Source organism: Globicephala melas, chromosome 8, assembly GCF_963455315.2.
Source record: "Globicephala melas chromosome 8, mGloMel1.2, whole genome shotgun sequence".
Lineage (NCBI taxonomy): Eukaryota > Metazoa > Chordata > Mammalia > Artiodactyla > Delphinidae > Globicephala > Globicephala melas.
Genome location: NC_083321.1, coordinates 10,936,825 through 11,081,003, shown reverse-complemented (window position 1 = coordinate 11,081,003; position 144,179 = coordinate 10,936,825). Strand labels below are relative to the sequence as shown.

General features: G+C 44.1%; 4 protein-coding genes and 1 pseudogene across 4 annotated transcripts; 2 read left to right on the top strand and 3 right to left on the bottom strand.

The window, feature by feature from the left end:
• Window positions 1-34,885: 34,885 nt before the first annotated feature.
• On the top strand, window positions 34,886-68,912 carry DTX4 (deltex E3 ubiquitin ligase 4). Its single transcript, XM_030849293.2, has 9 exons — window positions 34,886-35,197; window positions 43,377-44,100; window positions 50,611-50,672; window positions 51,003-51,164; window positions 53,595-53,656; window positions 54,579-54,731; window positions 56,843-57,004; window positions 61,841-61,930; window positions 65,088-68,912. Exons 1-9 carry the CDS (start codon window positions 34,987-34,989, stop codon window positions 65,319-65,321), a joined length of 1,860 nt encoding a protein of 619 aa, XP_030705153.1. The 5' UTR covers window positions 34,886-34,986; the 3' UTR covers window positions 65,322-68,912.
• A 1,221-nt stretch (window positions 68,913-70,133) lies between these two features.
• On the bottom strand, window positions 70,134-73,522 carry MPEG1 (macrophage expressed 1). Its single transcript, XM_030849300.2, has one exon. It carries the CDS (start codon window positions 73,469-73,471, stop codon window positions 71,318-71,320), a length of 2,154 nt encoding a protein of 717 aa, XP_030705160.1. The 5' UTR covers window positions 73,472-73,522; the 3' UTR covers window positions 70,134-71,317.
• Window positions 73,523-90,155: 16,633 nt separating this feature from the next.
• LOC115848513 (olfactory receptor 5A1-like) lies at window positions 90,156-91,106 on the bottom strand (annotated as a pseudogene).
• A 15,492-nt stretch (window positions 91,107-106,598) lies between these two features.
• LOC115848557 (olfactory receptor 5AN6-like) lies at window positions 106,599-125,954 on the bottom strand. Its single transcript, XM_070046210.1, is given in 2 exon segments — window positions 106,599-107,580; window positions 125,896-125,954. Coding segments are annotated over 2 exon segments (1,041 nt in total).
• Window positions 125,955-126,080: 126 nt separating this feature from the next.
• On the top strand, window positions 126,081-136,051 carry OR5A1 (olfactory receptor family 5 subfamily A member 1). Its single transcript, XM_070046209.1, is given in 4 exon segments — window positions 126,081-126,147; window positions 133,451-133,872; window positions 133,874-134,054; window positions 135,678-136,051. Coding segments are annotated over 4 exon segments (1,044 nt in total).
• Window positions 136,052-144,179: the final 8,128 nt, after the last annotated feature.

The following is a 144,179-nucleotide window of genomic DNA, read 5'->3' as shown; positions in this document are numbered from 1 at the left end:
TCCCTGATATAATAGCACAAATGCTTACACATAAAGGATTTCATCATTCTTCCCTGCTTCTTCACAAAATAGCTATAGAATCATTCAAAAAGCCACTGTAAAGCCATAAATAGGATTTGATCATCTCTAACCATTAAAAGGATGACTTTTTGCCTTGGTATCAAGCAACTGGGCTGAATTCTGGGCTGGGGCTTTTGGTGATTTTAGAAACCAGGTTGAACCTTTCTCTTCTCCCGGGGAATGTCCCACAGACAGGTCTCTTTTCCCCTTTCTATTCCTTTCCTCCATTTGACACCAGTAAAAGTTTTAAATATCACAAAATTGATTTGGCTGTAAATGGAGAAACAGTGCCAAACAAAATGAAACGAAAAACCCCAAAAGACAAAGAGAAAATCCTAGATAAACCCCCAAGTTTGGTCTTGGGGTTTTACATATACCAACAACACAGGAGACCACAAGCTATGTAATTAACACAGCAAGGCTGACAGTACATGGTACACAGGGTCCCAAGATTACCATGCCTAAACCCCTTGTGGAGATCCTAACGGGTACTGTGGCCACACATCGTTACTATAAAATATCATTTTCCTCTCAGTCATGGGTTCATGGCTGTAATCAGATCACTTATCCAAAATGTGCCTCAGAGGATTTTCTTTATAGATAGAAAGTGGATAAAAATCCACTTTTAAAGACAGAAATTCAGGCTCTCCTGGTGGCGCAGTGGTTGAGAGTCCGCCTGCCGATGCAGGGGACACGGGTTTGTGCCCCGGTCCGGGAAGATCCCACATGCCGTGGAGCGGCTGGGCCCGTGAGCCATGGCCGCTGAACCTGTGCGTCCAGAGCCTGTGCTCCACGGAGGGAGGGGCCACAACAGTGAGAGGCCCACGTACTGCAAAAAAAAAAAAAAAGACAGAAATTCAAGACAAACAAAACACAAATGGCACACACAAATGCTAGCATCCAAAGAAACAGACAAACCGGTTCACAAATTGGGTAGAAGCCCAACAACTCTTTTCTCTCTCCAATAGGGCCTCCCTCTCAAATACAAAATAAATTAGCTTATTCCAGAGAAAAAGCCCCAAATAGAGTTTCCAGCTATCCACACCAGAGCGACTTACCCTACTGTATGGAGCCCGTCATCTGCCAGATGTCAATTCCTTGCTCCAACTGCCGAGCGCTGCTTTGGGGAATTTTGAAGGGCAGATTCTCAGGACAAGTGGTCTCAGCAGCTGCTAGGGCCTTACCAGAAAAGTCCCCCAATGGGGGTGGGGGGGTGGGGCATGGTGTGTGGGGCAGCTGGCCACAAGCAGCAAGGCCCCTGGCTGGCTGGCTCCCCCAAATTTGTTACCAAGTCCAAGCTTGTACTGTTTGCAGCACAATAGGCCAATAAATGGAGAGACAAGCCGGTGGGGCAAGGAACAGCAGCTATTCAGAAAGCCAGCAGACCAAAAAGATGGTGGACTCGTGTCCCAAAGAACCATCTTGCCTGAGTTAGAATTCAAGTTTCTTTTATCCTAAAAGGGGAGGGAGTAAAGTCATACACTTCCTGGTTCCCATCAGCCTCTGGAGGGGATGTGTTCATTTCTTCCTCCCTGCAGTCATTCACAGGTGGGCCTGGTCAGGATGTTTCTTGTGAGCTTAACAAAGGTATTTTAGCTTAATGTTCATTACCTGAGAAGCAGGGTTCCCAGAGATAGGCCATTATGTGTAACTTAAGCTTACAGGCAACATCCCTTTAGTGATTAACTTGTAATAGAATACAAAGACTCTTTCCTATTACAATAAAATAACATTTTAAAAATGCTGGAAGAAAAACGACTCTCAACCTAAAATTCCGTATCAAGCAAAATATCCTTTCGAAATGGAGGCAAAATATAAACATTTTCAGATAAACAAGGCACATCTGCCCTACAAGAAAAAAAAGTCTGTAGGCCAAAAGGGAATTAAATTCAATGACATTTTTGGAACTGCAGTTAGAAAGGGAGACCATTGAAAATATTAAGTGGTTTAAACCTATGTTTCTTTTCTTAAATTCCTTCAAAACAATTGACTATTTTAAATCCAAATATAATAACTGGATACCACAGAGGTATAGCAAATGTAGCAGAAAATTATTTAACGATAGCACAAAGGGGGGAGGCAAATGAAATTATGTTGTTATTACATTGTATGTGAAATGGAGTCATATTAATTCAAGATAAAATATGATAATTTAAGAATTCATATTCGTAATTATTAGGGAACCACTGGTCTGAGCCATCAGAGCGTGATGTTCTCCTGGAAAGTGTAAGTCTGGTTGGAACTTCTTTCTGTGTATCTCTTGCATGTTAACAAGACCCTGTACTGGCAGCCAAGTCAATCATAAAGAGAACCAACCTCAGAATGAAACCAATGGTGATCACAGAAGGAAAAAGAACCTGCTTCCTTGATGACATCAAGGGCTTGCTGCTAGGCACCAACCTCAAGCCCGGTCTACATTTGGACTCTCAATTTGATGAGATACCAAATTTCCTTATTACTACAGCCATTTTGAATCAGGGCTTTTTTTTTTTTTTTTTCTTACTTTAAGCCAAAAGCACCCAAACTAATATACCATGTGACTATATCATGGAATCATTTAAATTGTGTTTATCCAAAGACTTTAATAGTATGGGAGGGCTTCCCTGGTGGCGCAGAGGTTAAGAATCTGCCTGCCAATGCAGGGGACAAGGGTTTGTGCCCTGGTCCGGGAAGATCCCACATGCCGTGGAGCAACTAAGCCCGTGAGCCACAACTACTGACCCTGTGCCCTAGAGCCCACGAGCCACACCTACTGAGCCCATGTGCCACAACTACTGAAGCCCGCACGCCTAGAGCTCGTGCTCCACAACAAGAGAAGCCACCGCAGTGAGAAGCCCGTGCACCGCAATCAAGAGTAGCCCCCACTCGCCACAACTAGAGAAAGCCCAGGTGCAGCAACAAAGACCCAACACAACCAAAAATAAATAAAAATTGTTAAAAATAATAAATTAATTAAGTTAAAAAATAGTACGGGAAATATTTATGTCATAACAGTAAGTATAAAAACATTGAATACAAAATGTTAATGCTTTTCCTTCAAGCGTTAGCTACCAAGGGATCTAATATTATTTCATAAGCTTCTAATATACACCAGACACTGTGCATGTTAGGATGTATTCTTTTTTTACTTTATCTTCACAACTACTCTATGAAGTTTCATTCATTCATTTATTATTTATTTATTCATTATTTACATTCATTCGTTATTCATCCGTCAAGTGGGTATTGACTGATAAGCCCCTAGCTAGGGACTACCATTTCAATATGTTCTTTGACTTCATGGGATCTACTTTCCAGTGTCGAGGAGGAGGCATGCATCTTACAAGTAACTGTACAAATATTTATCTGCATTTGGGATGAGTTATGTGCAGGAGATATACAGAGTTTTAAGAGAACATGCATCAGAAGAAATGGATCTAGCTAGGGTATTAGTGGTGGATGAGTCATGGAAAATTTCCCTTTGGGAGTCATTCTTAAGTTCATAACTGAATGCTGCAGGAATGGAGGTGTAGTGAGGTGTTTTCAGGGATGGGGTAAGAGTAGGTGTAGAGAACCAGTGGAAAACCTGAGGAAATTAGACTGGATAGCTTCTGAGGTCTGTTGAGTTCAAACGTCTAAAGATGTCTTAATAACTTCTAAGCTTTGACCTTCACATAATAAGTATCATTAACTTATCAGACAAAAGAAAGGGGCAGGTATGACAGAAGATGTGTGACAAATATCCCTTGACTCCAGCAGGCTAGGATGATTTGGGGTCACTGATGGGGCTAAGCTGAGTAGGAGTACATTGCCACTGATGCCGGCCGCAGGAAGCAACTCGGAAACCTGAGTGTTTGTTGATTTTTCAGGATTTGTTCATTTTGCTCTGCCACGTGTCCATAAAATGAAATGCCTTTGCTCAGCGAAGGATTTCGCCATGTGTCCTGTGACCTGCTCTTGCGAAACCATAGTGGTGGAGATCAGGGTGGGTAAAAGGCATTCTCACTTCTCAGGGCTGCTCCGTCACACTCCAGAAAATGGAGTGGGCACAGTAGGTCAGTAAATGCTGGAGGCAGCTTTGGACATAACTCAGAGTCCATCATTCAGACCAAATTTCCAGTTACTGTTCACCAGCCCTTCATGGGAGACCTCTAGCAAAGACGTTTTGCAACCCATATTTTCTCTGCAAAGAAAAGTTCCCAACCAAGAACCATATGATATAGAGATGAAGAATTTTTTGATTCTAGATCATTCTGCCATATATCTTGCACAGGTTTTCCCTCATATCTTAGCTCAGTCATCCTATACCCAAATTCAACCACAGTCCCTCAAATCATATCCCAAAGTAGCCACTCATAGGTGTGACACCCCAAACCAATCTATCCCAAGATGTCCCTCCTCTCCAACACACCCCAAGCAACTCTACCCTCTGCTATTTTAATCCCTTGGGCTACTGAGCAAGATAGTTCAGTAGACAGAAGTGCCCAAAATCTATTCTCACCCTTCTTCTCCATCATTTGGACTGGATGCCTCAGAAAGGTTCCAATCTGATTTTTTTTTTTTTGAATCCCTGCGTTGGTTTGGATCACACCCAAAAAGAGGTAGGTTTCTTGTAGAGTCCATTTGTATTAACTTTGAAGCTACACTCCTTATCACCTGATCCAAACTCCCCTGACAACCCTGACAGATAAAAATAAATAACAACATGGAATATTTGTAGAAAGTTCATGTTCTAGGCACTGTAAGAAGCATGTCTCATGCATTATCTGTTTTAGTCATCATTATAATTCTGTAAAGAAAGTTCCATTATTGTCCATTTTAAGATGTGATAACTCAGGCTTAAAGAAGAACCAGAATTCTAAACAAAGGCTACCTGATTCTAAAACCTGGCTGTTAACCCTTGCTTCTATAACCCTCAAAAAGAGAAGAAATGCAACCTAGGTATTAACTTAAGGCCCTTCTCTGTTGCCCACCCCACATACCCCTGCAACTAAGAGTTTAATTTTAGCAGATCTGGAAACTTTAAACAATAAAGTCCAGCCCAGTTCAGCCAGTTTACCGTAACTGCTTACCACTGCCTACTCCTTCCTCAAACATACATCTGTTTTGTCCTTCCTTTTTCCTTGTTTTAATACTTAAAGACAAAGTTAAGTATGTGTATACTTACTTACACATCCTTAAGGTGGAAAGGTGTTCAGTGAACTGAGAAAGGACAGGTACCTGGCAAAATTTCAAAATACTTTATTTTTCTTTGTTATTTACCCTTTCAATGCTATTCTCCTAAGTCATCTTTTGGGAAACAATCCTTTCCCTTTCTTCTACTACTTTCTCAGAAATATTTCCGTGTCCTCTGATTATCACATCATGGTCCGCCGTGTCCATATTCCAAACATTTCCTAGTTCCCCAAATCCCTCTTTTGCGCTAGGCACTGGGGGTGCAGACTAATTACGTTACACTATTATAACAGACTGATAATACAACTGCTTGTATCCCATTAGTTGGCCCACGCACACACACCCATTCCTTCTGTTTTCACCAGCTGACACTTCTAACTATGGCTTTAAATGACCTTTCAAGTAGATTTTGTTTGTTCAGTCTTTTTACTCGACTTCTATTATTAGAAAGAAAGATTATCTGACACAATAAACTCTGGGCATCTGTCCATTTTAATTTTCTTCCTTAGCTCCTATTATCTGTCATTCTGTGCTTTTGGATTTTGGGTCCTACCTAGCCAGCTTGCAAAATAGAATTAGCAAGGAAGAGAGGGCAGCTAGTATGATTTCTTAGGGGGCCTCAACTTCTTCCATCTTGTAGCATACACTTTTTTTAAAGCTTGGCTTATAAATGCTCAATCTGTGTACCTTGAGATAATACTTATTATTTTCATGTGAACAAATGAACATTTATGCTAAATTATCGCGAAATTTATTGAGCAATACACATACTTTAAGATGTGTGTCATATTCTTTTGTTGCAGACTTATTTTCAACACGAAACTCCACATAATGTCAGTTGGATTTATACAATACCATTATAACTTGAATTTTTTGTGATTTCTGGTTTTCTACTTCTGTGTTTGAGAACTGTTCATCTGTTTGTCTGTTCATCATGGCTGACCTACAGGGACCCTGGGGGAGGCGAGGGTTGTGCGTCCACATGGGGGGCACTGGAAACTTGTCTCTAAGTCTTAATTCTGGTCCCTGCTTGTGCTCATCAACTACCTATTGGGTAAGATTTGTATCTCTAGCTTTGTGCTGACACTCATCACTTTTGCCTGTGGATAAATGTTGCTTAGGAGAAACAGAGATGTGAGGATGGAGGAGAGACAGGGATTGACTAGATATCCTAGGCCATCTCCCACCCAACTTCCATCATGCCCAAACTTCAAGGTTTTTTTTACAGTTCCTATCTTCACAGCAGTCTGCTCCCATAAGTGTTTCAATTTGGTGTTCATCTGTCTGCTCAAAATTTCAGGCTCCATGACAGTACCTTATTGGGGCAGATTTATTCTGTTTTTGTTTCTTTTTATTTTTTCCATTATTTCATATAGTTATTGGTTTGAAGAAGACAGACACGTGTTTGGTTCACCCTCTCCACCTAACTTTCTCCCTTTCCACTCTTTCTCCCAGGCTGGTCCCACCCTCCACATCATATCAGTTCCTTCATATTTGCCTTATACTGTTGCCCTTGCAGTCAGATGAACCTGGGCCAATCCTACTTTACCGTGGATACAAACTCCCCTGAAACAGTACCTGAGTCTTGGGTTTTACATATGAATCTTCCCATGACCCAGTGAACAGTCTTTTCTTTTACCTTCAGGGAAAGCCTCAGCTCAGGAGTATGGGAAGCACTAAAGTTGATCCCAGTGGACTGTCTCTGCTGTGCTCTTTTAGAGTCCTTTGAACAGGGAGAGGGAGTAGGTTACTAGGGACCTTCCCACCTCCCTTCCTTACCCTGAAGAAGCACCTGTTCTCACAAAGAAAAATTAGGGACAGTCCAACAGAAGCTCTTGGCAACCAAGACTTGCCTTGTCACCATGGGAATAGTAGCCTGTGTGAGATATTTTTAAAAATTGAACGATGATGCCCAGGAGTAATAATAAAAATATTTTAAAATGGTAAGGGCACCAACTTTTTAGAAGAGTCTGTCTTCCCAAGGACCTACTCCGGGACCTGGAGATCATGGTACCTCACTAGCAGCCTAACGGCTACCTACCTGTCCCTATGTGAACACATACACACACACACACACATACACACCTCTGCTAGCCTCTTTGGCTCCTGATCTCATCTAAACTTAGTCCAAATCTTTAGCTTTCTGTGTCCCAAACTCATGTATTATAGAGGCTTGTGAATCCCTTTTTGAGCATACTCACTCACCACCTAAAAAACTATTCATGAGAAATATATCTAAGGTAAAATTTTCATTTCCTGCCAGATCAGCCAGTCTTCTTATGCATGAACACTGAACTGCTCAGCTTCTGTGAAATATGTTGAAAAGGAGTTATTATGCTTGTATAGTCATCAATTATCCCAGGAAAGGTAGTGTCTTGAGAATGGGGTGAAAATTAATTTATTTCCCCTGTATATGCTTTTCCTCTTTTGAAGATTGTACCCTGTGTCTATTCAAAAGATAAGGGCTGTTTTTTACTGGGGATATTGCCTCCACTATGGAATCTTATGAATTCACTTATCCATCATCTTCCCTTATTAGCTTTTTATTTAATCAATAGTATTTTTCTTCCTTTGTCTTAGATAAATTGACCATGAGTGTGTGGGTTTATTTCTGGGCTCTCTATTCCATTTCATTAATCTATATGTCTATTTTTTTGTGCCAGTACCATACTGTTTTGATTACTGTAGGCTTGTAGTATAGTCTGAAGTCAGAGAGTGTGATACTTCCAGTTTTGTTCTTTTTTTTCCTCAAGATTTTCTTGGTGATTCCAGGTCTTTTGTGGTTCCATATAAATTTTAGGATTATTTGTTCTGGTTTTGGGGAAAATGTCCTGGGTATTTTCATAGGGGTTGCATTTTAAATCTGTAGATTGCTTTGGGTAGTATGGACATTTTAACAATATTAATTCTTCCAATCCAAGAATACATGATAGATTTCCATGTCTTCATATCATCTTCAGTGTCCTTCATAAATGTTTTATAGTTTTCAGAGTATAAGTCTTTCAGCTCCTTGGTTAAGTTTATTCTTAGGTATTTTAGTTTTTTGGATGCAATTTTAAATGGGATTGTTTTATTGTTTTCCCTTTCTCATGGTTCATTATTAGTGTATAGAAAAGCAACAGATATTACCTCCACTAAGGAATCTTATGATTTGCTTATTCATCACATTCTCTTATTAGCTTTTTATTCAGTCAATAGTATTTTTCCTAGTGCTCAGAGCTGAACAAAAATTCGCTTCTATTATAGATGGGCAAAGTACCAGTTATTCTCCCTCTGCTTCCACTTGCATCCCAATAAGATGACATCTCTCCAAAAGATTCATTTCCCCTATTTATCTCCCTCCCCACATCCAGAAGAGTATGACGCGTGAGACAAAATGCACTACTCCTCTACCTGTGGTCCCCCTGAGCCAAACCCTGAATGTTTCAGCTCCAGATATTATAGAATTTCCCTTGCAGTGAGTCACTTCCACTTAAAGAATGCTTTTTTAAAACTTTTATTACACATTCCCAGAGTGTCCATCACTGTCCATTTAGATTTAACTATATAGATAAAATTTGCCAGACTCTTTTGCTCACCACTGTTTGCTCTCCTTTTTTTCTGCTCCTAACTGAGGTCTCTGCTCCTATTTATTTGATGTTTGGTTAGAATTCTTACTCTAGTATTTTCTATGTATGAGTATGTTAGTGATATAATTTCTGAAGTCTTCCAAATCCACAATATCTTTCTTTGACCCTGTGACCCCATTGGTTTTAGAATAACCAATTTTTTTTTTCCATTCTAAACGAAAGGAAATTGAGGCTCAAAAAAGAAGGTAACCTGTTCAGGTCACATAGCTAGTAAGAAGCGGGTGACTAGTAATTGGGGGGGGGGCTCAGATAGGGAGTAACAATCAAAATCATAGGATAAAATAGAGTTTAACCCAATTTCAAGTTTATAAAATGGTGTAAGAGTGCAAAGAGCTGGCCAGAGGTGAGGCTGGCATGGGTGTGCACCTTGTCAGTACAGGGAACCTACTGCATGTCGGTGCACTCCACTTTATACCGTGCTGTCCTCCCTGGGTCTTCAGGGGTGTGTGACTGCTTCTCATCCTTGGTGCAGCTGGGACCCAATGATTATAAATCATAATAAAAATCTCTACACTTTGTGTAGGTTTCTCACCATGTTCTCCTCACATTACACAGAAACAGGCAACCATGCAGGATTCCTCATTTCTCATTAGTTCAGGACACAGTTTGGGTAAGAAGCTCAATCCAAGATCAACTCCTAGGTGTCCTTGGCTCCTGTGTATGGGATGGAAGTCAGATAGTGTGGGAATAGGGTGTTCAACCATCCCCTTTACTCTTTTCTTCAGGGGCAAATCCAGTTACAGAGATGAGGTCTTCTGGTTCCTAGGCCAGAACACTTTCTACAACCACAAACGTCTTAAGTGAGAAGATGCTGAGAGAAACAAACAGCAGAGTCTTTGTGTATCAGACCTTTACCTTTGCTACCTGTGGGGGGTGAGGACTGAAAATGTGCAATTCCTCACTAAAAATCAGAGAGAAGAAGGGGAGACTATAGATAACTGGGGGAGAGGGAAGGGCTGGGTGATACTGGCCCTGAGCATTGCAAGAATGCAGCAATCAGGAGAGGCGTGAATAAACAGTCCCCATATTCCCTCTACTCCTACCCCAGCCCAGGGGGGTTTCAGGATGCACTGGGTAAGGCTTTCTCCCTCTATCCCCAACCTTCTGGCTTTGTTGCTTTTGTCTCAAAGCCCCCAGTGTTCAGGACTCCTTCCTGCCCCTCTTGAAGCTTTCATTATTTTTTTTTAATTTTATTGAAGTATAGTTGATTTACAATGTTGTGTTAATTTCCACTGTACGGCAAAGTGACTCAGTTATACATATATATATTCTTTTTCATATTCTTATTCATTATGGTTTATCACAGGATATTGAATATAGTTCCCTGTGCTATACAGTAGGACCCTGTTGTTCTTTGAAGCTTACATTCTAGTGCAAGGAGACAAAAACTAAACTAACAAAAAATAATGATATTTACTATACAGTGAAATGTAGTATATGAAATATTGGGATAAGGGGACAGAAGATGACAGAGGAGGAGAGGGAGTGGTCAGGGAAGGCCTCTCTGGAAACCTGGCATTTAACAGAGATCTAAAGAAAGAAGGGAGAGGGTCAGGCATGTACCAGGCCTGGGGGTTCCGGATCACAGAAGCTCTCCAGGAAGCGCCCAAGATGCTCCACTGGAGTGAATGAAAAAAATGCTTACACCTCCATTTATAATTTTACCCCCAAAATAAGAAATTAAGTGAGCTAACATTTAATGTATCAATTACAAAAGAATATATACATATATAACATAAATAATATATATGGAGTGGATGCTCAGTTAGTTAAAAGTTGTGGGGGTGGGAAATTAAAAGTTCAGAGATTACTCCTGCCTAAGGCCTCCTGAAAGGCAAGGGTAGATTTTATCCATGTCTTTGTCTTCAGACACCATCATATTATCTGGAACAAAATAGGTATCACTATTCCGTGTATATATTTTTTTTAACTCTCCTGTATATATCTTTTTTATCTCCTCTACTTCATAGCAGAGTTCTTTTTTTTTTCTTTTTTTTTTTTTTTTTTGTATTTTTAATAGCAACTAGGCCTATGCCTTGCGGGTGGGTCCCTAATAAATGAATAGATGGTCGGAAGGGTGAATCTATGTGGGGAGAGGTGATTTACCGTAACTGTATGCACTGAAACGCTGCAAAGGCAGCCTTGGCACAATAAAAAGCCCTTGGGCGTTGGCGGCTGACAGGAGTCAAGATCATCCAAGGACTGCCCACGGACAATTTATTCACCTTGTTCCCTCATCTGTGAAACAGGAAATGGATTAAAGACAAAGATGATGAAATGAGACAATCCTGTGGCAAACACCAAAACACAATGCCTGGCATTTAGGGGGTGGTTCCCACCTTTCATCCCTCACTCTGCTCCCCTCATCCCCACCCGCCAAGCAGCCCGCTCTGCACCGTCAGTGCGGGAAACAGCCGCTAAGACAATGACAGGTAGCGGAGGAATCAGACTCCCTGACTTCAGACTATACTACAGAGCGACAGTAATGCCTTTTACCAAAACTACAAGGACCCAGAGTGATGGAGACACAAGTTTGCCAGAGACTGGTAAGATGTGCCTCAGTGAACTGAGAGGAAGATAAGTTGGTGGGGGGGGGAAGGTTGAGCCCCCATGAGCTATTGCAACCTTGGACTAACAGGGGTACACTCAGGGACCACGTGACGCAGCAGGCGGCTCCTCCACCTCTCCGTTCCCTGCCACAATTGCAGCCCCCTAAAGCGGTGGGAAGCTCTTGGGGGCCAGAGCACGGAAGTTGGGCAAACCACACCATGCTGCCATTGGCCGTCATGACTGTCAATTCTCACCCACCTCCGCTTTCCTCCGCCTCCTTCCCCCCACCGTTCCCCAGGCTGATCCTCTGGCGCCATCTGCAGGCCTCACGCGGAACTCCATCCGCCCTGAAGAAGCTTTTGCCCGCAGCGAGTACTAGCTGCTCTAGGGCTGGGCGAGGTTCTTTCCGGCTCTGCTGGTGTGCCCGGGCGGACCTGGAAAGGGGCTGTCGGCGCCGATCTGTCCCAGGAGCAGTGAGGGAGGGTCACAAAGGGATAGGTTGGGGCATCGGGGAGCGGGACTGGAGTGGAGCAGCCCCGGGAAGTGCTGAGATGGGCTGGGGTAGTGAAAGCTGATTAGAACAATAGCGGAGAAGCAATGTCGGGGCGGGGGGGGAGGGGAGTCACGTGCCAACTGCTTGGTGGGTCATCCAGGCTCTGCTAAGAGCTGTGTGTCTTGAGGTCAATTGCTTGATGTCTCTGTGGAGACAGTTTCCTTTGAAATGGGGATGACTGTAGCTGCCTCCTATGGCTGTTATAAGGATAAAATTAGTTAATATTTGTAAAGTCCTTACAGTAGTTTTGTTCAATGAAGAAAGATGGTCACCAGCACCATTGGCATCAGCTCTTGAGAAATGCACCTGGCCACACTCTAGCCTTACGGAATCAGGATCTCACAGGAGCTCAGGAATGTGTTTCAGCAAGCTCCCCAGAGGATCCTGATGCAGCGTAAACTTTGCGAAGCACTGGTCTGAGTTTCTCAGGCAGATCTGTTGATGCCTCTACTTGTTAAAAGATGCAGGTTACGGAGACTCACCCCAGACCTATTGAACTTACACTGGGATTGAGTCCCAGAATCTGTGGTTTTTAAATGCTACTCAAGTGATGAGTTTGAACAGGAATGGATGGAGAATCACAAATGGGCAATCACTTTAATTTACAAATAGGGAAATAAGAACACCCACCCCCACACCAAGAGGCAAGGGAGTTTGCCTAAGGTCTCCCCGCAGGGTCCTAAGAAGCTGTGAGGCTCTAAGGTTAAACTCCTCCTGGACACCCCTACACCCACCGCAACTAGACCCGTAGCCTCCAACAAACTATCCTGTTTCGTAACCTGTGAAATGGGGGCAAAAGTCACACCTAGATCAAGGGGTGACTGTGAAGGTCAAATGCGACCCAGATAAGTCCCCACTGGGGATATAGATTGGACTGAAGTGTCCAATACAGTATTGGAGTATAATTGCTTTACAATGGTGTGTTAGTTTCTGCTTTATATCACAGTGGATCAGTTATACATATACATATGTTCCCATATCTCTTCCCTCTTGCATCTGCCTCCCTCCCACCCTCCCTATCCCACCCCTCTAGGTGGTCACAGAGCACTGAGCTGATCTCCCTGTGCTGTGCGGCTGCTTCCCACTAGCTATCTACCTTACATTTGGTAGTGTATATATGTCCATGCCTCTCTCTCACTTTGTCCCAGCTTACCCTTCCCCCTCCCCATATCCTCAAGTCCATTCTCTAGTAGGTCTGTGTCTTTATTCCCATCTTACCCCTAGGTTCTTCATGACATTTTTTTTCCTTAAATTCCATATATATGTGTTAGCATACGGTATTTGTCTTTCTCTTTCTGACTTACTTCACTCTGTACGACAGACCCTTGTATTTCTTTTACTGGAGAGAGAAAAATTCTGGCTTGCTGGCGGCCTCCTTCTTGGAGCCTCTGGTGTCCCGGGAGGGAGGGCTTTACCCTTCCATGAGTGCACTGTCTTCCTAGGATAGGAGGGACCAGGGGTCTCTGTAGACAGTTTAGCTGCTAGGCCTTCAGGGCTGACCCTATGTGGCTTCTGGAAATTTAGAGACCCCACTCCTGTCCTCTTTTAAAAAGGAGGACAACTTCTAAGCCAAAGGGAGGTGAGCCCACTGTGAACCTATAGGAGAGGAGGAATAGACCATCCCTTCTGTGCTTTTGCATATCTCAGGGCCAGTTCTGGAAGAGGATATCCAGGCCTTCATCCCCAGCTCCTCCCCAGAGGCCAGCGCTCTAGCCCTCCATGCTGCTTTTGCTTTTGTGCATCCGATGACAGTTCCCTTCATCCCTCACCTATCAAGTGCAAATCTACATCCCTCTCTCCCTCTTCCGCCGCCCGCATAGTGTCCTCAGGTAGAGGCAATAGTCTCTTCTCTTTTCCCAGAACATGTTGTTTGCAACTAAATACAGAAATCAGCCCTCTCTGTTAGGATTTTTTGAGTGTTGGTGGGGGGGAGAGACATCTGTCAGGATTCATGGAATAGTCACTATTCCAAAGCACTGGCCTTGCCCCCTGACTCTCTCAGGCTTGGCTTTAGTATTTGATGAATTCCCATCTCTCCAGAACATGTGAGTGGTCTTTACCTCATTATGGGATTGACAACAGTTAAATAACCCAACCACCTGCGACGTGGCCAGACGTATTCTTGTCACATTTATAATGAAATGCAGGCTACTTATTACATACGGCCAACAAGGTGCTGAGTCCAAGCGACTGTGCAGCGTGTAGTCTTATCAAAGGCAAACACCTGTTCTCAAGGATGTCAAACTATTTCAACAGCATCATCTCAGCATCAGCCGGAAGTGAAGTCTCCTTGGTGACTCAGCAGATTCCTTGAGCAATTCCTACTCTGTCACTGTTGCCAAGTTGAGGTGGGTTTGCATCGAAGCTTTCAGAGCACAGCCTCGAAAGGGAAAGCAATGCTGGGGCTCTGCCACGGACCTACAGGTCCTGATTCAGCCAGCTCTAGGCTGTTAGTTTTCTGGTGAGGGTCACTTTTACACTTAAGACAGAAATGGAAGACTGCCACCTAAAATGACATCAGGCCAATTATTCCAAGCATATGGTTCAGTTGCTATTCCAGTGACCAGTAAGCAGACAAGGAGTAAAGCATCAGCTATTAGCTAGGCTCAAGGAGCCAGGATGCTCTGGGATTGGCAGGAACTATGTGCTGGTTGAGATGCCATTACAAATGGGCAAAAGTCCATTGGGAGGTAAAAATATAAATGTCACCTAAGAAACAGAGGATCTGGGGAAACAAGGCAAGCTTTTTCTTTATCTTCTGATGAGCTATCTCCCTTGGAATTCTTTTTTCCTTTTCCTTTTCACTGCATCTCAAATTTAGTTCTCAGTTAATGGCCAACCTCATTACCATCATAAAGTCCAAGCTTTTCTGTCTCTCTCTGTGTGTCTCTCTCTGTCTCTCTCTCTCTTTCACTTTGGTCTATGTTATTCCTTCCCATGTCCAGTCCTATGTCCCTTCCTGATCCTCCCTGGATATTCACTGTCACGTATCGAATGTGAATCCTTTCACTTCACTCCTTGTCATTCAGTTGGAGTGGATTAATATCTCTAAGTCAACATGTCAAGAGTAGAATTCACACACACACACACACACACACACACACACACACACACACACACCCCGCTCCTTCCTTGGATTTCCCATACCCGTCAAGGAAGACTTTATCCTTGCTCAAGTCGCTCAAGTCAAAAGCCCAGGAGTCATCGCTGAGCCCTCTTTTTCTCTTGTTTCTTAAACTCCCCATCCGTAAACAAAGCTCGTGGGCGTGCCTTTCAAAATAAATGCAGGGGCTTCCCTGGTGGCGCAGTGGTTGGGGGGTCCGCCTGCCGATGCCGGGTTCGTGCCCCGGTCCGGGAGGATCCCATGTGCCGCGGAGCGGCTGGGCCCGTGAGCCATGGCCGCTGAGCCTGCGCGTCCGGAGCCTGTGCTCCGCAACGGGAGGGGCCACAACGGTGAGAGGCCCGCGTACCGCAAAAAAAAAAAAAAAAAAAAAAAAGAAAGAAAAAAAAAGGAAAAGATGTAAGGATGGTGAAAAAAATGTGACAGTAATCATTCATCCAAAAAAGTTTATATTCCTATTACCTTAAGCCAAAATGTATTTTATTGAAAATATATTTAAGGTTTAAGAATTACTTACTTTACACTCTTTTCCCAATAAACCAACACCTAATTTACCAAGCCAGAAATGTTTTTTTTATATATAGATTATTTAAATTGTACAAAATTACGTAAAGATTTAGGAAAAAATTATAGATATCTCACTACATAGTAGGTTTAGTAGCATAGATATTAGAGGAACAAATTTTATACCCTCTGTAATTGTAACGTTTTATTATCTTCTTGTGCACTGTTTCAGTGAACAAAATTTATGAGTATGTTGAATTCTTAATATCCATGCCTTAGAAAGTGTTAAAGCCTATTGTCTATTAAATCACTTTGTTTATACTTTGAAGTATACAAAAGGCAAAAGGCAAAAAAAAAAAAAAAAAAAAAAAGAAGGGAGGGAGGGAAAAACCACAACAAATGATTCACATCTGCACAAACACATTCTCAGTGGACTCAGTTGTATTTATTACCATCATAGTTCTTCTCACTGTACACGTAGTGGCTTCAACAATACCTGTGTTTATTCCAAAAAGGATGACTTCACTCTTCTTTATAGGTTTCTGAGATCCGTGTGTTAATTTTCAGGCAATGTCTCAAAAGCCTATCAGATATTAATAAGTCAGATCGAATGGCAGGATGCTGTTCAGTGTTTGGAAGCCACCAGGATAGCTCAGAGTTTTCAGCAATTTCAACCCTAGTGTTCTTTACTCCTTGTACTTGTCATGGAAATGTTTGCTGCTTGAGAATCCACAATGAAAAAAAAAATCAGCCAGATTCTAATTCTCTGGTGATAACTGCAGAGATGTAGAAACCTACAAGGATTCAGAGAATGATAGTAAGTGGTGAAACTTTTGTACACGCTGGGTTTTTTGTTGTTGTTGTTGCCTTTTTTTTTTTTTTTTTTTTTTTTTGCTTTTTAAAGGTTCCTCTATCCAAACAGCAGAGAACCCACAGAAGAGGAAGCAGGAACTTTAGCCGCTTCAGGTGTATTGTATGCGCATAAAGGCCAGTTCTCCCAAATCACCACACGTATTGAAATTACCAACACACTTTTCAACCCTGTACCTTTATATACATCGTATATTCCTCTGTCAAACTGCATAGAAGTAGTCACTGTTGCGACGCTGATCCCTTCCCGAGCACAGCCTGGAACACTTGCATGCCTGCTCTCCACGGAGACTCTTAAAACAGCAGGCTGCCTCTGCAAGCCCTTTCCGATCGAGATCTTTGTCGGCTTTGAGATGCCCCGTCCTGGAGTTCATAATGTCTCCCTCCTCCGGTTGGTAAACTTCTGCACGTATGCAGCAGGCACGTTTGGAGAATCGGTTTGTCCCACGAGGCTGTTCACTCCGCCTGCATTCGCGGCTTCTTCCTAATTGTCCTTGTCGTGGGTCCTGTCCCAGCTGCTGGGAATGACACCCCTGGAAATTGCCCGAGTCGCCCTAGGCCCCTCCTCCCCACCCACGCGCTGTGTCCTCTGTGCGCCTGCGCAGCTGGAGCTGTGCGCTGCAGACGCCAGGCTAGTGTCTCCTCGCCTGGTCCCGCGCCGCGATCTCCAGGCGGGGCCTGCCGGGCACCCGGGAGCCCCTTTTCCGCCCGCCCACTCTGCCTTCTGCAGCCGGGTCTGGCTCTTGGGGCTAGGGCCTCCCCAGGGGCCCCTCCTCCCGCCATCAGGGCCTCCCGCTCCCGAGTCCTCTCTAGCCGCATCCCCGGCTCTCCTCCCCGCCCCCGGACCCCTCTTCCTTCCCGGACTCTTTCCCCTGTTCAGGACTTAGAGAGCTGAAGCAGGCCCTGTTGGCAGTGAACAGCGGAGTAGCGGAGCACGATCTTAACCAAGAGAAAGAGCTCTTGGGAGGGAGGTGGACCAGCCCACACTCATCTTTTCTCTCGCTCCACACCTAGGCTAGAGCTCAGCCAATCGGCTTCCTCAGTAGCAGAGTTGTTACCCAATGAGAGCAGGACTCCAAGATCTCTCTGTCCACTGGCAAGAGGCGCAGTTCCCCAGATCTCGGAATTAGGGAGGTTCCCGCCTCGTTACCTGAGCAGACGAGTGGGAGCTTGGTTGGGGAAAGACACTTCTTCCCTTACGTGAGTTACACCTTTGATCCTGGGGCTGATCTGGAGTTTGGGGGAAATTCACTGGCTGGGGCACAATTCGAAAAAACCCTCAGGTTTGGTGGAGGAGCCGGAACGTAGTCCTGGCTACAGCTGTTTCTGAAAGGGGAAATGAGGTCTGTCCCTGGAAACGTAAAAAGAACAGAATAAAGTAAAAGGATGTGTATTTCTTTTGCGATGCCCAAGGGGCGGGGGGAGCACGTTCTAATTTTAAAAACAGATGGGTCTTCTAAGACCCAACATTAACTTCATAAAAAATGTTTCCTAAGATCACTCTCTCTCTGAATTCTGTATGTAACAAACAAATCATGGCAAACGTGTTTTCCTGAGTGAACTTCTTTCCAGGATAAAACACTCTAAGTGACAAATGTTGATTACGTTCTCACAGGCAGGTTCACCATTGAGAGAACTGAAGCCATCTACATTCACACAGATCTATAAGTGACTACGTTTATATGACCTATTCACTCTTTTTCATCAACGTAATTCCGCAAGCTTTTGCCCAGGGACATGAAAGCTGCAAATATCTTCACTGTTTATTTCAGTAACTTTGCTCAAACACCCAACCATTCTTCAACAGAAAAGCTCAAAGTACAGTTTACCTCCCAAGACTTCTTGAACCCTTGCCTCAACGTCCTCGCCTTGTTATATCCACGTCCGAAACTGTTACCCAACCCTTACCTTATCCTAATCAATCCTCTACGTTAAAGACAACTTAAACCAGACTTCAAAACCTTAATAAAGAACCCAATCTTGCTCTCCTCCCTCGGAGACACAAACAAAATTCTGTCAAGTTATTGCTCTCCATGACTTCTAGAAGCAAATGACGAAGCTCTGTCGTAGCAACAGGTTGCTTTGCGGATCTTTCTAGGAGCCGACAGTTGACATTTTTGGAGGTCCCGGCAAGACCTAGTCAGTTTCTGTTGCCGCAGCCCAACACCTCCGACTCAGAATCCTTGTGTTCCTCTGAGGTCCCTTGAACTTTCTCTCCGGGCACTCTGCACTCAAAGGTAGGGAAAGTGAATCATATATTAAGTTGAACTCCAGTTTCTCTTTGTTGAATTCCCCAAGTGATGAGTTTATTTTGCCCGTGGGAGCAAAGAAACGTTTTTAGGGATCGTTTTGCTTATCTGATCAAAAGATTTAAAGTCAACTTCGCGCTTCCCCGGTTGTCCAAAGAACAGAAGAACCCAGAGAAGGCCGGAAGAAGTCGGGAGGAAAGGAAGGCGAAAGCCTCCGAAGTCCCGAAAGTCAGGCAGTCTTAGTCCCACCTCCCTCCTTTCAAGCTGTCCGAGCGGAAGAGGGAGCTCTCTCCTCCGCCAGCCTTGGACGGAGCTGCGAGGCCTTCGCTTCGCCAGATGAGGAGTGACCTGGGTGGGGCGCTGGCGGCGGGCGAGGTGCGCGGCGGAGCGGGTGAGCACGGGGGAGCCAGGTGCGCGCCAGCCCTCGGGACTGGGAGGGGAAGGGACCGGGGCCCCAGGGCCTGGGCCAGGCAGCGTCCCCCACGTGGGGGACCCAAGTAGGAGCAGGGGGTTTTTTTGCTTGTGTTTTTTTTTTTTTCATCTTTATTGGAGTAGAATTGCTTTACAATGGTGTGTTAGTTTCTGCTTTATAACAAAGTGAATCAGTTATACATATGTTCCCATATCTCCTCCCTGTTGCGTCTCCCTCCCTCCCACCCTCCCTATCCCACCCCTCCAGGCGGTCACAAAGCACCGAGCTGATCTCCCTGTGCTATGCGGCTGCTTCCCACTAGCTATTTCAGGGGCTGCTTCGTGTTATGCTCCGTGCCGGCGGGAGCGGGGTGGTGGGCTCGGACGAAGCCTAGGGTCAGCCGCGATCTGATTCCTACCTCTCGACAATGGCCAGGCTCAGCTCTGGGGAGCCCGAGCCAGGGAAGAGTGAGAAGCGGGGTAGGGAAGAGGGAGAGGAGGCGGGGGTGGGGGTGGGGGAGAGAAAGAAGGGGGCCAAGGAGGGAGGAAAAGAGAGAAGAGGGAGGGGAAAGGGAGGAGAGAGAGATAGGAGAGAATCATCTCTCATTTTACAAACAGAAAACTAAGGCTCAGAGAGGCTGAAGTGAGTTTCCTAAATAGCTCATTCCCAGTAAATGATGAAGCCAGTACCTCTGCTCCATTGTGAAATAGTCATGTGAATAAGCATAGTCTTTACATAACTTCTTCTTGACCAGAAATGCAGGGGCTAGAACTTAAACTAAACAAGGTGAAGAAGGAACCCAGGAGGTGAACATTCTACAAACAATTTCTCTGTTCTCTTCAACAAATCGTTGCTTTTTCTAGAATAGAAGAGCTCAAAAGACATAATAATTAAAGACAACTTATGTACCTCAATTGGATCTTGGTCTGATATAAGAAAAAGTCCAAAATTTTTCAGATGGAAAGTGGTAATTAGGGTTAAAATGTCATGATGTCTCTAAGTGTAAAATAATGTAGTAAAATAAGAAGATGATGTAAATTTGCAAATAAAATGAGCACATTACCCTATGTTACAAGTATATGGAGGCTCATCATACTATCCTCTTTTTTTTCTATTTGAAAATGTTCATAATCAAAAGTCACCAAAAATATACTCTCTGGGGCTTTGTGACCTTGAGTAAACAGTTTGATCTGTCTGGGGGTTCAAAGGCTTCATTAGTGAAGTGGGACTAATAATACCTATCTCACAGGGTTGTAAGAATTATATGAGGTCGTTTATGAAAAGCAATTAGAACAGGGCATAGTTCCTCACATGCACACTTCATTCATTCATTGACTATATCTTTGCTGAAGGCTTGCCCTGGGCCAGGCTTTGTGTTAGATGATGGAATTCTGAAGACAGACGGCTGCTACCCTCCATGGCTTTCATTCTAGTGGTATATATCACTATTGAAGATTTCACTATTTTATTTACATTGTTCATTCCCTTCTGGGGAGACATCAGAGGGAAGATAGATGGGGAAAAATAATACAGAATCCCTCTTTAAAACTAAAAACTAAAGCTGGAGCAAAAGTTTCTCACTAACTTCCCAGGTGGACTCTCACTTTACATTTATTTAGCCTTCATGGCACTACACAATTCTCTTCCCATCTGTTTCCCTATAATTATACCATCTCGGTATCATCTTCATCTTAAATGGAGGCCAGATTTTAGCATCAGTGTATCTAGAACACACGTCTGAATTCTCCACTGAAGATCCATCTGTACGGTATTTATACCTGCATTTGAATTCCATCTCTGCTTTGTAACTCTGGGCTTGGGCAGGTCACCTATTTTCTCTGAGTTATACTTTCTCCATCTGCAATATGAAGACAGGGCTTCCCTGGTGGCACAGTGGTTGAGAGTCCGCCTGCCGATGCAGGGGACACGGGTTCGTGCCCCGGTCCGGGAAGATCCCACATGCCACGGAGCGGCTGGGCCCATGAGCCATGGCCGCTGAGCCTGCGCGTCCGGAGCCTGTTGTTCCGCAACGGGAGAGGCCACAACAGTGAGAGGCCCACGTACCGCAAAAAAAAAAAAAGCTATTGTAACACTTCCTGAACAACACCAAGAAATCAAATGTAACATATTACAGTAAACTATGGAATGAAAACAACGTGAATGCTATTTCATAACATGAAAATATACACCATCCCAAACATGGCTGATCTATTCAATAACAATAGTAACCTACATTTATATAATGCTTTACAGTTTATAAAACAATTTTTTTTAATGTTTGTTCTTACCATAACCTTGTTAGGCAAGCAGGGAGGATTTTATTATCCTCAATTTGTTGACGAGGAGAGAGGAGAGTGAGTTGTTGCTTAAGGCAGAAGTGGAATGCTTAAGTTGTTGAGTTGTGAGTTGTTGCTTAAGGCAGAAGTGCAGACTTGCACTTAAGTTTACTGACATTAATTCGGGTCTCTTTCTACTAACTGGGCTCTGTTATCATATCAAACCATCATCTCCTTTCCTGAGTCTAAAACGCTCCTTGAATTTTTCAACCAGAAGGCTCAGAAATGGTAAACATTTGAGACTGCAAGTTAAAAACCTTTAACTTTTCTTTTATCCGGTTCTAACTAGAACATCCCTGTATCTAGAAAAGCCAAGACCAACATAGTTCTGTTTTTCTCTGTCCTACTCCATGATCCAGTGAGCTGATAACCATGTACTACCCCAGTCCCCTTTTTTTTTTTTTTGCGGTACGCGGGCCTCTCACTGTTGTGGCCTCTCCCGTTGCGGAGCACAGGCTCCAGACGCGCAGGCTCAGCGGCCATGGCTCACAGGCCTAGCTTCTCCGAGGCATGTGGGATCTTCCCGGACCGGGGCACGAACCCGTGTCTCCTGCATTGGCATCGGCAGGCGGACTCTCAACCACCAGGGAAGCCCCCCAGTCCCCTTTTGAAAGTGTCTATATCTGCCCAAGAATCTTTTAACTAGTCAGAAATCCATTACAGTGTTCCATTGGGGTGTATGACATTTCTGAAAGCATTAGGCTGAAGGGATACTTTTTGAGAGTCTGTATGTATACCCAGAGTACCTTTATATTACCTTTTGTTCCTTTTTTGGTGTTTTTTTTTTTTTTGGATCCAAAATATTAGTACCATTACCAAGAGGGAAAAGAAAAAGTTAACATATTAATGTGTCAGTCATTGTGCTAGTCAGGCACCCAAGTCACTTTCTTGCCCTGGAAGAGGAAAAGATTCTGGGCACAGGAGCAAGCCCTGAGGGATGGAGCTGAGGCAGTGTGTGTGGAGGGAGAAAGAAGTCCCTGAACTTGGTTCTCACCAGACACTGAGATGTACATGGGAAAGCAAATAGCACTGGCACTTGGGCAATGGCCCTGGAGCAAGGGGCCAAAGGAGGAAAGGAGACTGACAATCAGGTTTCCTCTCTCCTACCGCCACTAGCGTCCCTGTTCAACCCTAGCTGGCCTTCCTCCACCACCCTGGACTTCCGGGGCCCCCTAGATGGTAGCTTCTGTTGCAACCCCCGATTTACATTGTGCTTCTATAGGAGGAAAGGTACCTAGTTCAGTCGATGGGGTTTAAGCAAGATTTGAGGTGAGGAAAGAAATGACGTGAACTTGTGGATGAGACCCTTTGGATGGACTCAATGTACGGCTATTGTGGAATTGATGCCATATGTGCCCCCACTCCCATCTCATAAGTACCAGAGGGGATTCTCCTGTTTAGGAACTGCTTCATGTGGGATGTGTAGATTGTCCCCAAACTATTTCCCTGTCCCTCCTGGATATTCCAGCAAAAAAATAATACAGAATCCCAAAAGGAGAAAGCGAATTCGGGGCTTTGCTTAAAGACCGAAAGGGGGCCTGAACTCTCAGAGAGGCCGTTTCCTGGTACCACATCGCCACCTGCCGGATGGAGCTACAAAATGCACACTTTCTAAACAAAAGCAGCCCTTCACCGGTAGTTAAACTGATGTTGAAACTGACCAGGGGAATTTCCATCTGGCGTCCCATTTTGGGGGGGTTTTCAACTCCGACTCACCGACTAACAAAGGAAGGATTGAAAGGCATTGGCAGTCAAATGCAAATGGTATATTCAGGAGCTCAGTCAGCCCCCAGCCTGGGCATCTTGTTGGATTTTACATGAAAAAGTGGCAGCTGCCTTTCTGGGAGAAATCTTAACCCCTACTTCATCCCCGCCCCGCCCCAGCACTTTTTTTTCCCTCCAAGGAGGAGTCACCTTGCCTTCCGATAGAGAGAAATTAGATCATCTTAATCCAGTCAGAGATGAAACTGCCTTGAAACGGAGTTACAAAATGTTGAGGCTCTCTGTCTACCTCTGGTCTGCTCTGCCCTCCAGGGGTCCCAGCTGAGAGCTTGGCATATTTACTCATACCCCTTCCCTTATCAAATTCTGAACTCCAATTTTTATCTCATCAGCACTATAAGCCTTTAGGCAACTCTGCTCCGCTTTTCATTGACTTACCTACCCTCATTGGGGTGGGGGAAGCCTAAAAATTAGTGCGAGCCTTAAGGATCTGAAGAACACAGAACTAACCATCTCTGTCGTATATGCATTTGCTTTAACAGTCTGCCCTTGCAGAAATCTAGTAAGTCCTGGAGAATGACAGTGGACTTCCACAAAGTCAGCCAAGTGGTAGGTCCAGTTGTAGCCACTGTGCCAGATGTGGTATCTTTGCTAAAGCAAAGAAACACGGTCTCGGATATACGGTATGTGGTCATTGATTGGATGAATGTGATTTTTTTTTCTTTCACTATTAGAAAAGGGGATCATAAGTAGTTGAACTCACACAGAAGAGACAATAGTATATATTGTTTAGTTTTGCCCCAAGACTGTATTAACACCCTCTCCTTTTGTTACAATAGAGAGAGAAAAATCTGGGTGGTGTGTACTTCCGGCAGACTATCCCATTAGTCCACTATATCAATGATATGCTAATCAAGCCAGATGACCAAGAAGTAGTCAACATCTTAGAGGCCCTGGCACTCACACATTTCAGATATTGGGAGATAATTCCTATGGAGAACCCCCTAAGTCAGGGGCGTGTCAGGACATCTCATCTAAAGAAAATGATATATCCCACTATGAAGAAGGAGGTCACATTGCCTCTGGTTTCTGACAGTAGCATATTTCACACCTGGGTATACTGCTTCGGCCCAGTTACAGGCTGCCAGCTTTGAATGGGACTTAGATTAGGAAACGGTTCTGCCGAAAATCCAGTCTGTGGTGAAGAGCTCTGCTGCTTGGGTGATTCAGCCTAGCTGACCCTATGGTATTAGAAGTATCAGATGTGGAAAAAAGATGCCATGTAGAGTTTACGGCACACGTGGGAGAATCACAATGCAGACTCCCGTGGTTCTGCAGCAAGGCCATGCCATTTGCAGTGGAGAATTATATGTCTTTGGAATAACAACTTTTGGTATGCTAGTGAACCCAGGTAAAGATGGAGCACCTGACCGTGAGACGTCATGTGACAATTCATCCAGAACTGCCCATTGTGTGGTGAGTTCTATCAGATTTGCCAAGTCATAATTCAGGTGTGGCCGAAAATATCCTCTTGTAATTTGGAAGTGGTACACCCAGAACTGAGCATGAGTGAGAAAAAAATCACAAGGGAGTTGCATGGGCAATGTGGGAGGCATTCCTGCAAAGACATCCATGTTCTTATTCTTGGAACCTATGAACATGTTAAGTTATTTGACAAAGGGCAAATGTGAGGCAACTCTGATTGATCATTTTTAGCTCCTGAGCTTCCCGTTGGGCAAGAGTCTTATAGGGTACAAGTTCCGAAGTTCCCAAAGACCAACTTCAGGTTCAATAATTTGCTAAAAGATTAGTAGAGCTCAGAAAACCATTATACTCATGATATGGTTTATTACAATGAAAGGATACAGATAAAAATCAGCAAAGGAGTAAGATTTATTCTAGGCATACAAGGCTGATTCAACATTCAAAAACTTATTGATGTGATTCATCACATGAACTGGCTAAAGAAGAAAAGCCGTATGATCATATCAGCAGATACATTAAAACATTCAAAAAGACATGACACTATACACAGAAAATCCTAAAGATGTCACAAAAAAACTACTAGAACCAATCAATGAATTTGGTAAGTTTGCCGGGTACAAAATTAGTGCACAGAAATCTCTGGCATTCCTATATACTAACAACAAAATATCAGAAAGAGAAATTAAGGAAACAATTCCATTTACCATTGGAAGAAAAAGAATAAAATACCTAGGAATAAACCTACCTAAGGAGGCAAAAGACTTGTACTCAGAAAACTATAAAACACTGATGAAAGAAATCAAAGATGACATAAACAAACAAAAAAAAAAAGATGACATAAACAGATGGAGAAATATACCATGTTCTTGGATTGGAAGAATCAATATTGTGAAAATGACTATGCTACCCAAAGCAATCTACAGATTCAATGCAATCCCTATCAAACTAGCTATGGCATTCTTCACAGAAATAGAACAAAATATTTCACAATTTGTATGGAAACACAAAAGACCCTGAATAGCCAAAGCAGTCTTGAGGGGAAAAAATGGAGCTGGAGGAATCAGACTCCCTGACTTCAGACTATACTACAAAGCTACAGTAATCAGGACAGTATGGTACAGGCACAAAAACAGACATATAGATCAATGGAACAGGATAGAAAGCCCAGAGATAAAACCACGCACATATGGTCACTTAATTTATGACAAAGGAGGCAAGAACATACAATGGAGAAAAGACAGCCTCTTCACTAACTGGTGCTGAGAAAACTGGACAGCTACATGTAAAAGAATGAAATTAGAACAGTCCTTAACACCATACACAAAAATAAACTCAAAATGGATTAAAGACCTGGACGCTATAAAACTCTTAGAGCAAAACACAGGAAAAACACTCTTTGACATAAACCAAAGCAAGATCTTTTTTGACCCACTGCCTAGAATAATGAAAATAAAAACAAAAATAAAGAAATGGGACCTAATGAAACTTCAAAGCTTTTGCACAGCAAAGGAAACCATAAACAAGACCAAAAGACAACCCTCAGAATGGGAGAAAATATTTGCAAATGAAGCAACTGACAAAGGATTAATCTCCAAAATATACAAGAAGCTCATGCAGCTCAATATCAAAAACACAAACAACCCAATCCAAAAATGGGCTGAAGACCTAAATAGACATTTCTCCAAAGAAGACATACAGATGGCCAAGAGCCACATGAAAGGATGCTCAACATCACTAATCATTAGAGAAATGCAAATCAAAACTACAGTGAGGTATCACCTCACACCAGTCAAAATGGCCATCATCAAAAATATCTACAAACAATAAATGCTAGAGAGGGTGTGGAGAAAAGGGAACCCATTTGCACTGTTGGTGGGAATGTAAATTGATACTGCCATGATGGAGAACAGTGTGGAGGTTCCTTAAAAAACTAAAAATAGAACTACCATATGACCCCCAAAATCCCGCTACTGGGCATACACCCTGAGAAAACCATAATTCAAAAGGACACATGTATCCAATGTTCATTGCAGCACTATTTACAATAGCCAGGACATGGAAGCAACCTAAGTGTCCAACAACAGATGAATGGATAAAGAAGATGTGGTATATATATACAATGGAATATTACTCAGCCATAAAAAGGAATGAAATTGGGTCACTTGTAGAGACATAGTTGGACCTAGAGACTGTCATAAGAGTGCAGTAAGTCAGATAGAGAAAATCAAATATCGTATATTAATGCATATATGTGGAATCTAAAAAAATGGTACAGGTGAACCTATTTACAGGGCAGGAATAGAGATGCAGAGGTAGAGAATGGACATGTGGACATGGTGGGGGAAGGGAAGGGTGGGATGAAATAAGAGATTAGGTTTGACATAAATACACTGCATGTGTAAAATAGATGGCTAATGAGAACCTGCTGTACAGCACAGGGAGCTCAGCTCAGTGCCCTGTGACTATCTAGATGGGTGGGATGGTGGGCGGGGGGAGGTCCAAGAGGGAGGGGATAAGTATACGTATAGCTGATTCACTTCATTGTACAGGAGAAACTAACACAAGATTGTAAAGCAATTATACTCCAATAAAAAAAATTTTGACCAAATCCAATACCCATTTATAAAAGCTATCAACAAACTAGAAATAGAGGGAAACTTTCTCAAGTTGATAAAGAACACCTACAAAAATCTTACAGCCAATATCATACTTCATGATGAGAAACTAGATGCTTTCTTGCTAAGATCAGAAACAAGGCAAGGATGTTGGCTTTCACCACACCTATTCAATATCATACTGAAAGTCCTAGCTAATGCAATAACACAAGAAAAGGAAGTAAAAGTTACACTATTTGGGAAGGAAAAAATAAAACTAATCTTTGATCACAGATGAGATAGTTGTCTAAGTACTTTGCAAAAAATCCCAAAGAATTGACAAAAAACTCCTGGAACTAATAAGCAATTACAGCAAGGTTGCATGATACATGATTAATATACAAAAATCAGTTGCTTCTGTATGAACCAGCAATGAGGAATTGGAATTTGGAGTTTAAAACATAATACCATTTACTTTACCATTCCCCGCAAAGAGAAATATTCAGGCATAAATCTAACAAAATATGTACAAGATCTATACGATGAAAACTACAAAACTCCAAAGAAAATCTAAATAACTGGAGGTATATTCCATGTACATGTATAAGACGACTCAGTGTTGTCATATTGTCAGTTCTTCCCCACTTGATCTGTCATCAATGTAATCCCAATCACCATCCCAGCAAGTTATCTTGTGAATATCGACAACCTGATACTAAAGTTTATAAGGAGAGGCAAAAGACCCAGAAGAGCCAACACAATATTAAAGGAGAAGAACAAAGTTGGAAGACTATGACTACTTGACTTTACTACTTATTATTATAAACCTGCACTAATCAAGATAGGGTTGTGTTGGTCAAAGAATACAGAAGAAAATCAGTGGAACAGAGCCCAGAAATAGACACACCAAAATATAGTCAAGTGATCTTCCATGAAGGAACAGAAGGAATACAATGGAGCAAAATGGTTTGTTCCACGAAAGGTGCTAGAACAACTAGACATCTCCATGCCAAAAAATCAAACAAAAAAAAAAAGAATCTAGATATATACTATACACCTTTCACAAAAGTAGACTCAAAATGAATCATAGACCTAAATGTAAAATACGTAACTATAACATTCCTAGAAGATAACAAAGGAAAATCTAGGTGAACTTTGTTTTGGCACGAAAGCATAACCAAGGAAAGAAAAAAATGTTATGCTGGACTTGGTTAAAATTGAAAAGTTCTGCTCTGTGAAAGACACCTCACCCCCACCACCATGCACTGCAAAGGTAAGTGCTGGCTAGGTTGGAGAAAGTCCACGTAAGCCTGAGCACTGGGACACGAGGTACTTCCTGTCACTCTTGGGCCCTATGGCACCTGCAGCAGGCTAGCTGGGGCAAACTCCTGTTACTTTAAAGAGAGAAAGAGAGACAGAGAGAAAGAGAAAGAATGAATAGACAAGCCACAGATTAAGATAAAATATTTGTGAAAGACACATCTGAGAAAAGACTGTTATCTAAAATACACAAACACTTTTAAAACTCAACAACGAGAAAGCAAATAACCCTATTAAATAGATGGGCAAAGATCTTAACAGACGTCTCACCAAAGATAGATGGCAAAAAAGCAGGTGAAAAGATGCTCAATGTCACACGTCATTAGAAAACTGCAACTTAAAACAGTAATGAGCTACAACTACCTATGTTCTATGGGTTCTATATAAAAACTCAGAATTTACAACACCAAGAGTGAACCCTAACGGAAAATGTGGCCTTTAATTAATAATAATGTATCAATATTTGCTCTGCAATTATAGCAAAATGTACCACACTAACCCAAGATGTTAATATTAGGGGAAACTGAAGGGGTAGGGCACTGATGGGATACATGGAAACTCTATGTATTTTCCACTAAGCATTTTTATAAACCTAAAACTGCCCCCAAACTAAAGTGTATTAATTTTTAAAAATCATCAAAGGGACAGACGATAGGGAGAGAACAGGTGTGGAGCTGTCCACTGTCTGTCCCTTCCCAGAGGATTTGTGTGGCTTGTGTTTTATTTCTCCAGCAATGACTTGTGACAATATGCATGAGTAGTGCTAACCAGGGAAGTTCCCCAAACTTTTGAGTCCAGAGTTTTTATTAGGGGCTTGTCATGTAGATGTGGTTGACCACCCAGGAGGCTGACCTTCGTCGCCAGCCCCTCCAAATGTCAAGTTGATATTGTGTGCCCTAAGTCCTCTACCATATATCATGTTGTGTTAGTATAAACTATCTGTCATGGCCCAAGCCCGCCAGGTTAAACAAAGACACTCTTATCAATCAGGACATTCTAAAGGCTTAGAGGTTACCTCCCAGGAGCCAAAGGCAAAGGGCCAAATCTTTCTTTGGGTACAATTAATGCTTTATTGCCCACAGAACCGGCATTCCAACGCAGCTCACTTTGCCCAATCCTTGCCCCCTTTTCCCTTCCTTCCTTCCTTCCTTCCTTCCTAGGTATTAAGCTCAAGGATGCTCCTTTATGAACATTCTGCTCACTAAGCTCTGTCTCAGAGTTGGCTTTCTAGAGAACCCTACCTGCAACAGAGGTTGTGATAGGACACTTAGTCTGTAGTTTAGGTCCCACGTCCAACTCTGATCAGATTTTATTCCCCAGGTTTTGAGATTTATTCTGAACTTTGCACAGAAAAAAACTGTACATCGTGTACCAAAATAGAAGCAAACGTTTCAGTTGCTTTAGGAATTTAGATCTGTGAAGTATTTACTTTCAGGACTCCAAAGACAACTAAGGTAAGTCAGGTACTCTCAAAGAAATCTTTCTGTTTCTGGTCAGAGAGGCTTCAGGAAAAGTTCAAGAAAGATGGCTGGCATTCACACTCAAGGATTATATTCATCTGAGGAAAATCCCAAAGGGCAGACAACTCCTTAAAAGGAGAAATTAACCACTGCTTTGGATACAAACTACATGAAATGCAAAAAAAAGTAAAGGCAAGCTTAAAAGTGATGAAAGTGAAAACATGTATGTGTCACTCAGCTGTCAAAACAGAAGGAGAAAATCAGCAAGGACCTGGTGGCATTGGGGTGTCTCATGACAGTCTGGCAAGGACATAGGTTCCCCACTCAGCCTTTGTGGTCACTGGTGGGGATGGGACCACGGTTTGGCTAGAGTAGAGTGGTTACTATTTAAAAGTTTTCAGCTTTGCTATGCTGCCCCTTTCTTTGTTTTCTTGATTAGAGAGAGTAGGCTTTTCGTGTTGTGTTTGTTCATTTTGGGTCCATGCCCACGGCATTTCCAAGTTGCTGGCTTCTTCCAATCCAAGTCTTGGGTATAGGAGGCAAAAGGAAAACTAGGGAAACACCACCATTTTGTTCCTTGGGTCCCAAGGTCCCTAAATGATCTGTCTTTCCTCCAACTTTCAGAGTCTTCACATGGTTTGCCAGGTTTTTTAGTTGTACTTAGCTAGAGTCATAGGGAAAAGTGTGTCTACTTCTTCTTCCCAGAAGTTGAAATCCCATATTGACTTTTACACTTTATTGTCTTTTATAACCTACCCCTGAATGTCAGATAATGTCATTTCTATTGTGGTGCCCTATTAGACAACGCAGCTAAGGATCCCACAGATGGAACCTCTTCATAAAGGAGTGACAATGTTCTGGAAGAGCATATGGGACCAGAAATATTGTTGAGGGCATTTCTGGAAAATATATTGTACCACGCTCTTTGCCTTGGGAAACTGATAAGCAGCTGCACTCCAGTTAAAGTAACCCAAATTTGTTTCTCATCTCAGTGACTCAGTTGACTACATATCTGGAAACAGCAATCAAATCAGGACTCTCCCACCTGATTTGCCTTAACTTCAGAGGATTATTCACATCAGGGTGAGGAGGCACTATATAACACTGCAGGAAAAAGAAGAGAGCCAACTAACTGGGAAAAAATAATCAGTCGACAGAACGTAACACGGATGTGGTCCTAAATGTATATAGAGCAATTATAAAGGGGGGAGGGTAAAAAGAGTTAAAGGGAAGTAAGATTTCTGTACTTCACTTGAACTGCCAAAATGACTACATTAGTAGATTGTGATGTTGTAAATATATAGTGTAATGCCTAGAGCAACGTCTAAACAAGCTATTCAAAAAGAAACATTGAAAAACACTATACATAAGTCAAAATGGAATCTTCAAAATGTGCAAGTAACCTGCAGGAGAAAGAAAACAGACAGAGCAGGCAGAAGACAAAGAATAAACGGGCAGACTTAAGCCCTAACGTACCAATAGTTACATTAAATGCGAATGGTTTAAGTACACCAATTAAAGGGCAGAGATTGGCAGAGTAGATTAAAACATGACCCAGCTATAAACTGTCTACAAAAATACTCAGTTCAAATTGAACATCATAGGCAGATTGAAGGTGAAGGATGGAAAAAATATACATCACGAAGACATGGATAAAAGAAAAACGTGTGTCTATCTTAATATTAGATACAGGTGACTTCAGATCAAAGAAAATTACCACAGAGAAGGATACTATATAATGATAAAAGGATCAATCTACCAAGACAATGTAGCAATCTAAAATGTGCAAAGCACAAACAACAAAGTGGCAAAAAAAAGGTGGAGCACACCCTGATAGAACTAAAAGAAGTAGACAAATCCACAGTTGTAGTTAGAGACTTCAGTACACCTCTTTCAAAAATTTATAGAGGGCTTCCCTGGTGGCACAGTGGTTGAGAGTCCACCTGCCGATGCAAGGGACGCGGGTTCGTGCCCCGGTCCAGTAGGATCCCACATGCCGCGGAGCGGCTGGGCCCGTGAGCTGTGGCCGCTGAGCCTGCGCGTCCGGAGCCTGTGCTCCACAACGGGAGAGGCCACAATAGTGAGAGGCCCGCGTACTGCAAAAAATAATAATAATAATAATTTATAGAACAACTATACAGACAGTCAGCCTGGCTAAAGAAGAATGAAACAAAGTCATCAACCAATAGCATTTCATGAAAATTTATAGAACACTCCACTCAACAACAGAATACACATTCCTTTTGAGCACCCATAGAGCATGCCCCTTTTAGCAGGGTTAGGCTTTTTCTACTTGGGAATTTCTGGTTTAGCTGGTCAGATGCTGTTTTCTCCCTGGTACTTCCAGCCTCCCCTTCAGTCGTTACTGATAGTTTATAGTTTCTGGATCTGTACCTCCCAGACCACAAGAGAGTTTCCAGGGCCTTCATACACTTGGTCTCCTGATTGGAAGTAAAAAGAGCTCAATACAAATTTACAAGACCTTTTTTTTTTTGGTTTTAATTTATTTATTTTTTTTTTGCGGTACGCGGGCCTCTCAGTGTTGCGGCTTCTCCCGCTGCGGAGCACAGGCTCCGGACGCGCAGGCTCAGCGGCCATGGCTCACGGGCCCAGCCGCTCGGCGGCATGTGGGATCTTCCTGGACCGGGGCACGAATCCGTGTCCGCTGCATCGGCAGGCGGACTCTCAACCACTGCACCACCAGGGAAGCCCTACATGACCTTTTCTTCAATTCTACTTGTGTCCTCTCAGAACACTCTATCCTCGTTTTCTCCCTTCCTTTCTTTCACACTGAGGCACTTTTACATTGCCATATGTCTTGCCTCTTATCACACCATCTCCTCATCACATAACTTGCGTTATGGAACAAGGTGTAACTTGCGTTATGGAACAAGGTGAGTTTTTTGTTTGCTTGTTTGTTTGGTTTGGTTTGGGTTTTTTTGCCCAACTAATTTTTGGATACCAGTTTCCCCTCTGCTAAACATGTAACTGGGGCAAACTGCTCAAATTCCCTAAGCCTTGTCATTTATAACATGGGAATAATGGTGACTCTTGTTAGGATTAACTGAGGTAGCCTTAACTCCTTTTCCTTTTGTCCTTCAAACCCTAAAATTCCATGTTTTAATGAATGGTGTTGATTGGGTTGGATTGGGAGACTGGCCTTAGGGAAGAGGTTTACTGGAGATTCTGGAGGTCACCCTGGGGAGATTTCTGGGCAAGGGGACCAGCAAGAACAAAGCTCAGAGTAGCCTCAAGCCTGGTGCTTTTGGAGGCCGAAGAAGAGCATGTTTGATATTTTTCCTTTTATTTTGTACTTAGAACTCAGTGAGGAGGGAGGTAAATAAAGGTAGAGGGGTGAAAAAGATTTGGAAAGAACGAGTGATGGGAGAAAGGACAGGTATAATTCAAGAGAGAGCAAGAAACAGGGAGGGGAAGCAAATCTTCCAAAGCAAAAGAGATCATATATTATGAAAGAAAACGATTATTTCAGAAAGGTTCATAATCCCGGTTCCTAACACATAGTCTACTTTTATTTTTCTATATGCTATCCTGGCTCTTGAGTGTATGAATTCATTGTCCTACGTAGCTGCAACTTTAGCAAAACAAAGTTTGTGTTTTCTGGCAAGATTAATATGTAAGCCCGATGTCAATCTACCTTTTTACAGAACGCACCCATTTTAGATTATTTTCCACGTTGACTATTGATGACCAAAACAACCAAGTCTACCTTGTGTCTGTCTTAGTGTCTCATTATTTCGGTCATAGAAATCCTGCAAAATAAATCAATTTAGCATGTGTCTTCTTGATTCTGGTAACGTCTAAGCAGCCCAGAAAAAACACATTTGCTCCCTACCATAGACAGTGTTAATCCGTCACCTCTCAAATTGCCGCATCCCTTTGGACTGGGTCTCGCAAGCAGAGAGGCCCAGTTAGTTGATCTAACTAGTGTGTGGCCAGCGGCCGGCACGCGTCTCTTTAGGCCAGCAGGGAGCGCGTGAGCTCCAGGGCACCTGCTCCAGTCATCAGGGGGCGTGGCTCTGCATCCTTGACGGACAGCTGAGGATGCGGACGAAGATGAGGTAATACAACCACACCAAGGAGAGCGTGCGGATGTGGGCGCGTGTGCGTGCGAGCGTGAGTGTGCAAGACACTAAGTGTCTCGGAGCTCGCTGTACGCACATCGATCACACTGCATTAAAGAGAAAGAAAGAAAAGAAAAAAGAAAATTCCATTTCTGGGAGGGAGACTGCAAAGTTACGGACGGCGACAGCTGCAGTCCCGGGGCTTTGTCCTGGGGGGTCGCTTTTCCGTGTCTAGGGACCAGAGAAACCCTCCGCAGGCGCGGGTTTGCCCGAGCGCCGGGCTTGGGAGGGGCGACTCATTCTAGAAGCAGCTGAGCGGAGCCACAGGGAGGGGGAGCTCTGTTCCAGGCGGCGACAACTGAACGTGCGGTGAAAGGGTGGGGAGGGAGGGGAGGGGAACTCGGCGTGCCAGTCCGAGCGCGATCGCGCGGCGAGATCCCACCCCGGCGTCTGCAGAGCCCGAGGCGCAACTGGTGCGAGGGCTTGATGCTCGCCTCGCCGTCAACCCCAGCTCGCGGCCGCCGGGGCTCCGGCCGCGCGCCCGCCGGGTGGCTTTGCTAGGCGGGGGCCAGTTTGCAGAGAGCCGGACATTTGCATGAAGCGACTCGACCCCACGGAGCAGCGGCAGCAGCGGCGGACCCGGGCGGCGGCGGCGGCGGCGCGCGGTCGGACCCCGGCGGCCCTGGTCTCCGGGCCCCGGTGGATGCGCGGCTGGGGGGCGGCCCATGGGCCGGAGCTGAGGCTGCCCGGGGTGTCGGGGCGCAGGGCGGGGGGCGCGGTCGAGGCCCGGAGGCGGCGGCGTAGGAGGAAGCGGAGGAGGGCGGGCGCGCCGGGCCCGGGAGGCAGGCATCGCAGCGCTGCCGCCGCCGCAGCCCCGGGCTCGCCATGCTCCTGGCCTCGGCCGTGGTGGTCTGGGAATGGCTGAACGAGCACGGCCGCTGGCGTCCCTACAGCCCGGCCGTGAGCCACCACATCGAGGCGGTGGTTCGCGCCGGCCCCCGCGCCGGGGGCAGCGTGGTGCTGGGCCAGGTGGACAGCCGTCTCGCGCCCTACATCATCGACCTGCAGTCCATGAACCAGTTTCGCCAGGACACCGGTGAGCCGGCCACCCCTGCCCCGCCCGCGCCTCCTCCCCTGCCTGCCCTGAGGTCTCCCACGTCGCGAGCCCACCGGGGCCCACCTTTGTCCGCATCTCCATACACTGGTGTCACCGAGAGGGGGTCGTGGAGGGGGCGCTTGACGCCCCACGATGCTCTTAAGATACCCCCTGCAATAAACGTCCATGCAAATAGTACCCGTGGTTTGGTTATGCAAACCGAGCTTCAACCTAGCTCCTAAAAACCCCCTTTCACGCCCCCCTTTGAAACGCTTGGTGGCTCTAGTAGAAATTCCGGGGCTCACCAGCCCACAAGCAATCCCAGCTGATAGGAAAGGCTTGCTGCTCTCATTCCTCACACATCACCTTGGCTGACTGACCCTACTGTGCCTCAGGCACCCTTGGGCCTGCCACACGTTCCCCTGGTCAACCACCTTGCTGCCTCTACCCCTCCGGGGTGGGATGGCTTCCCACAGCTGCATCCCGGGGGGGGGGGGGGGGAGGAAGAAGGGATTCCCGGGAGGCTTTCACTGTGGTCTAGTACGGGCAGGGAGGGGCCTTTCTGGGAACAGAGGTGGACTTGGGGGATTCCAGGGCAGGAAACGCCTGGGTTGCTGTGGCATTGGTGAGTGCCTCTGCTTGGGCACTCCAAGCGTTGAAGCAACAGGCCAGAGCAGATGGAGGGAGGCGGGGGAGGGACACAGCTCCGGAATGCCTGGCTGGGAAGCTGATCGCTTTGTCCTTGGAGGAGAAGAATTCCTAAAAAGAAACTGTCCCCAAGATTCGCCCCGTAAAGGTCCCCTATGGGGGACACTAAACTCCTATCTTTTTGTGAGAATCAAGTTGCCACTGTGGCCACCGCAAATCCCACATCCCAGCTGGCCAGCCTTTCCAGGTCAGAGCCAAGAAGAGAGCCTGCAGGTTGGAGGTCAGGGTGGCGGGTCCTTGACATGAGGGGCAGAGGGGGGGCTGCATCTTTTGCGTGGCCCACGCATGGTGCCCAGGCTTAATTTACCTGGGACAGGTCTGTCTCTCCAGTAGCCTCTTCACGGAGGTGGGCAGTCGTTTTGGGGATTCTGGCTCGGCTCTCCCGAGAGTGTGACCCAGGAGCCTGGAGAGACAGGTGTGGAAGGGAGGGACGGGAGGGGAGGACCGGGTGAGTCCCAGAGGGTCAGAGAACAGCTGTGTGAGCAAAGGCATCTCCGCCTCCTTGGAAAGCCCCCGCATCCTGTGCGCTAATTAGGATTGTCATGGGAAAGGGGTATCTTTCCACCCTCGTGTCCTCATCTTTAGTCATAACTCCTAACAACCTCTTTGCCAAGGACTTTGTAGACACCGACCGACTGAGTGAAGCTTTCTGGGGAAAGGATTCCAGAAGCGTTAGCATCTGGAGGGGCTTAAACCTTGGTGGGAAAGGGAGGGGGCTGGAGCTGAGAGGGACTGGGAGGAAGAGGGAATAAGGAGGAATGTGGGGAGGTCGAGAAAGAGGATTAAGTGTGGCCAAGGGGGAGGGGGGAGAAGGTAACTGTGTACTTTGGACAGAAGTCCGAGAGGTGAGGGTGGAGGCATCAGACTGTGGGGAGGGGGAAGCTAGCCCTGTAGGTGGGGTCAGAGAGTCTGACAGTCAAGACACCTACCTGACAGGGGACTCCAATCCTGCTCAGAATAGATGGGCAGGTGTTAGCTTTTCTATTTCAGACTAAGTCTCAGCAGCGGATGGAGAGACGTCTTGGTGACATAAAGGTCCCAGGCCTTGTCCCACATTTGAGAAGGGGGAAAGTTTCATCAGTGTTTAGGGATGTCTGAGATGGGCGTGGTTCCTAGGAAGGGTCATGGCCTGAAGGGCTCTTACTACAGAAATGAAGTTCTGGAGGAAACTGGATTGAAGGACAGTTGCTACTTCCCCCAGGTCTGACCACGCTTCCCTGAGGACAGGCTGCCCACTGCCTGGTGGTTCACAGTTAAGTCGGAGGCTGGAGCTCCTCAGATTTTAGACCCGACCTGGCCCTGGATCATTTTTCGAACTGCCTCAGGGTGTGTTTTACATTTTTTGTCTGTCTCTGAGGGATTCAGACTGCTTTGGTGTCATCCACTCATTCTACTGGTTCATCGGCCAACATGGGCTGAGAGCCTCCATCCTCAGCGCCAGGCCCCGCGCTGGGTGCGCTGGGTGAGAAGGCACTGGGCTGAATTCCCAGGACTGCTGGGTCTGTCGGGGAGCTTGTCAAAGCAGAATAGAATCTCTGGGTTTCTGGGCTCACAGCCCCCCTCCTCTGTCTTCTCCATCAACAGACACACAGTTCCTCTCAATATAACTCATTGATGAAGCCGTGACAGGGTAGGAACTGTAAGCCACCGGCTCCCAGGCAACCTCTGCCAAGCCCTGGCAACGTTTAATTAAATTACCCACCATCCCCAAGCCACAGTTTGAAGCTGGGAACCAGAAACATCCCCATAAACAAAGGAGAGCTGGAAGTCCCCTGCCCAGAGGCGATTCCTCTCTTTTTTTGTTGTTGCCTCCTCTGTGTGGGGACATTTCCTGACATGGGAGCTGTGTTTTTTCAGAAGTTCCCTGCCCTGCTGCCAAGGAAGTCCTCAGACTCTCCACTCCCCTGGGTTCCGACCTCATCCAGTCTGTCTCCAGGGAGATGGCTGGGAGGTTGCAGATACCCCCTGCCCACCTCTGTCTGTCCTGGACCCTTCTCCTTCCCCAGACCGGCTCTGAGTCTGCGCTTATTTGCATTCTATGCTGGTCTCCTCTAGGCATTTTGGGCTAGAGAATGGGGAAGAAGGGAAGAGACAGGGCTAGATAGAGGTGAAGGAGTCTTGGCTGCTTCGAAAAGCCTCTGTTGGGTCCTCTCCACCCACGATCATTCACCTTGACTGGGCTGACCTTTTTCTGTTGTAGGGCAGTGGCTGGAGCTCTGTCCCCTGTAACATCCAACATCCCTGTGCTCTGTATCTTCCAACATACCTGATCATTGCCATTTTCAGGGCCTGGCAGCAGGATGGGGGAGGACCCGGGCTGGCAGTGGGAGACGTGACTCAGGGTCTCATTCCAGACCCACTGGCTTACTCTGTGGCCTTCAGCAAGTGCCTCGACTGCTCAGGCCTCATTCTCCCTCGTAGAATGAAGAGCAGCCTTAAGGTTCCTTCTGGCTCCTTTCCTCCCATCATGCACATCGGCAGGTGAACTCTGGACTCTGAACTCTGAACTCCGAACTCTTGGACTCTGCGCCAGTGATGACGCTAATTAGAAGTAACATGCTATGAGGGAGGGTTCTTTCCAGCTCAGTTTTCTGTGCAACTTTTGCCTCTTTTATGTCTTTAACGCAGTGACGAGAGTCAGATGGAGAGTGACTCAAGGGTTTGATAGAAGCTGATTTTTAGTCCCCGCCCAACTATACTCCCCACCCTGTGCGAGCACAAGAGTGGTGGGAGCAAATGGCACGACCACGTGACAGCTCCAGTATGAGGGAGGCACCAAGCACATTGCATACATCATCTGGTTTCATCCTCGGCCATCTTATGAAGGACCCATTGTTCTCACTTCATAGGAAAGGAAACAAGTTGAAAAAGATGAAGTCGCTCAAAGTTTTACAGCTAGTCCACGGCAGAGCTGAGATTCTGAACCAAGTGCCCATGTCCTCCTTCATTTGGAGGACCACCTACTTCTTGCAGGCACTGTTCCAGGCTTGTGGGATATAGCGATAGCAAACCATCCAAGTCTTTGCCCTCATGGAACATTCTAGTGAGGGTGAGGGGTGCTAGTAAGAGAGGCCTGGGATTTCCTGGGTACAGGAGCTCAGTGCTGTATGGACGTGGGTGAAGTGCCCTGGAGTCCTAGGGTCATGCCTGAAAGGTGTCGTCTCTCATTTCCCAGGAGCCAGAACAACTTGGGTGCTTTGGGATGTACGTGTCTGAGTTGCTGGAAGAAGCTTTTTTCCTCTTTCTTCCTCCTTAGTCTGTGAAATCCTTTATCCCTGTGCCATTAGAAGCCTTGTCCTTGGGTCACACTGCACCTTAGGACCCAGTGGATTTCCTCAGATCATCTAATTCAGGGTCCTGATTATAGAAAGGTCCAGGACTCGCCCATGTCAGATGGAGTGATCTCAGAATAATCAGAGAATGTAATCCCACCATCTCTCTTGTCCCACGACTTTCGTGCTGAGGTCTGCCTTCTGTTTTTAACTAACCCTCTAGGGCTGAACTGAACGCAGCATCTTTCCTTCCAAAAATCAGCTCTTCCTTGTGACACCCCTCTTCTTGTTAAATGGCGTCACTACCTTACCGCTCGCCCGTGGTCAAAGCCTCAGGGGTCTTTGACTCGTCTCGTCATTCTTTTTGGATGCCCCACATATACAGGCATGTGGAAGCTGAAACTTGAGCATTCGCGATGAACACTCTGCAGTTGTTCACGTGCAGATTCCCGGGCCCAGCTCCCAGGGATGCCGGCCCTCAGGTCTGGAGGGTGTTGCTGATCTGTTCCCCAGGAGATTCGAAAGCACGTGATCCTGGATCACTTGGAATGCATTCAGCTACTTGTGGTCAGGTCCTACCCATTACGTAGGGTCCCTCTGGTCTATCACCTGCTTTTCATTTTTGCTGCCAGCAACCTCCCCCTTCCCCCCCCCATTACTTCTCATTTGGAACTAATAAACGGAGCAGCTCTGGTGTCATCACTTCTCTGTGTCACAAACCTCACTGGTTCCTCGTGGCCTGTACATAAAAGCCCTCATAGCCTAGCAGTCCAGACCATCTACGCCCTGGCTCTCACGCGCCTTTCCAAGTTTATCTTCCTGTATGCCCATATTTTCCTCTACTCCCGCCAAACAGATGTGCCTTTTATTCTCAGGCATTCCCTTAGACACCCTCCCACCAACTATTCACAAGGTCCCTTCTCCTGAGAGGCCCTTCTTCATCATTTTCACCTGTTGAGGTTCTCCTCATTCAGGCCCTATGTTCCCTGTTATGCTCTCCATTTCTTGAAATGTTCTCCAAATTATGATTACTTCCTTTCTTCAGGGGATATTTATTGAGCCCTCAGGACATGCTAGGCATGGGGGCTACAGCCATAAGCAAACTCCTGGATGCCCCCCCTCATGAGATTGGGAGTCCCATGAGGTAGGTGGACATTCATCAAATGAATCACACAAATAAATGTGTAACTGCACCTCAGGACAGTGCAAAATATAGGAGCAGGGGTTTTACCTGGTCGGACAACCCAGAGAGCTTTCCTCGAGGAAGTGAGCTGAAATCTGAAGGATGGGTAGCCAGGAGGATGCCAGAGTGTGTGAGGGGAGGGACCAAGATTGTGAAGCAGCCCAGAGAGGAGAAGAGGCAGTGGCGAGAGTCTGCAGGAGGCCAGTGGGGCAGAAACGTGGGCAGAGTGTGTTAGGATTCGAGGAGACCACAGAGGTTGTGGGTGGAGAGCATCTTGGTCTTGACCTACGAGGAAGTCATGGAAGGGATCGAAGCACGGTGGGGTTGTGGTTACATTTTCTGCTAGTGTTGCATTTGTTGACACCCTTTTTGGTGGCGTGTCTCATAACTAGGCACTTGTCTTGTTTTAGACTGGGAGGTGCTTCAGGAGTGCGGGAATCTGCATTCCCCACAGCAGCTAACGCATACTCAGCAATGTGGGCTAAATGATCAAATGCCAACGTAGCCAGAAGTCCTCACCCCATCACAGCACGTCTGTGGAGCCCTCGTTACTGCGGACTTTGCGTTAGGCACTGATATGAAAAGTGCCAAGATGCTTGTACCCATCAGACGTAAGCAGCTGTGCACCCCAGACTCCTTGAAGATGGAGCCCGGACTAGGAGAGCATTTCAAGAAATGGATGGCAAGTCGCATAGGACCTGAACGATAAGGAAAGTTTCAGTAGATCAAAGCAGCAAAGGAGGGCATTTTGATAGACGGGACCTGGTGAATAGCAGGGGCAGCGGAGAGTCAGGGAACACTGAGGGAGTTCAGGAGGAAAAGGGGGCATCTGTCCAGGGCAGAGAGGAGGATACACCTGGAAAGAGGCAGGGCAGGGTTTCCAGAAGTTCTGGGGCAACTCCCAGGCATAGCTGGGACTGACACCACCCTTGTGAAAAATGCCTTTTAAGCACATTTATGAGAATTGGTCAAGGGCATTGTTTGTCCCTGCTACCCTGGAGAGAGAATAAAATAGTGTCATTTAAGCTCTCTAAACTTAATGTCCTCATCTTTAAACATTGTTTCACAGGATTGCCAGGGAGATCAAATGAGAGAGGATAGCTGAAGGTGTTTTCTAAGTAACAAAGATTGTGCAAAGAGGGAGTTTAAACTCTCTCTCTGGTCCTCCTCTCTCTGTCTCTGTCTCTGTCTGTCTCTGTCTCTCTCACACACACACACACATACACACACACTTCACATCCCCTGGACTAAACTTTCCCCGTGACTTCTCCATCCTGCTAAGACATACAATAGAAGATAAATTACAATCATAATCACCAACTTTTATTGGGCCCTTGCCAAGCGACAGGTATTATCTTAGCATTTATATTCATTCCTGCATTTAATCCTCAAATCCACCCTTTGAAGAAGCTACCCAGGACCCAAACAGATGAGGAAACTAAGGCTTCATCACACAGCTGGAAGGGATGGAAACTCTGCTGTTGGATCCAAAGGTTGCGCTGTTTGTCCCCGAGCAAGCTGGCGCCTTAGGAAGGAAATGGCGGCAAACCAGGGGCCTACTGGCCACCCCGTTCCTCCTGCTCTCCCACTCCCCCCACATCCAGCAGACCTCCTGGCGCTGAATAGGGAGGGGATTGTTCTGCTTCTCCCTCCTGCTTCTGAATGTTGATGTTTTGGGTCATTAAGGGGCTTGGAGATGGGGGCGGGGGGGGGGGTTATGACCTGGCAAAGGCCTGAATAGTCATTGTTCCTTTTCTTCCCCCCTTGAATGAGATTCTGTCCCCAGTCTTGGTGTCTCCCTCTGGGTTGGAGGAGGGGGTGGGTCAGAGGCCAGGGAAAGGGAGCCTTTTCCCACCACTTTGATGGATAGAGCTTAAGCTGACGGATGCAGAGATTCCAGCATCCTTGGAGATCTCCCCAGTCTCCCTACCCGGCCTTGAACCAGGCATCTTCAGCCTTGATGTTAATATCTATGAAATGAGCCCTGGTTGGGCATGGATCTGAATTCAAGGTTCCGGTAGATAGAGGAGAAAGAGGCAACAGTTACAGGTTTAGTTTTCCCTGACAGTCCTGCAGGTTCATTTCTGCTGTCCTATTCCCCTGCAACAAACCCTCATCTCCTCCCTGCCCTCACCACCCCCCATCCCCCCCACTGTGAGACTATCGAAATTGAGACTCTCCTATCTTTAGGAGGGTTGAGCTTCTCAGGGGCGGGGGGTGGGGGGGGTGGGGGGGGAAGACGTTAGATAAATAGAAAGTTATTCTTGCGATCACTCTTGCAGTTGTTGATATAAGACTTAATGCTGGGAAGTATGAGAGAGTTCTTCCAACCTGACCTTTTATTTTTTTTTTACCACACCCAAAGAAGTCCAGAGAGCCAGCCATCGCCCCCAGCCCTGGACAGCCTTCCTGGGTTGGGGGCAGAGTCTTCCTCTATCCTCTAGGGTCCCATGACCCTGTGTTCATTTCCCCTGTAGCCTTCGGGGCTGAGGCATGTGGAGAATCAAGGAAGAAGGGAAATGATGTTTCTGAGCGCCTAGCACGTGTCAAGGGCTTTATATACCTTATTGCAGAGTACAGGGCGCGTGAGAAATCCAGGTCCTGCCACAGACAAATGCATATTCGTTGATTGAGTGAGCCACATTTAATTTTACAAAAACTCAGCAAAGGAGTTATCATCTTGTTTCTTGGGGGAGAAAAGAAGGTTGTGGGGTGTTATATTAAGTGATCCAATTTGCCTGCAAACTAAGGTCTCCCGACTGCAAACCAGGAAGTGCTCTTTCTGGTACCCTGTACTATCTCCCACATCCTTCCCCGTGTAACTCATCTGCTTCCACCCCCACGTGACTGCTGGACTTCAAAAGGGCAGGCATGAGCCTCATTCAAAGCTGATATCTCAACAGGCAGCCCAGTGCCGGCACACTGTAGGACTCGTTTAATGTCTGCCTATTAACGTAACACGATTCAGTTTCATCCCTTGGTGACCCTGATCCTCTCCTCTGTCCCACTCTGGCAGGGACCCTCCGTCCGGTTCGCCGCAACTACTACGACCCGACCTCGGCCCCTGGGAAGGGCGTGGTGTGGGAGTGGGAGAACGACAATGGTTCTTGGACGCCCTACGACATGGAAGTGGGCATCACCATCCAGCACGCCTACGAGAAGCAGCACCCCTGGATCGACCTCACTTCCATCGGCTTCAGCTACATCATTGATTTCAGCACCATGGGCCAGATCAACCGGCAGACCCAGCGCCAGCGCCGCGTCCGCCGGCGGCTGGATCTTATCTACCCCATGGTCACTGGCACCTTGCCCAAGCCCCAGTCCTGGCCGGCCAGCCCCGGGCCTGCCGCCGCGCCGCCCGCCGCGCCCTGCTCCTGCCCGCAGTGCGTCCTGGTGATGAGCGTCAAGGCCGCGGTGGCCAATGGGAGCGCCGGACCCCTGCAGCCCCCGGCTGCCCGCAAGCACATGCCCGAGTCTGGAGTGGTCAAGATGCCTCCCCCACCAGGCCCCGGGGCCAAGCCACTGGACAGCACGGGCACCATTCGAGGCCCGGTGAAGATGGTCCCATCGCAGGCGATCCGGCGACAAGCCTCCAGCACGCCGGCAGGGGCGAATGCGGTCTCCCCTGCTAGCCCCCCGGGAGCCAATGGCAAGACCGGAAGGGTGGCCCTGGCGACCTTGAATCGGACCAACCTGCAGCGACTGGCCATCGCCCAGTCCCGGGTGCTGATCGCCTCCGGGTAGGTGCTTCCATGGCTGCCTCTGAGCGTCAACTGACCAGGGGCATCAGACGTCACTGATCATCCGGGTCAGAGATGAAGGAAGGGCTGCCGAGGCTTAAGGTCCTCCTCGTCTTCACCTGGCCCCCTGGCTGCAGGTGGAAGGCAGCACGGTGTGGTGGGTAAGCAAGGATGTGGCCTTTGGGATCCAGCAGATCTGGATTCTAATGGAGACCTTGCCTCTTCCTAGCCCTGTGATAGGGGCAGAGCCCTAACCTCGCAGAGCCCCAGCTTCCTCATCTGTAAATGCGGGCCGTAATCTTCATGTTAGGGTTGCAGTGAGCATTACAGGAGGTGATGCCTGCCGAGAGGCAGCAGGCAACATTCAGGGGCTCCCACCACGTTCTAGTTTGGGGACTTCATCACTTTACTTAATCCTTACAAGTCTATGGAGTAGGCTTTTTTTTTTTTTTTTTTTTTTTTTTTTTTGCAGTACGCGCGCCTCTCACTGTTGTGGCCTCTCTCGTTGCGGAGCACAGGCTCCGGATGCGCAGGCTCAGCGGCCATGGCTCACGGGCCCAACCGCTCTGCAGCATATGGGAATCTTCCCGAACTGGGGCACAAACCCGTGTCCCCTGCATCGGTAGGCGGACTCTCAACCACGGCGCCACCAGGGAAGCCCCTGGAGTAGGCATTTTTGATCCCATTTTACCCTTGAAGACATGAGAGTTTCACTCGCTCCAGGGCACATACCTAATCATCAGTAGAGAACGGGATTCAGACTTCGGGAGGTCTGAGCCCAGACTCTTCCCCACTCAGCCATGCTGCTTCCCTGTCAATCACATACCACGGTGTCCAGCACACAGCAGGTGCCAGGTGAGGGTTAGTCCCTTTCCTCTGGTGCCTCCAGACTGGAATAACAGCCCGTGTTTAATGAGTACTTACTACCTCCCAGGCAGTTCCCATGCACCGTCTCAGTCGTTCCTGTGACAACTTGGGGATGTTGTAGGTTCTGTTATAACTGCTTTTTATCATCCTCTTGGCCTTCCTGATCATAAAATGGGAGAGACGCAGGTCCACGTGGTACCCGTAGCCTTTGCCTGCCAGCCCCTGATTTCTTGTGAGATTGGCCTCTTATATCTGTCCAATCTTCCCTTTCTCTGGAGGAGCCTGGCCCTGCCTGCCACCCAAGCCCCAGACATTCGGCATGGTTCAGAGGTAGGTTGGACCCAAGAGTGTGAAGTTCAACTGCCCAGAGGAAGATCTCTGCACGTAGAGGCTAAGCGCCGGGAGGAGACAGGAAGGAGGGTAGCTTGCAGACCGTGAGGCCGGGCCTTTACTCCTGCCTCTGCCACTGGGTGAGGCGTGGAATCTTTGCAAGGTCCACGTTCCCCCGGTGTGGAATGGGGATCATCATGCTTGCCTTGCCTACCCCATGGAGTCAGTGTCAAAACCTCAGCTAAGAGCAGTCACCCCTTAACAGCTGACCCGACGCGCTCGCCGGCATTAACTCATGACCTTACACCGTGATGCAAGTGTCAGGCATGGGCACTCAGCTAGGAATTAACTCCCCAAGGAGAGAGGCACAGCCCACGTGTTACAGAGCGGGAGCTGGAACCTAGATTTTCCTCTCCTAGTCTGCCGCTCTTTTGGCCAAAGCCCAGCTCCTCGTTGTATTCAAAGGCAATTTATTATAAATGGTCAAATGCTAGTCAGATGCCTGGGGTTTTCATGACTTCCTCTGAGCCTGCAGAAGTATTTGGCAGAGGGGAAGGGGTACCCGCACGATGCCGCTGCTCAGTTTCTCCACACTGGCGTACAGCAGCATCCCAGGGCCCCTAACGGAGTTCCAGGGCGACTGCTGGCATGGCAGACGGAGGCTCCTATAGTGGGTAAGAACACAGTCTTTAGAATCTGACTGGCTGGGCTGGAACCCAAGTTTCTGGCTGTGTAACTTGGGGCAAGTTTTGCATCCTCTATCTTCAGTTTACTCATCTGTAAAATGGGGATAGGAATGGTACCTTGCTTACAGGGTTTGTCATGAGGACTAAATGAAATATCCAGTGTGGAATTACTACAGTGCTTGGCACATAATAAGAGTCTTTTCAGTATTAGCTGCTATTACTATTACGAACAGTATCTATGCGCCCTGTAGTTACTGAGTCGAATCTAACACCCTACTTCATTTCTGGCGCCCTACACAAAAGCCAAGTGACCCCATGCCGTACTTGAGGGAGGGGAACCCCAGATCGCTTTAAATGTCAATGAAGGATTCGTCAGCTCTTTATCTCTCTGCTCGAGTATCTGCCTGCCAATAGAATCCGAGCAGCAGAATTGGGGCGGAGGTCTGGGCAGTGCAATTTCAAAAGGGCTATAGAAACAAGTTGTTTTTTTCTCTGCTCTGTTTTCCTGACAAGGGAGGCCCCTCCCTACCCTCTCTGTCTTCCAGCCCTCTCCTTTTCACCTCTTACCACCTCCCTCACCCCCACTACCATCTTCTCCTCCAGTCTTTCTTGGCCATTTAATTAGCGTGTTTATTCCCTTTGTCTGCCGTTGCCATCGACCTTCTGTCGTCCAACGGCCCCTTCCCCCTCCCCTCTCTGCCCATGACCTCTTCCAGTAACTTTCCCACGGAAAAAAGGAAGACCAGGGAGGGCGGGAGAGGTGGGATGGAGAGAAGGGTTTGGGGGGAACAAAAGATCCTGTGAATTATTCAGAGACACAAGCAGGGGGTTTCTAAAGAGGAGAGAGGAGGGCTGTGCTGAGGGGGGCGGGAGTCGCCCCTCTGGCCGTCTTTTCCAGAATGGAGGCTTCTCTATCTCCAGCGAGACCTCAGTTGCTGGAGAGACAAGACCATTGTTCCGCCGAGGATTCCTGGGTTGGCTCGTAACTCCCAGAAAAACACTTCTCACCATGGTATCTGCGGAGCTATTCTCCCCTCATCAACCCCCCCTTCCCCTGCCACCTTGCCAGCTCGTCTCTTTTCTTAGTTTTGTATGTTAGAGACAGAAATTAAAACGTGCACCCTCCATAACTGGGAACTTCCCCACGGCACGGGGGCAGGGGGTGTCTGCTGATTGGCCAACGAGTAGTTGGTTCAGGCAGCTTTTGCTGAGCTGAGCTGCCTGGAGGATGTGAATGCTCACCTGCCTTTGGGTTACTGACCTCTAGGAAAAGGACTCAGGCACCTGCAACCCTGGGGGCCCCGACAGGGTGTGCCCGATGTGGACCATACAGGCTGTTCTTGGTTTTCATTTTAACGAAGAACGGTGAGGGAAGGGTAGTCAAGTGTTGCCAGCCCAACGATCTGCCCAGCACTCAACTTTGTATTAACACTTTACACCTGACATCCTCAAGAATCTGAGAAAATTGGAATATTAAGCAGGAAAAGGCTTTCTATCAAGCCCAACTTCCTCTTACCTTTGGGAACCAAAAAATGTAAACAGTCACCCAAATTTGCATAGGGCTTGACTATTTACAAAGTATTCGACCTGGATCCTAAATCCTCCCTCCCTGGGAACCCAGGGACAGGGATTTAGGGTGCCCTGTTTACTGCGTGGTAACTCGGAGGCAGTCCTGAATGGCAGAGAGGCTGCGCGTTACTCCCAAAGGCACAAAGTCGGTGCAGAGCTGGGCTAGAAGCAGATATCCTGACCCCCTTGCAGGGCCCCTTCCGCTGGACCCTTCTGTATTTCATAAGCAAATATCCCCTCTTCCCCAAGCCCTGCTGCCACCATCCAGAGCCTCCTGACAAGCCCTTCTGCCATGTTGTCCCTGTCCTGGCGTGGCAGGGACACCCACCTGTTCCGCAGTATTCACCAGCACACCCTCCCTCTCCCCAGACCTTGCCCCCAGCGTTGAGTTCTCGGGCTGCCCGGGATGTGCGCTCTGGGGATTGGACTATTTCCTGGTTAACCACGTTGGGTGTGGAAACCTGCCAGTCCAGTTTGTGGGAACAAAGGTGGCTTTTGTCACCCAGATCACAGCTACTTATCAGCTGAAGTGGGGGCCTTGGAGATGGTGAGGGGGGAAGGCAGGTGCTGGGCTGGGTGGCGCCCACTGCCCCCTGGTGTGGATCCAGGCGCAGAGGAGGGACCCTGCCCACCCCCACTCCCCAGAGAGAGGCGGGAGGAGAATCGGCCCCAGGTGGGGGACCCAGGGCAGAGACTGCACCTTGGATGCCCAGGTGCTGGGGTGGGAAATCATCAGGAAGTCTCCTCTGCAGCTTCCAACCCAAGACTTTCACAGTTTTACAGACAGGGAAATTGAGGCTCAGAAAAGCTGATGGACATTGTTACTGGCAGGACTGGGTCTTTAAGCTGATTTCCCTGACCCCCCATCCGCTATACCATGCCTGGCCCTGTGGGGCAGGTTACAGAGTCTGGAATCAAGTCTGTGCCTCTTTTTCTTGGTGTCTTTCTTTTGTGTTGAATTCAGCTTTCACCTCGTCCCATCGGGATTTGACTTATCCTGGGGACAGTTTCTGAGGACAAGTAGCCTTTGGGGGCCTGTTGAGACACAAACACACCCACATTTGTTACTTCCACATCCTTCTCACAGCCCTGGTGCACACGTCATCATCCTTGGAAAGGGACAGAGACCCCAGAAGACTCAGCGTGGCCAGGCAAGCACCCATCCTTCTGGGCACGTGGGGGACAGACAGACCCAGGGCTCAGCCTTGAGGTGACATTCCAACCTCCCCTCTGAGTTGTGGGTTCATTCCTTATACCTGAAGCTTCGTGTTTTCTGTCTGCAGCATGGGGTGTGATGAGGATTACACAGACACAAGAGCACAGCCTAGTGAGTGGCTAAAACAATGGGCTCCGGAGACAGATTTCCCGGGTTCTAATCCTTCGCCGTGTGACCTTCGTCAAGTTTGCTTAACCTCTCTGTGTCTCACCTTCCCTGCCTATTAAAACGGAGTTAATAATAGTAACACCTCTTGCATAGGTTGTTGGAAGGGTCAGATGGATGTATATACTGTGAGCAGGTAGGACGGTGCCTGGGATTAAGTGCCTGACTCTACTCTTGTTAGCGATTTTAACACAGGGATGAAGGGCTGTGGGCTGTCTTGTTCACTGCTGTGTCCCTGGCATACAGCAGAGTATCCAACACAAAGTGCGCTCAGTATGAATTGACAAATAAATTAATAACAAATAAACAAGTGCTTTTTCCCCTCCCCCTACTTTCCCAGCACCACCCTACCCCCATAGCAGAAACTCTGGCTCCTGGAGTCGTCGGTGACCCAGTCCATCTCCAAGCCCACATCCCCTTCCAAGCCCAGCTGTGGAGGCCTGGGTGACAAGGGGATGGTGCAAGACCTAGCCCCGTGTGTCTCATATTTTTCCATTCAGCACCGTGGGAGGCCTCGACTTTCCCAGGCAGCTGTGCTGTCTTCTCTCCATCCTGGCTCAAGTTGCTGGGGAGAAGGACAGAAAAGGGAGGAGGCCCTGCCTGATTTATGCTTCTCAGGGAAAAGGAGAAGTGACAGCTGTTAGAGCAATGGTTTCCAAATGTCAGACTAGGGATCGGCTGCCTCTGCATCCTCTCGGCAGAAGCTCGTCAAAATGCAGATTCTCCTGGCCCACAGGTAGAGCTTCTGACGCAGGCAAGGGGCTTTGTCTTTTCAAAAGCTTCTGAGGTGACTGTACACCCAAGTTTGAACTTGCTTCTTTATGTTTTTTTCATTTCTTCAACCAATATTTGTCGAATGCCTACTAGTGTCAGGCTCTGAATGAAACAGACAAAGATATTTGCCCTGGTAGAGCTTAGATTTTAGGAGGGAAGATAAGAAGCAACAACTTATTTTCAAAGATCATACGTGGGAATTCCCTGGCGGTCCACTGGTGAGGACTCAGCACTTTCACTGCCCTGGGCCCAGGTTCAATTCCCGGTTGGGGAACTAATATCCCACAAACCATGGGACGTGGCCAAAAAAAAAAAAAAGACCAGGGTAAGAGGGCTTGTTGCGGGGGGGGGGGGAGTCTCAGGGTGGGATGGAGGGGTGGGTAGCAGTATTAAATAAGCTGGCCTCAGGAATATCACTGAGAAGGGAACATTTGAGCCAAGGCTGAAGAAGTTGTAGGAGGGAACCAAGTAGGTGTCAGGTGGAACAGCATTTCAGGCAGAGGGAACAGCCTATGCAAAGGCTCTGAGGCAGGAAAGTTCTTGGCCAGTAGGAGGAACAGCTAGAGTGCAGTAAAGAGGCGAGTGACTTGAGGAGAGGCCAGAGAGCTGGGGGGACTGGGGTGGGGGATTTTGGCAGCTCAGGCAGGGCTGTGTGGGCCTTCCTGGGACTCTGAGGGAACTGCAGGGCCATTCTGAGTTTTGAGGTTCTGTGGAGTGGACTGACAAGGTCTGAAGGTATCAGCTCTGGCTGAGGGGCTAAGAACTTACTGCATCTTTAGTAGGAATAAGTAGTTCCTGTAAGAAAGGGGAACCCCTCAGTGGGTGAAGTTTTGGGGTCCCCACCACTGGCCCATTTTGTCCCACTTGTCAAAAGCATGATGTGTCTGTTCTCTCCTTTTTCAGGGTCCCCACTGTCCCAGTGAAGAACCTAAGTGGGTCCAGTCCTGTCAACCCAGCCTTGGCAGGTAAGAGAAGCCCCCGGCTGAAGGTAGAAAAACAAAAGCAATGAAATAGGTATAGTGAGCATTTGTAAAAAGAGAGAGAATTCGGATGTTGATTAAGACAAATGAGGATGTGAGGAGTTGGGTTGGACGGGCAGGAAGAGTTTGGGCAGAATTGATCGTGAAAAGCAAAGCTTGCTGTTGAAAATGAGGGAATGGATACGTTTCCGAGAAAAGCAGAGGCTACGTAGAGAATCCATGAGTTATGAGAATGCTGGTGGAAAGGAGGCGAGGAGGTTACTGGGGGGGGGGGGCTGACTCTCCAGTCCTTCTTTCATGCTCTTGCCCTTCCAGGAATCACTGGGATCCTCATGAGTGCGGCAGGGCTGCCTGTGTGTCTCACCAGGCCACCAAAGCTGGCCCTCCACCCACCCCCCGTCAGCAAGAGTGAAATAAAGTCCATCCCAGGGGTTTCCAACACAAGCCGCAAGACCACCAAGAAACAAGCCAAGAAAGGTATCGGCCTCTTTATCGAAACGGGTCCTGGCGGGGAGGTCACAGACATGGCTCCCAGCCCTGGCTCTGCCTCCACCACTGAGGGTCACACCCATGCCTTCCCCCTCTGTGCCTTAATTTCTGCATCTGCTAAATGGGCCTACCTAGTACCTGTTCTGATGATTACATCAAAGTGGGTGAGGTATGGATCAGATGGCGACACCTTGAGAAATATAAAATAGGATGCGGACACAGATAAAATATCAATACCTTAGAGAGAAAGATCGCTTTGACATTGGAACCCAGACTTGACTCATATCCCAACTTTGTCCCTTGCAGTCTTGTGACCCCAGTCTCTTCTTTTCTCACCTTTACAAGGGGCACAACCGGTGCCCAGCAGGTATGTCCTGTAATGCATCCATGTCACTAGGGAAGTAACCACTGTCTTGTGTCCCTCTGTAGACTCCAGGTGCTCTGGCCCCTCAAATCCCCCTTTAGGAGCTCCATTCTCCCTTTTCACATCCTACACCTAGGAGGTCAAATACCTGTGCTTATCAGGGCACCAAGGACCCCACTTCAGCTCTGTGGCTGGTCTCTCTAGTCTCTGGTATTGGTTGTTAAATGATTTCACCGTCACCCCTAAGTCCCCACCTTGCAAACTTGTTATGAAGTTTCAGTGGGATCACATGTATATTGTGACTTAGCCCGGCAAGCACTAGGCTTTCAGTTAATAGAAGCTTGATTCTTCTAAGAGAAGCAGGGCAGTGGGAAGGAAGGACCTGCATCCCAGCTTTTGAATGTTGCAGGATCCACTTCCTCAAACCCTTGTCCTACTTTTCCAGTCTATCAAAAGCTCTCTGCTTAAATAAACTTGATTGCCTTGCTTGCAGTCTCATAGGAAACGGCAGGATTTTGCACTTTCCCACTCTTCCTGTTATTATTAATAGCATATATCAGACTCTTAGCAGGTAAAGTGCCAAAGAACTGTACACCCGTTCGCTCATTTAATTGTCAAAGCATCGCTCTCAGTACGTGCTAGCGGTTGGTTGCTCTTGCCCATTTCCTAGGTGAGAAAACAGAATCTTAGAGACGTTAAGAAGGTCACCCAGGGAGGCACTGACCCTTTTTTCAAATTTCTATGCCTCTTTGTGAGTCCGTATCATCCCATTCCCTGCCTTTAGGCTAGGATGCCTAGCCTTAGGGGTCCAGTTCCTCCCCTCCCCAAAATTCCAGAATCAATGCACCTTTCAGGTAATTGCTTCCCAGAGCATCACCCTTTCCCTACTGCTGGGCTACCTCTGCTGGCAGTGATCATGCCATCAACAGCCGAAGAAGACCGTCCTGAAGCTGTGGTCATAAATTCCTGGTTTCCCATAAAAACAATAGCATTTTGACTCCACATTACCGATTGAGACAGTACTTAGCACATTGTAAAAGGAATGCCATAAGCCTACCTAATGCTTTTAAATGTGTAACAGTTTACAGTGTGCTTTCTTTTTTTTTTTTTTACATCTTTATTGGAGTATAATTGCTTTACAATGGTGTGTTAGTTTCTGCTTTATAACAAAGTGAATCAGTTATACATATACATATGTTCCCATATCTCTTCCCTGTTGCGTCTCCCTCCCACCTTCCCTATCCCACCCCTCCAGGCGGTCACAAAGCACTGAGCTGATCTCCCTGTGCTATGCGGCTGCTTCCCACTAGCTATCTATTTTACGTTTGGTAGTGTATATATGTCCATGCCTCTCTCTCGCTTTGTCACAGCTTACCCTTCCCCCTCCCCATATCCTCAAGTCCATTCTCTAGTAGGTCTGTGTCTTTATTCCTGTCTTAACCCTAGGTTCTTCATGACATTTTTTTTTCTTAGATTCCATATATATGTGTTAGCATACGGTATTTGTCTTTCTCTTTCTGACTTACTTCACTCTGTAGGACAGACTCTAGGTCCATCCACCTCACTACAAATAACTCAATTTCATTTCTTTTTATGGCTGAGTAATATTCCGTTGTATATATGTGCCACATCTTCTTTATCCATTCATCCCATGATGGACACTTAGGTTGTTTCCATCTCTGGGCTATTGTAAATAGAGCTGCAATGCAGAGTGCTTTCATTTGTCATCTCATTGCATCGTTTGGGCGGGTCCAGGCTCTTCGATGATGTGGAAGAGAAACCCACTCAACCTCTGTCAGTTAAAAAGTGGGTTTGTTGAAATTAGGCAGGGGGCTGTCAAGGAAGTGACCTAAGGAGATAAAGGCGGATGTGAACACCTCCCACCTCCTCAGACCACCTCCCTCCATCTTCTACCACTCTGTTCCCTTTCGGTTCTTAAATCCAATTGCGCAATGAATTGCTTGCCTTTTCTGCTTTGAGCCTGGTTAACAACTCCCCTCTCTCTGGCACATCCAGCTTGTCTTGGTGGCCCACTGAATATCTTGTCCCCACAGGTAAAACCCCAGAAGAGGTGCTGAAGAAGTATCTGCAGAAAGTCCGGCATCCACCAGACGAGGTAACTGCAGGGGAGACAGGGCGGGGCTCACCTTCTCCGTCACCCACAAGCACCTCCTCTGCTGGAGTTTTCCACAGGATGCGGCAGGAGCTTCTTTCTAAGTCCTGACTGGTGCAGAGCTGGTCAGAGCGGACGCCCAGGCTCCCAGGTTCATGGTCCTGAGCGATAGCTGCAGCTTAACCTCTCCCACCTCCCCATCCAGCAAACTGCTGACTGATTCTAAACTGCCTTAACATGAGAGTCTGCATTTAAGAAAGGCAGTATGATAAGCTATGGGCACTGACTTTAAAAGGGGCTTGATGTCCCAGCAGTTCTCAACCAGAGGTGATTTTATGTGACTGGAGGGGAGAGGGGATGCTGATAGTATCCAGTAGACAAAGGCCAAGATGCTGCTAAACTCCCTACAATGCCCAGGAAGGCCCAGGACAGCACCCACAGCAAAGAATGATCTGGCCCCGAATGTCAATGGTGCCAAGGTTGAGAAATCCTGTTGTAGACTTATTTAAGCAGCAGCCTCTCCAGGACGCTTCAAATACAATTCCTTTACAGATGTTCCATTTAAGTAAAGCTTGTCGGTGAGTCTCTCAGCAAGCATTGATTTCCGCCACAAGCCACTGCAGGATACCAAGGAGGGACGGTCAGTCACAGCCCCCAAGGAGGTTATCATTCTGTTGGCCAGCCCAAATGAACATGTACCACCACCAGGAATCGTTTCAGGAATTTCTCTGTGGTGCAGAGCAGGGCAGAATTCTATTTCGATTCCCAAAGGCATGTTTACCCTGGTTTGTGGGCTTTCTAGAAGAGGAGAATAAAGAGCTCACCTGACCTCCGAGATCACGCGGGAACCACCTTGGAGACGCTTAGGCCTCCTAGGCTGATTGAGAGCTGATGTCCTCTTTCCTCTGTCCCCTCCCACCCCCAGGACTGCACCATCTGTATGGAGCGCCTCACAGCCCCCTCAGGCTACAAGGGGCCACAGCCGACGGTCAAGCCTGACCTAGTGGGTAAGCTGTCCAGATGCGGCCACATCTACCACATCTACTGCCTGGTCGCCATGTACAACAACGGCAACAAGGTTAGTGCCAGCCCGTGGGGCTGCTGCCACCTCCCACGGGGGCCCTGGGGTGCGAGAGCGTGGAGGCCGTATTGGAGTGGCACGCAGGTGGCTTGGGGAGTCTCAAAGGCATCCCAGGGCAGCAGGAGTGATGAACTTGGTTGTTCTCAGCAGGATCAGTTTTCCACGAAATTATGATGTTGGTAAAATGTCTTTACCTTCCTTTTGGTCTATGCTACCCGATTCTCCCCCTGTATCCACACTGAGTGGTGGTCTGAAAGGTATAGACTTCTGTCCCTGAGAGTCCCGGGGGGGAGTGGTCCATGACGATGGGCCAGGGGTTAGTATCCAGTCATACTGGCATGGATGGATTTCCCATCACCCTTCCTTCTCCCAGGGCTAGTGATTTTCAGTTACAATTCATTTTCGGTGGACAATTTCAAAACACCTTTCACCGCCCCTTCAAAAGCACTGAAGATTTTATCAAGGTATAACTGGAAGTCCCTTAGGGTCCTAGTTCGAGGAGGGGAAGGCTGTCCGTGATGCTTGTCTTGTCCAAGAGAGCCGGTTTCCAGGAATCTGGGAGTGTCCTCAGATGATAACTCTCTGCTTACAATGCCTAAGCCATTGAGTTTTCTCACGTTCTCTCCCATGCCTGGAAGAACCTTCATTCCCCATCTGCATGAATTTGAATTCTACTCATTTCTCCAGGCCCAGCTTGGATTGCCTCAGAGTCTGAGATTTTTGTGATATCCTCCAACCGCTTATTCACCCAAAAAAATGTTTGGCTCTCAGAAGCTGCTCTGTACTTCTCTTGCTGTGGGAAAAGAGTAAAGGCAGCAGACCTAAGCTCAAACCCTGGCTCAGTGGCCAAATGGCCTTGGGCAAGATTTTCAACCTCCCGGACATTTCATTTTCCATCTGGAAAATGGAGATAAAACAATCCCTACTTTATAGGGTGCTGTTAGCATTGTTATTCAAATTAGTATCTCCTTTGTATTATGGCTGTATGTTTTTTCCCTTCATCCTAATATAGCCCTGTGGTTGAAATTCCCGAAGGGCTGATCTTGGGATCTCTCTCTGTCTCAGAGAGCTCAATTATTCGTGAACCACGTGTGTCTGTATCCCTTGCCCAATTTCCTGACCCTAAGACAAAAGGTTTCATCGGGATTTGGCACTTGAAGAGGTTATTTTGGGTTTAAAGAGGTTTCTTAGAAGATGTATTCCCTTTTTTGATAACTGTATTCAAGAATAATCTAGGACTCCTGCGTTTATTTCCGTGGTGCTTCAAAAATGTTGAAGACACTATCCTTTATTCTCTTTTGCACTAATACTTTGAAGCACGCAGTTTTTATCTTCCTAACAGAGAAGCGGGGTGAAAAGGCCCAGAGAGAATTTATTGGATGGAGTGATTCATCCAAGGTCACGAAGCAAGTTAAGGCCAGAACAGAGAGTGGGACCCCTGGCCTTGGATTCCCATCCTTTGATAACACGGAGTAACTTCCATTGCCCTGAATACAAGTTGTCCCTTTAAATGAGTAGAGTTTGAATGGAAACGTCCTTAAATAGCCCCGCAGAGGATCCCAGTCTTCCCCGAGGAGATCTGGATGTCCTGGAGAGCTCTGGTCCCCTCTGTGTGACAGCACTTTGTACACATGTTGTTTCCTGCCCACGCTTTCCTTCTCCTCACTCCCTTTCTTTTTGCAAGCTGGGAACAGGATTTACTGTCCAGGCTGTCTCCCAAGCTCTCCTCCTATCCTTCCAGAAGACACGTCACCAGGTCCCGCTGTGAAAGCACGACCCCTCACGTCACTGTACCCAGAGTCCCCCACCATCCCCCCATCAGAGTCCTGAGATGCAGGGCAAAGCCCGGTCTCCTTATGAAGGATGGGGTCTCTCTTACATGTCCCTTAGCGTGGAGCATGGGGTTGGTGTGGAAGTTTCCTCCTCTTATTTTGGAGAAAGCTTCAGCTTTCAATGGCCTCAGTGGCCAAGCAGGGGGGCAACTCAGGTCTGTTACTCATTTGGGTGCAGTTTGCCCCTGACCCCAGCCCTTTATCTCTGGTACCTTTTGGGGTTGTGTGGGAAGGTCATTACTAAAACTGTTTCCTATTCTGACCTTGTCTCTTCAGGACGGGAGTTTGCAGTGTCCAACCTGTAAGACCATTTATGGGGTGAAGACAGGCACCCAGCCTCCAGGGAAGATGGAGTACCACCTCATTCCCCACTCTCTGCCTGGCCACCCAGACTGCAAGACCATCCGAATCATCTACAGCATCCCCCCTGGCATTCAGGTGAGCCCACCTTAGCCACTGGCCTTTATCATTTAAAGTTCAAATGTTTGCAGGTAAATGTTTGTCTTCAGTCCATTCAAGCTACTGTAACAAACAAACAAAAAACCCCACAGACTGGATGACTTTTAAACAACAGAACTTTATTTCTCACTGTTCTGGAGGCTGAGAAGTTCAAGGTTGAGATGCCAGCAGATTCAGTGTCTGGTGGCAGCCTGCCTCCTGGTTTGTACACCGTCTTCTTACTGTGTCCTCACGTGGCAGAAGGGACGAGCAGCCTCTCTGGCGTCTCTTTTATAAGGATACTGACCCCATTCATGATGGCTTCACCTTCATAACCTAATCACCCACCAAGGGACCCCACACACCTCCTAATACCATCACATTGGGGATTAGATTTCAACATAATAATTTATGGGGGGGGGGACCCAGACTTTCAGTCTACAGCTCTCCACCCGTGGCTTCCCCAAATTCATGTCCTTCCTGCACACAAAATACATTCATTCCATTCCAATAGCCCCCAAGTCTTAACACATTCCAGCACCCACTTTAAAGTTTCAGTCCAAAGTCTTATCTAAATATCATCTACATTAGATAGGATGAGACTCAAGGTAGAATTCATTCTGAGGCCAATTCCTCTCCAGCTGTGAACCTGTGAAACAAAACAATTTATGTGGTGGTGTCTCACCAGACACTGAATCAGCCGACACCTTGATCTGGAACTTCCCAGACTCTAGAACTGTGAAAAATGAATTTCTGTTGTTTACAAACCACCCAGTTTATGTTATTTTCTTATAGCAGCCAGAGCTGCTAAGACAATGTTATGCTATGAAAAGTCTCCTTCCCACTCTGGTCCCCCGTCTACCCAGTCTCACCCTCCCCGACTCTCTGCCACTGTTCTCACTTTCTTATATATCCTTTCAGGGTTCTTTGTGCATTTGCAACAAAGATTTCATCCACTCCTCCCATCTTCACACAAAGGGTGACATATCAGACATATTGCTCTGCACCCTGCACTCTCTTTCTTTTTTTTATAGATCTTTATTGGAGTATAACTGCTTCACAATGCTGTGCTAGTTTCTGTCGTACAACAAAGTGAATCAGCCGTATGCGTACACATGTCCCTAGGTCCCCTCCCTCTTGAGCCTCCCTCCCATCCTCCCCAGCCCACGCCTCTAGGTCGTGGAAGCACCGAGCTGATCTCCCTATGTTGCTGCTTCCCACATGTACCACAATGTTCATTGCAACACTATTTACCATAGCCAGGACGTGGACGCACCCTGCATTTTCAATGAATGATATAGTCTGTAGATCTTTCCATGTCAGTATAGAGAGAACTTCCACATTCTTTCTTAGCTTTGCATAATCATCCCTTGTATAAATGTACCATAATTTATATTCAGCCATCTCCATTTGATGGGCACATGGATTGTTTCCAATCTTTTGCTACAACAAAATGCTGTCATGAATAACCCTGCACGCATGTGAGTATATCTGTAGAATAATTTTCTAGAAGTGGATTTTTTTTTTTTGTCAAATGGTATTTGCATTTGTAATTTGATAGATAGTCCTTGACTTTTGTGGACATTTCTTGTGATTCTTCAAAAGACAGCCCTAAGGAACAAATTGAACAATTTTCCTGGCAGTAAACACAAACGTGTCCCTTCCTTCACACGTTGAAGCTTTTTCTAGATGTTTAGGGTGTTCACTGGATTCATTTGTTTAACAAATATTTATCAGTTTACCTTCCTTTCCTCCTTCCTCCTTGCCTTCCTCCATTTTGTCTTTTGTTTAACACATATTTGAGTGTGGACAGGGGACCAGACGTGTTCTAGATGCTAGAGAAAGAATGGTGAGCAAAACAGACACAGTCCTTGCTTCCCTGAAGTCCCCCTTCTAGTGACATAAGGAAGAAATAAAACAGGGAGATGTAATAGCCTGTAAAAAATTGAATTCAAAAACATGGTTCTTCTTTGAAGGACGTATCAACCAGTCAGGCAGAAATAAATACACATCACTAAACTATAGAGTAAACACTGATGTGCACCACTGATACAAGCTTTGGGAAGAAGGACGGACAGACAACACAGGGCTTCAAAGTCTGACAGGACCTGGCTTCCAATTCCTGGCTGATTCCTCCTGAGCTGGTGATCTGGGGACCTTGACCACTTGACCTTCCTGAGCCCTGTTGCTTTATCTGCACATCCGGGAAGCTAATGTGTGGGGGTTTTGTAAAGATGGGTGATAATGTTTATATGTGCATATTGTGGTCCAGGGTACAGAACCAAGGTGCTCAGTACCTGGTCTCCATCATTAATGAGTATCTTACATGTCAGGGTAAGGAACAGGGCCTACGTCTGTCCGTCTGGAGGGTTGGAGGAGACTTTCTGGGGGCAGTAGCAGAGGAAAGACATGAAGAAATGGAGGAGAGTGTTTTTAGTTGGAGGACACAACAGAGTTGCCAAGGGAGAGAAAGGGGGGTGTGGAAGGCCCATAAGGAAGAGTTTAATTTGGGTTAAGATTTGCCAAAGTAGGTGACAGGAGGAGGGAGTAAGGAGGATGTGAGAGAGCGGGCAGAGAAAGGGGACTGTGGCCAGGTCAGGAGGCCTTCAACACCAGGGTGAAGGCTGTGGGTTCTCCTTGACAGGCTGGTGGCGGGGCGTCCCTCAAGGTGGTCGGGCGTTGGTTAGGATTATGGAAAGTCGTGTGATTGGGAAGCTGCTTTAGGAAGGCCAGTCTGGCAAAAGAGTCGGGGGTGACCTGACAGACCAGTTAGGAGACCACTGTGATAATTTGGCTTCCAGTCATGAAAAAGGGAGGGGCCGGGACCAGGGAGATATGGTTGGATGTGAGGGCAAGTGAGACTTCTGGGTTGATTCTAGGGCTGCCAGGGAGGGTATAATAGGGCCAAGAATGAGAGTACGGGAGTCCCGAGAAACAGCCAAATGGCCTCGGGGGGAAGTAGGACAGACTGACGTGGGCAACGTCGGGGTGGGGCAACCACTTTGGAGGATGTTCTTTGTTCCCGGACTCCAGGACCAAAGAACGGGGAGCCTGCACTAGGGTGTAGAGGTGCCCGCCTGCTGCCTCTGGAGGTGCCATGGCTCCCCTAGGAAAGCCCAAGCTTGTGTCAAAGAAAATGCATCCTTGCACTGTCCTTACAGCCGTTCCGTAGACCACCCGTGAGAGTCGGTAGCAGAACCCTCAGGGCAAAGTCCCTTCCTGGAGACCCCAGGGACCACACAGGCTTGGGCTTTCATGAGGAGTGAGGCCCTGTAAGCTCTGCCTTCCCTGCAGACGATGATTCTCTGGGGGAGAAACTCTGAGCGGGACCAAGGCAGAGTCGTGACTGCTGAGCTTAGCACCGTGCGGGGAGCACACAGCCTTGCTGGGCTGGCCAAGCAGGTGTCTGTGTTGGCCGCATAGCAGGCAAGTCCCGGGCAGGAGAGGAGCGGGCAGAACCGTGGTGAGAATTGGCCATCAGTTGTCCAGCCTGGCTTAGAAACAGCCGTGGCCGTGGGAATGTTGTAAATGTGATTTCATGAGAATGTCAAATTCAGAACCTTCAAGTCCCGCGGCTCCCAGAAGCCACTGTTGCCTCTTTCCGTTTTCTGTGATCTTTCCCTTCTCTGAGACTCCACTGTACTCGTCATGCTGTTCAGTTTGCAAAATCATGCCTGATCCGGAACACGCTATTAAAAAAGATTGTTTTAATCCCATAATTTTTCAATCATTTTGGAACTGTCGTCCATAGTAAGAGAAAATGGAAAATCTGTGTTTTCTTGAAGTTTTGTCACTCATTCATTCATTCCTGCATTCACTCGCTCATTTGTTTGTTCAGCCAGGATGCGGTTACTGATCTACGGTGTGAGAGCTTGTACCAGGAGCTGTGTGGAATTATCAATATTATATCGGCTTCATCTAGACGGGATTTTAAAACAGGGTTTCACAGACTCTGAGGGGGGCCAGGGGTGCTCAGAAATTGTAGATATTGTGTGTAGGGGGAAAATACGTGCATTGTTACTGGGAGAAAATCCCTCATTTTTCATGAGCTTCTCAAAGGGACCTGCAGACCAATCTGAACCCTGATTAGGAAGCCTTGTTTTTGGCTAAATTCTGCTTCAGTTTCTTTCCCACCTGGTGGCTTGAGACCGCTTGCTTAATAGGGGTATTGGATGATGACAGTTGAAACGTCAGAAGAGTTTTAGTCGTGAATATGCCAACGTATATTGTTAAATAAGACAACAAACCAAAACCCATGAGGACGAAGGAGAAAATCCCCAAGAATCATTCAGATGATTCTGATCGCACGGCTCTTGGCTCAAAGCTCACAGGCACTTATGTTATCCTGAGTAGTTTAGAGGTTAAAAAAGTCCAGAGTATGCTTCAGGAAACCTGGGCTTACGATTTGGCAAAGCCATTACCATAACGGAAGTCATTTAACCTCTGGGGCTGCAGTTTTCCTCTTTTGTAAAACAAAAGAGCCAGAATAGATGATGATGAGGGTGATAAACAGCTGCTGAGCTCTGAACGTGCGCCTTAACATTCATAACCGTCCCACATCTTCCTTATTTAAGGGGTGGGGAATTAACACCCCGAGGAAGAGCAGCTCCAGCTAACACAGCTGGGAGGCAGCAGCTCTGCGTCCACAGCCAGGTCCAAGAACTCGAGTATGTGTTAAACCGCTACTCCCACCGCTGTTTGGGTCTGTTCTCTGTCTAGACTCTGCGGCCATTAGTATTCATCATTATTTGAATCAATCACAGCCTGCACCCCCTGCATCCAAAAGATTTTGAAAAATGCTCTTTGCTCTCTTTTTTTTTTTTTTTTTGCTTTCAGGGGCCAGAACACCCAAATCCTGGGAAAAGTTTCAGCGCCCGTGGCTTCCCACGACACTGTTACCTTCCAGACAGCGAGAAGGGGAGAAAGGTGAGAGCAGGTTTCAGCGAAGGGCTGGGGAATTTTCTTGTCTCTTAGGGCCTCAAGTTTGCTCCCTAAACAGAACTGGGTCTCTTGTAACTCTAGATGCCCACGTAGCAAAGTCATAGTCAAGTCAACTAGAGGTAGGATGGATATGTTCAGAATTTTATTTTTGCGGGGTGGTGGGACCTGGGCTTTTGGCTTTTTCCTCTCCTGGATTTTACTGGCAATAATTCATCTATTTTAGGATCCTTCCTCTAGAGCTTTGCTGTCTAATGGCAGATCCTGGGACCAGCACCAGTGACAAGACCTAAGAGTTTGATATAAATGCAGAACCTTAGGACCTACTTCATTTTAACAAGATCCCAAGCGACCTGACAGCGTATGAAAGCTTGAGAAGCACTGCTCTGGGGCAGGGATCTTAATTTGTGGAATTTTATTTGCTTATTTATTTTTTAATGAATACTTTGATTTTCCCCAAAAGGGTAGAGGGAAAAATCACTGGGTTTCTGGATTCTTAGTGATTCCCGGTGAGACTTCAGCAGTTCTATGAACTCTAAAATTAGAATTAAAATTTCATGTTCATTTTCCTGTGGATAAGGCCAGAAAATCATTGGATTTTCAAAACATTCCCTGATCTCAAAAGTGAAGAGAACCGTTGATTTATTGAACAAGAGGTGTGCCTTTGTTAGCTTTCTCTAGGTCACGCTGCGTAACAAACAACCCCTAAATCTCAGTGGCTTCCTTCAACCACTGTTTATTTCTCATGTACTTTGCATGTGAGTGGCTGTGTCTCAGTTGCTGCTGTGGGTCAGCTTTCATCTGCTCCATGTGGCTTCCTGTTCTGGAATCCAGGTCAAAGGAGCAGCCCTTCCGTGGCCCATCCCCTTCCCATGGAATGAGGCAGATTCCCAAGAGAGAATCCAAGCAGGAGTGTACAATCCCATTAAAGCTGCTCCTGGAAGCTTGTTACTCCCACTCACCTTTCATAGGCCCCAGCAAGTCACGGACAAGCCAGACAAGGAGCTGGTGCCCTGCCTACAGAGAGACCCCTTGGCAAAGAGTGTGGCTCATAGCAAAGAGTGTGGCTGTAGTCTCTCAGAGGGGAAGAATCAGATAGTTCGGGACCATAAGAGAATCAACCATGTCATCCTGAAGAGGTGCCCAGTTCAGTGTCCCCAGATTAGGAGGCAGGGCCAGTCCTGATACCTGTTCACCCTGAAAAGCCACGTCTCTACGCTCGAGATCTACAGCTCCAACTGCTGGCTAAAGCTGGCTAAACGTCTCCACCATCAAGTCCTGCCGTCAAAATTAGAATCCTCTTGCCGAGAGCTGCTCCTCTGCCAGGCCTCCCTCTTCATGTTAATGACATACTCGGCACCCCTGGGACCAAACTGGACACAGAACATCTCGGACTCTGGCCCTGAAGCTCAGATTTCTCCCTGCACCGCCCTCCAAACCGCTTGCATCCTTTTCTAATCCTGCCACCGCCAACCTAGTTATCTGTCACCAGAATAGTAATCCTGAAACACAGTTTCTGGCATCACTCTCCTTGCTTAACTGAAATAAAGCGAGAGAAAACAATACAAAATTGTTAGGATGGCTTTCCCTTCCTTCTTCACAAGGACAATCTTCTCTGCTTGATATACAAGACCTACTACAGTGTGGGTCCCCTCTCGCCAATTCCTCACCCTTATCCCTCCTGTCTGCCGTTCCCCGATGCTAACCTTGGGCTCCTTTGCAGAGCAAAGTAATAAGAGCGTGGGCTTTGGAGCCAGACGAGCCTGGGTTCAAATCCTAGTTCTGCCGTTTACCAGCTGTGGGAACTGACGTGAAGTTGACTTAATCTATAAAAGAATGGTGATCGCTTCTAGCTGTACGGACAGGATGTTGTAAGAATTAAATGAAGGTCGCGTTTGTAACATGCCCAGCGTGGTGGCAGCAATCTCAATTATCCGTGCCTTGGATGATATGTGTTTCCAGTGTCTCTACGTCCTACTCTATTAATATACCTCACATCCTCCCCTCTCTCTGAGATCAGCTCAGAAGCAGCCTCCTCCGTGAAATCTATACTGACCCCCACCTGAGAGTCAACAGAGACATGACTGAGAGCAGGGATGGGAAAGTCAAGCAGTCCTGAAGCCAAGGCCCCCTCTGGCACTTTCTAGCTGTGATCAAGGCAAATCTTTTGTCTTCTGAGCCTGTTTCCTCTTCTGCAGAGAAGGGATAATGAGTATCCTGTCTTGGCCAATTATTATAACCATTACATGACCCAGTGCCTGGCATTAGTAAGTAAACACTCAGGAAATGGTAACTCTTAGTTTCAGAGCCTGCTACTCTTATTACTCTTAAGATTCCCCACCTCCAGCTCGCACCGTGGTTATAGTCATTCAGTTTTGAACCCAGTGCATTTTAATCGGGTGCCTTCTTCATGCTGGTCAGGGTGTCAGGCATTCATCTTAACAAAGATTTTTCTAATGCAGCTGAATTAGAACATTCTGCAAGCCCTAACACCTCTCTGAGGCTCACCTATAAAACAGAGATAATATTAGTACCTGCCAGACCTGCCTCAAAGGGTGACTGTGAGGATCAGATGAGAAAATAAATATGAAATAGCCTGGAAGAGGTCAAAACGCTTCCACCATGTCCCTGGAGAGATATTCCACAACTTTAGCTGTGGATCAATTAATACCACATTCAGGTGGTGGTGATGGCAGTGGGGGAGGGCATAGCTCAGAAGATCTCAGATCATAAGTGCCTTGGATGCCTAGATCCCAGCTTTTAAAATGCAGCTATGATGCTCGCACCTAGCATTTGTTGAGTAGGTGTGCCAAGCACTACTGTGAAAGTGCTTTTCACATAGTACTCCCTAGGTTGCGCACAACCTTCAGGGGTAAAGTGTACCATTGCCGTTTTATAAGTAAGGAAATGAAAGTTCAGAGAGGTGATGTAACTTGTCCACGGTCACACAGTTAGTCAACGACAGAGTCAAGACTTAACCTGCAGGTCCCTGACTCCATTTGCAAATCCCTTTCTATTCACTGTGCTACTTAGGGTATCACGATGCAGGAGGGGCTAGGACCTTTGGGAGGACTCTCCACTTCCCAAGGGATAGTCTTTGACCACCACCGAATGCCTGACTCTAATCTCCTGCCTTCTCTCTTAGGTCCTGAAGCTGCTGCTTGTGGCCTGGGATCGCCGTCTCATCTTTGCCATCGGTACGTCCAGCACCACGGGCGAGTCAGATACCGTCATCTGGAATGAGGTCCATCACAAGACAGAGTTTGGCTCTAATCTCACTGGCCACGGCTACCCAGATGCCAATTACCTGGATAACGTGCTGGCTGAACTGGCTGCCCAGGGCATTTCTGAGGACAGTACTGCCCAGGAGAAGGACTGAACCGGAGGGGCTTTGGGGTGGGAGAGGCCGTGGGACCACAGGTCAGGAAGTGGGGAGAGTCAAGGTGGAAGTTGGTGCCATGCCCTCCCAACACCCTGTCTCCCCTCCTGTCCTGCCTCCACCCCCCATCCCTCCCAGCCCCAGGCTGGGGGGAGCAGTCAGAATGAATAAGGTGGTTGGTGTCATCCACAAACCTCATCCAACGCAAAGGGGACGTGGGATGAGGGCCATCCTCAGTCTGTTCCCATGGAGTTTTCGGTGCTGGGTAGGCAGGGACCCCCCTCACCCCCCTAAGCAGGGGGCGCGGGCAGCACGCTTAGGGTATGGGCACTCCTTATCCTGGCCTTGTGAAGCCGGAGGTTCATGCCTCAGCCGGTTTCTTGCTGCTTCCACTCTGCTTCGAGAGCGGAGTTTCTGCTTTTCTCTCCTCCGCTGGAGGTGAGGGGCTCTCACTGTGCAAGACTGGGGGGCAAAGTGGTGAACCGTGAAACTGCTGTGACGTCAGAAATCCGTGCCTCGGTGTACAGCAAGGAAGCACGTCTCGCCAAGAGGGTCAGGGTGGCACAGGCTCCCGGGAGCAGGCTCAGCTCTCATCATCGCCCTGGCTTCTCTGGGCCCTCCCTCCTCCTCCCACCTTTGACCTGTCCAAAGAGGCATACAGATGGATAGGCTCTGGGGTTCCTCTCTGGGGCCGCATCCCACGATGTCTCCGGCCCCTCTCTGATCAGATCCGAGCCTGCATCCAACTTAGCATCTGAACAGTCCTCAGGGAGAGGAGCCCATAGCCTTCTTCCCAACTCATCCCAGACCGGCTCAAAGATTCCATGAGTTTCATCCAGTCACTGTGAGTGGAGCCCAGGCTGGGCTCTGTGCCATCTGTGTGCGTGCATATATGTGTATGTGCATGTGCGTGTGTGCGCGTGTGTGCACTGCTGGGCCAGGTTGGTGGAGGGTCCCGTCGTGTTCTCACACTCTGTTTTGCAAGATGTCAAACCCCCATTCTGATGGGGATGAAACAGCCAGGCTGGGGGCCCTTGACTTTCTTCACCCTTTGCCAGCCCATCCCATAGGAAACTTGGACCCAGAAGAAGACAGAACTATGCTTGGGAAGATGTGTAAGGTGAGGGCAGGACTGACCCCTTTGTATATCTCTTTCAAGATGAGATCTGAGCCAGACGACAAGGGCTTCACTCTGTCTCCGTGCACACTTGCTAACCAGAGCCCGGAGGTGGTGCTGGGCCCCTCACCTCCTTCGTCGATTACAGGATGACCCAGAGCGTGAGGGAGACCCTAGCCCATTCCCAGCAGGATTGGGGCCACATTAGGGTCCAGTCCAACCTGCGTCTGGGTTGTGTCCCAAGACCCTGTCTATCCCCTCCCTGACATTCCCTTCAGCTCCCGTTAAGGAAGGGATTGTGTGTCAGGGAGGAGAGAAGGGGGACCAAGAAGGGAAACCCCACCCTCCCTTTGAAAGTGGGTTCTTTGAACTACGTGTTTGGGGGAAGTTCCTCTGGATTCTAATTTGATTTTATATACCTCACGTTTGGGGATTTGACGTATATATATGCATATATATTTCATAGTATGTGGAAGGTTTTCGATGCTAGAAAGGTGGAAACGGAAGAACCTTCAAAACTGGTATTTAAGTTAGAAGCAGAAGCCAAGCTTTTCTGAGAGCGGGCTCCGAGCTGCTTGCTCCAAACGCCTGCAGACGTTTTGACTGTCGGGTGGCCAGTGGGCTCACCTGGGTGTCACCCAGCTTCTGGGTCACGCTCCCCTCCTTTTCCAAATGGCTATAGGGGTGTTAATCGGCTCCAGCAGAGGGAGCTCTGACAGGAGGAATGGCTCCTGCTGGCTGAGTTCCAGTCTCTCTCATCAGTCATTTATCTCACCAGCAGACCAGGGCCTGAGTTCACCGCACCATGGGGCAGTTTCCTGCCACAGTGGGGAAGGAAACATCTGAACTCAACGGAAGAGACGTCCCTGCAGCTTTTGATGTCACGTCCATGCCCTTTGCCAGGCTAAGGCTACGCCGTGCCAGAGATGAGCCACGTTATAAGCCTCGTACCATCCCTACCTTCAGTCAGCACCCTTGTCAAGTATCCCCTGGGTTCCTCACCCACAGGGGACGAGGAAACAGACCGAGCGTCGGCGGGTAGATAGAGCTGTGCAGTAGGAGACGGGAAAGAAAGAAGAATGCTTTGACAACCGGCAGAGGGCCATGGGGAGAGATTGATTTCCCTGGATCAGGAAGAAGAAGGTGTGGGTGGAGAAGGGGGCGGCCAGGAGCAGAAAGAGGATGCAGGGAACATGTAAGGCAGGCAGTGTGCCAGGGGCAATACCCCTTTGAGAGTTCATCTTCATACCTTCAAGCCTTCCCCCCCAGGGCGCTGATGGTATCGGCGCCCCGTGTCTCTTGCTCTCTAAGGATGCACAGTAGGGACTACCTCATCCTCATGCTGCTCTATTTGTGGGACCTTCTCAGAAGAAGGAATCTTCAACTTCCTTTCTAACACTGTGTCAGGCAAGGCGGGAGGCATTCCTTTGCCCTCTCTCTTGTGCCAACCGGGAAAGGTACAGTCTCGGGTTCGGTGAGAACCCCCTCCAGCAGAGGCCCTGTGCGTCCATCCCTTTGACACAGGAAGTTCTCCCAGCGGAAGCCCTGCTGTGTTCCCTGCCCCGTGCAGGGAATTTCATGCCTTTCCTTTCATGGTCTTAGCACCAGCAGCCTAGTTTCTCCCTTCCTGAGTCTCCAGGGATGACACGTGGGATTGGAGACAAACCTTGTTATATGCTCATCCCTTAAAAGATGAATTGTGTATGTGTAGTTGTGTGTGCCTTTGTGTTTTCGTCCCCCATTTGTAAAGCTTGGACTTCTCTGTGGTTTTATACTTGGTCAAAAGTGCTCGTCCTGGTATTGCACTGTTGTGGGCGTGAGAGGATTGGGGCAAGGTCCCGTGTGGTACAAGAAAGGACCCTGTCCTCTTTCCTTGTTTGTGGCCACTGACATTGATGGGGAGTGGGGAGAAGGTGGGTCTGGGAGAGGGCAGGTGAATGTCCTGTCGCAAATCATTGTTTGAAACCAGCGTCTTTTGACGTCCTTGGTGTTGCTCTGTGAGAGGACATCGCCACCTGGTGCTCATGAGGTGTATGTGCAGAACAATAAATGGTAAATGAACAACCACAAAATTGCCGTCAACCTGCTTTCTGTAGACCAGTACACCGGCCTGTGAGGCATTGGGGTGACCTCCCTCAGTCCGTAAGCAACCACAAGCCCTTCCACTGAGCGGGAGAGTCCCTTTTTCTAATTTTTTCACATCTTTTCTACCCGCACGTTTGACCAAGTTACCTAGCTTGATTTCTTGTTCCTCTAAAGGAACAGACCATGTGACAGGGGAAGTACGTAAGTGAAACTGCGGGGGAAAGACCGTCTTAAAAGCCATGAACGTTTGCTTCTTAAAGTTCCCTTCACCTGACTACACTATCGTGTATGTTTCAATAGTTTACAGGCTGTTGTTTTTCAAATACATGTTTAGTATTGATCATCTCGATACAAATGAGATCACAAAAATAAAATGCAATTGCAAAGCCGCCTTTGTCACCCAAATGTGTCTCTATTTCTGATCGTCTGTGGAGTGTGGTTTGTGTTTCCACAGATGCCAGCCTGAGCTAGCCGGTCAGGAAAGCAGGATTCTGAAAACGGAGCCTGTGAACCCCGCAGGGAGGTTCTGATTTGTAAAGTGAATTGATGACTGTACGCCACAGACTCCCTCATTCTGATTTCCTGTGGAGGAACAGTCGAACAGAGTATTCCTTAAGTACACATTTGGACGCATATTTATGTGCAACGTTTTTAGAAATATAAGTTGGTGAAGTTGAGAATCTGCCTGCTAATGCAGGGGACACGGGTTCGAGCCCTGGTCTGGGAAGATCCCACATGCCGCGGAGCAACTAGGCCCGTGAGCCACAACTACTGAGCCTGCGCGTCTGGAGCCTGTGCTCCGCAACAAGAGAGGCTGCGATAGTGAGAGGCCCGCGCACCGCGATGAAGAGTGGCCCCCGCTTGCCACAATTAGAGAAAGCCCTCGCACAGAAACGAAAGACGCAACACAGCAAAAATAAATAAATTAATGAATAAACTCCTACCCCCAACATCTTCTTTAAAAAAAAAGTCTGGGAGGCTTTAGCTATACTTGGTCTCTCTGACTCAGTAATCTTCAAAGAATTCACGGGGAAGTCAGTATTGGCAGGAAAGTGGTTAGCTTGGCTGAAACATACCCACAAAACACCCAGAGCTTAAGGAGAACATTTTAATGCTTAAGAAGCAGGGGTTTGGTAGAGAGGTTGTAGAAATCGATGTCTCTGGCTGAGAGCACGACTCAAATTCTGTGAATCACTTCCCTGTAGCACAGTGAGAGGTGAATGTGTGACGCCCCCTCCCATCTCCCCACAGTCTGGGATGCTTCAAGCTACTCCGAAGGAGGACCTAATATAAGCCTAAACTCTTGACTGTGAATGTTAATGAGGACAAATTATCCTTCATAAAAGATAACTCAGCAATGACATTTGATTTGGTGAGGAAATATGTAACTAAAAAATGTTGCAGAAGAATATTAACAGATTCACCCTAATAATTACAATTAGGTGACACTGTTTTTAAATTGGGCAAAGCGCCAACTTCCAAGTAACAATCGTGTATCATGCTACATGACCCGGGGAAGTCAGCCTGGAACTGAAATAAATGTGTCACAAATGACGTTGGATGGCTTTTTCGTTTCATTTAAAAGAATTGATTTGATCATGTCAACCCCCTTTCTGCTGGAAAAAAAAAAATAAGGGTAGGGTACCTAATTGGTAATTTTTACTCTGTTTAGGTTTTAGGGATGAAGTGATACTTAGGTATGGGCTTACTTTGACTTCTTATGTTTTTCTTGTCTCCCACCCCCAGAAAAATGCAGACTTCTTGTTGGAAGGTGGTGTGTGTGTGTTTGAGGGTGTGTGTGCATGTGATGGGGACGACCTGAAGGGGGGATGGCCATCCATGGAAGAGAAAGGGATTGTACCTTGGTAACAGAAAATGAGATGGTAATGCTTGATCTATCCAAACCTGCAGCTCCTTTCTTTGCCCATTTATGATGAGCTAAGAGGACAAAACCAAGTAGTTGGCTGTGGGTAAGAATTTCAATTTCCCATGAGCACCAGAATCTTTCCTAGTTTTTACCCTTTCTTCACTCACTCCTGGTCTCCAAACCATCCCTTCTCCCTTGGCCTCTTAATAGAAGTTTATATGTTAAAATGTTTTCTGAGGACTTTATGACCCTAGTCTGAAGTCCAAGAGTGGCCTGGTCTCTGTAAGTCTTAACTGTGGTGAAGGTGGAGAAAGTGGGCCTAGTATAGGCACCATCTCTCGGTTCAGATGATGTTGAGAGGACCCAGAGGAGATGACACAGTTCATCAATTCAGAGCCCTCAAAGCTGAAAAGCAATAGTCAAGCAGGACCTCCTGTGTCTTCTGGGGGCTCTGTCCGCCTCCAGGAGTATGAAATCCAGACAGCTTTTTAAAAACACAAAATAGTGGGAGGGTAACACGTAAAGGCATAAATTCTTAGAGCTCATGAATTGGAAACCATGGCTGACCTCAGATTAAACGCGTCTTCAGATTCAAATATCAACATTCTCCCTCCTCTCTTTTTACACATGGGCATTCAGGTGAAGATACTTACTGACGCAGGTAGAGAAAAGACACCTCCCTAGTGTTTTAGGCTCCAGGAGGACCTTTGCTTAAAAAGTCACAACTGTTCTCCAACTTCTCCCACAATTTTGTCCACGTAGCTCTATTCATTTTCTGGCCCAAAGACCTAAGAAAGTTCCAAAGTTATACCTGCCTTTTGTTGCATTTACCACATCAATACTTAGGAAAGCAGAAGTGGAAAGAAAAAATGAAAGACATGTTTGAAGCTCTGGCCGGAGACGAGAGAAATAGTTTCCTGGGAGAGCCTAGGCTGGACTCTGCACCTGTTCTTGGTCAAGGGCATCTCCATTCACAGCCGTGTCTGTAACCAAACTCTGCCTCTCGTCTTGGACCGCCTGGTATCCCCTCTTCTTGTACTTCCGGGTGCCGTAGATGGCCAGGGCAATGACAGCTGCCAGGACGGTGGTGATCCCCAGTGTGACCCCAGCTGCCGCCCCTCCAGACAGACCACTACCATCCCCATGGATGACCTTCATGGCCCTGCGGAGCTCAAGAGGCTCCCCGAGCCTCCACTGGTGGGTCTGGGAATCTTTAATCCAGGAGCTTGCAGTCTCAAGATTAGTCACTAGGACAGTGTTGGTGGCAGCCTGACTCATGAGGGGTGGTTGGGTGTAAGGTGGGAGCCTGACGGGAGGCAGAGACCCTCCTGTAAAAAGCCCGGCTTTGACGCAGTAAGACACTTGGCACCCGTCACTGATGAGGGCTAGGTGTTGGCTGAAACCCCCCGGACACTTTTTTAGAGAAGGTGCCCCTAAATCTTTGTACATGACAGAGTCCACCAAGGGGTTCCCGACTGCACAGCTGAAGAACCCGCCAAACGGGACGGAAAACCTATATCCCAACTCATAGTCCTGAGAGGCACATACCTTGAGGTTTTCAAAAAGTCTCAGCGGAAAGTAGCCAGCTGGGCATGACTGTGCATTTGTCAAAGGGTTGATGCTCTTATCGCTGAAGAGGCCGCCAAAGAGTAGTCCTGAGTTTTCAGGTACTTGGCCACTGGCCACGCACCAAAGAGCCCTAAATTCTGCTTTGGCCACCCGGAAGACATCTTCACACACCGTCTTGCAGAAGATAAGGAGGGTACACTTCCGGGAACACTCCAGGTGGTTGTAACCCTCCTCGTGGGTCTGGGAGAGCAGCTGGACTGGGGTGTAGCCAGAGGGGCAGGAGAAATTGCCAGTGAGTGGATTCTTCTGCTCCAAGTTTCGGCAGAGTTGGACAACCTCATTCCCTGAGAACTGGGTGCATTCCTGGTAAACCCCGCCAAAGGAGAAATTGGTCATCTTCCCCTCGCAAGAGCCATCATCCATGTTGGCCTGGAAATTGAAGTTGGGCGAGTTGACATCTGTGCAGCCGGGGTAGGTGTTGAACGTGTAATAGCGTCTCACGGCAGTTTCCACTGTGTTAGACAGCTTTTTCACCAAGGGTCCTGGCAAGTCAGGCAGCCTGTCAGGGTTGATGAAGAAATACAGAGGCAGGCCAGCTCGGTCCATGGCCACCAGGTGGTTGGTGATGCCCTGCTGCCAGGTCTGGAGGGTGATGCCTGGGTAAAAAGGAAGCCCTCCAATGCTCTGCACCCTGGAGTCGGTTCGGTTGGAGAGGTAGCTCTTGGTGAAGGCGTTCTGTGAGGTGTGGTTCTCCTCAAATTTGAAGTTCACGATGTTTAGGAAGGTGATTCCAGCGGACGCTGTCACTGCACTGCGGCTGTTCTGGCTGTCCTGGAGCAAGGAAGATCTGATGTGGTCCTCCTGAATGAGAGCAGCCCCTGCATCCACACTGGTGATGACATGGGTACCATAGTTGAGGACCAGCAGTTCCGCCAAGTAGGTGGCCATCCGCGTCTGGTTTTTCTCCAGACGCTCAGAGATGTCCATGAGCTCCTTCTTAAACCCCCAGCTTAGCTCTGCATCTGGGTTGATTTTGACTGTGTAGACCAGGTTTCTTACCTGAACCTGGGTAGTTACAGCTTGGTCCTTCACCTGAAGGGTCTTCATCCTCTGGAACTCAGGCGAGAACTTGCCGTTGACTTTGGAAAAAAGGGACAGCTCCATGTTGATGGAGTAGGAGGTGCTACTCTGGTAATTCTCCCAGGACTCCAGGATTTTTGAGTTCATCTCCAGGTTGCTCTCTTTCTGGGGAATGGTAAAGACCTCATCAGGGACGATGTACTGTCCATCCTCTGTGGTCCTGCAGTAGGTGTAAGTCAAGTTCATCACCCGTCCCATGTCCACATTCCGCAGGTTATCCCAGCCGCCTCCAGGTAAGACTGCCAGAACAGGTAGTTTTAAGGCATTCTTGCATTTTTGAAATCCATCCTCATCTGTGTCTCCCAGAGGTTTGTTCATTTTAGCCCATGCTGCCACTGCCCAGATAAGCACGGCACCCCTTACGCTGTTCATGGCTCAGATAGCCCCAGCCTGACACACTAGCACCAAGTAGCAGCCAGCAAGCTTGGGGCAGACTGAGCTGATGGGAAAGAAAGCCGTGGCTGAAACAGAAAGTTCAGCAGTTCTCCTAAAGCCACTAGTTCCTCTTTAGGCTAATCTAATCGCAAAATGGGAAAATGAGAGTCGATTGGAATATTAAGGTCAATCGGGACTTTGAAAAAGTTGTGTTGTACTAGATATGCAAACTTAGCCCTATACCCTTACCAGTTAACTACCCTAACTGCCCCCCACCTCCCCCAGGGCTGGTTACTCTGCAGCAGCAGTGGGCACTCAGAAAAACTGTAACCACACACTTTGCTGTTACCCCCAGGAGAGTTTTCTAGCTTTGAAAGAAAGCTTTGGTTTTGTTCCCTCTCTTGATGTTTCAGCTTTTCCCTGACTACTCTCTCCTGGGACTTCAATACCAGTTTCCTTTTCCTGTGTGTACAGTTGGCAATAAGCTGGTACCTACTACTATAACTTTAATTTTTTCATTCCATTGTTAAGTGCATGTAACCAGGATAGGTGCGTAAAAATGAATGGGGCTCTTCATTACTCAATTTTTTAGAGCAACAATTCATTTATTATATTATTAGGAGAAGATAATTTCCTGAATTTGTTTCTGTACGCTAATGCTAAGTCTATTAAACCCCATAATTCAGAGCAGTGTTTCCAGGCCCATTGATCTAGAACGAGGTTTAACTGAAGCCCAGCTCTGTCAATTCTGTGGGACAACTAGTACACTTAGTGGGAACCAGGGAATCCAGAGGAGTTAATGGAAACTCCCAGTTTCACCCTTATGGCTCCGTAAACCATACCGTGAAACGGAGGCAGTGCTGAGACTGAAAAAGTCATGGTTCAATGTACAGGTCACCTGTATGCATTCTGGAAAGAAGGTTTCAAGCAACTGAATTACCACAGATTGTCACTGATGCAGCTGACAAGTGTTTTCAGAAATAATGAGGCCAGTTGCCTAGCTTCACAGGCTGAGCACCACTAGTTATTAAAACCTTGATGTAGAGCTGCCATATGACCCAGCAATCCCACTCCTGGGCAAATATCTGGAGAAAACTCTAATTCCAAAGATACACGCACCCCAATGTTCATTGCAGCACTATTTACAATAGGCAGGACATGGAAACAGACTAAATGTCCATTGACAGATGAATGGGTAAAGAAGACGCAGTACATACATACAATGGAATACTACTCAGCCATGAAAAGAATGAAACAATGCCATTTGCAGCAACGTGGATGGACCTAGAGATTATCATACTAAGTGAGGTAAGTCAGACAGAGAACGATAAATACCATATGATATCACTTATATGTGGAATCTAATATACGACACAAATGAACTTATCTATGAAACAGACACAGACTCACAGACAGAGAGAACAGACTTGTGGTTCCCAAGGGGGAGGGGGAGTGGGGGAAGGATGGATTGGGAGTTTGGGATTAGCAGATGCAAACTATAATATATAGGATGGATAAACAACAAGGTCCTACTGTACAGCACAGGGAACTATATTCAGTATCCTGTGATAAACCATATTGGAAAAGAATATGTAAAAGAATATATATATTCTATATATATATCTATATATATATATCTATATCTATATCTATATATCTATAGATATATCTATATATCTATAGATATATAGATATATAGATATAGATATAGATATATCTATATATATAGATATATAGATATCTATATAGATAGATCTATATAGATAGATAGATATATCTATCTATATATATAGATATAGATATAGATATAGATATATCTATATATATAGATATATCTATATATAGAGAGAGATATCTATATCTATATCTATATCTATATATCTATATATCTATTCTATATATATATTCTATCTATATATCTATATATAGGTAGATAGATAGATAGATAGATAGATAGATAGATATCTGAATCACTTTGCTGTATAGTAGAAATTAACATAAAATTGTAACTCAACTATACTTGAATAAAATAAATTTTAAAAAAAACCTTGATAGTATTCTGTGAACCCAGAAATACCACATTCTGGGTCTATTCATGCCTCAGTTATCATGCTCTGGGGAATTCACTTACTTTCAAGAGGGATTAATTTATGAACCAGTGTCCATTTTCTACTTGGCTAGAGAAGCAAGCCTCTGGTTAATTTATAAATCAGTTAGTTATAAATTTATAGCTCAGTAGAGTGATGCTAGAATTAGAAAAATTAGAGTTGAAAGCCCTTGAGTACTTCCAGTAAGTCTGTTGAAATATCCAAATACTTCTCTTCAAACTCTTTCAGGGCTAGTTCATCAGAATTAGAAAACTCACTTACATTGTTATGAAGACCTGCTGACAATTTCTTACTTTTTGTTTTGGTTTTAATAGATCCTGATGAGACTTCGCTCTTCTTCAGTGAAAATACAAACAAGGTGAATATAGATAATTCTATATTCAGGTGTTCCTATATCTCTAAACACTTAGTCATTGTCATTTACATTTGGACAGCCTTCCTCTTCACTTTTATCATAGCAAAAAAGATTGAAAATGACTAAAAGAGCCAAGAAAGAGTGAAGTTGTATTACATCCATATGACAAAATATTTTACAGCCATCATAATTATATTTTCAAACAATTTTAATAACATGAGAAATTCTTATGCCATAATGTTATGTGAAAAAGGCATGACATACATTCAATATGACCTCAACCATGTACAAATATAACTAGAGGAATATACACCAACGGACCCATTGACAGTAATTATATCTAGTAGGTAGGTTTTATGAATTATTAAAATTTTTTCCACTCTTCTCTACATTTTGAGTTTTCAACAATAAGCATGTTTTTACTCATTTAACAAATTTTTATTGAGAATCTACCAAGTACCAAACACAGGGATGGGTAGCCATCACTTTTGCACTCAGAAAAGTGAGCAGCAAATATACATTTAAAAAACAAAAGAAACCAAATATTTCTGGAATTTCCATATTCCATATATCATTTGGAGATGATCCAAAGCCTATGACTGTGTTTGCTGTGCTCAAGGAAGTTCTCTTTGCAATTCATGGGGAAAAAATGAAAGAAGAAGTGCAAATGGGAATTTCGGCTCAACTTAAATTTGCATATGCCATCAGCAGCGATTGGTGCTCATAATGGTCACATAGGAGGAATCGACCTCCAAGAGTTTGACCAGAGCATTTCACCCATTCTTGTCTTGCTTTACTCTGCTCACCAGCAATTTCTTCCACTTTTTCTTGTCCTGAAAGGCACAGGCAACCGCATAAACTCTCCAAATGGCCACTCTCAAGGGCTTGTGTCTAAAAGCTAAACTTTGGAAAAGGCAACTTTTCTACAAAAGTTATGCACCTGAGGGAAGAGATATGGGAACACATGTATATGTATAACTGATTCACTTTGTTATAAAGCAGAAACTAACACACCATTGTAAAGCAATTATACCCCAATAAAGATGTTAAAAAAAAAAAAAGTTATGCATCTGTGTTGCAAAAGAGTGATTTCACTTCCTCCAAAAAGAGGCAAGAGGGAAGTCCCACATCTGCTTTCTTTCTCAGTTTGAGCACGTGCTTTCTGACACCAGCTCATGCAGAGCCAAACCATGATTCATGTCTGAGGTTCAGTTCTGTGTGGGCTTGGAGCTGGTCCAGGTGTTCCCTACTTCTGCATTTCACCTGTGGTCTGAAATAGGGAGGAACGTTTGGCTGTGTTTGCAGGGACCATCCCCTTGCTTATTTTTAGCAGGAATCTAGGAAACTGGATTTAGCAAGAGTCTGAAATCTAACAAATAGTCCCTAAATGGATCAAAGAACTATGACTCTCAAAGACTCTGGAATAAACTTGGTTCTGGCAAATCCAGGAGGAATCAGTAACAACGGGACGATATTTTCTTTTCTGAACAGTTGATTGCTAACCTAATGCTCTGAGAACTGCTTTGTCAGCTCCTTCTCCTCAGAGACTATTCTTCTCAGCAGGACTGTTTATGTCCTGACCACAAAAGTCAGAACACAGTGGTTTCTTGATTCCTTTTCATCTTGTGAGAAAAAAAAAAAAAACCAACAGAAGGCCCACGTGAAATTCTACATATTCCCAATAAATATGCCGGAATTTGGCCAACTCGACCATTTTATTTCTTTTCTCTATTACCATTTGTCCCTCATGTTGTTTCTAATTCTTTTCCTCCTCAACAACTCTTCCCCTTCTGCTCTTTTTTTTCTCTTTGCCATTTCCATATTTAGGTTTGGAGGACACAAGTCCGTGATTTAAGGTGATACTTCCACTGCACTAAAGAAGGAAATCTTAATGTGGCAGAGACTTCCTCTTTAAGCTACCACTTCCCTATTGCATGTCATGGCAGACATCACTAATCAATCTCACCATTAATTCCACTGAGCTCTGAGGCTGCCTCATTATCATTCTTAGCCCAGTTACACAGAACATTCTAAAGGAAGCCTATTTCACCCACCCCTTAAATAATACTCATTGAGCGCCTATTACTCAGGCACCCATTGTAGGTACTGTTTTTGCAGTAGCCAATGTCAAATTTAATGCTCTTTTAAGAGTCTGGCTGAGCCGGTGTGCCCTTGGAAGCACTGCTTCCTTTTTTTCTTTTCTCCAAGCTAAGCTCCACTGGACTGAGCAGTTAGGACCAACCCATTCCCCCTCCCCATCAGCTTTCAGGTTTCCTAATGACACCAGTGTAATATGAAGAGTGCCTCTTTTTTTTTTTGCGGTACAAGGGCCTCTCACTGTTGTGGTCCCTCCCGTTGCGGAGCACAGGCTCCGGACGCGCAGGCTCAGCGGCCATGGCTCACGGGCCCAGCCGCTCCGCGGCACGTGGGATCTTCCCGGACTGGGGCACGAACCCGTGTCCCCTGCATCGGCAGGCGGACTCTCAACCACTGCGCCACCAGGGAAGCCCAAGAGTGCCTCTTATATTCTCCTTCTGCTGAAAGCAGCTAAACACAGAGAGCTTTGCCCACAACAGGACTGGAAACACAGTGGGATTTCTCTTATTCCCTCGTTTCTTAGTCCCCGAGCATTGCCTGTCACGTAACTCCTCTTTGGAGGAAGATTTGAGCAAAAGAAGTGATTGGGTGGCCTCTGGACTCTGGACTGCTGGCAGAGTTCACATTTCTATACTTGTTGCATTATTGGGTAACACAAAACCAATCTAACATTCAATCTTTTCCTCTTTTCCTGCAGGATCTTCAGAGGGACTTCAAGCAGAGATGAAGTAAAAATTGCCACCATTTTTCTTTCTACCTGAAATAACCATGGAAACAAGTGAGTTAGGGGAGGTTGTTCTTCCGTCATGGAATTATGTGGAATTGGGAGCTTTGGCTCCTCCACTGAAATTTTCCTATTGTCTTTACTACTTCTTTGTGATCTAAATACGAAATTAAGAGCATGGGCTGGGTTGTGAGTCTATTTAATCTCTAGACTTTGTTCTGCTTTGTACAGTCACTGAAAATATCTCAACAGCTAGACTGATGTGCATAGATGTGAAATAGAGGTTTCAGAATTGAAATACAGGTAATATCCTGGCTCCATATGTGACTTAGGGCAAGTTCTAGAGTCTCCCTAAGCCCCCATCTCCTCAACTGTGACACACAAATAGCATCTACCTCTACGCAGTAGATGAAGTTGTTGAGAGGATTAACAGAAGCCATGCATGTAAAGCTCTGTAGGACCCAAGCAAGAGCTCACTGTATATCAGCTTTTAGCTTTGCTGGACTTGTCGCTGCAGGTTTCAGACCGACTCTGTAGTTCAATCCTCACAGGAGGGGAATGGGAGAAAAGCCGTATTAGAGCATCTCAGGAACTTGACTTTTTTCTGCTCATCCATTTGATAGCACGGGAAGTCCTACTGATTCAGAGAGACCACCTGAATATTTTTTATTAATATCCTGAACAAAGATATGCATATCTTTAAGGAAAACAATATAGTAACCATGCCATCTAGATTAACAACACAGGTAAATCAGAAATGACTGGATGCTTTATCAAAGAGTTCATTTCAGGAGTCTCTTAGAATGGGAATAACGAACTTTTTATGTAAACGGTCAGCCGGTAAATTTTTCAGGCTTTGCAACCAAATGGTCTCTGTGGTAACTACTCAACTCTGCCATTGTACTGCAAAAGCTGATGATACGTGGGACTTCCCTGGCGGTCCAGTGAGTAAGACTCCATGCTCCCAGTGCAGCGGACCCAGGTTCGATCCCTGGTTGGGGAACTAGATCCTGCATGCACGCCACAGCTAGAAGTCCGAATGCCGCAGCTAAGAAGTCGGCATGCCACAACAAAGATCCCACGTGCCACAACTAAGACCTGGCACAGCCAAGATAAATGAATTTATTTTTAAAAAAGTAGACGATATGTAAATGCATGGGCATGACTGTGTTCCAATAAATCTTTACAAAAACAAGTGGGGGCTGACTTTTGCCTGGGGTCTGCGGTTTACTGACATCCTGGTTCAACCTCAAGGGATACACGTAACAATATCTTTGAGCTCTGCTTTTTTTTTTTTTTTTTTTTGCATGTGGACCAATTTTAAAGTCTTGATTGAATTTGTTACAATATTGCTTCTGTTTTGTGTTTTGATTTTTGGCCTCGAGGCATGTGAGATCTTAGCTCCCCGACCAGGGATCAAACCCGCACCCCCTGCATTGGAAGGTGAAGTCTTAACCTCTGGACCGCCAGGGAAGTTCCTCTTTGAGCTCTTCTGCAGAACTAAAACCCACAACAAATGGAAGATAACTACTTGATGAAACATTCTTCATTCTAGAGAGAAGGTCGCAGTTTGATAACCTCGAGAACCACAGAAGCTCATCAGGAGGGCACCTGAGGCCAGATTAAAGGAATGCAGGCCCTGCACGCACCCTGATCCCATCAGTGACCCCGCCCTGGAACCATTGCTATAAAACTCCTCACCAAATCCCGCCAGATTGGGTCACACAGTTTTTTGTTTTTGTTTTTGTGTGTGTGTGTGTGGTACACGGGCCTCTCACTGCTGTGGCCTCTCCCACTGCGGAGCACAGGCTCCGGATGCGCAGGCTCAGCGGCCATGGCTCACGGGCCCAGCCGCTCCGCGGCATGTGGGATCTTCCCGGACCGGGGCACGAACCCGTGTCCCCTGCATCAGCAGGCGGACTCTCAACCACTGCGCCACCAGGGAAGCCCATGTCACACAGTTTTGAGGGCATTAGTCTGCTGTGTCCCCCTTTGCTTGACAAAACAATAAAGCTCTTCTTTTCTACTTCACCCAAAACTCTGTCTCTGAGATGCAATTCGGCACTGGTGCACAGAGGCCGAGTTTCGGCATCAGTACCTAGAAGCAGCAAATTCATAAAGACAGAAAGTAGAAAGGGGTTGGGGCAGAGAAGAATGAGGGGTGTGAAAATGCAAGAAAATGTTGACAATGTGTATTTATTTGGGGTGTTGCAGAGGCAAACTCGAACTGAAGAGCTCCCTTTTGAGATGCAGGCAAAAACACAGCTAAAGGCAGCTACACAAACTTGAAGTCCTCTGTCTGGGTGCTGAGCAGAGAATGCTGTTTATTCAGATTGAACTACTCCCCAGATTCTCCAGGCTAAATCTTTCTTCAGCTGCAGTAGCCTCCCAAACCCTCAGATACTTCCCCTGCGAAGAGTTCTGGCTGGTCCTCCAACCCCTCACCTCCAAAGACCACTTGACCTCTCCCAGGAGGAGGTCTGGACTCTGACATAGTCTCCACCTGACCCACAGCAAGGGGAAGGTCGCTTGATTTAGCAGATACGAATGTGGGATGCCCAATTACATTTAAATTCCAGTTAAACAACAAATAATTTTTTAGTCAGAGTATGTCCTATGCAACACTGGGGGCATACTTACACTCAGAAAGATATTCATTGTTTATCTAAAATTCAAATTTGGGAATTCCTTAGTGGTCCAGTGTTTAAGACTTGTGCTTTCACTGACATGGACTGGGATTCGATCCCTGGTTGGAGAACTAAGATCCCACAAGCTGTGTGGCCAAAAAAAAATTTAAAAATAAATAAAATTACTAAAAAACAACCCAATAAATAAAATGCAAATGTAACTGAGCATCCTGTATTGTATCTGGAGACCCTAAACGCTACTGGACCGAAAGAGGCCTGGCTTCTTCTCACTTCTGAGCTCACATGAAGCACTGGGCCACCAGATGTGCGATGTGGTTTCTCCAGTAGTTGGTAAGAGAATACTGGATAACGCAGCCCAGAAATACAGAGGACTTAATTCCTTGTGCTAGTGACACTGAGAGATAGGAGGAATCTGGCACATAATTTGCTCTTCGTTTCTCCCTCCAGTGGACTATTTTGAGGACTGGTGGTTTTGTGTGCTCTCTCTGAAGACATTTGCGTGACTAAACAATTGTCTGTGTCTTTCCTTAAACTGTGATCAGCTCAGTAATACAGCCCCTTAGACTTCCTTTGTCTCCTTTGCTGCCTTACCTCCCTTTTCCTTCTACATTTGCTGCCCTGGGATTGTACCTCCCAATGAAACATTAATTAATGTAGAGTATTAATTAATATTATAATGTTCCTCTATGTGCTCTATAGCATCCCTTGCATTTATCACTATTTTAATGGACTTCTTGTCTGACTCTCTCCCCTAGTAAACTGTAAGCTCCTAAAGGGAAGAGATCATGTTTTTTCGGTTCATCCCTGTGTTACCCAAGGCTGGTGCTATATCTGGTACATAGCAGATACCCAATCAATATATGTTACTATTGAATGAATAAACAAATGAATAAAGCCAACACAGCTGATAATATTTCTAGAACATGTCCTCAGTAAATCAGGTCTTGAGTGGTTGGGAATGAATACTTGAGCTGAAGCAAAATTATTATAGGATCTTTGTTCCAACTTACATTAGTATCTCTGAGCACTTACTCTGAGCCTAGCTTGTGTGACTTGTATTTCTTATTACAAAATTTAATTTGGTTTTCTGGTCTGTAATTGTGTCTTGGTGAATTTGGGAGGGCGTAAGCTTAGTGTCTCACATAATACATGAATCATAAGAGCCCAGATGGAATGTCCCTATGTGCCAACTCCTTCTGCCTTATTTACGTCTGATCTGGTATTTAAAGCTTTGATCCTGCAGGACTGAACCCACACCTGCTTGCATACCCACCTTGGTTCCCATCCCTGCCAAGTATCTGCATCTAGTGAAGCTGGCCTTGGGATACTTGGTCCTCACCCCATTCCTCTTCCCTTTCCGTCTCCCTAATCTGCCTATGCAGTGTGCAAGCAGGGCTTGCCTGGAGGGTAGGACAGAGGTTAAGAACGAAGGAGCAACAATCACAATTCTTGCCCAATTCTGATAACATTTCCATTCTGCGGACAGTCAAGAGAAGGACTAAGGGAAATAGGGGAAGAATAGGAAAGAAAAACAGGTCAGTATAATGCAAAATGGTGATAGGAGGGGTTTAATAAAAAATTCTAGAGGACCACCCTTGTGATCCAGTAGTTAGGACTCCATGCTTCCCAGGCAGGGGGTGCGGGTTCGATCCTTGGTCGGGGAACAAAGATCCCACATGTCATGCAGCATGGCCAAAAAAAAAAATCTAGTTATTCGAACACCAAACCTGAGCTTTGCTAATAAGAGTCAGAGCCCTGATTTGGGGGTTTCCTGGGTCTTAAGTAGGCTTTTCTGCCCCCCTTTCCTCCTGGTCTTCTCTTGAAGGTAGGTTTTTAATTTCTATCTTGGGAAATTAGGGCATCGTGGGGCAGTAAAAGTAGCACAGGGTTAGAAATATGGAGACGTGGATTCTATTCCTCATTCTATACTAACCTGCTGGTGACCTTAGGCAAGTCATTTCCCCTCTCTCTCTCTGTTTCCCAATATGTAAAATAAGAGGGTGTGTTGAGGTCCTTTCCAGCATCTTCATGAGGCACGAGTCTGCATTCCAGTTACAACCTGCCTCAATTTGAAAGCTATGGCTGCGATCTTTTATTTTAAAAGTTTTAGAAGATTTTGTTTTGTGCAGGTCATGGCGTGTATGTTCTCCCATGTTGTTCCTGCTGAAACTTCCTCTTGGTGACTTATTTCCCTGTGTGGTTTGACATTTGTGACTCGAGCCCCTTTTCCACTGAGGTTTGCTGTGCAGGGCTGGTTTGCACCGGTTTGTTCAGCTCTTCCTCCAAGGTGGTTTTCATTTTGTCTCTGCTGAGGCCTTATAATCATACTGGACCAGAGTTTGTGTTAATTTCTTGGTTTGGAGTCGATGTGAACTAAGACCTTCCATCTGTGTCAACACATGCCTGGGGTTCTCTGATCTCTGTTAAGATGGCAGGAATCCTAGCCATTTTCCACGGGCGCGTGGGTGGAGTTTTCCTCATCGGCAGGTGGTGGCAGAGGCAGCGCTTCTTGACTCCCAGGACGGTTCCAGCCTCCCTTGAACATTGTACACAGGACCAGTGGCCTGGGTGATCTCCCACAGCCCTTAAAGCCCCAGTACCCTGCTCTGAGGTCGGCGTCTGGCTCCGAACGTCCCTCAGCCACGGGCTTAAGTACCCACTCGCTGCTCTGATTGTGAGCGCTCTCTTTCTAGCACCCGCAGATTTCCCTTTCTTGGTTTTGAGCTTGAATCTTTGTGTTTGAGCTTGAATCTTTGTGTTTGCGGAAATGGGTCTGTGCCTGTGTGTCTAAGGTGTGGGAGTCTCCCCTGGATCAGCTCAACCAGCCAAATCCTCTCTTGTTATGATTATTTTGTGCAGTTAACTTTTTCATAGGTATAATGGGGGTGCGGGCACATACGTTGCAGCACAAGGGCTTTGGAGAACAAACTTTCCTGCTGTCACGTCCCTTCCTCCCAGTAAAAGAACACCTTCACTGAAGTCTGAGACCCTGTCTCCAGAGGGGACAGCTCTGCAGGGAGAGTCGGGCTTCTAATGTGCTCTGCTCTCCCTCTCCCTGCGTCCCCTGAAGAAAGATGGAGAACATCGTGAACAGCTTCCACAGGAAGTGACGAGAACAGAATGTTTCACGAGGCACGGGGCACGGAGAGCAGCTGCTTACCGCGTGACATGGAGGGAGGGAAGGATGGAGAAAGCCGAGGTCCTTTGGTGGAGAAAGATCTCGGACCAATTTTACAGACAGTAGGATGTCAACGAGAACCATTTCCTTCCCTCCTTCCCCTTCATTTCCACACTTATGTGTGTGTGTATGTGTGTGAGAGTGTGTACTGTGTGAGTGCATGTATGTGTGAGTGTATGTTTATGAGTGTGTATGTGTGTGTGTGTGTGAGTGTGTGTATCTGTATGTGTGTGACTGTGTATGTGTGTGTGAGTGCATGTGAGTGTGTGTGAACATGTCTGTGTGTCGTGTGTATATATGTGTGTAGTGTGTGTATGTGTCTGTGTGTGTCTGTGTGTAGTGTGTCTGTCTGTGTATGTGTGTGTAGTGTGTTGTCTGTGTGTATGCATGTGTGTGTATGTGCCTATGTGTGTAGTGTGTATGTGTGCATGTGTGTAGTACGTGTATGTGTGTGTATGTGTGTAGTGTATGTGTCTGTATGTGTGTGTATGTGTGTGTAGTGTGTGTGTCTATGTGTGGTTTTGTGTCTGTGTGTGTGTCTGTGTGTGTGTGTGTGTATGTGTGTGTGTGTAGAGAAAAATGCGTGGTCAAGACACAGGGAGGCGGGAGAACTCAGTTTGAATCCCAGCCTCGTTGTTCTCTTGCAAATTGCTTCTCTCCTCTGGGCTTTTATTTCCTAATTCTAATTCCCCAAATTAGAGGATTGTATTAAATTTGTAGATTATAAACATGCTTTTAGCTGTGGAACCCTTATTTTCAAATGCAGTCTTTCAGGGAAACTTTCATGGAAAAGAAGAGCTGCCTCCAATGAACAAGGGCCAGAGCCCCAAAGCCCAATGGCTTCATTTCCTTCTCACCACTTGGAGGAGGCAGATCACCAGGGTCCCTGGAATACAGTTTGAAAACTGCCAGTCTATGTACAGTTTCTACAGTTTCTTCCAGTTGGGGCATTATAATTATGAGAAGGAGAAAACTTTCCCTAGCCATAAAATTCATGAGACAGAGCTGAAGTGGCAAGATTTCCCTGAAAACAGGAAGTCAAAGCTGCCAGACTGTGAGGCAATATGGTTTTTAGACCGTATTGCATTCTTTCTTATAGGACCTTTCACCGCAGTTTCGGTAAGATTTTGATGGTAACGGCCAGCTGTTGTGTAGACATGGGAAGATTGCTGGGCTGGAGAGAAGTGCTTTCAGTAGCCAGCTGTGAGGCATTTTCAAATTATTTCACCACCCAGAGGCTCAGTTCTTTATTTGTGAAAGAGGGAAATGGAATAGACTAGTCACTAGGAGATCACTGATGACTAAAAATGTTCTGAGATAGAGCAAATTACTAACGTACTCACAGAAACTTATTGTGCAAATACTATGTCAGACACCACTTGCTCTGCATGGAGATTATGGTCTAATGGGAAGATAGACACTGAACAATGATGCTTTATATGGAAAAGGAAGTACAGGGTTATAAATGACCAGAGAGGAAGGTCTCAACCTGGACCAGCGGGTCGGGCGGTCCTCCAAGACAGACAGAGATAGAGACAGACAGAGACACAGAGAGACACAGAGGTAGAAGGAGATAGACACAGAGAGACAGAGACAGATGAGAGAAGCAGAGAGAAAGAAACAGAAAGAGACAGAGAATGGGGAGAATGATGGAAAAGGCGTCTTGGATGACTACAGATGAGGGAGATAAGTTTGATTTCAGCTAAGGTTAGAGATATAGGTGACCCAAAGAACCAAAATGGATTCACTTTCTAATGCACCGATCTGGTGGGTAAAGCAAACTCTTTGGTTATCTTTATATTCTACTTGGTTCCAAAATGTTTGAGCAAGCAGCTTGCAAAGATATATAAAATGTACAAAATAACAGATTAAAAGAGTGGTGAAAGAAAAAAGTAGAGTTGCAGAGTAGAGCCAGAAGTAAGAATAAAAGTGCTCATCAGACTTACCTAAATTCTTGCTACAGATGAGTCACAAATTTTACTCAAAACTTCTCAGCAAAAAAAAAAAAAAAAAAAAAAAAACTTCTCAGCAATCAATGTAGAAAGAGCTTGTGTTTCCATATTCAATGATGCAATTCACGGTGTTAATGGGACAAACATGGAAAAATTGTTGATAGGAAAGCAGTTAGAGAGTAAAATTCTTCTGGGGTCCTCCACGCTAAACGATTCACTATGAATGCTGGTACAATGTTGTCTGCTAAATTCTTTTTTATCTGGCTTAATCCAGAGTGAAACTTCAAGGCATCAACCTGCCCTGCCTCTTATTATCCCCCTAACCCTGATATCTTGATACATTGCCTCTCAAGACTTTTCCTTCACCAGAGCCTACAGCACAACTGGTCATTTCTTTATCTGAATATAGAAACAGATGCTATAAGTTGGGTTGGAGCTCCATTACTATTGTTACCTTTGAAGAACATTATTCATTCATTACTAATTCAATTTTGGTTTTGTTTTAACATTTTGGTTTCTCCTTGTTTCATAGTTATTTGGGAATCAAACCATTCAGAGGGAAGAGATATGGGAACATATGTATATGTATAACTGATTCACTTTGTTATAAAGCAGAAACGAACACACCATTGTAAAGCAATTAGACTCCAATAAAGATGTAAAAAATATTTGTTCCATTAACAAATCTATTTTTGAATAATGCTTTTTAAATTATTGTTTTAAATAAAGCTCCTGGTATAGAACTTAAGTGGTGATCTTATTGAAACTAATCCTAACTATTTAACGGAAGTCAGTCAGTCGTCCTTTCTCTTTATGCACTGAAATCAGGCCTGACTTGAGAAATTAGTCGTTTTTTGTTTTTCTGTTGTTTTTTTTTTACAGAATTTGCTTTAATATTTCCTTCTTCGTCTCTGGACGATGCCAAGCATACGTGTAAGAATATGTATTTTCAATGAATGGCCTTGGTGTCGTGTAGACATGCACTTAGGATCTCCTTAGCTTGTTAGTGTGTGCCTTTGTGTATGTTACGTAACCTCCTTCCCGAGTCTTACATATCTCATCTCTTAGATAAAGACGATTAACACCCCTATCTCATAGTGTGGTTGTGAAAACTAAAGAAAAAAAATTGTGTATATTAGAGACTTTCTGTAGTAAGTGAATGAGGACAATAAACGATCCTATCTAATAGGATCATTTCAAGGATTAAAAGAATACAATTAAAGAGGCATCAGGGAGGAAAAATAACTCAGTTTGATAGTATCATCCTTCACCAAGGGTATGAAGAGATAGCTGCCCTATTACGTTGCTGACAGGAGGGTCCATTGGGAGCCGCTCTAGAGAGAACTTGGCAGTGTCTATCAAAATTTTAAAATATACATGTCCTATAAGCAGCAATTCAACTTCTCAGTTTCTACCATAAAAGTGCATATTAGCAGGAAGTGTATGTACAGACATGCATGTTGCAACACTGTTTGTAATAAACTAGCAAAAACTGGACACTACCTAAATGTCCATCAGGGAGGAATAGGTACATACATTTTGGCACATCAATTCTACGAAACAATGAAAAAGACTAAGGTAGATTTATATGTATAATATGGAAGGAGGTCCAGGAAATAATGATTGAATTTTTAAAAACTCAAGGTATAGAATGATCATTCAATATGATTTCATTTATGTGAATACATAGAGAGCTACATAAAGCAGTACGATATATTTTTGATTGGTACATATGTGAATGTTATTAAGCAGAAAAACTATAAATTTACATGTCTTCCAACATAAACCATAGCTACCTCTTGGGGAGACCAGGAAGGGATTAAAATTGAGGGTTCTGGTTTAAACATTTCTTTACCTATGGTGTTTTAATTTTTTTTAAATAGGGAATTTGTATGTTATAGAGTTGAAATGAAGTTTATAAAAGCTTCTGAGAACAATGTCTGGCATATAATAAGCTTCTAATAAGTGTTAATTCCTTCCTTTGGCCTAAGATGAATCTCTAACTCATCTACCAAGTGAATTTGGATTTATTTATTCATTTATTTAACAAATATTTATTAACACAGAGTTTGTCCCAGTCATAGCTTATGCTTCAGGGAAACAGTAGAGAGTAGTTTTCAACTTGAGTAGGAAGGAAGAAAAATAAACAAGAAAAAAATAGTAGTGTTGTAGGAGCTGATGGATGAAATAGAGGATGCTATGGGAATACACTGCAGTAACTCTTTACTATGTCTGGAGGAGTCAAGGGCCAAGGAAGGCTTTACAGACAAACTTCAAAGTCATACCCCTCCTATACATAAACTCCCAGTAATCCAAGTGGTCAGAGGAGAATGGATCAAATACCAGCATGAACTGGAAGAAGGACTGAAGCAGAAGAGTTACAGCCAAAGTTGATGCAACTTAGGGAAGGCTGTCACGCTTCACCATGATTTATATACACAACCACTAAAGAAGCAAGACTTCATAAATGTTTGTCCTTTGCTCAAGAACCATCTTGTAGAATAGGATCAAAGACAAATTAAAATCCACATTCAATTCTGCTGCAAACTCACTGACTTGGTTGTCCTATCTCAAATCATGTCATAGAGATCTGGGATAGGACACAGAAGGGGCCCCTTCTGAGATAATGCATGAGAATGAAAGCAGGGGTGCCAGAATCAGGGAACAGGTTGCATTCAAATTCCGGAGCAACAGTAGAAAAGATACAAACTCTAGTATATGGAGTGAAAGTCAATTGGGGATGAGGTGAGAACAGAGAGTAAGTCAAATATGCACAGAGCAAGAGTGGAAGCTGGTCTAGGGAACAGGTATGGAATCAGAGCTGCCAGAGGAAGACTCTCTTCTCTGACTCTGTTCCTTAAATCAGGTCCCACCCAGTCACTAGGCAGTTTCAACCAAGAAAATTAACCGTATGGCACTCTGCTCTCCTTTAGGGCTTCTCCCTTACCCTTATCTCTGCTCTTTGCTCACTGTGATTTCACATCTTTGGATCTGCTGGTTTAGGTCCCTATTTCTGACCCCAGGGGACACCATGACCCCACAGATGTGACCCTGGTCTCTTTTCACACACGGTTTACAGATACCCTATTGCTTTGCTGGCTCTGAGTCACCACTGCTGAACCCAATTCAATGAGGGCTCTCAGGTCAGAGAGTCAGCCTTCCTGGTCAGTATCAACCTTTGGATAGGTAAGTATCCAAGGCAAAGGGAACAAAAAAATTGTCCCAAATAGTGAATGGACTGGTATGAGTGGTGTTTTGTAAACAGGTCTCTAATCAATGCTCATGGTCCTAGGCCATGCCCCAGCTGGCTCTAAGGCAACCTGGACACAGCACCTGAGGCCATAAAGCTAAGGAATATCATAGCAAAGCATATTTATTTTCTATTGCAAGTGATCAAAATTGAAACCCTACCAGTCTATGACAAGAAAAGTAAAAGGAAGGAACAAACCTTTGTAGAGCCTAATTACACAGTAGGCATGTAGGTTGGGGATCTTATTTGAAAGAGTTTCTTTCAATTATTATTCAGATTCCTATTATTACTAATAATAAGTGGGCCACTTATTATTATGATTACATATAGCAAAACTTAAGGGATTTTTGTTTGTTTTTTCTTTTAAACTCAAGGAACTATAAGACACAGAGAGGACATCTGCTTCTTTCTCTCCTTGAGCTTTTTCAATGTATCTTTGATCTCCTTGATGGGGAGATGGGGCTCATCATGGGAATCACAGCTCCATAGAGCATGGACACCACCTTATCTTGGTCTAATGAGTAGCCAGCACTAGAATGGAGATATGAGAAGAGACCAGAGCCATAGAAGAGAATCACTGTGGTCAGATGAAAGGAACAGTTGTTGAAAGCCTTTGTTGGCCCTTGGGTTGAATGGATCTTCATGACAGCAGCAATGATGTAGCCATAGGGAACCAGGACCACAAGAGCTGAAGTCCCACCAACTGTACACACAACAAGAAAGTTCATTACCTGGCTGAGGAAGGTACTAGGACAAGGCAAGACCAGCAGCGGTGGCAGGTCACAGAAAAAGTGGTTAATGATTCGTGGCCCACAGAAATGGAGCCAGAATATAGAGCTGGCTTGGACCAATCCGGTGAGGAATCCTCCAGCATGCGCTGTAATGGCCACCCCCATTAGATGGTGGGTGTCACGAAGGCTGTGTAGAGCAGAGGGTTGGAGATGGCAGCGTACCAGTCATATGTCATGGCTTCCAGGAGACAGCCCTCTGTGCTCACCATGCCAATGAAGAAGAAAAATTGAGCATCACAGCCCACAAAGGAGATGGTCTTCTGCTCCTTGAAGAAGTCACAGAGCATCTTAAGGGCTATAGAGGAGGTGTATGAAATATCAGTGAAGGACAGTTACAAAGGAAGAAACACATGGTGGGGTGGAGGTGTGACTTCATGGCAATCACGACAGTAAGGTCCAGGTTCCAAGCCAGAGTCATGGAGTAGATCCCCAGAAACAGTACAAAGAGGGTAACTTGCCGCTCTGGAGGCTCTGAAAATCCCCAAAGGATGAAACTGGTCATCATGCTGATATTCCTTCCCAGGGCCATCTCTCTTCTCTCCGCTGCCTTCAAAGCCCCAAAATGAGATTCCTGGGGCAAAGAAAATCCAGGTGAAGAAACCATTTTGTTCTGTCATGGAAACATAGACGCCCCAGAGCCAGAAGAGACAGTGGAAGGCAAATGTCCTACCCCCATCCAATGCAGAAATCCCCTCTACAGCATTTATTGGGTCTTTCAAAGAGATTGTCACCACCCTGATCCGATTCATTTGTTTATGCAGAAGTGACAGGTCCCAGAAGAGACTGGCATTTTTGCATTACCTGGATCATCACCTTCACTGTCAATGTCACGACTTCATCAAAGGAGGTTGTTAATAGCCCTTGGACTAAGTACTCCCATTTTTTTTCCAGTTGATCCAAGCATTGTGATTGGATTAATGAGCCACTCAGATTTATACTAGATTTTTTTTCTTTTTTGAGAAGAAATGCCTAGAGAGGCGATTTTGTGTTTCTTATCACCATAGTCTGTTCTGACCAGGTTTTATGGGGTCAAGGTGTTCTTTTTCCTTACAGCAGAGGAATGAAGCACTTAGAGATCTGAAACACTGGCATCCCCTTTAGAGATTCAAGAAAGGGATAAGGAAACAAAAGTTCAACCCTGTGAAAAGCTTATGCTCATTTTGCACAAATATTATCAACTCACCTTGCCCCATGTGTTTGATAGAGAAATGCGGATGATGTGCGAAGTAATAAAACATTCCTATTAAGTTGAAAATATTCAACATACTGTATAAGATAGTCAGGAAACAGACAAATCACAGCACAGCGTGACAGTGCTCTCAGAGTAGTATTTGCACAGTGCCCTGGGTCCTGGACATAGCTTCCGAGAGGAGATGTGTTTGAAGAGGAGTCCAGCAATGAGGAAGGGGTTACCAGAATGAAAGTTGTGTGTGTGAGCGGTTGACAGGTGGCTGGCTCAAGGCTTTATATTAAAAATGGGAAAAGTATTTGTGAAAGCACAGGAGACCATACTGTTTGAAGCGCCTTAAAAACATGAGCATGGCAGGAGCACAGACTAAATAGAATTAAGAGAAGATAGGGGCTTCCCTGGTGGGGCAGTGGTTGACAGTCCGCCTGCCGTTGCAGGGGACACGGGTTCGTGCCCCGGTCCGGGAAGATCCCACATGCCGCAGAGCGGCTGGGCCCTTGAGCCATGGCCGCTGAGCCTGCGCGTCCGGAGCCTGTGCTCCGCAACAGGAGAGGCCACAACAGTGAGAGGCCCGCGTACCGCAAGAAAAAAAAAAAAAAAGAGAAGATAATATAAGGCTACTTTTGAGAGACAGCAGGGGCTGAACAAATTGTGAAAGATCTTCAAAAGCAAAGATTGTGAAGACATTTGTTGAAATGTTTCATATACGTAATTGCATTTGCTCCGTATATAATTGCACATACTCTATTATATATAATTGCATATATGTGTTTACATATTCATGTTTAATTTCAACCTTCTCTCTGCTTCTGGGCTTCTGTCCCGTTTGCCCTGCCCTCTTCTTTTGATAGGACTTATCACCTCTTACTATTGCATATAGTTCATTGGTTTGTTGATTATTGTCTCTCTCCTTCATCAGGAATGTAAGCTCAATGGAGACCAAGATTTTTAGGCATTTTTGTCTCTTTCGTTCACTGAAGTATCACAAGCACCTAGACCAGTGCTTAGCACATAGTAGATGCTCAATACCTATTTGTTGAATAAATATCATGCTAAGGAGTTTGACCTTTCCCCTATGGCCAAAGGGAAGACATGAACATTTTATTTTTGTTTGCTTTTTAAATTTTACTTTTTTTTGTAAGCAAGGAACTAGATGTCAAGTACGTGGTTTTTGGGCCTCTCACTGTTGTGGCCTCTCGCGTTGAGGAGCACAGGCTCCGGACGCGCAGGCTCAGAGGCCATGGCTCACGGGCCCAGCCTCTCCGCGGCATGTGGGATCTTCCCAGACCGGGGCACGAACCCGTGTCCCCTGCGTCGGGAGGCAGACTCTCAACCACTGCGCCACCAGGGAAGTCCTCAAGTACATGTTTAACAATATAACTGAGAGCAGTGCAGAAGCAGTGTAAAAGATGGATGAGAGTGAAAGAAGGCTGAGAAGGAAGATTGGAAAGTTGCAAGAATAGAAAGTTGCTTCAAAGGCCAGGAAGAAAGCTGATGATGATTTGAATTAAAATAGGTAGATTTAGAAACAAATTCTTCCCTGAGATGTAACAGCACCATTCATTCTGCAGTGCAGTCGAGAAGATGAACCATATATGGCCAGACAACTCGTCCCTCCCCCCTCATTTTTCACATTTACAGTTGTTTTCAAAGGTATATTTTAGTAAGATTCATCCTGATTCTTGCTACTTCAGCCTCAAGGTTCTGTGATACCTAGTCTATTACATTTTTAGAGTGTGATAAAAGCTAATTGCCAATTCTTTTATGTGATTACTACATCGATAACCTGGTCACTTTGACCTGAATTATCTGAAGGTAAAGATACAGAAATAGAGTATGAGACATACATTAAATTTCCTTATGATAATAACTATATATAAATTAGTTTGCATGGTCTGAGAACCACCATCACTTATTTTTAGTGTTTTTAAGTTTCTACAAAATTTTCACATCGCTCATGGTATTGGTGGTCCTCCAAAGCATGGCCTTGATGTCAGACATAGCTAGTCTCCAATCCTTGCGTCACTACTCACTAGCTATGTGGCCTTGCTCATACTGACACAGGATTCTCAAATCTCTTTTGAGTTCCCTCTACTGTAAAGGGGAGGCAATACTAGGACTACCTCCTAGGTTGTGAATATTAAATGAAATAAATCACATCATGTTTTGGAGGGGAAAATAAATATTTTTATTATTTAACAAAGGATCCACACTATCAGGGTTTGAACCCAGATGTACTTCATCCCTAATCCAGGGTCTGCTCTCCACTGCACCGGCTGACTAACCCCAGGTGCATGTGCTTGTACATAATAATTGCTACATCAGCCATATGCCCTTTATGATGTAGGAAGTAATAAAAACTTTGTTATTGCCAATATTTATAGCAACGTGTTGGCTTATTTGATAACACTTACCGCACTCTGTATTTACTCTTTGCTTGCTGACTTGTTCTGTCTGTAATCTTAACTGTGAAGTCTGGGAGGGCATTATAACCTTAATTCCTTGCACTGTGCCTGGAACATAGTGGACATTAAATAGTATTTGCTGAATGAGTTCAATTTACAATTCCAAAAGACATGTATTACAGACAAGAATCTCTTTGAAGTTATGACAGCTCAAGGAGATATTAAATGACTAAACCAAGATTTAAACGCCTGATTCTTTGACTCTAGAGCCTGTTTCTCCTGAGTGCTTTGAAAGAACCTGGCCATGGGTCTGGGCAATCCATAGGACAATCGTATAGATGGAGCAGCAATAGATATTATACTTTCCCCATCCCAACTGACTGGACAAGACTGGTTATGTGGAACTTGAACTCTGAAAATCATTGTCAAGAGTTTTCTTCTCCTCAACCTGAGCAAGTCCATTCATATTTTAACAAAATTAAGCCACTACCAAAATAAAAAGCAATGAGGTTCTAATGTGGTGATTCCCAAATAAATGATATAATCAAGGTATAGAGCCTATTTGCACTTCAGATGACTTTGTAGGGTATGATGAAGAAAACTTAGAGAGAATAACATGCAGGAAAGAAATGTGTTTTCTGCTTTCATCAATTCTTTCTCCTTCTCTGTGACAGTGCATAGCAGATTATAGGTGTCCAATGAATATATGTCATCTGGTTGAATAAAGGGCTATAAGATAGTTACTATATAGACATTATAAACTTTCCCTAATTCCAAGACTATTGGATCTGCCCTATTTTAAATACTCCCTGAATGTCCAGAAAATTCTGGTGATACACCTAAAATAATAAAATATCAGAGATAGAAACCAGTTAGCCTAGGCTTTGTCCATTATAAAAAATAAAACTGAAGCCAAAGAGAGAGAGCTATTGTCTGTACCGCTGGTTGGTACCAGAGGTGAAATTAGGACCTAAATCTCATTCTCCAAGGTTAGCTCTTTCTGCTTTACCTTATTCTAAAACCTGGAGTTTCAGTGGTCACTAGAGAGAATCCAAGGAAATTGTATGATTTTTCTTTTAATTGCAGACACACACATGCACGTATTCATGAGTCTAGAATAGTGTAAAAAGCCCTGGACTGAAACCTTAAAAAAAAAAAAAAGAAAAAGAAAAGTGCTTCAAGTCCTGTTTCTCCTACCTTTCTGCTGTGTTACCCTGGGAAAAAATATTTGCCTTTCTGAATTTTAATCTTCTTATCTCCTGTCTATACTAGAAAAAAATCAGCTTAGATCATTATTTTCTAGTCCACTTCCCTTCCTTCTTTCTTTCCTTCCTTATTTCCATTTGTAAATAGCAGAAACTTTTTAAAAATGAGAGCTTCTGCAGAATTCCAGAACATAAAATAGGTCAAGTTCAGCTCCTCTGGTCAAAGTCAGAGCAGTAGGGAAGAGGACTCCAGCATATTGCCTGCTCCACCTTCCTCATTTTCAAGGGTCTTTCTAACTCTCTCATTCTGTGATAGAATTCACCATGAACCATATCTAAAGAAGGGTAAAAGGCAAACTCACCCACAACTCCCTAAACTCTGGGTTTCGGTCAGATGGCTAAGACCAGAAGCTTGTGACAAAAATGAAACCCATCTCTGCTTGCACCTGGAACACTGGTGTTGGCCAAAAAGATAAACAAAATTTATACGTAGCTACTTTAGATTGGCCACCAAGGGAAGGACTTGATGGGGCTTTAAAGCAAGGTCCATTCTCTCTGACGTACCATTGGATCTCTCTAGTTGTGGGGTATGACATATCCCAGAGAGAACCTACTGGCAGCTCGGCTGCCCATCTGGGCTCGGAGGGAAAAAGGATGCCAGCTTTGGTTGGGTGGAGTTGATTTCCATTGGCCCTGCTTCCATTATATTTCTAGTCCCTGGTCTGGTTCCAGTAATGTATCCCTAGAGGCAGTGAAAGCCAAGCATGGCTTTCGGCTTCGAAATAAGTAACTATATCATCAACGGCAGTTACCTTTGTCAAGCACTAGTTATTTTGCAGAACTTCTTCAATGTAAAAATATCTTCTGAATGACTCCAAGGGTTGGAGCTAGGACTGAATGGGTAAACTTGAGAGAAAGAAAGAGACAGAGACAGAGAAATTATAAGGAAACAATAGGACAGTCCAAAGGTAGAACGGGTGTTCTGGAAAGGAGTACATTCTCCATCACTGGAAGTACGTGAGGAGAAGATAGTACAGTTGACAGTGATGATCTCACTTATACGTGGAATCTAAAAACAACCAAACAAAGAAAGTCATAGAAACAGAGAACAGATTGGTGGTTGCCAGAGGCAATGGGTGAAGGTGACCAAAACAAATTTCCAGTTATAAGAGAAATAAGTTCTGTAGATGTAAGGTACAGCGTGGTGACTATAGTTAACAATAGTGCATCATATATTTAAAAGTTGTTAAGAGAGTTGATCTTAAAAGTTCTCCTCACAAGGAAGAACGTTGTAACTACGTGAGGTGATGTATCATAACTACATAAACCTATGTGGTAATCATTTCACAGTATATACGTGTACCAAATTGTTATGTTGTACACCTTAAACTGATACAATGTTATGTCATTTGTACCTCAATAAAACTGGAAGAAAGTAAAATAAATAGGCTATCTGAGAGAGAGACAGAGAGACTGAATTAGTTGACCTCATGGGTTCTTCAAAATTCTAAGATTCTATGATTTTGTACAATGAGGAAAAAGAGGAAAGAAGACTGACAGGTACTACTATTTTTGGCTGTATAGATTGGGCCTTTTGTATCCTCTGTTTCATAATAGCCTCACGGTAGCTCCCAATGGAAAGCATTCTTAAATGCATTTTCAGGTGAGAGAAAGGAATTTTGGGGAAGTGCTTACCAAAGGTCATGCAGAGAGCTTGTGATAAAGCTGGCATTTGTACTAAGGTCTTCCAGAATCCAAAGTCCATGTTCAGTCCTCTATACCCCACGTCGCCCACCCCCACAAGGACATGAAAAACGGATGGCAATGGGGGAAAAAAATCACTCGGTAGGCCTCATTTTTCAAAAAAAAAAAAAAACTACGTGTCGGGAGTTTAAAAGAAAAATAACTTTTGGTGTTTGACTAAGGCCAGATTTCCTTCATGTCCATGTTTTGTTTATGATTTATCAAATAGCCAACTTGAAAAGACTTGAAATCTATTTGTGTATCTGGTGAAAGGACATGGAAGGAACAGAAGGAAGTGGGTATTGTGCAAACCCACAGGACTCTGTGGCTCCTTTCGAGGATTTCTGAAAGATGGCAGCCACACCCTGTTTATGTTGGCAGTTCTTCAAGCTGCAGCCAGATGAGAAAAATCTTCTGCCTCTTCCCTTCTCCACTCCCAGACCCCATCCACTTCTCTCCTATCAGGGTCATAATCTCTTACTGTGAAGCTAAAATAATTATACCCCTTCCCCAAATTCCCAGCTCTTGGCCTTAGGCCTACATTCTTGGGATCTCTCTAAGGCTTGACATTGGGGAAAGGGTCACCATGGTCAGTGCAGTCGTTTGTATGTAATTAATCTTTTCTAGATTAAAAAAATATGTGAATAAAACCCAAAAAACCCTCTAGTTTCTTACTCCTCGTTGCAGAGTCAAGGGTGTAAGGATGGAATTACTGGAAGACTGTGGTGTTTTTAAAAACCCCTGCCTATCTCCTTCCCTTCTTCCCAAGGCAAAATTTCAGAAAGGGCTCTCTTTCTTTGACATTGGCAGAATAAGAATATCTTCAGTAGAGTAAAGTCCGCCTTCCGTGGCATCTCCACCCCAGTCCCTTTTTGTCGGGCAGTTTTCACCTGATTGGTCATAATCTACCAAAGTCTTCCAACTGCTTTCTTTTCGCCTTCAGACTCTTTCCAATTCACTCCTTCCTCCTTGACCTGCAGGAAGACCTCCCTAAACACAGGTCCAAACGTGTCTCTCCTTGCTCAAGAATACTCATTCATATTGTTCATGAATAGCCTGACGACACCCAAGTTTCTTACCCTGATCCTCAAAGCCCTTACCACCCAGTGATGCCTGGTGAACCTGGCATGGAAATCAAAGATAGAAAAATATGAATAAAAAGCCATTGGATGTGGCAAGAAGGAAGTGGTGATCTGCCCAGCACAGTTTCAGTAGGAGCCCATCAATCTCAGATGGGATATCTGGAGTGGGGATCAGAGAGGGTTTGAGTAAAGCCAGGTGCAGAAAAAAATGAGATCCCAGTTTAGCAGTAAAAGAAGAGAAGGAAATGGGAAAGCTGGTGTCATGGCTGGCAAGGTCAGGGGAAAGAATTCTCAAGATTAGGGACATTGGAACAGATCTGGAGACTGAAGGAAAGGCCTTGGAGATGGATACGCTGCTGCAGTAGTTCTCAGTCATGGCTGCTCGCAGATCACAGCCAGCCATTGGCAGAAGCCAGAATTTAAGCCTGTGCCTCCAATCATGAGAGGTGAAGGAAGGTTGGATGAGAACAATGGAGGTAAATGGTAATCAGTGAATCAGGGAACACAGAATCAGGAAGGGAGGGGCTTAAAAAGGAAGGAGGCGGCACAGAGGGCAAAATTATAGGACGCTATGCTTTTGCTTAAAGCTGGTCTCGTCTGCCTTTGCCAGTCATTGTTTTAGCTCACTGAAAATTACATAGAAGTTTATTTACTTTTCTGGGTCCAGGGTAAATGGAGAAGGTATTCTCTGAAATCCATTCTCAGTCTTAGAATAGATCTATAAACCAGCACCGTAAAACCTAGAAAATAGTTGCTCAACCACACGTGTCAGGCAGATGTCGCCCTTCACACACACTGTCTGTTGTCTATTCTTCAAGAGACTCTGAGCCTTCAGTGCTGTTTGGAGTGATGGGAAGGGTTGAGGCTCTTCTGGGAAGCCGCATTGCTGTGGTATCCCCTGCTGAGAGAGCCCACCCCAGACGTTCCTGAAGAAGCCTTTCTGGGACACAGAACATGGACAAGCATGGAGCCAGTAGGAATCGTGCATCCAATTAACTGTGTATTGCAACGCTGAGTTGTCCCTTAAAACAGACCTTAAAATGACCCAGAGCTGATGTTGCTTGGGAAATGTACAACCACTCTGAATTTGCTTTATCTTAAAAGTAGCACATTTCAGTGGGCTGAATTTCATGGAGAAAAGGCAGCTGTGATTGGATACATGCAGTCAGGTTGATTAACGTTCACTGAAGAGCGCTATCCAGTTGGATCCCAGATGGTGGGAAAGGCCTTGTCTATGAGGCCATAAAAAGCCAGATGAATAAGGAACATTTTAGTCTACATGGATGTTGCTGTCTTGGAGAGGCAAGAGAGGAAGAGAGAAGAGAGCAGCTGTCGGGTATCAAGTATCTGTTTATTTTACTGAATCATTAATGAGCTGAAAATCTGAAAATGGTCTTGAAATTCTCTCTATCAGATGTGGCAGATAGAAAGATAGAGGGAAAACCCAACAGATTCCCTCTGTGCACTGCCTCTATTATATCTCTGATTGAGGTCTCAACACGTCACTCTAACCCAATGTGTTTGGGCAGTCAGCTTAAGAGCAACCACACATGCTAGGAATGGCAAGAAAGAACCTATTACTCACCCATTTGTTGCCTCTCCTCAAGACCAAATTTTGAACTCAGCAATGCTGGAAATATTTCTGGATTGACTTCACCTCACTCTGATTCTTTCATTCTTCTGTTTGCTCCTCAAGTCAACATTTATTTAGCTCTCTACGATTAAGGGAAACCGGAAAGAGAAATCAGATGGTTTCAAGGTTGACGCCTTGAAATTCCCTAGCTGTACACTGTCTTGACCTCTATGCCTCCACCAACTTCAACCTCTATGCTACCCCAGTAACACAATGTGGTAGCCCCATCCCAGACCTCACCATAATGGGAGACTGCTAAATTTAAAAATCTCAAACCCTAAAATTTCCCTTTATCGAAACTTCTTCTTTTTCTACTATGCAACTGTCAGTGAACCTATTCTTGGTGACTTTTTGTTCCTCAAACCCTCCCAGGTTCATGAGTCTACTGGCTCTAAGCTATTCCTACTACCACCCCTCATGATTTTCTTCTTTTTCCCTGTACTATTCCCAGACTTAGGTTGCTGGTGAGATCAGCTATTTAAATGAGGTCTACAACCCCACAAAGAAATTCACTGCTGCGTAAAATCCTTCCTGAGCCTTCTGTTGTCTCCCTATCATATTCCCCACAGCCAGCCCAAGATAACCTTTCTTGACACCCTCAACTGGATATGAATTCTCCCTGTTCTAAACTCTCATAGCTTGTACTTGTTACGCTCTCATGGCATCTATCACTTTCTGACTCAGACAACAGTTATGCGTCTACTTGTATTATTTCTCTTTGAGGTCTTTTAGGGCTTCAACTTCTTATTCATCTTTGTATTGCAGTGCTCGGCATCAAGCAGAAGCTTGGTGACTGTTTCCTGAATTGAACAGGACAATTTTTCTATACAGGAACTTTTAAAACTTCATCAGGGTATCAACTGCAAAGTTCAGAGGAGGGTAGATTTACAGAGAAGCAAACTAAAATGTAAACGAAGATATTAATTTCCCATTGTTGCATAATGAATTAACACAAATCTGGCAGCTTAAAACAATAGGCATGGGCTTCCCTGGTGGCACAGTGGTTAAGAATCCGCCTGCCAAAGCAGGGGACACGGGTTCGAGCCCCGGTCCGGGAAGATCCCACATGCCGCAGAGCAACTAAGCCCCTGTGCACCACAACTACTGAGCCCGCGCTCTAGAGCCCACGAGCCACAGCTACTGAAGCCAGCGCGCCTAGAGTCCATGCTTCGCAACAAGAGAAGCCACCACAATGAGAGGCCCGCGCACCGCAATGAAGAGTAGTCCCCGCTCCGTGCAACTAGAGAAAGCCCGCGCACAGCAACAACGACACAACGCAGCCAAAAATAAATAAATAAATAAAAATTAAAAAAAAAAAAAAAAAGAATGCCAACCTTAAAAACAAACAGACACAACGGGAGAGGCCACAACAGTGAGAGGCCCGAGTACCTCAAAAAAAAACAAAAAACAATAGGCATATTATTATTTCACAATTCTGTAGGTCAGAATTCTGAGCACAGTGTGGCTGGGTTCTCTGCTTACTGTCTTCCTCCTGAACAGGGTAAGAGAAGATAATGGGGTTTTGTAGCTTTACTCACCTCTTCAAGGAGAGTGTCACATCTTGCATCTGATGAAGCTGGGAGGGAGGATATTTTCACGTCCCTTTTGCAGATGAAACCAGGTTGAAGTTACTTGGAAAGAGCTTGTTGTTTAGTTCAAGGAGGAGTTTTCTTACAGTGAGAATTTTCTTATCTTAATCCACAGTTATAAGGGACTGAAAGGCTGTGAACCCTTGGGGTGAAGAGAAGTACTGAAGGTAAGTATTCATGTGTCCTAGGCACATAGCAGTGGTGAATGCATTTGGCCTTCCTCAGACAGCCATACCGAGTTTGAAGGGATAATTCCAGCTAAAGTGGCAACTCCTGGGAGAAAAGAGTATCCTATCTGGACCACTGTGGGAGACGTGTTAATATTCTGTCCCCTTGGATGATGTAGTTGCACGTGCATGCCTTGTCCCTCGTCTGCTGATCGTGTGCTAGGCCACCTTTCCAAATGTGAGCTGAGGTTCTGCTTCCTCATCTATAAGATGAGGGTCTCAAAGCCAAGCTGTCATGAAGACCAAAAGTTTGTGGATACAAACTGTAAACAGTTACACTAAAGTCAGTGTCATCGCTGTCACTAGTCAAATCTGTCCGCTGCTCTCCTAGTCTTGTGTTACGTCCTCAGTTACAGTAGAGTCTTCTGATGGAGCTCCCTCTACTGGTTAATGAAAGTCTAACAGGATATCAAATGTTGGTGTCTCATAACCGATATATCCTATGTATATAAGACTTTGTTCCATTTTACTTGCCTCTTCAAATTCATTGGTTAATTTGGTCATCTTTATGGCTATGCAATACATTCTTGACAATCTATATGTAACTAAACAAGTCAAGCCATATTTTAAATGCATAAAGAGAAATGGCTATTTCAAGGAAACCTATGGTGAATCTCTTCATTTCTACTTCGGACCAGAAAGGCTCCCTGCACCCTCCTGCTCTTTCATTTGTCTCAGTTCTGTTGTAAGCGGTTTTTCGCAGGAAAGAGCTCTCAGCGGGAGACCCTGTTGTCTTGTCACTAACCTTAAAGCAGGCACCCCCGCGCTCTACTCATCTCCGGCCCTCACACATATTTTGGCCACACAATACCATGCCTAATCTGTTGGTTCTTTCTGTAGATCAAAGAAGTAGAAATGAAGAATAAGTAATTAACAGATGACCAGATCTCTTCCCTAACTTCCCCTTTCACAGGCTGCGTGAAAAAGATAGCATCTAAAGAAAAACACAAAAAGTCAGTAAGCCTGCACACAAGCCTACACACAGCGGGGTATGCGGATGACTTTGACCCCATATCTCAATGATTAACTGACATTGCTTCCCTTTTTCCCTTTAAAAACTTTCATGGCTAAGCAGAATCTTTGGAGATGGTTTTTGGGGGACACGGAGTCCACCATCTCCCCAGATTGCAGGTATTCTGATTAAAAGCAACTTTCCCTTCTACCAACATTTGTCTCTCTCTCACATATGGATTTTTGAGCAGCGAGCAGTCGGACCTGAGTTAGGTAACACTGTCCCAAGAACATTGAGTTGTTCGGTATATGTCTTGTTGGTGAACGATATATCTGGACCATGCCACAGCACAACAGGTGGGGGAATTGCTAGATCCTGGAAGTATTGCTCAATCATGTTTCTACCAGGGCCTGAGGTCTGAGACTGTGCAGGGTTCTATGAGGATCAAACAGGGAATGGGGCTTGAACGTTAAACTGGGTTTCTTAGCTTAAGGGTGTCCTCTTCTGTTGGTACAGAGAAGAGCAATTTCTTTTGTATAGTCACTTTACTCAGGAACAGAGATGGGTGAGTGTTTTGCTTGATTTCAAAATTTTTCTTAGGACCTTTAATTTTCCCTGCTCACTTCCTTTTTCTCTTTCATTACCAAATATTTAAGGAATACCCACCACAGAAATTGTGCCTTCCCAAGACCTTTGCCTTTTGTCCTGTGCACTTTCCAGCCTCTTTCTTTAAAAAACAAAACAAAACAAAACATACAGCTTTACTGAGGTATACTTCACATATTATAAAATTCAGCCTTTTAAAGTGTGCAATTCAGTGACTTGCAGTCTATTCACAGAGTTTTTCAACGATTACCGCAATCTAATTTTAGGATGTTTTCATTAAATATTTTTACCCATATTCACCAGCAGCCACTCCCCTTTCCTCCCCACCCCCTTATCCCTATGCAATCACTAATCTTTCTGTCTGTATAGATCTGCCTATTATGAAGATTTCATTAAAATGGAATCATACACCATGTGGTCCTTTGTGACTGGTTCTTTCACTTGGCACGACGTTTTCAAGGTTCAGCCATATTGTAGCAGATGTCAGCACCTCACTCCTTTTTATGGCCCAATAATATTCCACTGCATAGATATACCAACGCTCTTCCTTTTGCTTTTTTTTTTGAGATATAATTGACATATAACGTTATATTAGTTTCAGCGGTACCACATAATGATTCAATATTTGTATGCATCGTGAGGTGCTCACCACAACGTCTAGTTAACATCCATCGTCATATAGCTACAGATTATTTTTCTTGTGATGAGAACTTTTAAGATTTATCCTCTTAACAATGCTTTCAATATACAGTCTCCAGGCTGTACATTATGTCCCCATGACTTATTTATTTTATAACTGGAAGTTTGTACTTTTTGATTCTCTTTACCCACTTGCCTTCTCCCTACTCCCTGCCTCAGGCAACCACCCATCTGTTCTCTGTGTCTGTGAGATTGTTTGTCTGTTTGTCTTCCGCATACACGTGAGATCATATGTATTCGTCTTTCTCTGTCCAGCTTATTGGCTCAGCATATGCCCCTGTGTTCCATCCACATTGTGGCAAATGGCAACCTTCTTCCTTTTAGTTCTACAGTGTTTAGCGCTCTGACTCACCAGGTCTCTGACCTATTTTTAGTATTTCTCCCTTTGAGGAGGGGGGTATCTCTTTTGAGGGGAGATTTCATCTGTGTTTCCCCGTAGTTAAGTCTCACTGCCTTATCCTCTTTACCAATAATGCCAATATCTTAAGAGTTTTCAGGTCTGTTTCTAGGGACTCTTTTGCCCCTGCCAGTTCTCAGTTATGGGCGTTTGACTCTAGATAGAGGTTTGTGCTTATTTTATTTTTTACAATGAACTGCTCTTTTTCGTTCTTGAACATAATCTGTGGGAATTCTTGCTAATTTATACTGAGGTTATAGCCTTCCAGTTCCCCTGGGGCATGTCCTAAGTCTTGTCTTCTGAGCCTCCACCACCCATGCAGTCCGCATAGTAGAAGTCAGGGGCTCTAGCCTTTAGCAAGACTCTCCAACTGATAGCCATTTTCAGCACTTGTTTACTCTCCTGCGTTCCTGGTTTCACTACTTTTGAGGGTTTAGCTTATTACTCCTTTTCATTAAGTTAACTGGAAGTTCATTTAAAAGATGATTTTATTTCCGATTTAACATTTCAGGTGGTTCAGTTACGAGAGTCATTCAGGTATAGCATATAATTCACCACACCTCCAGATGCAGAAATCCTCCATTGTCCTGGTCTTTAAAGATAGTTTCAATTCCCCTTCTTAACTTTGACCATATAAGTCATATCTAATGTTTATTTGTATTAAGACAATTGCCATTCCTGATGTCTTTATAGGTTTGACATGACAGGTCTTTCTAGCTTTCATCCATCAGGTCTTGTTTCCTTGTGTACTTTAAGATTTGTACAACTCGATTTTCTTCAGAAAGTTATATGGGGGAATTATTTCAGCTTGGGTTTAAGATTTTCTCTTAAGGATTTGCATTTGCTTTTGATTGGTACTTGAGGGTACTACCAACCTGGGGCTGTTTTAAAATTAATTCTCACCTAAGATTCCTTTATCTGCAGAGGTTGTGTGAATTCAGACCACGAACCTCCATGAGGGTGCATGGTTACAAATTTTCAGTTTACTTTTCCCCATACCCAGCAGTAAGCCTGAGAGAGTTGAGATTTCTTTTTTGTGAGATAGGACTTTTTTTTTTTTTTTTGCTGTACGCAGGCCTCTCACCGTTGTGGCCTCTCCCGTTGCGGAGCACAGGCTCCGGAAGCGCAGGCTCAGCGGCCATGGCTCCCGGGTCCAGCCGCTCCGCGGCATGTGGGATCTTCCCGGACCGGGGCACGAACCCGTGTCCCCTGCATCGGCAGGCGGACTCTCAACCACTGCGCCACCAGGGAAGCCCGAGATAGGACTTTTTTTTCCTTAATTTCCTTTCATATCAAGGTCTAGTCCACTGGACTCTCATACGTATGTCTGGGTCTCCTATCAAACTCTCCCCGAGAGTTTGGGTTTGGTCTCCTCTCCCCGAGCCTCATGTGCTTGTCACAATACAGGCCAAATATTACCAGAGTTCAGCAGATCCCCCCAATGTGAAAGTCATCTTCAGAGCTGCCTTTACTCTCAGAATTCCTGATTTTTCTTTACATTTGGAGGTTGGAGATCTCCTTTTCTTTTCTTGTTTGCTCAGAAGTGTATTTTTAAATATTTTCTAAAAAATATTTTGTCCAGCATCTTTAGTAGTTTTGCAGTGGTGGGTGCATCTATGCTATTCAATCTGCCATAATAACAGAAATGTAATCTTTTCAATATATTTCAGAATTCAAATGATCACTTCTTTTCTTTGTACTTTAGCTCTCCCGGGTCAGGATAGTGTCATAGAAATCCCTTGTTCATTCTCCTATTAGTGTTAGGTTCTAAAAATAGAAACTCAGAAAACAAACTCTAGACGAAACTCCGTGTGGTATTATTTTCCATGGTGAGGAAGTTATGTCAAAGTCTAAAGTTATGGTTCTCTCCACATCCCCATTTTCATCAACTGGAATTTACCTAGGCACCCAGAGAGTTTGAAGTCTATAGCAAAGTGGTTGTTGTTCTACTTGTGATGTTGTGTATGAGAAAGATCATTTACTGACCTGTGTTTAGTCCCATTCTCTCCTGCCTGCAGTCTGAAATTCTGAAAGGGTATGTAAGGGTCAAACACTGAGAAACTGAAGGTTATATTGACATAAAAATTAATATATTAATTTGTGAAGTCATTGCTGGCGTAAGAGAGGAGAGTCAACTGTCAAGACTCAAAGAAGCCACAGGATTTGCCTGGCACTGAGCCAGTGCTGGATTTAGATGTGTTGACTCACTTGAAATCCTGCCAGGGCACCAGGAATAACGTTAAATGCATTTCTCTTACATAGTCTAGAAACTTCCAGTCAACAGGGTCACTAATCTACCAGACCTTTAATTAACTGTGACAATGGGAAAACATTCTCTTCTTCTTACACCACTTAAGGGTATCTTTGATTTCCTTGTTTCTTAGACTGTAAGTCAAAGGATTCAACATGGGGATCACCACTGTATAGAAGACTGATGCCATCTTGTCATAGCCCAGAGAATGATCAGTGCTGGGGTGCATACGGACAAAGAGTTCTGATCCAAAGAAAAACGTCACTGCTGCCAGGTGAGAAGCACAGGTGTTGAAGTCCTTGGCCCTGCCTTCAACTGAGCTGATCTTCAGGATGGTGGCAGGGATATAACCATAAGATATCACGATGATTAAGACGGATGCCACACCAAAAATCACTCCTATCAGAAACTTTATCACTTGTAGGAGAAAGGTTTCAGAGCAGGAGAGGACTAATAATTGAGGCAGGTCACAGAAGTGATTGATACCATTTGGTCCACAGAAATTGAGCTGAAGTAAAGCACACAGTTGGATCAATGAGCCAGAGAATCCAACTATATACGCTCCAACCACCACCTGCACACAGAGGGTGGGGGACATGATACCTGTGTAGAGCAGAGGATTACAAACAGCAACATAGCCATCATAAGCCATTGCTGCCAGGAGACAGCATTCCGTCAGACCCAGGCTAGCGAAAAAGAAGTATTGCATGGTGCATCCCATAAGGGAGATGAATCCAGGCTTCCGGAAGAAGTCTGAGAGCATTTTGGGTGTTGTAGAAGTAACAAAGCAGAAATCTAAGAAGGATAAAGATAAGCTGCTGAGGAAGAAGTACATGGGTGGATGTATGGAGGAGTCCATCCTAATCAGGATAACGAAACCCAGGTTCCAGGCCACTGTCAAGAGGTAAGTCCCCAAGAACACTGAAAAGAGACCAATCTTGAGCTTGGGAGAATCTGAGAATCCCAAGAGGATAAATTTGGTGCCTGTTGTATTGTTCCTTCCTCCAGCCCTTGTCTTGAAGTCTCTTCAAACTGCAGAAGAAGTTTGGGTTAATGATTGTCTATTTTTAATATTATGAAGCATACTTGTTTTGGATATAGTCTCATGTTTTTGGACAAAAATTATCCATAGTCAAGATAACTTTTTTAAACAATGTAAGAAATTATAAAAATTATTTAAAAAAACATTGGGAATCCCGTTTCTCAGTTATACGTGATAGTTTGTGGCAAATTTTTCTGCACACACACATGTGCACACACATAAACACACAGATGTTGCCACACTGCTGTCTAAAAATTGGTACTAGTTTACACAAGTTCAAGATTTTATGACAATATACCTTACCATCCCATTCAACACTGCCCATAATTATTCAGCTTTACTCTTTGACAATCTTACACATTAAAAAAAATACTTTTTCATTATTTTTTATTTGTACTTACTTTATTGATTTACTTATATATATATATATATATATATAAAAAACATCTTTATTGGAGTATAATTGCTTTACAATGGTGTGTTAGTTTCTGCTTTATAGCAAAGTGAATCAATTACACAGATACATATGTTCCCATATCTCTTCCCTCTTGCATCTCCCTCCCTCCCACCCTCCCTATACCACCCCTCTAGGTGCTCACAAACAACCTACCTGATCTCCCTGTGCTATGCAGCTGTTTCCCACTAGCTATCTATTTTACATTTAGTAGTGTATATATGTCCATGCCTCTCTCTCGCTTTGTCACAGCTTACCCTTCCCCCTCCCCATATCCTCAAGTCCATTCTCTAGTAGATCTGTGTCTTTATTCCTGTCTTACCCCTACGCTCTTCATGACATTTTTTTCCCCTTAAATTCCATATATATGTGTTAGCATACGGTATTTGTTTTTCTCTTTCTGACTTACTTCACTCTGTATGACAGACTCTAGGTCTATCCACCTCACTACAAATAGCTCAATTTCATTTCTTTTTATGGCTGAGTAATATTCCATTGTATATATGTGCCACATCTTCTTTATCCATTCATCCGATGATGGACACTTAGGTTGTTTCCATCTCCGGGCTATTATAAATAGAGCTGCAATGAACATTTTGGTACATGACTCTTTTTGAATTATGGTTTTCTCAGGGTATATGCCCAGTAGCGGGATTTGGGGGTCATATGGTAGTTCTATTTGTAGTTTTTTTAAGGAACCTCCATACTGTTCTCCATAGTGGCTGTACCAATCCACATTCCCACCAGCAGTGCAAGAGTGTTCTCTTTTCTCCACACCCTCTCCAGCCTTTATTGTTTCTAGGTTTTTTGATGATGGCCAATCTGACCGGTGTGAGATGATATCTCATTGTAGTTTTGATTTGCATTTCTCTAATGATTAATGATGTTGAGCATTCTTTCATGTGTTTGTTGGCAGTCTGTATATCTTCTTTGGAGAAATGTCTATTTAGGTCTTCTGCCCATTTTTGGATTGGGTTTTTTTTTTGTTTGTTTGTTATTGAGCTGCATGAGCTGCTTATAAATTTTGGAGATTAATCCTTTGTCAGTTGCTTCATTTGCAAATATTTTCTCCCATTCTGAGGGTTGTTTTTTGGTCTTGTTTATGGTTTCCTTTGCTGTGCAAAAGCTTTTAATTTTCATTAGGTCCCATTTGTTTTTTTGTTTTTGTTTTTGTTTTTATTTCCATTTCTCTGGGAGGTGGGTCAAAAAGGATCTTGCTGTGATTTATGTCATCGAGTGTTCTGCCTATATTTTCCTCTAAGAGTTTTATAGTGTCTGGCCTTACATTTAGGTCTTTAATCCATTTTGAGCTTATTTTTATATATGGTGTTAGGGAGTGATCTAATCTCAAACTTTTACATGTACCTGTCCAGTTTTCCCAGCACCACTTATTGAAGAGGCTGTCCTTTCTCCACTGTACATTTCTGCCTTCTTTATCAAAGATAAGGTGACCATATGTGCGTGGGTTTGTCTCTGGGCTTTCTATCCTGTTCCACTGATCTATCTTTCTGTTTTTGTGCCAGTACCATACTGTCTTGATTACTGTAGCTTTGTAGTGTAGTCTGAAGTCAGGGAGCCTGATTCTTCCAGCTCCGTTTTTTGTTCTCAAGATTGCTTTGGCTATTCGGGGTCTTTTGTGTTTCCATACAAATTGTGAAATTTTTTGTTCTAGTTCTGTGAAAAATGCCAATGGTAGTTTGATAGGGATTGCATTGAATCTGTAGATTGCTTTGGGTAGTAGAGTCATTTTCACAATGTTGATTCTTCCAATCCAAGAACATGGTATATCTCTCCATCTATTTGTATCATCTTTAATTTCTTTCATCAGTGTCTTATAGTTTTCTGCATACAGGTCTTTTGTCTCCTTAGGTAGGTTTATTGCTAGGTATTTTATTCTTTTTGTTGCAGTGGTAAATGGAAGTGTTTTCTTGATTTCACTTTCAGATTTTTCATCATTAGTGTATAGGAATGTAAGAGATTTCTGTGCATTAATTTTGTATCCTGCTACTTTACCAAATTCATTGATTAGCTCTAGTAGTTTTCTGGTAGCATCTTTAGGATTCTCTATGTATACTATCATGTCATCTGCAAACAGTGACAGCTTTACTTATTCTTTTCCAATTTGGATTCCTTTTATTTCCTTTTCTTCTCTGATTGCTGTGGCTAAAACTTCCAAAACTATGTTGAATAAGAATGGTGAGAGTGGGCAACCTTGTCTTCTTCCTAATCTTAGTGGAAGTGCTTTCAGTTTTTCAAGATTGAGGACGATGTTGGCTGTGGGTTTGTCATATATGGCCTGTATTATGTTGAGGAAAGTTCACTCTATGCCTACTTTCTGGAGGGTTTTTATCATAAATAGGTGTTGAATTTTGTCAAAAGCTTTCTCTGCATCTATTGAGATGACCATATGGTTTTTCTCCTTCATTTGGTTAATATGGTGTATCACATTGATTGATTTGCATATATTGAAGAATCCTTGCATTCCTGGAATAAACCCCACTTGATCATCGTGTATGATCCTTTTAATGTGCTGTTGGCTTCTGTTTGCTAGTATTTTGTTGAGGATTTTTGCATCTATGTTCACCAGTGATATTGGCCTGTAGTATTCTTTCTTTGTGATATGCTTGTCTGGTTTTGGTATCAGGGTGATGGTGGCCTCGTAGAATGAGTTTGGGAGTGTTCCTCCTTCTGCTATATTTTGGAAGAGTTTGAGAAGGATAGGTGTTAGCTCTTCTCTTAACGTTTGATAGAATTTGCCTGTGAAGCCATCTGGTCCTGGGCTTTTGTTTGTTGGAAGATTTTTAATCACAGTTTCAATTTCAGTGCTTGTGATTGGTCTGTCCATATTTTCCATTTCTTCCTGATTCAGTCTTGGCAGTTTGTGCATTTCTAAGAATTTGTCCATTTCTTCCAGGTTGTCCATTTTATTGGCATAGAGTTGCTTGTAGTCATCTCTCATGATCTTTTGTATTTCTGCAGTGTCAGTTGTTACTTCTCCTTTTTCATTTCTAATTCTATTGATTTGGATCTTCTCCCTTTTTTTCTTGATGAGTCTGGCTAGTGGTTTATCAATTTTGTTGATCTTCTCAAAGAACCAGCTTTTAGTTTTATTGATCTTTGCTATCATTTCCTTCATTTCTTTTTCACTTATTTCTGATCTGATCTTTATGATTTCTTTCCTTCTGCTAATTTTGGGGGTTTTTTGTTTTTCTCTCTCTAATTGCTTTAGGTGCAAGGTTAGGTTATTTATTCGAGATGTTTCCTGTTTCTTAAGGTAGGATTGTATTTCTATGAACTTCCCTCTTAGAACTGCTTTTGCTGCATTCCATAGGTTTTGGGTCATTGTGTCTCCATTGTCATTTGTTTCTAGATATTTTTTGATTTCCTCTTTGATTTCTTCAGTGATCACTTCGTTATTAAGTAATGTATTGTTTAGCCTCCATGTGTTTGTATTTTTTACAGATCTTTTCCTGTAATTGATATCTAGTCTCATAGCGTTGTGGTCACAAAAGATACTTGATACAATTTCAATTTCTTCAAGGCTTGATTTGTGACCCAAGATATGATCTATCCTGGAGAATGTTCCATGAGCACTTGAGAAAAATGTATATTCTGTTGTGTTTGGATGGAATATCTTATAAATATCAATTAAGTCCATCTCGTTTAATGTATCATTTAAAGCTTGTGTTTCCTTATTTATTTTCATTTTGGATGATCTGTCCATTGGTGAAAGTGGGGTGTTAAAGTCCCCTACTATGAATGTGTTACTGTCGATTTCCCCTTTTATGGCTGTTAGTATTTGCCTTATGTATTGAGGTGCTCCTATGTTGGGTGCATAAATATTTACAATTGTTATATCTTCTTGGATCAATCCCTTGACCATTATATAGTGTCCTTCTTTGTCTCTTCTAATAATCTTTATTTTAAAGTCTATTTTGTCTGATATGAGAATTGCTACTCCAGCTTTCTTTTGGTTTCCATTTGCATGGAATATCTTTTTCCATCCCCTCACTTTCAGTCTGTATGTGTCTCTAGGTCTGAAGTGGGTCTCTTGTAGACAGTATATATATGGGTCTTGTTTTTGTATCCATTCAGCCAGTCTGTGTCTTTTGGTGGGAGCATTTAATCTATTTACTTTTAAGGTAATTATTGACATGTGTGTTCCTATTCCCATTTTCTTAATTGTTTTGGGTTTGTTATTATAGGTCTTTTCCTTCTCTTGTGTTTCTTGCTTAGAGAAGATCCTTTAGCATTTGTTGTAAAGCTGGTTTGGTGGTGCTGAACTCTCTCAGCTTTTGCTTGTCTGTAAAGGTTTTAATTTCTCCATCTAATCTGAATGAGATCCTTGCTGGGTAGAGTAATCTTAGTTGTAGGTTTTTCTCCTTCATCACTTTAAATATGTCCTGCCAGTCCCTTCTGGCTTGCAGAGTTTCTGCTGAAAGATCAGATGTTAACCTTATGGGGATTCCTTTGTTTGTTACTTGTTGTTTTTCCCTTGCTGCTTTTAATATGTTTTCTTTGTATTTAATTTTTGACAGTTTGATTAATATGTGTCTTGGCATGTTTCTTCTTGGATTTATCCTGTATGGGACTCTCTGTGCTTCCTGGACTTGATTAACTATTTCCTTTCCCATATTAGGGAAGTTTTCAACTATAATCTCTTCAAATATTTTCTCAGTCCCTTTCTTTTCCTCTTCTTCTTCTGGAACCCCTATAATTCGAATGTTGATGTGTTTAATGTTGTCCCAGAGGTCTCTGAGACTGTCCTCAGTTCTTTTCATTCTTTTTTCTTTATTCTGCTCTGCAGTAGTTATTTCCACTATTTTATCTTCCAAGTTACTTATCTGTTCTTCTGCCTCAGTTATTCTGCTATTGATCCCATCTAGAGTATTTTTAATTTCATTTATTGTGTTGTTCATCATTGCTTGTTTCATCTTTAGTTATTCTAGTTCCTTGTTAAATGTTTCTTGTATTTTCTCTATTCTGTTTCCAAGATTGTGGATCATCTTTACTATCATTACTCTGAATTCTTTTTCAGGTAGACTGCCTATTTCCTCTTCATTTGTTAGGTCTGGTGGGTTTTTATCTTGCTCCTTCATCTGCTCTGTGTTTTTCTGTCTTCTCATTTTGCTTATCTTACTGTGTTTGGGGTCTCCTTTTTGCAGGCTGCAGGTTCGTAGTTCCCGTTGTTTTTGGCGTCTGTCCCCAGTGGCTAAAGTTGGTTCAGTGGGTTGTGTAGGCTTCCTGGTAGAGGGGACTAGTGCCTGTGTTCTGGTGGATGAGGCTGGATCTTGTCTTTCTGGTGGGCAGGTCCACTTCTGGTGGTATGTTTTGGGGTGTCTGTGGCCTTATTATGATTTTAGGCAGCCTCTCTGCTAATGGGTGGGGTTGTGTTCCTGTCTTGCTAGTTGTTTGGCATAGGGTGTCTAGCACTGTAGCTTGCTGGTCGTTGAGTGAAGCTGGGTGTTGGTGTTGAGATGGAGATCTCCAGGAGATTTTCGCCTTTTGATATTACGTGGAGCTGGGAGGTCTCTTGGTGACCAGTGTCCTGAAGTTGGCTCTCCCACCTCAGAGGCACAGCACTGACTCCTGGCTGCAGCACCAAGAGCCTTTCATCCACACGGCTCAGAATAAAAGGGAGAAAAAGAAGAAAGAAAGAAAGAAAGAAAGAAAGAAAGAAAGAAAGAAAGAAAGAAAGAAAGAAAGAAAGAAAGAAAGAAAGAAAGAAAGAAGAAAGAAAGAAGATAAAAGAAAATAAAATAAAGTAAGGTAAAATAAAATTACTAAAATAAAAAAATAATTATTAAGAAAAAAAATTTTTTTTAAGTAAAAAAACGGACGGATAGTACCCTAGGACAAATGGTGAAAGCAAAGCTATACAGACAAAATCTCACGCAGAAGCATACACATACACACTCACAAAAAGAGGAAAAGGGGAAAAAATCATAAATCTTGCTCCCAAAGTCCACCTCCTCAATTTGGGAGGATTCGTTGTCTATTCGTGTATTCCACAGATGCAGGGTACATCAGGTTGATTGTGGAGATTTAATCCGCTGCTCCCGAGGCTGCTGGGAGAGATTTCCCTTTCTCTTCTTTGTTCGCACAGCTCCCAGGGCTCAGCTTTGGATTTGGACCCGCCTCTGCGTGTAGGTCGCCGGAGGGCGTCTGTTCTTCGCTCAGACAGGATGGGGTTAAAGGAGCCGCTGATTCGGGGGCTCTGGCTCACTCGCCGGCGTGACGTTGCACCAGCCTGAGGTGCGCCGTGCGTTCTCCCGGGGAAGTTGTCCCTGGATCCCAGGACCCTGGCAGTGGCGGGCTGCACAGGCTCCCCGGAAGGGGGGTGTGGAGAGTGACCTGTGCTCGCACATAGGCTTCTTGGTGGCGGCAGCAGCAGCCTTAGCATCTCATGCCCGTCTCTGGGGTCCGCGCTGTTAGCCGTAGCTCGCACCCGTCTCTGGAGCTCCTTTAAGCAGCGCTCTTAATCCCCTCTCCTCGCGCACCAGGAAACAAAGAGGGAAGAAAAAGTCTCTTGCTTCTTCGGCAGGTCCAGACTTTTTCCCGACTCCCTGTGTCTGATTCTTTACAGCAGAGTGAGTCTCAACTCTCTACCATCCTATCTTGAATGCGTTTTTGGTTTCTGTTTTTTACTTTAGGATGGCACTGCATCGACGGATCATGTTCAGAAGGACCTTACAGAGATTTGGAATCGGGAATAAGAAACATAAATAGTTCTCTTCTCTCCCATGGCTTCAACTGTTTGGTTTAAAGGCGTGAAAGAGAAGGAAAGGGAGAATGAGAGGGTAGAGGCAAGGGTAGAGACAAGGGTAGAGAGACAAGGAGGAAAAAACAGGGAGAACTGGGCGAAGTGTGTAGGAAACTTTGAAAAGTTAATAAACTGATCTCCCCAAAACACACACCAAGGAGTCCTTCCACCTCCCTTCACCCCACTTTGCTGTCTTCTCTCTCAAAATGTACAAGAAGAGAAGTAATTTTTGTTTTGTAGCCAAGACACTAAGGTAGACTAAGCCCTTGTCCTTTGATCCTCAAGGTCTGGCTTTTCTCTCCCCAGACACTACATGGGAAGGACGTCTTAGAGGGGATAGAAGAGGCCAGCCTATTTCTAATATATTAGTTGTGATGTATTAGAAATAAGGTCTGCTCATGCTTCTAACATGTCTTTAACCTCTTGGTTTATTCCCATCCAACCCTCTTTTTAAATTTTGCACTTAGCTGTATGTGACAGCTTAAAGGGAATATTTTTGAAATATTTTCAAAGTTTTACCTAATATATTCTTCCCCACATATCTAACCATTCCCTTATTTCAAGCAGATACGTTGTTAGGTTTTTGAGCCTCAGAGAAGAGATGTGACAGCAAAAGGAGCTTGAAGCAGACGTGATGAGGTCAAAAACATGAGTGAGTCTTCAGGATGGCTTATAGACACAGCCCAAGGGCAATAGCACAGCTATCAAATAAGTTTAGAGACACCAAGAACAGAAAGACCCTAACCAAAAGATGGATAGAGGCTGGGTCGGCAGGCAGAAACTTAAGAGAATGTAATCATAGTGCTTCAGGTCCACTGGGAAGTGACGGCTTGGGTTCTACAGAGTCTCCTCAACAGTTCCCATTGAACCAAGAGTAGCTACGAATAGTCATCAGACCTAACATGTCTTGATGATGGGGATAAATGGCATTCAGCAGCAGAATTCCATTTGTGATTTGACAGCCAGGAATCTGATGAGGCAATAGATATTTCAGGAGATGCTGCTATGGAGAGAGGTCAAGGACCTGAGCCCCCGTTGTCCTGGCATCATTCAAGCCCTCTAGAACTTAGACACAAATGTAGGGAGAAGAGCGAAGGCCCCTTGAATTAACCAATTTTTTTCCCAGTAGAGAAGTAAGGGGAGGGCAAAGGAAAAATAATGTTATGGAAAAATAATAAAAATTATTTCTTGAGTCCCTAAATTTGTGGATTGATTATCAAAACCTCATGAGTGCATTACAAATATTATTTTCCTCCATGTGCATTGTAATAGACCCCTGACTTTACCTTAACGTATTTAACCATTTTCTTCACGTAGCATATAAATTGTTTCCAAATTTCCAATGAATGTTTCGAATATAGTTACTCTGAAACATTTCTAATGAGGGGGACAGGCAGCCTTCAAAATGGTCCCCAATGATCCTTGAACTTACGTAGACCCTTCCTATATATAACAGGGCTAACCCATGCAACCGAGAATATTGTTCTCTGCCATCAGTCGGCACCAGCTTGCGAGCTATGTGAGAGATCTATTTGGAAGTGGATCCTCCAGCCTCGATCTAGCTTCAGAAGCCTACTCCTTGACCAACTACTGAATGCAGCCTCATGAGAGACCCCGAGCCGGAACCACACAGCCAAGTTGCCCCGGATTCCTGATCCACAGAAACTGGATGAGATAATAAATATCTCTTTTTGTTTCAAGGCACAAAGTTTTGTAACAATTTCTTGCACAGCAGTAAGTAATTAATATATTAAGAATAGGGTTGACTTTTGCAAAAAGAATCATATTTTTTTGATTCTTGGTCTATATTACAAAATTATTTCCAGGATCAGGAATCTTTCATTTTTAATGACAGGAAAAAAACTGATCAAAACAATCAAGTGAATCTATTAGCTCATAAAACTGAAGTAGTCATAATATGTTGGACTGTAGAAGTGGAAGTTGGTGAAGAATTTAACAAGTAATTAAATGCAGATCTTTCTTTGAGGGATAGTACTGGGTACATATTTTGGACTCTTGAAATGACTAAAGCTTCATTTTTAAAATGCAGTTCATTTCATTGATATTAGAGTCACAGATATATACTGTTTTGTTTTCTTTTCTCTGTCTCCTGTATATTTGGCTTGCTGGTTATTTATGTACCATTCTGCTAGCCTCTTAGTTTCTTTGAGCTTTCTGCCACCTGTTTGCTTAGTTTAAATACTCTACATCCAATTTAATGTGTCAGTTAGTAGATCAGTATCAATCTGTTTTATATAATTTCCGTGTAGGTTTTACTCTTTAACAGGAATTACCAGTGCGTTTCTCTCTTCATTTTAACTTCATTCATGTACCTTTTGGCAATTAAAAAATAACCTTTATAATTGATCTATTCCATAAAAGATGTGCAATTTGAAAGCTTAAAAAAAAACAAGTAGTGAGAGAAATTGTGATCCAGTGGCTCAAACAGTATCATAAACCTCCAGTCTCTTCGTTTCTGTTTCATTTGCCTTATGCAGAAATATTCCATCCCGTGGTAACAAAATTGTACAAGTTCTAGATCTCACAGAGTCACTTCACATCATCCAAAAGAAGAGAGCATCTCTTCTTGTAGCTTCCACAGAAGAGAAAAACATTTCTCTCCCAAAAGGCCCAGCAAACATCTCCTTGCATCTTCCTGGTTTTGACTGGGCTATACCCCTCACTTCGACACTAAGCTAGCTGCAATGGCTATCAGATATTTTCTTTTTTTTAGATGAAGTATAGTTGATTTACAATATTGTGTTAGTTTTAGGTGTACAGCAAAGTGATTCAGTTATATATTTTTTCAGATCATTTTCCATTATCGGTTATTACAGATATTGAATATAGTTCCCTGTGTTATACAGTAAACCCTTGAAGCTTATGTATTTTACGTACAGTAGTTTGTATCTGTTAATCCCATACTCCTAATTTATCCCTCTTCCCTTTCCCCCTTTGGTAACTATAAGTTTGTTTTCTGCATCTGTGAGTCTATTTTTGTTTTGTATATACATTCATTTGCATTATTTTTAGATTCCACATATAAGTGATATCATATAATATTTGTCTTTCTCTGTCTGACTTACTTCACTTAGTATATTCTCTAGGTCCACGGATGTTGCTGAAAATGGCAATATTTCATTGTTTTTTTATGACTGAGTAATAACCCATCTTCTCAAACCAATCTTCTGTCAATGGGCACTTGGGTTGCTTCCATGTCTTGGCTATTGTAAATTGTGCTGCTATGAACATTAGGGTGCATGTATCTTTTTGAATTAGAGTTTCTGTGTGTTTTCCAGATATATGCCCAGTAGTGGGATTGCTGGATCATATGGTAGCTCTATTTTTAGTTTTTTAAGGAACCTCCATACTGTTCTCCTTAGTGGCTACGCCAATTTACATTCCCACCAGCAGTGTAGGAGGGTTCCTTTTTCTCTACATCCTCTCCAGCATTTATTATTTGTAGACTTTTTGATGATACCCATTCTGACAGGTGTGAGATGATACCTCATTGTGGTTTTGATTTGCATTTCAGATATTTTCTAATTGTCCTAAGCCCGTCGGGGTTCAACCCTGAAACCCAGAGTTGGAACAAATCCCACTCAAGCAATGATGGCTGAGGACAGAAAAGGTTATTTTCCCCTTCAAACTAACAAATATTTTCCCCTTCACAGTGAGTTACACCTAATTGTAATTGTTAAACAAAATTAAATCAAATGAATAAAGAAGGCTAGAGTTTTCCTCAAAGGTGTTTAACTGGCCAAAGCAGGAAAATCTCACATATGACCTTCTGTTGAAAAACTACCAGGAATAGCACGTATGATGAAAAACAATTCCAGAAACTTCAGAGATCTGGAAGCCACAGACACCAAAAGTGTGAAACAGAGAAGGAATACTTGCTTTGCCTTTGGGTAAAAAGAGGAACTGCAAGAAAAAAAAAAAAAGTGTCATCCAGACAGATAGCACAGATGATAACAGCAAATTATAAATAGTGTATGTCACAGGATACATGAAATAAGTAAAGAAAAGATTGGACTGGTAGGAGTGCTGAGATGCAGGACTTCCCAGAACCCACCTCTTCTTGATTAGGCTCAAGGACACCTCCCAGCTGCTTCTCAACCCCAGAGAGGTTGTTTTCTAGACTGGGGATCAAGTTGAAGGGTGAAACGATCCCTGCTATGCTGCTTCCTTAGCTTATAGTTGTTAGAAAATGGACTATGAGTTTTACTGTGTATCTGATATAAGGATCTCCTCCCTCTGGTCCATGTGGATCAATTTTGCTCCTTAAGGATTCCGTAAGATGAAAACAACCCAGCCTTCCTTTGCATAAAAAAGAGGTTTTATTAGAATAAAGAATATACCATACAATATCAACGTGATACTTTACACATGCCAGTTTTTCTACTTATGTTGATATATAAGTCCAATCAGACATCGTGATTCTATTTCAGAAGAACTTGGAGAGAGATGAAACCTCTGTTCTTCCGTGAGGTCTCCCTGGATCCCAGATGCCTGTTTATTTCTAGAGTGTGGTCCCACCAAAGTGTGTGGTTTTTCTGTCTTCCAACCAGATGGTGCCAGCCATCCAGTCTGGCAACACTGATGGGAGATGCTGCCACACCCAGTTTATAACAGCTCCAAGCCATGACTGCAAGAGCCCGCCATGGCTATTTCTTTACTCGTAGGAATGAAGGGAATCTCGTCCCTGGCCAGATCCATATGTGGTATTGCACATAGGAGATTCGGGCCATCATTAGAAAGGAATAGGGAAGCATGAAGAATGAGGATGGAATAAAACCAGCAAAAGTCAAAAATAAACAGTTGGGGGCTTCCCTGGTGGCGCAGTGGTTGAGAGTCCGCCTACCGATACGGGGGGCATGGGTTCGTGCCCCGGTCTGGGAGGATACCGCATGCCGTGGAGCGGCTGAGTCCGTGAGCCATGGCTGCTGAGCCTGCGCGTCCGGAGCCTGTGCTCCGCAACGGGAGAGACCACAGCGGTGAGAGGCCCGCGTACCACAAAAACAAAACCAAAAAAACAAAACTAAACAGTTGGTTTTTCTTCCCCAGTTATTTAGGAGATGTTACAGACAAGGAGATGCACCAAAAATTCAGAGAAAGTAGTCTTGAGACAGGCTGGGACCTGGGACCCTTTGCTGCAGTGCTGCAACGCTCGCATGGGGACACACCTTTCCTTGGGCCACAAAATACAAAGAAACTGTATGGGACTAAAAGTAACTGCATGCATGCACAGTTAGGGCAAATTCTGGACAAAACATACAAAGAGACAAAAAACCCAACTGCCACTTTTGAAGAGCCCAGAGCAAAAGTAGGGTACTGTGCATGCCCACTGCACACAACACTCCACCTAAGGGGTGGGCAAACCACCTAAGCGACCCCGCTCCAGCCCAACCCCTGGACACACCCCTACCTTCACCCATATAAGGAACAAGCTCGCCCCGCCCCCATGCCCCCCCCTCAGGGAGCTGGCAAGCAAGGGAATCTCTTGCTTGTTCTCACTCCCCTGTGCTGCAGCAGGGGCCCCAACAAAGCCTTTCCTGAATTTCTTGTCTGGCCTCTGACCAATTTCTATTAATTAAGGAGGCCAAGAACCCTGGTTGATAATAGTGGTAGATCAAGATGATGGGAGAATTCTGGGATACATGTTTTATCTCCTTGCAGGCAAGACCTCAGACTCTCCCTGCTCCGTTGTAGGTCAGGGAAATCCAGATCCGTTTTCTGGACACCGGGAAGTGAAATGCAAATGTTTCCTTATTCGTGTGGATCAGCGCAAAACAAGCAAACTCTAGGTTTGCCGAGGTTTAAGGTCAGAAACATGAGACTAGTAATCTTTAGAAAAAAGTTGAAAATCTCATCAGAGCTCATTTAATGCATCAGTTACTAATTTGTGAATGAGTGTGTGTATGGGGGAGTGGGGGTAATCATATATACCTACCAAAGAATTAGGGAAATGTAGAAGGTAGATATGGACACTACTCAGGTTTCTGGAAATGTTAAAAAACAAGCCACAAAACAAGATCACAATAGATAATTAAAATGTGTAAACCAGGCATTTTAGAGGCAAAGTATTTCTTAGATCAAAAGAAGGAAAAGCTGTCAATTAGTCAATCTGTAAATAATATATTGATTAAAAGGGAAGATGGTCACTTAGAAGACAGAAAAATGAATGCTTGGGGAGAAAAATTGGTAGCTCCCTGGCCCAGGGCCTCAGCCTATCTGGATGCGGTAGCCGGGCACATCAGACGTTGATATACGTTATCCACTTTGCTTTGATTCCTGTCTCTACACACAGACTTTCAATTGTAATTTGCCTTTCCACGTGGTTTCTTCAACTAGAGGAAAAATGGTACCACTGGCACAAGTACAAACTTGGGGGCTTTGTTCTTCACTGAAAACTAAAAATGGCACACGGGCGTATGCAGCCAGCTATTCTGAGCGTGGTTAACTTCAGGCCATCTGGAAAAGGTTTTCAGACGTTGCGAAATGAGCACCACACCCTGAGTTGTGGTAATGTTACTAAAGTGAATTTATCTCCAGCTAGCTAGCCGCCCCCTGGAGACAGATGTACCTCGTCCTGTTTCAAATAGCTATAAAATATCTGATTCTTTTAGTGACAAAAATATTCTGTTTGATGTATATCTGATCTGTGTATATGCTCCATGATGAATAAACTTCTTTGCAAAGTTTTATTTAACACTTGGCTTACTGTAAACCCCAGATCATTTTTGCTTTATTCGTCTTGTGCCAATCCCCATCTTAAGCACTAGATTTAATTATTATTAATGAATGAGCATTACTTTCTCCTGGGTAGTTGGGTAAACTGCAAAAAAGCCTATCTTCTCGGGCTTCCCTGGTGGCGCAGTGGTTGAAAGTCTGCCTGCCGATGCAGGGGACGCGGGCCCCGGTCTGGGAGGATCCCACATGCCGCGGAGCGGCTGGGCCCGTGAGCCATGGCCGCTGAGCCTGCGCGTCTGGAGCCTGTGCTCCGCAACGGGAGAGGCCACAGCAGTGAGAGACCCGCGTACCGAGAAAAAAAAAAAAAAGAACCCAAACAGCATGGTTACAACTGAGATAACTATTAACAAACCATTATGTTCAGAGATGCCTACTAGTTTAGCCCCACTATGGAATGTTGCTACCACCTGGTAGAAGTATGCCTAATTTGTAGGGTGAGTTGTCTGTTTTGTTTTGTTTTGTTTTGTTTTTTGCGGTACGCGGGCCTCTCACTGTTGCGGCCTCTCCCGTTGCGGAGCACAGGCTCTGGACGCGCAGGCTCAGCGGCCATGGCTCACGGGCCCAGCCGCTTCGCGGCACGTGGGATCCTCCCGGACCGGGGCACGAACCCGTGTCCCCTGCATCGGCAGGCAGACTCTCAACCACTGCACCACCAGGGAAGCCCGTAGGGTGAGTTTTAAGAGGTGACTGGGGGACCAAAATCCACATGAGAACCCAGCATTGCAGTAGTAATTGACCTTCCTCAAAAACATTGTATGCTCATCGTGCTCTAATCACTCTACCATGAGCTCCTCAAGTACCTGAGCTTGATACTTTCATGCAGTTTAATTCTGGGAAAGAAACCAGACCAGGGAGATGGGGAATTTACTGAGTATATTGTAAGCATTGAATAACATTAATGAACAAATACATTCTCAGAAGGCTAATGTAATTGAGAACAGGTAAGTTACACATTCACAGTACCATTTTAAAAAAAATCATACTGTTTAATTCTTAAAAAGAGGCATCAAGACATAATGAAAGAACAGTCTCAAAGAGTGGGCATCATAGTTTCAAAAAAAAAAGTGATAATGTTATCACATGGCATAGGATTGAATCCTGCCTATTTTCATCTGTGTGGTCTTGTGACCCTCAACTGATCTCACATAAGACCTTCATTCATCTGTGAGATGCACCTAAACATGTCAACATTGTATATTTGTGGGAGGATCATATGATATACAACCCATATGAAAACCATTATGTAAGCACTATTCAAATAGGACAGATTACCGTTTTGATTTTTAAATTCCCATTTGTCTCTGAAGAAATACCTCCAACTGTAATATTCTGATACCAGTTTATTAGAAATGCATGGTAATGTATATTATTATTGTTCCCAGCTGACTATATGTTTTCATTAAATACAAGCTAACTATATGTTTTAATTAAAATGCCAACTAATTTGGACATAGTTTTAAAAAGACTTTCATTTTCAGAAAATCTTGGCATAGTGATTTTTGATAAACAATTACCTTTGCTGTCACTGTCAATTTTTTATTATTATGAGATTAATATTATTAAGAACACTAATTACTTATGAATAATGTGAACATTATACTTCTGGAAAACATTAGAGTATATTAGACTCTTTGGAATTACTAGATAAGACTTAAACTCAAAATGAGCCATTAGGAAATTATGTGTTGATTAACACATAAAATGAAAATTCCTTAACCATTGATATAATGAAAATTGCAGCAAAAATTTTAAATAACAACCTGTTGATTGGAATGAAATTCAGGTTTACACACAAAAATCTGATGAGCCTGTTCAAAACTATTGCAATCAACTTCAGATTATTTTTAAAGAAAATTCTGGTCTTCCTTCAGATGTTAATTCCACTTGGGTAGCTTTAACTCTATGTTTATTTACGGACTGAACTGGGACCTTTCTCTTCCAGTAAAAAGGACCAGGATAGAATGAGAAACTATGTCCACCCCAGATTTAGTTAATCTGGCAAACCAGCTCTCTCATACACTAGATGAGTCACCTAAGAGAAAGACCACCATAATTTTTAACCTTCATCTCTAGTAAATGAAGCCAAACACTTCTAGTTTCTGTTATTGCAAAGAGCCATGACGTTGGAAAAAATATTGTTATAAATCTAAGTACTTGCAGCTCTCTAACAGATCTTTCCAGCAACTACAGGGGCTCTTCCCAACCCTCCCTCTTAATTGGCTTGGAGAAACATTTCTCCAGATTGGAGATGAATCTCTTCCAGTCCTAGATGACACCAGAGCCACATTCTTGGTGCTCAACCCTGCTATTATAAAACAGCCCCTGCCTTGGAGTCCTAAAACAGTTCAAATAGTGGGGATCTCTAATGAACCTCAAGAGGTTCCTGTCTCTGAACCTATCCCCTATTGTTTAAGCCCTTTGAGAGATATACACCCTCTTTTCTTTAGTTCCTGCACCCCACCCATTTATTAGGTTGAGAGTTCTTAGAGAAGTATCATGCTTGAATTTCTTTCTCCCAAAAGGGGGAAATAATCCTAAAATTTGACAGTAGTCATCAAACTAACCAACCAGGTAAATTAAATAACACTTTGACATCTTTTATTTGTTCCATCTGTGACAGTACTAGAGCTGATTCTGGAAACACTGATCATTTGTCCTTATCGAATTAACTACCATTCTCCTTATGGGCAAAATCTCCAACTGATGTTGGCAAAATTCACAGTGCATCTCCCAATCAAGATTCAAATAGATCCTTCAAAACGTCTTCTCAGAATTAATCAATACCCTGTAAGTCAAGAAGTCCTTCAAGGCATAAAGCCCATAATAGAAGATTACAAGGTTCAAGGCCTCATTATCTCTTGCTCTAGCCCCTGTAACAACCTCATCTTACCAGTGAGAAAACCTAAGGGCCAAGGGTGGAGGTTTGTCCAGGACCTTCAAGCAATAAACAACCTTCAAGCGATAAACAAAGTTGTTATCTCTCAACACCCTGTTTTTCCTACCTTCATACTTACTAACATCCATTCCCACCGGAAGTAAATTCTTTACTGTAATTGATCTATGCAGTGCATTCTTTAGTATTCCAGTTGATGAAGCTAGAAACACACATATCTAGAAGACAAGGTAAGGACTTTGCTCATATGTTGCTTATATAATAATTGCTTCAGATGAAGTTTTCACTGAAGGCAAACTTTGGAAAACCAAGCAACTGCTGCACTTGATCATTATGTTAGTAATGACGACTACTGTGACTACTAGATGGCCTGTTTGTTTTTGACTCCACTAGAGAGCTTACAGCAAAAAGTCGATACGCTTGAGGTTTTAAACCCTCAGCTCACTTCCCAGACAACTGGAGTGCCTCTATTTTATGCATATATATACATGTATATAGCCAGCTATATGTATAAAGCTAGCAATACAGGCTTTTTTTTTTTTTTTTTTTTTTTACGATACTCGGGCCTCTCACCGCCGCGGCCTCTCCCATTGCGGAGCACAGGCTCCGGATGCGCAGGCTCAGCGGCCATGGCCCACGGGCCCAGCGGCTCCGCGGCATGCGGGATCCTCCCGGGCCTGGGCACGAACCCGCGTCCCCTGCATCGGCAGGCGGACTCCCAACCACTGCGCCACCAGGGAAGCCCAATACAGGCTATTTTAATTCTTTTTTTCAGTTTATATATATATATATATATATATATATATATATATATATATATATTCATATTCTTTCCCATTATAGATTATTACAAGATATTGAATATAGTTCCCTGTACCATACAGTAAATCCTTGTTGCTTAACTATTTTATGTACAGTAGTTTGTATCTGTTTATCACATACTCCTAATTTGCCTCTCCCTCCTCCCTTTCCCCTTTGGCAAACGTAAGTTTGTTTTCTATATCTGTGAGTCTGTTTCTGCTTTGTATATAGATTCATTTGTATTATTCACGTGTATTATTTTTTAGATTCCACATATAAGTGATATCATATATTTGCCTTTCTCTGTCTGACTGACTTCACTTAGTATGATATTCTCTAGGTCCATCCGTGTGCTGCAAATGGCAATATTTCATTCTTTTTTATGGTTGATTAATATTCCAGCATGTGTGTGTGTGTGTGTGTGTGTGTGTGACATCTTCTTAAACCAATCATCTGTCAGTGGGCTCTTAGGTTGCTTCCATGTCTTGGTTATTATAACTAATGCCGCTATGAACATTGGGGTGCATGTATCTTTTCAAGTTAGAGTTCTTGTCTTTTCCAGATATGTGCCCAAGAGTGGGATTGCTGGATCATATGGTAACTCTATTTTTAATTTTTTAAGGAACCTCCATACTGTTTCCCATAGTGGCTGCACCAATTTACATTCCCACCAACGGTGTAGGTGGGTTCCATTTTCCCCACACCCTCTCTAACTAAAATAAATATTTTATTTATTGTAGATTCAGGGTCGATAAGACTTAAAATCAGGACCCAGTTTAACTGTGCGGGTTGCAGAGCCTCTTAAGTTAATGTAATGACATGTTTGAAAAAGAACAAGACCCTGAGATTCGGACCAGGGACTTATTAGTAGGCTCAAATGAAGCTGGTAATCTTGAACTCCCGAATTACCCTGAGCTTCTCTAGCCATGAGGCAATCCCTCTTAACCTCTCTGAAGAGACCAGCCATTCCTTGCTCAGTGGCATTTCTTAACCTCATGTGAAGCAATTGCCTTGCAAGAGGATGCCTATTTATGTCCAGACCCACCAAACCAGGCTTTATTGCTACCAGCCTGTTATTAGATTCAAAATCAGCATGCTCCAGGAGAACAAGTGCAAACTCTAACCTTTTAGAAGAGAGGTTATTCCTCCCAAGCTTGAGAGATATTGTCGATTTATTGGGGGAAAATCCTGGGGGAATACAGGAATACCTCGGAGATATTGTGGGTTTGATTCCAGACCACTGCAATAAAGTGGAAATCACAGTAAAGGGAGTCTCAAGAATTTTTTGGTTTCCCAGTGTACATAAAATTTATGTTTACACTATTCTGTAGTGTATAAGTGTTCAATAGCATTATGTCTAAAAAAGCTATGTACATGCCTTAATTTAAAAATATTTTAAAAGATATAAAAATATTTTTAATTTTAAAAATTAAAAAATGTATTAAAATTATTTTTTTATTTAAATTTAAGTTAATTTAATTAAAATTTTAATTAAAATTTTTAATTAAATTAACAATTTTTTAATTGATTTATTTGTAGTGAGGTGGATGGACCTAGAGTCTGTCATATAAAGTAAGTCAGAAAGAGAAAAACAAATACTGTATGCTAACACATATATATGGAATCTAAAAAGAAATGGTTCTGAGGAACCTAGGGGCAGAACATGAATGAAGACACAGACGTAGAGAATGGACTTGAGGACGTGGTGGCGGGGGAGGGGGGAAGTGTAAACTAGGACGAAGTGAGAGAGTAGCATTGACATATATACACTACCAAATATTAAATAGACAGCTAGTAGGAAGCAGCTGCATAGCACAGGGAGATCAGCTCTGTACTTTGTGACCACCTAGAGGTGTGGGATAGGGACAATAGGAGGGAGACACAAGAGGGAGGAGATATGGAGATATATGTATACATATAGCTGATTCACTCTGTTATACAGCAGAAACTAACAACACTGTAAAGCAATTATACTAGAATAAAGATGTTAAAAATTTTTTTAAATAAAAATTAAAAATATTTTAAAAAATTTTTTTAATTAATTAATTTTAAAAAATAAAAATATTTTATTACTAAAAAATGACAACCATCATCTGGGTCTTCAGTGAGTCATGGTAGTAACATCAAAGACCACTGATCACGGGACTTCCCTGGTTTGCGCAGTGGTTAAGAATCTGCCTGCCAATGCAAGGGACATGGGTTTGAGCCCTGGCCTGGGAAGATCCCACATGCCACAGAGCAACTAAGCCCATGTGCCACAACTACTGAGCCTGTGCTCTAGGGCCCTCGAGCCACAACTACTGAACCCCTGTGCCACAACTACTGAAACCCACGTGCTTGGAGCCCATGCTCTGCAACAAAGAGTAGACCCCGCTCACCGCAACTAGAGAAAGCCCATGCGCAGCAACGAAGACCCAATGCAGCCAAAAATAAATAATAAATAAATAAATTTATTTAAAAAAAAGACCACTGATCACAATCATCACAACAAATATAATAAAGAAAACAACAACATGTACCATATATTCATATGCAGGATTTGGTGTCACATAGTCATGGGTTCAAATATTGAACCAATCCCTAAGCAACTATAAGATTTTGAGCAACTTATTTAGCTTCTCCAAATTTCGGTTTCCTCCTCTTCAAGGGGGATTTTGGAGTATTTAGTAAGTTAACACACATAAAGCACCCAGCACAGTTAGCGCATAGCTTAGCACACGGTAGGAGCTTGATAAGATTGAGTTCCCATTCATCTAACATATTTCAGGCCAAAGAGGTTCTATGAAGGAGTGGAAGAAAGTAAATGTGAATACATGTGTATATACACATTGCATACTTATATGCAACGTGTGTACACAATACAATTATTTCTGGGGGTATATATTATATAGATATAAACAAGAAGTAACTTTCTAAAAAAAAAAATATATATATATATACAATCATGTTTTCTTCTACAGAGTAAGTGTTTATCTTATCCTTTGTGTTCTGCTGCTATCCTGAGTTTGATCACCAAGTACCAGAAGAGATCTTGATTAGCCTTGGGGGATCGGAGGACCTGGCCACTGGGATAGAGCTTAATAAGCATTGTCTTCAGAGCATTTATGTGAATATGTGTTCTCCATTCCACCCCAGAGACCACTTAGCTACAAATCTGTGAAGTTTGGGTGATACATTCCTTTCTCTTTAAAAAAAAAAGACCCTCCAGGGCAAATGTAATAAAACATCTCCAAGGAGAGAGAAAAAGCCCTTTTTCTCAAATTCACCCCCAACCCCAGGTTTTAAAACTTCCAAAATGACCTCAAATGCAGACACTAGTTGATACCAGAAGAGATTCTTAAAGATTACATCCTCTCCTTCTTCTCCCGATACATCTTTTCCCTCTACTTTTCTCCCCACAAACACACATTCTAGGCAACAAGTGGATATTTTTATCTTTGGTGAACAAACCAACCTCAAACTTGCTCTTCAAACTTGTTAGCACTTTGGGTACTGGAAGCAGGTACTGAAGCATGATTAGCTCCTTCCAAAGCAGAACGCAAGACAAGTATAAGCTAAATGACAGACACAACAAGAGGGAGGGGTAAGTGCAGTCATTCATCTTTTACTTTTCATATTCATGTCCATATTAATCTTACCTTAGAGAGCACCCTAGATCTACGAGCCTATGTAGATGACGAAAGAGTTATTTGGCTTTCAGTTTTTTCCCCTTGTACCTCTCAATTCTACCTGTTTTGCCCAAATTCAGCCCCAATCTTGATTCTCCTTAGTGCTCCTTTGATGGGCATCTGGAACCATATTAAGTCCTTGCAACTAGGAATAGAATTAAGCAGACATAAAATTTCTGAAGGAACTTCTATGCCCTTGAACACGGCCCCAATTATTAACAAGTTGTCTGAAAGGGCTGTAATTGGGGCAGACTTTGCATAGCAGATTTTCCAAACAATGCAGAGACCTCTGAAAACTTTCTTCTCTCTTCTGACTGATGACTTGAATTTTGCCATCTGAATCTTAATGTCTTGGCACTTTTGAGTTCTCACCTTACATGGAGAGGGACTCATTCAGTCCCGTCAATCATTTGTACATCCAGATGATAGACAGACCTAGAAGGGCAAGCCTTGAGGGCACTGGGCTCTTGCCAGTGAGGGGAGGAGGGCTCATGAACTCAGGAAGGATGGCAAGATCACAGAAAACTAGTTTGGCTGAGGTTTTCCTTGTCATTATTGCATTTTTTTTCTTGCATTCCCAACTGCATCTGTTAAACTCAGATTAGGCATAGTTAGTGATAAAATTTAACACTTTCTTGAAGATCTTTCATAAAAGATGAGTTGAGTTATAAATCAGTGCTACCAGATCCCATCAGTCTCTGCCTGTCTTCCACGTGCTAGATTGTTCATTTTACTGCACTGTTATCTCTTCACCATGGCTTTGAAGGCTAGTGTTATTCACAGAGATGCAGCCCCAGCAGGTATAAATCCAACAAAGTCACTGAGCCTCTCAAGCTCTCTTCAGCTCTGTAAAATAGGCTTGGTGTTGATTATATCTACACCACAGGATCATAGGGAGTCCAGATTCAGACCAAACTGAACCTCCCAGAGTTTGCTGCAAGAATGAAGGAGATTTCCTTTCTCAAGGGAAGAAGCACCTGTTTGTGAGCAGAGTTCAGCGATGTAAAGTGCTTCATAAACGCTTAAGATAACTTCCATTTAATGGTCTAGAATAACATTCAGGGCACGCATATGTGAGAATAAAACCCTGGATAAGCTTCTCCTCTTGTTTCAATATGCCCAGCTTCACTTTCTGTTTCTGGGGATGGAAAATTTCATTCTTAAATATGAAAGTTTTCCCTCCTAATGGTAACATTCAAAACAGACTTTCAGTTGACACATCAAGTTCCAGATCGTCAAATTCTGCAACCTCACCCCTGTACACCTCTTACAATCCTATATGGTCCATCAGTGAACTCCTTTTTTCTGTAAGAAAAGCATACTTTAACCTATCACATGAGGAGGAATTGTTTCCAATAAAGGCTCAGTTTCATAAATAATTATTTGAGGTTATTAAAATATTCAGTGCTGGGCTTCCCTGGTGGCGCAGTGGTTGAGAGTCCGCCTGCCGATGCAGGGGACACGGGTTCGTGCCCCGGTCCGGGAAGATCCCGCGTGCCACGGAGCGGCTGGGCCCGTGAGCCATGGCCACTGAGCTTGTGCGTCCGGAGCCTGTGCTCCACAACGGGAGAGGCCACAATGGTGAGAGCCCCGCGTACTGAAAAAAAAAAAAGAAAAAGAATTCAGTGCTGATAGCAATCACAGTGCCAATTTATTAAGCAAACATTCTATCTCAGGACCCATGAACCTTTCACACATTGTCTCATGCGATCCTCAAACAACTCTGTTAACTGATCCTAAAACAACTCCGTAGTCACTGTTATCCCTGTTTTGCTAATAGAGAAAGTGAGACTCAGAACAGAGAAATGAGTTTTTCAATATCCCACCACTGGCAAGTGGCAGAGTCAGGATTAGAACCCGGCTTGTCCTGAAGCCTACCCAGAATCATAACCACTACCTTATCCCTTTTCTGCTAACCTGAATAGCTGCCCCAAACAACCTGAACCACACCACGAACCTCAGGTCCCTAACTTGCTAAATGGTGGCCCCTACTCAGAATTGGGTGAGGGCTCCAGCACAGCTGTTTCTGTTTAGCTCTCAGTTTCTCCATGTGACTCTCCACCTGTGGCAGACCATGCTAAACTTTGCTGTGGGTCCCTTGCTTTTCTTCAAGAGGAAAGAATCCTCTCTTGATTCTCAGAACTCTACATACCTCTCACAAACAGATGCATAACCTCTGAACATAGGATAAATCTTAAAACCACATTGGTAAGATTAGCATTGTGAGAGATCTCCTAAACTGCACAAATGATGGCATGGTGATGGCTAAAATGAGGTTCACACTGTCTCACTATCCAAATTTGAGCATTTTAGCACTGAAAAATCTGTAGTAGGAACTATTGAGAGGGAAGAAGGTGGACCCCAATTCTAAGGGCATCTGTCTGTGCAAGTACCAAGAAGAAAGTGAAGAAGGTCAATGAGACCTTGACTGGCAATGGGTAGATATGGAATGATTTATGAAAAACTGGGGATATTAAAATGAGGTCACACTCCTAAAGAGAGCCAGAAAAATTCAGAGCAAATAGAGAAAGTGTTACTTCCCAAATTGTGAAGTTACTAACTTAGAATGTTTTCTATAATATATGTAAGTTATAGAGGGTCTGTGTACTATGATACAAACACCCACACATATATACATATCCTTGCACATGAGAAGAACAGGCCAAAATATTAAAAGCTTTTATTTCAGGGGCTAGAAGGCCATAATTTCCAGTTTGGAGGGTTTTTGTGTGTCGATGAGGAATTGCACATGATTTTTAGGTTTAGTATTTCACGGTTGTTTGCTGATCAAATTATTTTACAGTTCTCACATATTGCTTTAAAATTCATAAAATAACATTTTGTTTTTGAAAAGTAAATGAAATTTGTGGGATTTACTATATTTTTAAGAGTTAGGTAGAATAGGCTGAAAATATGGCTTAAAAGACAGTTAAGGTAATTTGGTTGATTTCCAAATTGTTTAGGTGAAGACGTGAAGAAGGATCAAGATATATTCCAAACGTTTAAGGGTCATTCACCATGAGCCGCCAAGTCCTCTGACCACACTTTTCCTAGAGTCTCCTGCAGGGACAGGACCTCAGCTTCAGAGACCAATGGCAGAGTTCTCTTCTGATTGATGTGGACTGAGATGTAGTGTGGATGTGTGAGGTGGTGATGGGAATTCTTACAGATGTGGATTGAATGGAATCAAGTCCCCGATCTCGAAAGATGCTTCATACATTGAAAATTCTAAGAATTTGGTCGAGGATAGTTTGCAATTTAGGTTTTAAACAATAGCAACAACAAACACTTGTAGAATGCTTACTATGGGCCAGGAATGTCCTAAAGGAGAGTAGAAAGATGACAGATAGATGATAGATATATAGATATGATAGTTTCTAATAACAAGGTAAGTGCTATTATGATCTCTAATTTTACAGAGTGTCATAGATAGTTCAAGTGACCTGTCCAAGATCACACATCTATTAAGTAGTAAAGCTGGAAACTGAATCCAGGCAGTCCAAATCCAGAGCCCACATTTTTTTTTTTTTTTTTTTTTTTGGCCGCATTGGGTCTTCGTTGCTGTGCGCAGGCTTTCTCTAGTTGCGGCGAGCAGGGACCACTCATTGCTACGCTGCGCAGGCCTCTCATTGCAATGGCCTCTCCCATTACAGAGCGCGGGCTCCAGGCGCACGGGCCTCAGCAGTTGTGGCTCGTGGGGTCTAGAGCGCAGGCTCAGTAGCTGTGGTGCATGGGCCCAGTTGCTCCACGGCATGTGGGATCTTCCCAGACCAGGGCTCGAGCCAATGTCCCCTGCATTGGCAGGCGGACTCTTAACCACTGTGCCACCAGGGAAGCCCTAGAGTCCTCATTCTTAACGAACAGCTTAGAGAGCTCAGAGTGAACACAAATTTGAGACTGGAACCACGTTAGTATATTCAGATCTAATATTTGACAATTAAGAGCATTTCTATGCACATCTGGCCTAATCCTTTGGATTAAAAACATTCAAAATGTCTGATTGACTGTTTCACAAGTGAAGAGCTGAATACTGTCCATCTGTTGGTTTCTCCATTCCAATACTGAAACTGGAATAATGTCAGATAAATAGTTACTTCAGGGCATGGCGTGATTCCCCTGGGAAACACAAAACTGTTTTCACTGTGGACTTACTATTGTCTGTCACTTTATACACTTTGCTTTATTTTATTCTTAAAACAAATATGTGAAGTAGATAAAGTCACCCTTTTTAAAGATAAGGATATTGAAGCCTAGAGATGTTAACTTCTCATCCAAAGTGACATAGCTACTAAAAGGTAGAGGCAGGAGTTAATCACAGGAGTCTGAATCCAAAGTTTAAGTTCATATAAACCATATTATATTATGTTAAAAAGCAAATATTTAAGATATTTGCCTTCTGAGAGAAAGAGAGAGAGAGAATCTTTGCATAGGTTGTACCTCCTGTAATACTCTGCCCTTCCTCTCGTGCATTTAATGATTTGCAGACATCGCCTGCCCTGTGGAGTATCATTATTATCCCAGGTCTGCGTCTCGTCCTTGTGGTCCGTGGGAAACATGTCCACAAGGCCTGGAACGGCTCGTCAGTGACCATGTTCATCCTCCTGGGATTTGCAGACCATCCAGAACTCCAGGCCCCCCTCTTTGTGACCTTCCTGGGCATCTATATTGTGACCCTCGCCTGGAAACTGGCCCTCATCTTTCTGATCAGAGGTGACACCCACCTACACACACCAATGTACTTCTTCCTCAGCAACCTGTCCTTCGTTGACATTTGCTACTCTTCCGCATTGGCTCCCAAAATGCTCACTGACGTCTTCCAGGAGCAGAAGACCACATCATTCTTGGGCTGTGCTGCTCAGTTCTTTTTCTTTGTCAGCATATGTCTAACTGAGTGCTTCCTCCTGATTTCTATGGCGTACAACCGATACGCCACCATTTCCAGCCCCCCTGCTGTACACTGCTGTCATGTCCCAGGGCCTCTGTACACGCATGGTGGTTGGGGCCTATGTCAGTGGCTTCCTGAGCTCCCTGGTCCAAGCCAGCTTCATGTTTCAGCTCCACTTCTGCGGACCCAACATCGTCAAGCATTTCTTCTGTGACCTCCCACCAGTCCTGGCACTTTTTTTTTTTTTTTTTTTTTCTCATGTGAGTGAAGCCATCTTTATTTATTTTTTTTCTAACATCTTTATTGGAGTACAGTTGCTTTACAATGGTGTGTTAGTTTCTGCTTTATAACAAAGTGAATCAGTTATACATATACATATGTCCCCATATCTCTTCCCTCTTGTGTCTCCCTCCCTCCCACCCTCCCTATCCCACCCCTCCAGGCGGTCACAAAGCACCGAGCTGATCTCCCTGTGCTATGCGGCTGCTTCCCACTAGCCATCTACCTTACATTTGGTAGTGTATATACGTCCATGCCCCTCTCTCACTTCGTCCCAGCTTACCTTTCCCCCTCCCCGTATCCTCAAGTCCATTCTCTAGTAGGTCTGCATCTTTATTCCTGTCTTGCCCCTAGGTTCTTCTGACCATTTTTTTTCTTTCTTTTTGTTTTTTAGATTCTATATATATGTGTTAGCATAAGGTATTTGTTTTTCTCTTTCTGACTTACTTCACTCTGTATGACAGACTCTAGGTACATCCACCTCACTACAAATAACTCAGTTTCATTCCTTTCTATGGCTGAGTAATATTCCATTGTATATATGTGCCACATCTTCTTTATCCATTCATCTGCTGATGGGCACTTAGGTTGCTTCCATGTCCTGGCTATTGTAAATAGTGCTGCAATGAACATTTTGGGACATGACTCTTTTTGAATTATGATTTTCTCAGGGTATATGCCCAGTAGTGGGATTGCTGGGTCATATGGTAGTTCTATTTTTAGTTTTTTAAGGAACTCCATACTGTTCTCCATAGTGGCTGTATCAATTTACATTCCCACCAACAGTGCAAGAGGGTTCCCTTTGCTCCACACCCTCTCCAGCATTTATTGTTTGTAGATTTTTTGATAATGACCATTCTGACTGGTATGAGATGATATCTCATTGTAGTTTTGATGTGCATTTCTCTAATGATTAGTGATGTTGAGCATCCTTTCATGTGTTTGTTGGCAGTCTGTATATCTTCTTTGGAGAAATGTCTATTTAAGTTTTCTGCCCATTTTTGGATTGGGTTGTTTTTTTGTTTTTGATATTGAGCTGCATGAGTTGCTTGTATGTTTTGGAGATTAATCCTTTGTCAGTTGCTTCATTTGCAAATATTTTCTCCCATTCTGATGGTTGTCTTTTCGTCTTCTTTATGGTTTCCTTTCTGTGCAAAAGCTTTTAAGTTTCATTAGGTCCTATTTGTTTTTTTTTTTGGTTTTATTTCCATTTCTCTAGAAGGTAGGTCAAAAAGGATCTTGCTGTGATGTATGTCATAGAGTGTTCTGCCTATGTTTTCCTCTAAGAGTTTTATAGTGTCTGGCCTTACATTTGGGTCCCTAATCCCTTTTGAGTTTATTTTTGTGTATGATGGTAGGGAGTGTTGTAATTTCATTCTTTTACAGGTAGCTGTCCAGTTTTCCCAGCACCACTTATTGAAGAGACTGTCTTTTCTCCACTGTATATTCTTTTTTTTTTTCCTCTGTATATTCTTGCCTCCTTTATCAAAGGTAAGGCAGCCATATGTGCGTGGGTTTACCTCTGGGCTTTCGATCCTATTCCATTGATCTGTATTTTCTGGTTTTGAGTCCTGGCACTTTCTCGCTCTAACACTTTCTTCCGTCAAGCGGGCAAGTTCCTCGCGGTGGTCACTGCTGGGGACACACCATTCCTCATCCTCGTCAGCTCCTTCAGTTACGTAGTGGCTGCTTTCTTGAAGATCTGCTCCGCGGAAGGTCGAAGGAAAGCCTTCAACACATGCGCCTCGCACCTGACGGCCGTGACTCTGTTGTTTGGGATGGCCCTCTTCACGTACCTGCGACCCAGCTCCAGCTGCTTACTCGGCAGAGACGAGGTGGTATCTGTGTTCTGTTTGCTGGTGATCACCATGCTAAAGCTTCTCATTTACGGTTTGAGGAGCAAAGAGATCAAAGATGCCCTGTGGAAGGTGTTGGAGAAGAAGAAAGTGTTTTCCTAGTTCATGATCGAAAACATATTTCTCCAAACTGCTAGAGACTTAAATGGTCCATGACACCTACCTCCACCTCTGGCTTTAGGTAAATGATGTTTTGTGTGCATTTTGCAAATGGAGACTCCTGCCAGACTCTCTCACCGTTCCTCGTGGTCATCTGTCTCCTGACCCCAACATGGATAGTCAAAAGGAGAAAGAGATTACTTCAGTAAAACAAACAAACAAACAAATTCCCCAAGATAACCTATTCTCACAATTGGTATTACAAGCGCCTTTTATTGGGTACTTACTATGTGCTACGATGCACATGGCACTATCCCTAGGTTACAAATGAGGAAGCGAAGTCCCAGCAAACAAAAAACAAAAAACCGACATGCCCAGGGTCATACAGGAAGTAAGGTGCAGAACTCCCATTCGGACCCAGGTCTTCCTGACTCCAGAGCCCATGCTCTACCCAAATGTTGCCTTCCACGTTCAGCAACAAACAGCCCTGAATTTTTACAAGAGTATAGCTCTTATCATTAGAATATGGAAGAATCCAAAAAGATACACTATGTGTAGTTGAGATAAACTGCAAAACAAGATGCCTACTCCATTAAACACTCTCTCTGAGCTATCCCTCTTGGATTCCCATTGTGGCTACTGGAAAATTATTTAAGCAAATACTGAAGGACATTACCCATTGCTGCCATTTCTATGTCACCTACGGAGGGACCTGGAAAATTTGAGTCCAGTGGTATCACATCAATGCTCTTCTCTTCCCAGTCTCAATCACCTGAACTGCCTACTTTTCTATCTCCTTGATTTCAACCCTATCATTCCTTTACCACCTTCATTTCACAGCTCCATCCCCCTTTTCACAGCTCCATCCCCTTTTTGATCACCACGCTCTGAGTTCCTCTTTTCTATTTGAGCCTATTGCTCCTATAAATTGTTTCTGTCCCCAAATGGATTATCCCTTGAATCCCCACATTCAGTATTATTTGCCTTTATCTCTGGGAGGTATATCCCAGGCTATCATTACTCCTTCATAGAAGACACTTACAGTGGAGTTGTCAGGGACAAATATTTCTGCGGACAAACCCCTCTCTCACTGCTTTGTGGCTCTGTCCTCTCCCCTCTGTGGTATGTTGGATATGGATTTGACTTTACGTCACTGTTCATATAAGTGGATTAACTATTTCCTTCGTATCTGGAGGAGCATAAATGACTCATGGCAGAGGAAAGACCTCTGTTCAGGTCTCCTGGGTTTTTCAATCTCCTAAGTCCATTCCCATTCAAGGTCAAGCAAATTTAAAATGACTCATACGGATAATACCCAAAGATATTACCCAGTAGGTAATTTCTCCTGAAATTCCTTTATCAGTTACCCTTTTGAACGTTAGGAAGGACCTATACGGCACAGTATTGGGAATTCTGGGAATCATCTCGATTGATGGATGCTATGCCCGGGACCCTTCTAGTCTTCTGTTTCCTCAGCTGGCTGAGTGTGATGTGAGGAAGTCTTTGGGATTAGTTCAAATGTAATATGGAGGCTTCCCTCGTGGGGCAGTGGTTGAGAGTCCGCCTGCCAATGCAGGGGACAAGGATTCGTGCCCCGGTCCAGGAAGATCCCACATGCTGTGGAGCGGCTGGGCCCGTGAGCCATGGCCGCTGAGCCTGCGCTTCCGGAGCCTGTGCTCCGCAACGGGAGAGGCCACAACAGTGAGAGGCCCGCACGCCGTTAAAAAAAAAACAAAAAAAAACAAATGTAATATGGAATGGAGGGACCAGACTGGCCAAGCGGAGCAGAGTTAGAGACATAGGGATAGATCAGTCCTTTGAAGTTTTGAATTGACCTGCTAGAATTCTGTTATATATCAATCCAAATGAATACTTTTGATTAAGTATAATTAGTCTTTCTCCCTAAAGAAAGTGATTCAATTTATGAAAATTTTGGAATGAGTTTACCTTAAAGGAAATCTACAAATTTTTCACTCTCAATTCATTTTACCTTCTTCTCCTCCTTTAAGTTAAAACACACACACACACACACACACACACACACACTCACACACACACACCTTTGTTCTTCCTCATCTGCCTTACTTGCCGTCTCAGTTCACGTACCCTAGACTCTCCATCTGATCTCATGAGAGAGCCTTACGTGGAAGCAGAATAAACTGTGGCCTCTACAAAGTTCTATCTGAAGAAGAGCGTGTGAATTTGCTATCACTGCTGTAACTAATTACCACAACCTTAGTGGCTTAAAACAACATACATTTATTATCTCATAGTTCTGTAGGTTAGAAGTTTGACAGGGGTCCCACTGGGCTGAGATCAAGGTACCAGCAGGGCTGCCTTCCTTCCTGGAGGCTCTGGGATAGAATCCATTTCCTTGGTTTTTCCAGCTTCTGTAGAGGCCACCCACATTCCTTGGTTTATGGTCCCCTTCCTCCCTCTTCAAAGCCAGCAATGTCACACCTACTCTCATCTGAAACATTCTCTGCTTTTAAAGACTCTTGTGATTAGACTGAGCCCACCCAGATAATCCAGAACAATGTCCCCATTTCAAGGTTGATAACTCTTGTACATCAACTATATTCCAATAAAATTAAAATACTTAGAAAAAAAAAAGACTGACAATCACATTTGAAAAGTCCTTTTTCCCTGAGAGGTAATCTATTTGCGATTTCCTGGAATTAGGACCTAGGCATCTTGGGGGGTGGGGAGGGGGCGGTGTGCGGGGGGTGGTGGAGCGGGGTGGGGCAGTGACTATCTTGCATTCTTAGTTCTTTTAACACTTGTCACTTTATTAATTTGAGTTTCTGAGGCCAGCTCTCAAGAACATTCATGAGCTCCCCTTTGCGGCCAAGTTAAAATGTCCTCACCAGCCACTGCAAAGTCCATTTTACTTTTTGCTATACCTCTCCATCCTTCGCTCCTCACTACATCTCCCCCAGTACCATGGGATCTGGGCAGCATGCTATCCCATGACTTTTTTTTTTAACATCTTTATTGGAGTATAATTGCTTTACAATGGTGTGTTAGTTTCTGCTTCATAACAAAGTGAATCAGTTATATATATACATATGTTCCCATATCTCTTCCCTCTTGCATCTCCCTTCCTCCCACCCTCCCTATCCCACCCCTCTAGGTGGTCACAAACCACCTACATGATCTCCCTGTGCTATGTGGCTGCTTCTCACTAGCTATTTTACATTTGTTAGTGTATATATGTCCATGCCACTCTTTCACTTTGTCCCAGCTTACCCTTCCCCCTCCCCATATCCTCAAGTCCATTCTCTAGTAGGTCTGTGTCTTTATTCCTGTCTTACCTCTAGGTTCTTCATGACATTTTTTTCCCCTTAGATTCCATATATATGTGTTAGCATATGGTATTTGTTTTTCTCTTTCTGACTTACTTCACTCTGTATGACAGACTCTAGGTCCATCCACCTCACTACAAATAACTCAGTTTCATTCCTTTTTATGGCTGAATAATATTCCATTGTATATATGTGCCACATCTTCTTTATCCATTCATCTGTTGATGGACACTCAGGTTGCTTCCATGTCCTGGCTATTGTAAATAGAGCTGCAGTGTACACTGTGGTACATGACTCTTTTTGAATTATGGATTTCTCAGAGTATATGCCCAGTAGTGGGATTGCTGGGTCGTATGGTAGTTCTATTTTTAGTTTTTACGGAAACTCCATATTGTTCTCCATAGTGACTCTATCAATTTACATTCCCATCAACAGTGCAAGAGGGTTCCCTTTGCTCCACACCCTCTCCAGCATTTATTGTTTGTAGATTTTTTGATGATGTCCATTCTGAATGGTGTGAGATGATACCTCATTATAGTTTTGATTTGCATTTCTCTAATGATTAGTGATGTTGAGCATTCTTTCATGTGTTTGTTGGCAATCTGTATATTTTCTTTGGAGAAATGTCTATTTAAGTCTTCTGTCCATTTTTGGATTGGGCTGTTTGATTTTTTGATATTGAGCTGCTTGTAAATTTTGGAGATTAATCCTTTGTCAGTTGCTTCATTTGCAAATATTTTCTCACATTCTGAGGGTGGTCTTGTCATCTTGTTTATGATTTCCTTTCCTGTGAAAAAGCTTTTACTTTTTATTAGGTCCCATTTGTTTATTTTTTTTTTTATTTCCAATTCTCTAGGAGGTGGGTCAAAAAGGATCTTGCTGTGATGTATGTCATAGAGTGTTCTGCCTATGTCTTCCTATAAGAGTTTTATACTGTCTGGCCTTACATTTAGGTCTTTAATCCATTTTGAGTTTGTTTTTGTGTATGGTGTTAGGGATTTCATTCTCTTCATGTAGCTGTCCAGTTTTCCCAGCACCACTTTTTGAGGAGACTGTCTTTTCTGCACTGTATATTCTTGCCTCCTTTATCAAAGATAAGGTGACCATAGGTGCATTGGTTTAACTCTGGCCTTTCTATACTGTTGCATTGATCTATATTTCTGTTTTTGTGCCAGTACCATACTGTCTTGATTACTGTAACTTTGTAGTATAGTCTGAAGCCAGGGAGCCTGATTCCTCCAGCTCCATTTTTCGTTCTCAAGATTGCTTTGGCTATTTGGGGTCTTTTGTGTTTCCATACAAATTGTGAAATTTTTTGTTCTAGTTCTGTAATATATGCCAGTGGTAGTTTGATAGGGATTGCATTGAATCTGTAGATTACTTTGGATAGTATATTCATTTTCACAACGTTGATTCTTCCAATCCAAGAACATGGTATATCTCTATATCTGTTTGTATCATCTTTAATTTCTTTCATCAGTATCTTCCAGTTTTCTGCATACAGGTCTTTTATCTCCTTAGGTAGGTTTATTCTAGGTATTTTATTCTTTTTGTTGCAATGGTAAACGGGAGTGTTTCCTTAATTTCTCTTTCAGATTTTTCATCATTAGTGTATAGGAATATAAGAGATTTCTGTGCATTAATTTTGTATCCTGCTACTTTACCAAATTCATTGATTAGCTCTAGTAGTTTTCTGGTAGCATCTTTAGGATTCTCTATGTATACTATCATGTCATCTGCAAACAGTGACAGCTTTACTTCTTCTTTTCCGATTTGGATTCCTTTTATTTCTTTTTCTTCTCTGATTGCTGTGGCTAAAACTTCCAAAACTATGTTGAATAATAGTGGTGAGAGTGAGCAACCTTGTCTTGTTCCTGATCTTAGTGGAAATGGTTTCAGTTTTTCACCATCGAGGATGATGTTGGCTGTGGGTTTGTCATATATGGCCTTTATTATGTTGAGAAAGTTCACTCTATGCCTACTTTCTGGACGGTCTTTATCATAAATAGGTGTTGAATTTTTGTCAAAAGCTTTCTCTGCATCTATTGAGATGACCATATGGTTTTTCTCCTTCATTTGGTTAATATGGTGTATCACATTGATTGATTTGCGTATATTGAAGAATCCTTGCATTCCTGGAATAAACCCCACTTGATCATGGTGTATGATCCTTTTAATGTGCTGTTGGATTCTGTTTGCTAGTATTTTGTTGAGGATTTTTGCATCTGTGTTCATCACTGATATTGGCCTATAGTTTTCTTTCTTTGTGATATCCTTGTCTGGTTTTGGTATCAGGGTGATGGTGGCCTCGTAGAATGAGTTTGGGAGTGTTCCTCCCTCTGCTATATTTTGGAATAATTTGAGAAGGATGGGTGTTAGCTTTTCTCTAAATGTTTGATAGAATTCGCCTGTGAAGCCGTCTGGTCCTGGGCTTTTGTTTGCTGGAAGATTTTTTTTTTTTTTTTTTTTTTTTGTGGTACGTGGGCCTCTCACTGTTGTGGAGCACAGGCTCTGGACGCACAGGCTCAGCGGCCATGGCTCACGGGCCCGGCCACTCCGCAGCATATGGGAATCTTCCCAGACCAGGGCATGAACCCGTGTCCTCTGCATTGGCAGGCAGACTCTCAACCACTGCACCACCAGGGAAGCCCCCTGTTGGAAGATTTTTAACCACAGTTTCAATTTCAGTGCTTGTGATTGGTCTGTTCATATTTTCTATTTCTTCCTGATTCAGTCTCGGAACGTTGTGCATTTCTAATAATTGTCCATTTCTTCCAGGTTGTCCATTTTATTGGCATAGAGTTGCTTGTAGTAATCTCTCATGATCGTTTGTATTTCTGCAGTGTCAGTTGTTACTTCTCCTTTTTCATTTCTAATTCTGTTGTCTTGAGTCTTCTCCCTTTTTTTCTTGATGAGTCTGGCTAATGGTTTATCAATTTTGTTTATCTTCTCAAAGAACCAGCTTTTAGTTTTATTGATCATTGCTATCGTTTCCTTCATTTCTTTTTCACTTATTTCTGATCTGATCTTTATGATTTCTTTCCTTCTGCTAACTTTGGGGGTTTTTTGTTCTTCTTTCTCTAATTGCTTTAGATGTACGTTTAGGTTGTTTATTTGAGTTGCTTCTTGTTTCTTAAGGTAGGATTGTATTTCTATGAACTTCCCTCTTAGAACTGCTTTTGCTGCATTCCTTAGGTTTGGGGTCATCGTGTTTTCATTGTCATTTGTTTCTAGGTATTTTTTGATTTCCTCTTTGATTTCTTCAGTGATCTCTTGGTTATTAAGTAGTGTATTGTTTATCCTCCATGTGTTTGTATTTTTTACAGATATTTTCCTGTAATTGATATCTAGTCTCATAGCATTGTGGTCAGAAAAGATACTTGATATGATTTCAATTTTCTTAAATTTACCAAGGCTTGATTTGTGACCCAAGATATGATCTATCCTGGAGAATGTTCCATGAGCACTTGAGAAGAATGTGTATTCTGTTGTTTTTGGATGGAATGTCCTATAAACATCAATTAAGTCAATCTTGTTTAATGTATCCTTTAAAGCTTGTGTTTCCTTATTTATTTTCATTTTGGATGATCTGTCCATTGGTGAAAGTGGGGTGTTAAAGTCCCCTACTATGAATGTGTTACTGTCAATTTCCCCTTTTTATGGCTGTTAGTATTTGCCTTATGTATTGAGGTGCTCCTATGTTGGGTGCCTAAATATTTATAATTGTTATATCTTCTTCTTGGATTGATCCCTTGGTCATTATGTAGTGTCCTTCCTTTTCACAGAACTAGAACAAAAAACTTCACAATTTGTATGGAAACACAAAAGACCCCGAATAGCCAAAGCAATCTCGAGAAAGAAAAACAGAGCTGGAGGAATCAGGCACCCTGACCCCAGGCTATACTACAAAGCTACAGTAATCAAGACAGTATGGTACTGGCACAAAAACAGAAATATAGATCAATGGAACAGCATAGAAAGCCCAGAGATAAACCCACACACATATGGTCACCTTATTTTTGATAAAGGAGGCAAGAATATACAATGGAGAAAAGACAGCCTCTTCAATAAGTGGTGCTGGGAAAACTGGACAGCTACATGTAAAAGAATGAAATTAGAACACTCCCTAACACCATACACAAAAATAAACTCAAAATGGATTAAAGACCTAAATGTAAGGCCAGACAGCATAAAACTCTTAGAGGAAAACATAGGCAGAACACTTTATGACATAAATCACAGCAAGATCCTTTTTGACCCACCTCCTAGAGAAAAGGAAATAAAAACAAAAGTAAAAAAATCGAACCTAATGAAACTTAAAAGCTTTTGCACAGCAAAGGAAACCATAAACAAGACAAAAAGACAACCCTCAGAATGGGAGATAATATTTGCAAACAAAGCAACTGACAAAGGATTAATCTCCAAAACATACAAGCAACACATGCAGCTCAATATCAAAAAAACAAACAATGCAATCCAAAAATCGGTGGAAGATCTAAGCAGACATTTCTCCAAAGAAGACATACAGACTGCCAACAAAAACATGAAAGGATGTTCAACATCACTAATCATTAGAGAAATGCAAATCAAAACTACAATGAGGTATCACCTCACACCAGTCAGAATGGCCATAACCAAAAAATCTACAAATAATAAATGCTGGAGAGGGTGTGGAGCAAAGGGAACCCTCTTGCACTGTTCGTGGGAATGTGAATTGATACAGCCACTATGGAGAACAGTATGGAGGTTCCTTAAAAAACTAAAAATAGAACTACCGTATGACCCAACAGTCCCACTACTGGGCATATACCAGTATATGAGAAAAC

Coding starts and splice junctions, on each gene's coding strand:
- MPEG1 (XM_030849300.2), bottom strand. CDS start 73,471: ATGAACAGCGTAAGGGGTGCCGTGCTTATCTGGGCAGTGGCAGCATGG.
- DTX4 (XM_030849293.2), top strand. CDS start 34,987: ATGCTCCTGGCCTCGGCCGTGGTGGTCTGGGAATGGCTGAACGAGCAC. Junction 35,198..43,376: donor CCAGTTTCGCCAGGACACCG/GTGAGCCGGCCA, acceptor CCACTCTGGCAG/GGACCCTCCGTCCGGTTCGC. Junction 44,101..50,610: donor CGGGTGCTGATCGCCTCCGG/GTAGGTGCTTCC, acceptor CTCCTTTTTCAG/GGTCCCCACTGTCCCAGTGA.